General features: G+C 43.4%; 1 protein-coding gene across 2 annotated transcripts; it reads right to left on the reverse strand.

Annotated features, from left to right (window-relative positions):
* Window positions 1-57,557: 57,557 nt before the first annotated feature.
* On the reverse strand, window positions 57,558-102,478 carry KLHL4 (kelch like family member 4). 2 transcript variants are annotated; one of them, XM_053373747.1, is made up of 11 exons: window positions 101,585-102,477; window positions 77,600-77,776; window positions 76,381-76,517; window positions 75,940-76,136; window positions 71,726-71,938; window positions 69,931-70,117; window positions 66,632-66,856; window positions 63,095-63,257; window positions 62,261-62,473; window positions 60,024-60,195; window positions 57,558-58,912 (listed from the first exon to the last, which is right to left on the reverse strand). In XM_053373747.1, the coding sequence occupies exons 1-11, from the start codon at window positions 102,007-102,009 to the stop codon at window positions 58,853-58,855; spliced, it is 2,169 nt and encodes a 722-aa protein (XP_053229722.1). In that variant the 5' UTR covers window positions 102,010-102,477; the 3' UTR covers window positions 57,558-58,852. The 2 variants fall into 2 exon arrangements, with proteins under 2 accessions (XP_053229722.1, XP_053229723.1); XM_053373748.1 differs by lacking the exon at window positions 60,024-60,195 and having other exon boundaries at window positions 101,585-102,478.
* Window positions 102,479-144,179: the final 41,701 nt, after the last annotated feature.

Here is a 144,179-nt window from a genome sequence, read left to right on the forward strand (position 1 = left end):
TACTAAAATATATTCTAGCAGAATATATTAGCAATGTGAGTCAGGGGCAAGGAAGCTGTGGAGTTCTGGAAATTGCTAGACTGCAACTCCTACCATCCTTGACCATTGGCCATGCTGGTTGGGATTGATACAATTTGGAGTCCAACAACAATTGGGGCGCCACAGGTTCCCCATCCCTGATTTCCGTCATTGCAGCCGCTCCCTCCCAAAATAATGTCCCAATTCAGATTATCCAAACCATCACTTTGATTATTATGAAAGACTTTACATGCCTGTGGATCCTGTACTCCCCCTCCCCATCCTCTTTCTTTGTTTTGGTTTCACTTTTGAGCAAACCACAGTTCCCTATTATGAATTCAGGGAACTGTGTTTGTTCTAACCATGGCTTATTAACTAACTGAAGTTAGAACAAAGCAGTTCTGTAAGTTTGTTCTAAACTGAAAGTGTGAAGGTACAGGAGAGTGGAGCATGTAAGCCTGAAGCTTTTGCGGGATCATTTGTGATCACTGCAACCATGGTTTAGATCAGCATTTCAGGTGTTGTTGAGCTATAACTCCTATAATCACTGATTATCTAGGGGGCACAAAAAGACTGGCTTAGGTGATCAACTGAACAGGGTCATTATCTATGGCAGTTGATTCCAGTGCGTGTTAGAAACTAGGAAATCCCTAACTTTAAATTCCTCCCTCTCTCCTTCCATGCTGTCTTACCATTTCACAGGTGTAAAAGAGACACCCACTGTTAATGCCGCCATTGCCATCATTGCCCAAAAAAACCCCACTCCTCTTCTTATCCATGGAGAAAAGTTAATCTCTGCTTGCTGCCTTCATTTACAATAGACCGTCTTGCTCTGCTTTAAAAGAAAACAGTAAATTTTAAAAAATGTTAAGAGGCTTTAAAAAAAGAAAGAAAGAACAAGTAAGACATGTCAAAAGCTCCACCTTTTCTCAACCAGTGAGGTCTAACCATGACCCTCAAAATGGTGATTCTCAATCCACTACCTGCAAGTGAGATGAAAGCTTGTGTGCAGTTACTTTTGACCCATTCTTAGCTACAATTAGTGTGGGGTGAGTAGTTCTGTCTCCTCCAGGGGACCTGGTTATGGAGGCTAGCATGGATACCCAGTGGCCATGTACTCCTGGCACCACTGACTCAACTACACCTGATGGATTGTCACTGCCCCCTGCAAGGAGAGGCAGGTATGAAGTAGTTTGTTCATATTGCTGCTTAGAGGTTTTATATATAATTTTTTATATATTGCTAGTAGCAATATCATACCTTCACAGATGCTGGGCAGATCCCAGCTTTTGAGCCTCCCCATCCCTGAGTTTTCTACATTGCTTTGCCTTAGCTGAGATGGTCTTCACAGACACTTCTTCCACTTTTTCGGTATTTCTCACGTTCACAAATGACCTTGCTGCCAAATCGATGACAGAAAAAAGAAAATAAGCAATGCATCTGGTGGAACCATACTTGCATACCACTGGAAGGAGCACATTCATACATCTGTCTCTCACACTGATTGGAGATGCAGTCACTTGTCCTCAGTTGGTGTGGTCCTGCCTCTATATTTAGAAACAACACAGTTGTGCATATGATGTCATCTGTCCCAGCAAACATGTTTTGGCATTTGAGGGCATGTGAGCAAGCAGGAAACACGTTGTGAGTTTTTTAGTATGTTGAGGATCATTAACTTGATTGTGTCAATTTGCTAAAGTGCCAAGTAATGATTTTACAGGTAATTAGACTTTAACAGGCAGAAACAAATTTATGTCCTCCTTGTTTTTATGACACATGTAATGATAGATGTACCATCATGCAAGCTGTTGTTTCTAGGTACACAACATCTCTTAATGTCTTCAAACCAATGAAATATTACATGTCAGGAACTGATCAGTGACTGTATAAAACACATTAGTGGCTTTTTCTTCTTTTAGCTGCTGTTAATCGAAGCTCATTCGTCATGTCATAGGAAGATGGAATGTTTCAGGTTATTTTTTTGCTGTATGGAGAAATGGCTATGAACCTTTAAGGTCAAAAGGATAAGACAATAGTTTCAGGTTATTACAATTGCTTTCCCCCTCCCCACAATAGTTCAGGCCCATGTTGCCTTAATGGGTTTTATGTTCATTTTTTCCCTTCTGTGTGTAAGTACTCATACTGACAGCAAGGGTAAAAGCCCCTGCTGAGTTTTTAGAGGATTGGTATGGTACGATGTTCAGTTGCAGGGAAACGTGTTATAATACTTGCTCAAACAGGAAACTCTTTGAGTGACTTTGTCACTACCCTGGTAAACAACTTTTATCCAGCTACCCCAAACTGGTGACCTCCAATTGTTGCCAGATTCCAGTTTCCATATGCTCCAGCTCCATGAGCAGGACTGATGGGGATTTGCAGTTCTGCAATATCTTATCCAAAGGTTAACACTAAATGTGGTCTGTTGCCTTATCCCTGGTTAAGATTCCAAAATATACAATGAACTATACCAGGGGTTCCCAATCTGTGGTTCATGAACCACCACTGGTTTGTGGGCTGGTTCAGGTGGCCCATGGCATGCCCAATTTAAATATTCATTGTATTTTTATTGCTTCTTTTAGTTCTTATATTGTATTTTACTGTTTTAAATTTTGAATTGTATGGAATGCAGATTGTACTTAGTTTTCCACATGGTTTTCTCTCAATATAATATTCTTAGGCACATTTTCCTATAATGTATGCATTTTTTGGTACTCATTCTTTTGTTGGAGAATGAACCACATAAGAAAATTCAGAGAGGTGAGAATTTTGAAGGATAGCTGTATTAGGTAGTTTCTCATTAAAATGCAAAAAAAAAAAAATTGAATTTCTTAGCAATCTCTAGTTCTAGGTTACCTGGAGAGGCAGAGGTATTCCATCACTTCCTTTTGCTCTTGTTTGGGCTCTAGCCATCAGATGAATATGACCCACTCTCCTGCCTCCGCTAGTGACAATTCAGACACAGGGGTTAATTAAAGATAGCATGATGGGCCTGCCTCACTTAATTGCCCTTGTTACCCACTTTATCCTGGAGGGCAGAGAAAGAGGAAGGAGAAAGGAAAATCCATACATCTATGTGCTTAAAAGCCATTTGTCTCTGTGTTTGTTCCCTCTTTCTCTGCCGTAGAGTGGCTTGTTGTCAGTCAGTCCTGTTGTCAGCCTATTGCCTTGCGCTGAAATGTCAGCACTGCAACATACTTTTGTGAAGGCTGATGCTTGCACAAATGAAGTGTTTACTTCAATAGATTCTTACCTGTAATTATAATGTCACAACTCACAAAAGTGGAGTTAAACCTCTGTCACTATTTTTTTATTATTATTGAAAGTGTTGTTTTTCCTGCCGCAACCTCAAGGGTTTATAACTTTGGGGAAATGTTATTAAAGGATAAAAAAAAGTTTAGCATGCAAACTCCTCTTCTATAAGCCACCAGAGCAAGTCAGGAAATGTGTTGGCATGCAATTTCAAAGGCAGAAGAACTGCCCATGAAAACCCAGCAAAGCTGCTTGGGGTGGAAGTATATGGTATATGGGGTGCCAAGGGAGCAGGGCGTGATTGGAAAAGTGTGCACACACCTGTAGGAAGAGAAGCTGATTGTTTAAACCACTCAGAAGTGTAGCACTGTGAAGAGAATAAGGGTATCCTAACAAGTCTCAGCGGACGCGGGTGGCGCTGTGGGTAAAAGCCTCAGCGCCTAGGGCTTGCCGATTGAAAGGTCGGCGGTTCGAATCCCCGTGGCGGGGTGCGCTCCCGCTGCTCGGTCCAGCGCCTACCAACCTAGCAGTTCGAAAGCACCCCCGGGTGCAAGTAGATAAATAGGGACCGCTTACTGGCGGGAAGGTAAACGGCGTTTCCGTGTGCTGCGCTGGCTCGCCAGATGCAGCTTTGTCACGCTGGCCACGTGACCCGGAAGTGTCTGCGGACAGCGCTGGCCCCCGGCCTCTTGAGTGAGATGGGCGCACAACCCCAGAGTCTGTCAAGACTGGCCCGTACGGGCAGGGGTACCTTTACCTTTACCTTTAACAAGTCTCAGCATCCTTAGGGAACTTATAGTTCCCAGGATTCTTGGGGAAACCATGAATGTTTCACATTGTTGCTGGCTACCCCAATCTCCAAGTGGCGCAAGATCCCAGGGGTTCCTTCGGAATGAGTGACAGTGGAAACTGTGGTGTCTTTATGATATTTGGTTTATTTAACTAATATACAACCTGAGCCTACGATGGAGGGGTTCACAGCATTGACACCTCAAGAGAGCCTTGCTTCTCCAGTGGCCATAGTATTGTATTCAAACACAAATCAAGCATTACTCTGAATTTCTCACTCCATAGCTTGTTGCTTCCAGCTTCTAGCTCACATCATTCAACTCTCAACTCTGGCTTTTGTATTTCTAACAAGCAGGCAGTTGAGGGAGTGGTCCCACCCATTTGTCCTCTAGAACAGAGATACTTTCTTTGTTGCCTTAATAACCTGTTATCTAGGATCAGCTTACCAAGAAGCTATTCTGGTTTTTTCAGGAATTAAAGGGCACCCAGGCAAACAACCTACCCCACACAAAATTCATAATAATATGGTAAGAAACTGCTTTAGATGTATAGTGCAATGGAGCTTGGGTCTCACCATCATTTCTACTCAAAGAGTTTGAATAGTTCTTTGAAGTACTTTCTTTTTAAAAGCCCACAAGAAAACCTTTTTATTCAGTTTTTGACAGTCTTTGGTTATTGATTGTACAGATATTGATTGTGTCATTTTTGTGGGAAACGATTATTTTGGATTATATAGGTAACTAGTTTTGTTTTTCTGCTTGTATATATATTTGTGCATGATATGTAATGATATATATAGATATAGATATAGATAATGATTGTGTCCTGCATGAGGGTTATGTTCCAGGGATGGCACATCTATGCAAAAACATGCAAACTCAAACCACCCCCTTGGAACCACTCCCTTTCTGGAGCCATGCCCCAAGTGGGCCTTGCCCCCCCAAAAAAACAAAAGGAAGGCAGAGAGCTATTTAGACTTCTGGAAGGTTCTTGTGAGACCTTGCAAGAGCCTTCCAGAGCCAACACATGAGAGCCTCAGAGCCCAGTTAGCAAGTCTCGGAGCTTAAATTTTGTTTTGCCTCGAAAAACCCTCTGCAAAAGAGCTCTGAAGCTCTCTGCATTTGGTTCCTTTGATTTATGTGATTTGAACTGACTGGCCTTCAAGAATGTAAAGTTGAAATTGCACATGTTAAACATGTGTAAGTTGTGATGATACTGTGTGTATATAGATATAGATATGGGAAAAGGTGCCTGAGAAATAATAATAGTAGGTTGTATCCAACACTAGTCCTCCTCAGAGCAGAACCATTGAAATGAATGGGCATTACTAACTTCCATTTATTTCAATGGATCTACTCTATAGACTTAATTGGATAAAACATGATGATGATGATGATTTATTTAGGGTGGGGGCTTGGCATTCAAATGGAAAAACCCATTTCCACCACTCCTTTAATTTACAGTTAATTGGTAGTATCATAGTTGCTAGCTAGTTTACAAACTGTTTAGCAGAGAAGCTGAGTAATTACTTCCCATTAATATCAGAGTTCGGAATTTGTATAGCTGTCATTAAGACAACACTATGAGGGGCTTTTTCCTCTCTCTCTTTGGGCAAAGCCTAAGGGTAAATGAATGCTAATTAGCCACACAAATGTCAGTTCCTTTTTGCAAGTGTCAGCCCTCAGCATGTCTACCTGGGGATGTAACCAGACTGGAAAAAATGTTATGCCATTGCTTTCTATGATCGCGGTGTGAAGATGATAACTGCTGTACACCCTTGGGAGCATTGCACCGTTCTAATGACTAGTGAAATCCCTGAACTGTAATATAAATAATCAGTGAACAACTTCTAGTCTGTGTAGTACTCCCACCCCCACCCACAGGCTTCCATTTAATTGTCAGGAATTCTTGCCAATAGATCTCCAACTCTAACCATTATGTATAGTGCAGAAACAAGCAAACAAAGTGAGGCAAAAGTGCAACTGACATTGCATTTTCCCTTCTGCCAATATCATCTTTGTTGCGTGAAAGGCAATATCTATCAAGCCAAATGAACTTGGCTTTCTCAGAATGAGTTAGCCCGTGGTGTTAACACTGAGGTTTTATGCGGAAAAGATCCTGACCTACATTAAGCAACAGAATGATTTCCAGAACTTGAATTTCACACTGAGGCTTTTATTTTTAATTGAAAGGTGATATTGTATTTATTTAGTACATTTATGACTGCATTCACACGGCACTTTATTCTGTTTCCCTAACTGTAAATTTCCACATTATATTTGAGCTTTCACAGAACATAAAAGCCAGTTCTGGAAATCTAGCAGAATCTAGTGGAAGCTTAGTCCTCATTTCCATGTTTATTGCTTCCGGGGGTGGGGGTGGGGGATAACCCTTAACCCAGAAAATTGAGAGAGCTAAGTGATGAAATTTGGTTGTAGTGAATAGTGAAGACTGGAAGCTGCAAGTCCCTCACCCCTTTCGGTGCTGCAGCATTGCAGGACCCCAGAGGCTTCACCGGGGCCCTGACGAGGGAACTGGAACAGTGGTGCCCTTCCTGAGAGGCGGTGGGGGCCTAAGCCCCCTCTGCCTATCAGGAACTGGATCCTAGCCTGCACCAGGCTAATGGGGATGCACACTGGGGCTGGGGCTGCATTAGGGGGTGGAGCCGACGGAGCAGGTAGGCTTCCCTCGGAACCACCCCTCGCGGGAAGTATTTTGATTGCCCCATGCCCAAGCCAAACCTCTTTCATCTGTATTCAATAAAGTTGTGGCCTGTTTTGACCCAAATACCAGCCTCATTGGTCTCTTATTTGCATGGGTTGGGGTATGGGAACCCGATGCCTGGCCCTGCAAGCAGTGCAGGGTGTATTCCCAGCCAGTGGCGCAGCGTGGGGGGTGCAGGGGGGGCCGGCCGCACCGAGCACAACATCTGGGGGTTAGGGTTAGGGGGCGCAAATCCACGGGTTAGGGGGTGCAAATCCACGGGTTAGGGGGTGCAAATTACTTGCCTTGCCCCGGGTGCTGACAACCCACTCTATGCCACTGTTCACAGCCGTGCAGGCTAAACACAACATATTCCTGCTTTGCTGGGAGTTGTACTCAGTGATTTTTTTGTGGTGGTACTCACCAGTACTGAATACTGACACCCAGGGCCTGCCCATTCAAAAGGCTAGGTGAGGAGACCACCTCAGTCTGCAGGATCCATAGGGGCAGCAGATCCCAGTATACCTCTTTATTCTCCCTTTGCTCCTGATGTAGATCTCCACTCACCCAGTACCTGATGGATTGCCTCAGGTGCCAAAATGTCTTGGGCCAGCCCTGCTGACACCCAAGGGAGTGCTATTTTGTGCTGGCAGCTGCAGTACTTTTATCGAGTTATGATTACAGGCACCCCATTTAAAACAAACAAGCAAAAAAAGCACTGGTATTAAACCTTTAGCATGGCAGGCCCAGCCCTGTAGAATTCCTTGCCACTAGTACTTTGGCAGGGGTCATCCTCTCTTTCTGCTTTGAAAACTGCACTGTTCAGACTGGTGAGTGTGATTTATTTATTTTTTTACCAAGCAGCTTATCGATGCCTTTTAAAAAAACACTGATCTCACAAATTGCAACATACACAACCAATAAAAACCCAAAGAAAGCAATTACAGGGCCTGGGTTAGTTCATGCAGGAAGAGGCGGTCCTTGAGGTACATATGCTGAGTCAACCATTTACCCACCCAGCCCAATATTGTCTACCATGACAAGAGCTAGCTAAAGCTTTGTGAGAAGTCCTCTTTCTGCCTATCACCCGTCACCTGTTCCTTTTAGCTGGAGCTACGCAAGCGCTAAACCTTCTAGGGGCTCTCAGGGAATGCCAAGAAGGTGCTCTTCCACTGAACTATGGGGCCCATCCCTAATCCCCTAGATTTGGCAGGTGTGATGGGCTTGATAGCAAACCCTGCTTGTGAGACACAATTTCTCTTATCACTGTTGTCATCCCTTATTTTTCAGAAAACACAGACTTCTATAGCAAACTCTATTGAATAATGTAGCTGGCTAGACCAAGGCAGCCCTGAAGGAATAGAGATTGATCCAATAGACTGGAAGATGGAAGTGCAGTCACTCATGAATACAAAGTGTGATTGGGAGAGCTAGGTTGTAAGATGGTGGTTCCTTTTTTATTTTGTTGCATATTTTTGCTTCAGAGAAGCTCCCTATGAAAAACTTGATTTTATCTTCTCAGAATGTTCTGCCACAAGGGGGCATCTTTTTGTGGTGTTATTGTTGTTGTTTTTAAAAGGCTATCCCCAGTAAGAGCTGCCATTTTCTTTCCAAAAAAACCCCTTGGATTAGCATTATATTATGATGTAGCATCGTTCCAAGGGCATGGGGGGGGGGGATAAAATAGCAGCCACCAGTGGCTCCGCCATTTCTACTGTTGGTAGAGATGGGGAAAATTTGATTCAGTTCACATTTAATGGCAACCTACATAATTCACATTTTAAAAGCCCACCAACTGATGCACACCCATCCTTCAAAATTTGCACCTCTCCTAATTTTGCAATGGAGTTCCCTCTTACAATACACCCCAGCTGCATCTGCAGCCTCTATGCTCTCACTTGCTGATTGGGATTCCTTACTGCACTACTGTGAAATTCTGTGTGTCCGTAAGAACCCTACTCAATGGTTGCATTTCCAAGCAGACAGTGAGGCCTGAAGATGCAGACTTCCTTCAGCATAGCTGAACCTTGGGAGAAGGTGGGATGTACTGAACAAAAAATCAATCTGAGTACTGCTCATTGTGCTGTTAATCTCATATTAACCCACTGTTGATGTTTGAACAAATGGCATTATCCACACATATCTTAGGAATAGGTGTGTACTGTGGGAAGGCGCCTATTCAGACATCCCAATTGGAGTCCCAGAACTTGAGCCAGAACTTAATATAAGATGACCATCCCTTAGATACTAAACCTGACCTGGATGCTGACCCAAGGGCTAAATTATTACCATATTTTCCTAATGTTCTGACCTCCAAACTAATTGGAAACCAGATCCAGAACAAGGCAGGTGGTTTTAAGGTTGGCCCAGTGTAAGTCAGCCTCACTGAGTAGGGGCACCTAGCTTACATTTTAATGTTTGTGCAACCACCTAGAGGTCTGTTCTCCATTAAGCAGTACACAAATTCAATAGTAACAATAATCCCCAGATCACATATTGCTATGATGGAGAAGAACTGTGTATAACATTTTGAGTTCCTTAGAAGAACACTGAGACTGGTGTGGGAATGCCATTATGGCCTTCATAACCTGTAGTTCAGCTCTAGTTTTCTGAATCTTCATAGGACCGATGGGATGTAAATTACTCAGCTGCATATTAATAATAATACTATCTATTCAATGTACAATACACCTGCTACCTTGCGCACATTTTGAAGGGGGTTAAACTGTTTCCTTTGGAAGAGGGGGAAATGTGTACTCAAATTAGCAGCTTTTGACGGCTTGAAGTTAATTCATCTAGGAAAATTGGATTGCACTTTTCTTATCAACTGCTGCTACCTTGATGTGATTGTGAAAAATCCATTCCAGTTTGATAATTTCAAGTGACACTTTGAAAGTTTGCTAGTCATTGGTTCTTAATCATGGAGAGCTTTGATAACCATCAGCTGTGCGACAGGAATGTCACGGCCCATTTCTTTCAGCAATAAAAAACAAAAAGGTAGCAAGCTCTTGCTGAATTTTGCTGTTCCTGTTTTTAAGGAAAAATAGAGCAGATCTTTACTGACTTTTGCTATTGCTATAAAAATCTCTTTGGGGTGACTCTCTACATAGGAGAGAGTAGCACAGTAAGTTGGGATCAGTGCATGCTAAGAACTGGTGCAGATGCAGTAAAGCAACTGTATCTAAATGATGGTTTACAAATTACAGGATCACACTCCCCAGGGATATCCCACTATGCTCATATTCACACCATATATTTAAAGCACTATGATATGATTTCAAACAGTCATGCTTCCTCAAAAAGAATTCTGGAAGCTGTAGTTTGTTCAGTGTGCTGAGTTGTTAGGAGACCCCTGTTCCTCTCAGAGAGTTACAATTCACAGATGGTTTAACAGTCAATCTCTTTTCACTGGAAACTCTGGGAATTGTAGCTTTGTGAGGGAATAGGAGTCTCCTAACAACTCTCAGCACGTTAACAAACTACAGCTCCCAGGATTATTATTTTTTGGGAGGGGGGAGCCATGGCTGTTTAAAGTTGCATCATAGTAGTGCTTTAAGGCGTGTGGCCTTTCCGAAGTGGGTGACTTTCTGGTTGTGATGCTCCACTTGCAGAATTCTCTGCTGATGAAATTCAACTTTTAATGGAAATGTTTTCATTGCAATTCATTTGCACACTCTTTCCATTCAGCCCCAGCTGGCATGACCATTACGTTACCAGATCAGATTCAAGGTTCTTATATTAATTTTCAAGGTCCTTAACAAGTTAGTTCCACAATATCTTACAGACAGTATGAGATCTTTGGAGGAGTCTGTTGGTGGTTCCCCATGGCTGCAATGCAATGCACTCAGTGCTGAAAAACTAATCCTGTGGTTGTTTTTGTTGTTGTTGTTTAGTCGTGTCCGACTCTTCGTGACCCCATGGGCCAGAGCACGCCAGGCACTCCTGTCTTCCACTGCCTCCCGCAGTTTGGTCAAACTCATGTTGGTAGCTTTGAGAACACTGTCCAACCATCTCGTCCTCTGTCGTCCCCTTCTCCTTGTGCCCTCAATCTTTCCCAACGTCAGGGTCTTTTCCAGGGAGTCTTCTCTTCTCATGAGGTGGCCAAAGTATTGGAGCCTCAGCTTCAGGATCTGTCCTTCCGATGAGCACAATTTCCTTAAGAATGGATAGGTTTGATTTTCTTGCAGTCCATAGGACTCTCAAGAATCTCCTCCAGCACCATAATTCAAAAGCATCAATTCTTTGGCAATCAGTCTTCTTTATGGTCCAGCTCTCACTTCCATACATCACTACTGGGAATACCATAGCTTTAACAATACTCTCTCCTGATTGAGATTATGCAGGTACCCTGCTTGCTGAACTTCAGGTGTATGACAAAGACTTTCTTATTCCAAAAGGCATATTAAGGCAGTGTTCGGTTTTATGATACCTCTATGTGTGGTTTGATTTTACATAACCACTTGGAAATGTCTTAAATAAATAAACATTAACAAACATTTCATTTGTTAAAAATGTTTTGTCTCAGTGTGACTTAACAACATGTCCACCTTACTGAGAGTTCAATGTACACAAGGGAGCAGACAGGTGCAGCTACCCCTAAAAAAATTAAATGAAAAACTAAACAGGTTTGAAGGGAATCTCATCAGTTCCTCCAATGTTCTCCCAAAAGTTATCTGTCTAAGCTCAAGCGGCATGGAGGCAAATTATGTTTTTGGTGGGTTTTCTTCTTTCCTGATCATGGCCTTTTAATTGAATTGGCTGCTGTCCATCTCTCTGCTAATTTGGTGGCAGGCTTTGCTGAAAACTGCACAAAGTTCCTAATACCGGGCTATATTTGGAGGAATGAAGTTATCAAGTTTAAACCTCATTTTCTTGTTTGTCTTTATGAGCAGTAGCTAATGGCAGCACCACTGAGCCCTGAACATGACAAAATATTAATTATAAGTATCTACATAATGGAAAATCCTTTTCTAAATTTTAATCTCACAACAATTCCCCATAGGGCTTCCTAATCCCAGAAGCCTTTCTAAGTCAGCAGAGAAAAGATGATGGGGAACATATGCCTTAGTGGTTTTCATTTAATTAAACAAAATTCAAAACTAGGAGTTTTAAAATAGGAGAGATTAGTTCATTAGTGGGCCTTAAGCATGTCACAGCAGTGAAATATATTGCCCCTCTAGTGATGCTTTTTTGTAGGAATGTTATAGATGATGTCAGGATTTGTGCTGGCCCAGAAATTATTCTGATACATTGTACTAAGGGTGAGGGAGAATTTTGTACATTTTAATGCAAATCTGCTTATTTCACACTTTCAAACACCATGGCAAACTAAAACAAATATATCCTTTGAAATTCACCCTTCTCTGAATTGTTGTGGTCCAGTTCTCCAGCCTAAAAATGCATACAAAAACTGTGTTTATGAAGTGGAAGCATGCAGTAAGTTAACATAAAATGCGATGAGAAGTTGCTTGCAAAAATGCATTATATTAGGCAAAAATGTGCACAAAAATGTGTGTATTAGGGGAAAGGCACATGAAAATGCATACAAGTTTCTGAGGAGGAAATGGGGCAAACTGATCTTAAGATTTTGAAACTAAGAAGCTGAGATAGACCAAAATGGATGGATTCTTCCATGCCTACATGGTAAGCTGCTACCAGTCCTGACCAATGTGTTGATGTTTGCAAAGTGATGAGATCAAGAGCATCTCAGAGAGCAACAACTTCTTCCTTCCTAGGGTCAGTTTCAACTAGAGATGTCATAGATTAAATCTGGGTCTTTTGAATATAGTGCATGTGCAGCAGCTCACCTGTGTTGCAGCTTATTCATGTTAATTCCCATCTATGAGCTAAGGAGTGATGGGTGGATTGGTCAATTTTGGTTTCTCTCAGTTTTTCTTTTTTCTCCATATTTCCATCTAAGCTTCCACTTTTTAAAAAGTCCTCATGAGAAATCATCAGTATCTTGGTGTCAGTTTTCTCCTAATACATACATTTCTATGAACTTTTGCCTGATACGTTTTTTACAAAGCTAGTTACCAGAAATAATGCATTTTTATATTATGTTCACTGATGCATGCACTTTTATGTACATTTTATCTCTGTATGTGAATTCTTCAACATATTACTCGGCTGGAGCACTACATTGCAAAATTCAGAAATGTATGAATTTCAAAGGATGGCCGTGTTTCAGTCTTCATATTGTTTTGGGAAGTGTGAATTAGTTAGGCTTACCTTTAAATGCAAACTGAATCAAATTTCTCCCCGTTCTCGAGTGCTTGAGGCATGTAATTGTGCCACAAGAAATGAAATCACATAATTAAAGCCTTCTCTGGGTGCAACCTACCCCTCCACATCAGAGTCCATTTTTATGGAAGATTCATTGTTGTATCCTTCCCCTCTGTTCAGTTAGATTCCAGTTGGATGAGTAATGCTGATTCCTCTTTGTATTGGACAAATTATTATTGTTCTATTGCTCTTTCCTTGCAAAGATGCAGATTTGCAAGCCCATAGCTGAGGTCCCTGTTCTCCTTTCCACAAGTCAATTATTTAGGCTCGCCACACTCCAGTCAGGAGGCACATCAAAACTGTGACTTGTGCCCAGATCCTAGGAATATATTTATCTTACTCTTGCATGCTTTAAAATAAAGTGGGGGTACAGTGTAAGAGTATTTATTTATTTACTTTCTTACTTACTTACTTATTTTTAAAAAATTGTATACTGCTGTGTCATAAAAACAGAATACAATACAATAAAACCAAAAATAGACATCAGTTGACTATTATGGAAGGATGTATGTTTTATTGCTTGCATAGGCCCAGTGGAATAAAAAAGCTTTCAGCGGGCATTTTAAGTCGGCACAGAACTTTTCAAAGTTAGTTGATGCAACACCTACCTACCCTCCAACTATCAGAAGCCTTTGGAACTAGGATACTAAGATATTTGTTGAAGTGGGTCAAGAAATGTACAAAGTCAAAGGCTTATGGGAGTTTCTTTACTTATACTATCTACCACCAGTCAATCTTTTATCATTTGTACTTTTAAAAAATCATCTGCGGGTACACAGAATTTCATTTGACTGTTTGGGAAAGTTTGCCTGATTCATTCTTGCTTCTTCTTTTTTTGGCTACTCCCTTTGGTTGCTGGGTTGAGTGTAAGGTTATTACCCTATAGCCAGCTTGCAATTGAACTAAACCACTACCATCTTCTAAAAAGAGTCAAGTCATGAAAAAGCTCCTTCCTTCCACTGATGGAACAGAAGAGCAGACACCCTCTCTACAAAATCTCATAATATGAAATAATGGCTCCAGCAACAAATAGGCTTCTAAGACATGGGTTGGTTTCCATGTCACAGTTAGGGCTGGATGGATTAGCCTATTTTTTATCAATCACAAGTCTGTATGACCATCCCAATTTAAAAAAAATAAATGGCAGATGGTTTCTTCACTTGGTATATGCACAGACCTCTACAAAATACCATAGTGTTGTGCAACAATAAAGCAATAAAAGAAAACAAGAGAAAACAGATAAAACTGTTCTGTATTTAATTATTTTTAAATGCATGCGGCTCACAGCTTCTGGGAAAACTTGTAAATAGGGAGGGGAGTGTTTGAAAAGGTAAAGGACCCCTGGCAGTTAAGTCTAGTCGTGAATGACACTGGGGTTGCGGCGCTCATCTCACTTTACTGGCCAAGCGAGCCGGCATTTGTCCACAGACAGTTTTTCCAGGTCATGTGGCCAGCATGACTAAGCCGCTTCTGGCGAAACCAGAGCAGTGCACAGAAATGCCGTTTACCTTCCTGCTGCAGCGGTACCTATTTATCTACTTGCACTTTGACGTGCTTTCGAACTGCTAGGTTGCAGGAGCAAGGACCGAGCAACGGTAGCTCACCCCGTCGTGAGGATTCGAACCGCCAACCTTCCGATCAGCAAGCCCTAGGCTCAGTGGTTTACACCACAGTGCCACCCGCGTTTAGCATCCAACAAAATGTAGACGGTGTTAGAGCTTGACTAACTGCAATGGGCAGTGCCTTCCTCAAGGCAGTTGCTGCTGCGCTGAAGGATGTAGCCTGAGCTGCCAAGGTACATGAAGCACCGCAAGGAAGGCCACCTGCAGATAACTGCAGTAAATGGGCAGGTGTGGGGGGACATGTCCATTTGGTTTAAACTGGTCTACAGTACTTAGAGCAGGACTTGGACACAATGATTTGAGTAGAATTGGTAGCTGAGTAGAAACAGGGAGCAAAGCTTTCGGCAGGAGTCACAAGATCAAACCATGGTGGGGGTTTTTTTTTATGAATGAGATAATGAGATAGTAGGCAAAAAACATTCTGTAAAGCATTAAGGTCCATTTGTCATGCTAGGGCTTCTTTCCCCCTCCAGTGCCCAAAAAACAATCAGTCTTTCCTATCTGAGTAATACATTAAACTAAAGCACGTTAAAACTATTAAACTCCATAGTCACTGGAAAGCCCTCAAAATTAGTTTAAAAATTGAATAATTAGGCTCATGCTGTGATGACATTCAGTCTGCTGGTATTGCTTTCAGCTCCTGCATAGGATCATTGTGCTGCCTTCATTAGCTGCTCCTTGGAAATTGGTTGCTAAAGAATGCCCTGTGTTTTCCATTAGATTTTTAATGGGAGAAAATGAATTATGGCCCATCCAACAATCACAGACGTACAACCAAATTCACAACCCAGGTGAGACGAATTATGTTGGTTTAAACTGATGTTCTCTTATTTAACTCTTCTTCTGCCCGCCCAGGTTTCTCCTGGATGTTTATATGTTCTCAGTTTAGAAGTAATGGTTTACACTCCAGCAAATGACTATAGGATCAAACCCGCCTCATTTGCTTCATTTATGATGATGAGAAAAAGTATTATGATGAAGCTAGGGATAGAGAAATCAATCTATTTCCGACTGTGTAATTTTCATATTTATTCATTCATAAATACATATTGTCCTGGTTCCTGTTTTAGAAAAAACTGTATTAAATTTGCCTTTAAATATGCATTTAAATTCATCTTTTATCTCACTGTACTCATTTCTGGACATATGTTTTGTCATGCATTGTGGCAACTATTATTATTAGTAGTAGTAGTATTGTCAGGGCCTTTTTTCAGCTGGAACTCTCCAGAACTCAGTTCTGGCACCTCTCAGATAGGCACCATTGCCATTATAAGAGAACAAGAGAAGTGTTTGTGGTGAGTTCCAGCATCTTTTTCTCTAGAAAAATAGCACTTTTTGTTGTTGTTAGGTGGAGACCTGTATCACAAATTAAGGGGAAGTTTGAAGGGGAAAATCTGAAGTATAAATCCATTCTGATCTGCACATTAATTTGGGAGAGGCAGACCAAGTCAATTCCCAACAAAATTCACAGAAAACAATTCCTCATTCATCCCTAACTGGAAGCCCGCATTGCTTTACATTGCATGTCACCTCAAGCTTAAGCACTCCTACAAACAAGAAATCTAATGGGTGCCAAGGCCCTGTGACCCACAGTTCCCTAGTGATTACTAAACACATGAACACAAGTATTTTGGTTTATGGGTTCAAATAGGCTACAACTTTATTGGTTACAGATGTGAGCAGTTTGGCTTAGGCATTGGGTGAAGCCAGGCTATATCTCAACTCCCGCTTGTCTTCTGGGGGTCCATCTAAGGGTAAACCACCAATAGGGGGAGCCATATGACTTACATCAAATAGGAGCACCCTGAGGTGTCCCTACTGGGGTTATGGCATAGTCCTAGACCACGTCCGGGCATCGGACAGGATCCACACCCCCAGATCCCTTTAACATGATACTCTTAATGAGGAGGGGCAGGTGGAGGCTACAAGTCCGCTCCACTTCACTGTGGGGAGGAGTTGTGGTGGACCATGTGGCCACCCACTCTCCTCCAGGGGCGGGGAACAAAGTCCTGCATTGCCCGGGGGATCCCGGATACATCAGCGACTGGCCAGCCAATCCGCTGGCTGGTGGGGGCATGGCCGGGACCGGCAGGCGGAGGCTACAACCTCCTCTCCATCCAAACGAAGGCTTACCCAATGCCTAACCGCCACTTGAGCCCAAACGGCTAACCGCCAACACCCTCACACTTGCAACCAATCCCTGATGCTCTCTGTAATGTCATTCAACCAGATATCATTGCCCACATCAGGAAGGTGTACCCTGTCATTACAGGGAGGAAAGGCCTGCTGGTTGAAGGTGATGGCAGGGTGATGTATCACACAGCTTTTCAAGTGTTGTACCTTTTGCACAACTGTGTGGTTTGCTTTCTTTCTAGCTCTATTATTGGCAACCAGGTCAGGGCAATCACGCCAGCAAGGCTTCTCCAGCAGCTGGGACCAAATTATGGTTAAGCCGGGTACAGGGCAGCAAGCTTATCAAAGTCCTCTTTAATGTTCCAGGTTAGGTCAATGCCCTTCCTTAGAACTAAGTCATTTTCACCCAGCTGAATGACCAATTAAACATAAAGGCCGTTCAATGCATTTCCCATTGTCATGATGGACATGAATTTGTGCCATTTCATTAACGCGTCTTGTCAGCCAAGAGACCCTGATGTTCTGTGGGAGCCCCAGGCGGCGTCCTTTGCCAGTAGCGATGGCATGCATGCGGGCCCAATGGGCTATGCTGTGTCCGACAATCCAGATATTGTGGGTTATTGTGGATGTATCTTCTATATGCATAATAACTTCAACAGCCCATATCTTTAATCCTGTCTGTAGGAAGACCCATGGCGGTCCCAATTCTAAAGGAATGAGCTGTGAAGTCCACAGCCGGGTCTGTATGTCTTTGTGGGAATGATCTTAGGGGGCTCGAGCGAGGAGACCTGAGGTATAGATATCTTCTGGTGTCTTTTACCGGACAAGGGCCCTTGTATTCTGAAGCTGAGAACCTGATTAGCATGCCTTTACCTGACTGGTCTGTTTTAGAGTGACGAATGTGGATTACCAATGCAGAGCGGCTAAGGTTTATGTCCTTTTGTAATAGCCCTCTGGAGAAGGTGCCAGGCTCACCCTAACTGACACATTCTCTCACCCTGAGGGCCCCAAAGAATTCAATGGCATAGGTTGCAGAGAACAGATGGCAATCTGAATCTTCCCCCTCCACCTATTAACAATCCAGCGAGGCATCGCTATCATACTCCAAACTGGATGTACCTGATTCCTCGTCAGTGTCATCCTTATGACTGCAAGTAAAGCAGTTATGAGGGGGTTTCTTATTCAACAGAATGCAATAAAGAAGAGAGCTCAAAATGAGAAAAAAAGATAAAATTTTGGAAAAAAATAAAAGAGGGTGAGAAGAAACTGAGAGCGAAACCAAAGTCACAAGAGATTCTGAGAGATATAAAGTTATACCAAGTGCAATATATGAAGATGATGAATCAGGAAATTGAATGGAAAATCAAACAAATGAGACAAAGGACATTTGAATCGGCTAATAAATGTGGAAAATTGCTAGCCTGGCAAATGAAAAAAAGACAAAAGCTCAACACTATTACTAACTTGGAAGTGGAAGGAAAGAACATTCAGAATCCAGTGGAAATTAGAAAATGCTTCCAGAGGTATTTTAAACAGTTATACACACAAGGGCCACAGAAAGAGTTTGATATAGACCAATTTTTAAAAACAAATGGATTACAAAAAATCTCTCAAGAAAATAAGATAATGCTGAACCATAAAATTACAGAACAGGAGGTAGAAGGTGCCATTCAGAATATGCAGTTGGGCAAATCTCCAGGGCCGGATGGCCTAACCTCAAAATATTATAGATCTTTGAAAGATTGGATAATTCAACCACTAAAGGAGGTTTGTAATGAAATTTTGGAGGGGGGAAAGTGCCAGAGTCGTGGAAGGAGGCCTATATTACACTTATACCGAAAACTGAGTCTGAAAAGACACAACTTAAGAATTACAGCCCCATATCCCTGCTTAATGTGGATTATAAAATATTTGCTGACATTTTGGCTAATAGATTAAAAAAAGTATTAGTGGAAGTGATACATAAGGACCAAGCCGGCTTTCTCCCAGGTAGACACTTGTCTGACAACACGAGGAATATAATTAACATTTTGGAGAAGTTGCAAGTGAATATCAATACTAAAGCAGTTTTAATTTTCGTAGATGCGGAGAAAGCCTTTGACAATATTTCTTGGAATTTTATGAAGAAAAATCTCCAGGGGATGGGGGTTGGTCAAGGGTTTGAAAATGGTATAAGTGCAATTTACTCAGAACAAAAGGCTAAACTAATTGTTAACAATGTGGTGACAGAGGAACTCAGGATAGAGAAAGGGACACGACAAGGCTGCCCAATTTCCCCATTACTGTTTATTTCGGTCCTGGAGGTTTTGCTAAATATGATCAGAAGGGACCATCTGATTAAAGGTATACAGGTCGGAGCCAAACAATATAAACTGAAAGCGTTCACAGACGACTTACTTTTGACGTTACAGGAGCCAGAATCTAGTACTAAAAGAGTATTAGAACTGATTCAAGAATTTGGTCACGTGGCAGGATTCAAGCTGAACAAGTTAAAAACTAAAGTTCTTGAGAAAAATTTAACACTGATTGAGAAAGAGAGGTTTCAGAAGGAGACAGGTTTAACATTGGTTAAGAAAGTAAAATACCTGGGGGTTAATATGACGGCTAAGAACTTAAACTTATTTAAAGATAACTATGAGAAATGTTGGTCAGAAGTGAAAAAGGACTTAGAAATATGGTCAAATTTGAAGCTTTCCTTGTTGGGTCGAATTGCTGTTATAAAGATGAATGTATTGCCAAGAATGTTATTTTTGTTTCAATCACTGCAAATTTTGGACAAAATGGATTGTTTCAAGAAGTGGCAGAGAGATATTTCTAGATTTGTCTGGCATGGCAAGAAGCCCAGAATAAAATTTAAAATATTAACGGATGCAAAGGAAAGAGGTGGATTTGCCCTGCCAGACCTTAAACTTTACTATGAATCAGCATCATTCTGCTGGTTGAAAGCTTGGCTGCTTCTTGAGAACACAGACATTTTGGACTTAGAAGGTTTTAATAATGTTTTTGGGTGGCATGCATATTTGTGGTACGACAAGGTTAAAGCACATAAAGCATTTAAAAACCATATTGTCAGGAAAGCATTGTTCAATGTCTGGATAAGATATAAGGACCTACTAGAAAACAAAACCCCAAGGTGGTTGTCACCGATGGAAGCAAAGGCTCAGAAAAAGCTCAATATGGAGGCCAAATGGCCGAAATATTGGGAAACTTTGGAACAAGAAGGAGACAAATTGAAACTGCAGAGTTTTGAGAAATTAAAAAATAAAGTGCGAGATTGGCTTCATTATTATCAAATAAGAGAGGCCTATAATTTAGACAAAAAAATTGGCTTCCAGGTGGAAAAATCAAAATTGGAAATAGAACTGTTAGATCCCAAAACTAAGATACTTTCAAGAATGTATAACTTGCTGTTAAAATGGAACACGCAGGATGAAACGGTCAAATCTGCTATGATTAAATGGGCACAAGATGTTGGATATAACATTATGTTCGCTGACTGGGAACAGTTGTGGACCACTGGTATGAAATTTACGGCATGTAATGCCTTAAGAGAGAATATTATGAAAATGATATACAGGTGGTACATGACACCAGTCAAGCTTGCAAAAATATATCATCTGCCCGATAATAAATGTTGGAAATGTAAAGAAAATGAAGGTACATTCTTTCACCTTTGGTGGACGTGCCCAAAGATTAAGGCTTTCTGGGAGATGATCTATAATGAAATGAAAAAGGTATTTAAATATACCTTCCTGAAGAAATCAGAGGCCTTTTTCCTGGGCATAGTCGGCCAATTGGTGCCAAAGAAGGATAGAACTTTCTTTATGTATGCAACAACAGCAGCAAGAATACTTATTGCAAAGTATTGGAAGACACAAGATATACCCACCCTGGAAGAGTGGCAGATGAAGGTGATGGACTATATGGAATTGGTGGAAATGACTGGCAGAATCCGAGACCAGGGAGAAGAGTTGGTGGAAGAAGATTGGAAGAAATTTAAAGACTATTTAGACCCACTATTCTGAGGTAGCCCAATTCCTCCGAGCTGGAGGTTTCAGAGCCTTGCCCCTCTTTTCGGCTCCAGTACCCCCCACCCCAGTGCTACCCGCCACCTGCGTCAGAGTGGTGGCAGGGTGTGTGTCAGTCTGTGCACCCTGCAAGACAATGGAAAAAGTTGTTGTCGACTGATGAGGCAAAGGGCTGGGAGGGGGCAGGTTGTAATTATGCGAACTTTGGGGACTGGGGTGAGCAAGCTCAGGCGATATGTGCACTGCTGATGGGGCCTGAGCTGAAGATGGGTGCAAGTGAAGGTGAACAGGAAAAGCTGGTGCTGAACCAAGAGTCCCAAAAGGTATATGATTTGCAACTGGCGGAATTGAGAGTCGCTAAAGACAACAGCTGATGTACTAGGGAACTCAGGTGGCAAGTGAACTGAATTTATCCTCTTCAACCTCAGGAGAAGCAGCACACACAATTCAATCACTCAACGTGGCTGACAAAATGACACCACACCAGCCCACGCCAATGTTGCTGATCACTCTCACACCAGAACCTTGGCTGCCCACTCCTCCCTGTGGAGGCTGGAATCAATGCAGAAACATCCTCCACCAAGCAGCTGTTTTTAGTTCCCTTCCCAAGCATGCTGCCTCACAATCAAAAGGTTGGGAGGTAAAAGCAGTAGAGAGAGTGGCGAGGCTATGCAGGCAGGGAACTTCCCAGCCACCGGGATGCTTGATCCAAGGCAAAACCAAAAGGCTCAATCCAAAGGCTGCAAAAGAGGATCACCACGGAGTGCCCAATTATGAAAGGCAAGATCTGGTGAAAGGGCGTGAGTCAAGGCCACACAGCAGTTAAATTTCCCATGGCCATGCCGCCTACTGGCACTGATTGGCCAGTGAGGCCCCGCCCCGCACTGATGACATGACCGCGATGGCATGAGGGGGTCATCAACTCCCCACCACCATGCTGGATCACTGCAGGGGCCCAGATCCCTGGCCACCCACTGAAAAAGGTGGGCGGACCTGCCTCCCATCCAATCCCTAGAAAGGCACCTTCTGTCCTGAACACACCCAGAAAAATGAAGACAAGTGACTGGACTTTGAGTTCTTTATTGGCAAAGCACTCCGTTAAATGAGCTCCTACCGTGCAAGTGATGTACAACAACGCTCTCCACTAAACAGCTGGTCTAGGCAACATACAGCTGTAGACCCATGCTCCATTTCGGACAACTGGAACAATAGTGTAGCCCTGTTCCTGCCATGTTGCTTTCTTAAACCCTCTTGTCTGACAGATTGCTCAAGCACCTGACAGCTGCTCCTTAAGCAGCTCTAATTGTTCCCATCACTTCAAGCCCCTCCTTGAGTACAGAGACAATGGAGGGGGGAGGGGATTCCAAAGACACGACTCTCTCTGGGAGGGCTACAGGCCCCCCCCCCAAGTTCTGATGGGTCTGATAACAACAAGTTGTCTTAAAGTGGGGCCTCCAAATCCAGCCCTCCAATCATCAGCATCTGGGCATTGGGATTCTCCCTGTACCATTCGCCCCTCTCCCCTCCCCTTCTTTGCACCATCCTTGAAAGATTTTGCCTGGCTGGAACATGTTGTTCAACTCTGACAATACCACTTGCATGTCTGGATAGAGGATTAGAGAGGGATTTACATTGTTGCTCTCCCCACTTTTACTTTTGGACCCACCTCCACTGGCACGTGACCCCTGGGAAGTTGCCCAGGAGGGAATTTGGCCCCTAGGCTCAAAAAAGATTCCCTTTAATTAGCTACCAGTAAATAATATGTCAGATACGGAGATGCTGAGAAAGAATAAATGAAAAATGTGAATTTACCTGGCTTGCTAATTTTCTGGATACATGCATCCAAATGAGGAAGTTGAAGTTCAATTCTTCAGCCCTAGTTGGATGTTCATTATGAACTTGGATGCCATCCCCACTAATAAATGAATATAATGGAGCACTTTTTAATCTTGGCAACAATGTGAGCTAGAGTCAGTTATCCGAAGCAAGAACAATTATAGAGATGCATTCTAGAGAGTTCATTTGTTCTGGAGACTTGAAACATTTATGTGAAGCTTCATATTGAATATTTAACCAGTGGAAATGTGGGATATTGAAAAAGAAAAGAAAACCTTTGGCAGGGACCCTGAAGATGCTTCACTAAACTTCGTGTCTTGTTGCTGGAATTGCCAAGTATTTGCATGCACTTTGTGCCAAAATTGTATCCAAATTTGTTATTGTGCTTCCATCACTTGGGTCTGTGAAATATCATGACAAATAGATGTTTGTTTTTATTTTATACATGTTAGGTCTCCACCCATTTGTGCTTAAGTTGATCTATTCTGTGTTCTTGAAGAGTCCAGCCTATGCAATCATCACTCGTACTAAGCACGAATCACTTGAAAAAACATCCTATGAAAATGATCTAACCTTAAGAAATTGGAGCAGTGAAGCAAACCCTTTTTTAATTATCATTATTATTTATGATGTTGCTTTAAATTTTGCTAAGCACTGTGAAAAGAATAGAATAAACAGGTCCCTGCAAGTGAAAAGGGGGGGAAAGAAGTTTGAACTGAATGCAGCACAAAAAGAAAGAAGGTTCAGGGAATTTCTCTGCTTCCCAGGTAACGTGGTACCTTGTTTGGCGAACGGCTTGGCTCCCAAACAAATCGGTTCCCAAACACCTCAAACCCAGAAGTAAGTGTTCTGGTTTGTGAAAGTTTTTGGGAAGCCAAACTTCCGACGCAGTTTCTGCAGTTTCCGATTGAGTACAGGAAGCTCCTACAACCAATCGGAAGCTGCACCTTTGTTTTCGAATGGTTCCCGGAGTCAAACGGACTCCCAGAACGGATTAAGTTCAACAACCAAGGTACCACTGTACATTCATTTTCAGTATGAGAACCAGGTGAAATTGCCGCTGTAGTAGTAGGTGAAATGGCTATCTGGTAGTGGATATTAGGGGGGGGGTGCCTCCTGTGGCCTTGGAGAAATGTTGCCAGTGCCAGGAAACTAGCCAGCAATAAATCACACTGGGTAAGTGGAGCTGACTGTTTATTAGAAGAAACAAGATCTTCTCAGAGGAGCCAGGCCTAATGAGTACAGGAACTCTTCTCAGTAAATCTTGCCCCTATGAAGTATTTGTGGAGGCTGAAGGTGCCTACCTTCCCACAGCTGCCTAAACCTCTTCTTCCCCCCACCCTAGGTAATCTGTGACTACACCATGCCTTCCTCTGCTCCTCCTTCTTCATACCTTTTCTGACCTTTCTATGCCACCCTTCATCCAAGGCTCACAAGGTGGTTTACAATATAAAAACACAAAAATACATACCATAGTAACAAACAAAAGCAATAATCCACACAAATTTAAGGAGCTGCCTGTGATTCCTTGGTCACTTCTGGGCTGAGGAAAAAAAATTGGCCCACCCACTGATTGGCCTAGTGGATTGGATATTATTATTATTACCTACTCCACTGAGAAGCTCAAAGATGGTGTTAGCAGTCTGTCATATGTAAATAGATTTATTTGGTCACTTTGGGCACTTTGGGAAAGCGGAACAGGAGGTTTCAGTTAGGTGCACCCCATAGGCGAGATAAGAGAAATGCCCGAAGCTGGCTTTTGGGACAATGGGCCCTGGGGCTAGATAGAGACTGCCTCTGATGCCAACCTGCCTCAGCCACCTAGAGCTCTGGGGCCCCAACCAGGGGTGATATGGGGAAATCCTACCTACTCACCTTCAGGGTGAGGCCTGAGGAAGGGGTTAGGCAGTACTTCAATACCCCCACTTTCCACAGGTTGGGGTTGGTTGCTGTATTGGCTGCAGGCTTTGCCTGATATTTTGAGCTAATTCTGCTGGTTGGTTGGTTCAGAGTCAATAAAGTGACCCTAGTTCATCCCAATCTGATGTGCCTGATACTTTATTTAGTCATCAGGTTGTAAGTGGGAGGAGTAAGAATGAAATCAAGCAACCATGGTTTGCCCAAAGCTCAAGATTTCACTTGGGTTGCCAGCTATGGGTAGTATAAGCCATGGTTTGGCCTGTGCTGAGTTCATTACTATTATGCACCACCCCAATCTCCAAGTGGTAAGACACTCAAAGGGTTATTGTGTTTGGTTTCCTTGGAATGAAGGTCCGTGGAGACTGTGGTGTCTTTAGGATGTATGGTTTTATTTACACATATATACAACCTGGGGACAGGATGGAGGGGCTCACAGCTTTAACACCTCAACACATCTTACTTCCCCATTAGGTTCCCATGGGAGCCCCAAATTCCAGCACAGAGTGAACATCCCTCTGACACCACAGCTATAACAGGCTATCTGTTGCAGGCATTCACACATGCCCCCCCCCCCCCCCGCAACACATGGTAGCTTAACACTTCATTGTGACATCTGAGGAGGGCTGATGTATTTAATCAGTGTGTTTTTTAAAGAAAAAAATTGGTTCTCAGTGTTATCATACACTGAATTACAGAAATGCATTGATGTATTATTATTTCTTTATTGAATTTACACCCTGCTATTCTTCCCAAAGGAGCCCAGGGCAGCAAACAGGTCCACAAATTATAAAACAACCAGAAAATGAAGACAAACTCTATATTAAAACAAGTCCTGTAAATTTGGAGTAGGAGATTTCGAAGATGTGCATGGTAACAATTTTTACAATGTATTGGTTTATTGTAAGTAAAAATGTTCTTATTTCTAGTCAGAATGTCATGTGAAATATTTTTATGTTGTTTGGGGTTTCCCCCCTTCTTTTTGAGTGACTTGGAAGTCACCCAAATTGTGTGTTGTTTTTAAATGAAGGAAGAAAAATGGAAACAAGAGTTGAAATTCAGTTTATTAGTATGTTTACTTGTAAACAATGTATTTTCCAGTCTGGTTTAGACAGTTCTGACATAATACTGCGGTTACATATAGAAATGTACACTGAGTGGCATTATGTTTCTGTAATAACCAGTTTGCACCAGAAGTAAGGTGGGGCTAGCTTTGAATTTCTCTTTGTATTAGCTTATGCTGCCATCTAATGGATAAATGAACAAGCTATAATATTTGTTCATCTGACTTTGAATATTGTGGGTTGTGGTTATTTCCCATGTCTGTGAGAAGATTAAATCTAGGACTGCCATATGTCCAGAATTTCCTGGACATATCCGGAATACCGCAGTCAGAAGCAGTGTCTGGGCGGAAATTGGATTTGAGAGCACAGCCATAGCTCAGTCATCATCATCATCATCATAATTTTTATTTATACCCTACCCTCCCTGGCCAAAACCGGGCTCAGAGTGGCTAACATCAAATGTATAACACATTAACATAAGATCAGGCAATCAGTTAAAATACATCCTAAAATCAGATCAGGATCAGAATAAAATCCAATCAGATGGCAACCCTCAGATTAGGGTTGGGGACCTTAAATGTTCACCAGGTCCAACTGTTTGTGCTGAACTTATATGAGCCTGTGAGAAAAATTAGGAGGCCACTTTCATGCAAATTCTTATGAAAGGGAAGGTGGAGTCAGGCTGAACCCTGACCAAAGGCCTGGCGGAACAGCTCCATCTTGCAGGCCCTGCGGAAAGATGTCAAAACCCGCAGGGCCCTGGTCTCTTGTGACAGAGCGTTCCACCAGGCCGGGGCCACGGCCAAAAAGGCCTTGGCCCTGGTCGAGGCCAGTCTAATCTCCTTGAGGCTCGGGACCTCCAAGATGTTGTTATTTGCAGACCATAAGGTCCTCCGTGGGGCATACCATAGAACACATGCTCTTGGTTAAAGAACACAGAGCAGAAAGTTGAAATAGATTGAAAGTTCCCACAATGGAAGGATGTAAGAAGTTGGATCTCCCAAGGATCTGCAGTCGGACCAGTACTTTTTGACTTGTTCATAAATGATCCTGAGTTAGGAGTGAATAATGACATGTGTAAATTTGCTAATGATACATGGGTGGCTACAGCAAAAAGGTATTATGAGGAGTTGTAGAAAGATTTGAGCTCCAAATTGGGTGAGCGAGTGTTGAAATGGCAGTTGCAGTTCAGTGTAAGCAAATTTAAAGTGGTGCATCTTGGAAGCATACAATATTATGCATGGTGTGCAGGAAATGGATTGGAAAACCCTGAGTTATCCATTAATTTGAAAAAATAAAAATAGTTTTAGTGTGGCAGCATCCACACTTTGTAGCTCCCTGTGTATTGGCACCAGGCAAGTCTCTTCATTTAGTCTTTTCGGTGCCTACTAAAAACGTTTTTTCTTTGGGCAAGCCTATTCATGCATGTAGAATGTTGAATATATGTTCTAATCTGGTTTTATAGCTTGTATGTTTTTCAACAGCTGTTTTTAACTCATGACTTCATAGTTGTTGCTGTTTTATAAACAGCAGCTTTAGGGTTGTTGTTTTCCACAGTCAAGCAGTATATAAATTTTATGAAATAAAATCTGGGAAGATTCAGGACAGGCAAGTGCTTCTTTAACACAGTGCATAGCTAAACTGTAATATTTTGCTACCATGAGATGTCACGATGAGATGCTGGCTACCTCCAGCAGAGATATGCTTCTGAGTACCAGTTGCTGGAAATATGAGTGAGGAGAGGACTGCTGTGTTCATGTCCTGCTTGTGGTTTTCCCATAGGCATCTGGTCAACAACTATGAGAACAGAATGCTGGACTAGATTACCTGCAGTCTGATTTATTAGGTTTTTCTTAGGTTCTCCACGGTTCAATTCCAAACATCCTCAATTTAAAATATTTCAAGGAATATCCTGAAGAGCTATTGTCCATCAAAGTGAACAGGACCAAGGATGATGAATTAATGCAGAGATAGGTAACCTGTGTGGTCCCCCCACTGCCCACCCAAGGTTGCTGGACTTCCATCTTCCTTGACCATTGTCTTTGTTGTGTGATGGGAACTAAAGTCCAAAAACATATGGAAGACCACAGGTTCCCCATCTCTGGAGCAATGGATTAAATAAAGAGTGTTATAGAAGGTCCAACCTGTATCATTTTTCTTGTCATTCAAAAAAATTATCACAATGGTTTGATTCCAATATCTACAAACATTTGAAGACAACCAGAACATTTCCCCTGTTATTTCTTTCTGCCAAGTTGTCTATTGGGTTTAGGTCATTTTCAATTTGGGGGCCTATCCTCTAAATTCCTTGCAATTCCTTCAAGCTTTGTAGCCTCTGATGCTTTCCTTTAGGTCACCAGCACTTGGCAATGTTTACAAATCATTCTATTCTATTCTATTTTAAAATACAGGAGATGAGCCATCCAAAAGTCTTTTCATAGAGCCTCTGCTTCTATTTCAGCTGTATCACTTAAGGTCCCCAAAGTCCATTGAAAGAAATTCAGCAGCTCATTAGAAGAAACAGAGCCCTTTTTATTATATTCTCTAATCTCTTTATTGCCAGAATCACAAATGAGAATATAAGGCATGCACCAATAGCCTATTAGCCCCTCTGGATTCTCTGTTCTACTCTCTGCCTTAGTGGTTTCCATAATAATAGCTCTGCCCAGGCCTCTCATCACTGCTGCAGCCTCCCATAACAGTTGCTACAGCGATAGCTTCAGGGGACTCCTAGGCAAGCACAGTGGTAATGGACACAGCCAATTAATTTTCTCTCTACCCTTTCCCCATGCATAGTTTTGCTCAATACTGGCACTGAATGTCAAGTTTAAAATTTCATTGTTTCCTCATCCCCAAACCATCCCTTCAAACCTCCCTAATAAATGTAATCAATGCATTTAGAGCTATGGATGCTTAATCATGTTGAACACAGTAGTTTTCCATAGACACCACCTTGCAGCAGCAGCGCTACAGTACACAGAGAAATCAGCAGGGTCAGAGTTCCTGGCAAGGAGCTGTGAGGGCCTGACCACCTAAAGAATTTACCTGGTTCTTCTGAGGCCTCATTGGGTTGTCAGGTAGAAAAAATAACATGGCCCAAACAGGTCCAAAGGCTAAGGACAGAGCAAGGAGATGAGAGCAGAAGAAACCACGGGGAGGCCTGTTAAAATGTGCAGTTCAAGGCAAAGCAAGGTACCCAAAGTCTGTGTCCAGTTTGGTGGGAACTGGAAACTTGCAGGGAAAGCAGGAAGCATCTGTGTCAATCAGCCACCACACTGGACCTTGGACAGAACTATTATCTACAGAGAGCTAGAACTCGCTGGTGCCTTATGTGGGCTGATGAGCCCTGGAGTGTGGTAGGCTCCAGCTCCTTGTAACAAACATTGTCTTATTTTGTAGTCTTTGGTTTCTGCAAAGCTGGAGAGGTGGAGGCACTGCAAGGGAGTCATCCTCTGAGCCACAGGATGACAGCAGGGCTGTGTGAATGAGAAACTCTCTGTTCTCCCTCGAAAGAAGCAGTCTTATCCTCATCAAACAACTCTGCCATGCAAGACAAGATCCCTGACTCATGACATTCTGCAGCGGCTACTCATAAGAAAGAGTTTTCTCAGACAGATGGGCAAGCCCAGGACTTTGTAGGCCTAGGTGAGTTGTGGGGTTGGCTGACATTGATGGAAAAGTCCCGAGTGGGGCCAATCCCAGTGGAGTACCCTGCCAGTTCCTGCTTGCTCCTTTGGAGCCATATCCTTACCTGGACTCAAATCATTGTGCTGCTGACCAACCAGATTGTGGCCAACCATTGTGCTGGCCTACAGGAAAGACACAAGCAGGATTTGAGCTCAGCAGCATTCTCCCCTCCAGTGGTCACCACAACTGGAATTCAGAAGTATACATTGTTTTGACATCAGGTGAAGAAGATGCACCTTTTTCACAGGATGGGGGGAGGTGAAGGTGAGATTGGAACACCCCTCCCATTTGTAGTACTGTTGCTTTTTCTGACTTCTGTCAGCTTAATTTATGGTCTCATAATCTAATAAATGGTTGACTTGTTACATTGAGCAGTATTTAGTTCACCCTGGGACTAGATGATGAAGTGTGGTCTATGAATGCCTATGAAAAAAATATGCCATGCATAGCTTCTGGAGTATTAACATTTGTCCTTGTTTCTGTCAACTGCAAACCAGTTCACCCTTTGGAATGTCACTGTGCCCTTGAAGAAGTCTGCTACAAGCAGAGGACCACCCAGCTGTGTAAGCATCTTAAGCCAGTACAGTCAGAAGTTGCATCTACACCAAACATTGAAATCACATTTATACCAGTCATGACTTCCCCCAAAGAATGCTGGGAATGGTATTTGTCAAGGGTGCTGAGAATTGTGGTTCTGCAGTGGGTCTCTTAACAGCTCCCAGCACCCTTAACAGACAACAGTTCCCAGGTTTCTTTGGGGAAAGCCATGACTGCTAAAGTATCGCAAGAGCTCTTTAAACACATGGTGTGATGTGACTAGAGACCCAAAGAGAGGATTTTGCCATTGCTTTTCATTAAATGTGTGAATGGTGTTGTTTCTGATCACATACACACTTCAGGCAATAGGATTTCCATAATTAAGGGGCAACAGAATTGCAGCAGATTGCTCTCAGAGGGAAGGAAGCTTTAGCTTTCATTATGGAGTGAAGGTCATATTCTGAGTGGAGAAAGCTGAATGAGTGAAACTTGGATGATCAAAAACATTTTTAAAATCCTCCTTAAACATGTAGTATGATGCATGTCAGAACTGGGCATAAATTCTGTTGACATGAAATTATAGTGTTTAATGAAAACAAGCCACAGATGGATGGAGGGCTTCACCTGAATGCTTTGTCAACCCATTGCCATTCCGAGGATACTTGGTGACAATAAATATGGAGGAAAAAGTAAAGCTCTTTCGACTCAATTTTACACGCCATTTACTTGCCCACATTGATTCCTCTGTTAGACGAACATTTTCCAATGTCACATGCAGCACTGAGGAAGAAAAGTGATTTTATATATTATCACAATTGCTTAGTGGGAAGTGTGTTGGTCAGGATTAGGAATGGATGAATATGTTCGTTTCTGTTTCTCTTGTTTTCTTACTTTTCCAGTCTCAGGTGTTTTCCACATCATTTTGCAATGTAAAAAAAAAAATGCTCATGAAAATTCACCAGCATTTTACTGCAAATTTTCCCTAATGTACACATTTCTCTATGCAATTTTGCCTAATATACACATTTTTGCAAAGCAGTTTTCCCTAATATAATGAAGTTTTTCATGTTATTTTCTATATGAACACTAGTGCCCTAGTACAGTGGTACCTTGGTTGTCGAATGGAATCCATTCTGGGAGTCTGTTTGACTTCCAAAACGTTCGCAAACCAAGGCACAGCTTCTGATTGGCTGATTGGCCCCCGGAAACAATGCCGACAGCTGAAAAGGACATTTGGCTTCCAAAAAAAAAACCGTTCACAAACCAGAACACTTACTTCTCTGTATGCAGTGTTCAGGAGCCAAAACGACTGAGTACCGAGGCGTTCGACAACCAAGGTATGACTATATATGCATTTTTGTACACATTACTTGGCTAGAGAACTAGCTTGAAAAAATCATAAATTGGCTATGTCACTGGCTGGCGATCATGGAATTAGCATTCCCAAACATCTGAAGGGTACCAGTTTGCTGTGTCGGTTTTAGGGTAGCATGAGTGATGCAGCCATACTGGACATCAAGCTGCAAGGACACCACAATGATGTTGTAGGACAGAGCACGAGAGGTGGGGGTAACTGAGATTTGAGAGCCCAAAGTCTACCAATGCAGTTTGGAGGAGGCTAGTCTATACTGGCTGTAGGCAGGTACGCAGGATTTCAGGCTGTGATCTTTTTCAACTTTATCTGGATATATTGGGGATTGAACCCAAACTTCTACATGCAAAGCATGTCTCTTCCACTGAACTTTCCCCCTTCCCCTGCCCTATATTCTAACATTCAAACTTGTTTGATCATCAAGTCATGGAATTGTAGAGATGGAAGGGACCACTGGGGTCATCTAGTCCAAACTCCCTGAAATGCAGAAATCTTTTTGCCCAATGTAGGGATTGAACCCATGACCCAGAGATTAGGAGTCTCATGACCAGCTGAGCTACACTGGTACCTCGGGTTAAGTACTTAATTCATTCTGGAGGTCCGTACTTAACCTGAAACTGTTCTTAACCTAAAGCACCACTTTAGCTAATGGGGCCTCCTGCTGCTGCCACGCCGCCAGAGCACGATTTCTGTTCTCATCCTGAAGCAAAGTTCTTAACCTGAAGCACTATTTCTGGATTAGAGGAGTCTGTTACCTGAAGCGTATGTAACCTGAAGCGTATGTAACCCGAGGTACCACTGTATTTCTTAGTAGATCCTGGGGTACAGCTCCACAGATGGGCTGAGAAACAAATTCAAAAGCCTGATGGTTTCTATGACTTTACCAAACCCAGCTACGTTGGCTAAGAAAGCTTTAGCTGAGCTTATTCAGTTTGGGTTACACTGTAATTTATGCCAATAGAAAGTCTGCATTAGCTTCGGTGAGCTATCACTAAGTGCTAAGGTCAGCTGTGCATTTCATACTTCAGCTGTACGGGAAGCATTTTATGGCTTTTCAGAGTCATGCTGCAGCAAAAAGGGTTCTTTATGATGCCACAGACAATTAATTGAGGCACATTACCTAAAAACTAAAAAGGTCACACATGGAACATAATCGACACCTTGTATCCCTTGTTGCTGAGTGCTGAAATGCAAATGAGTGCATTTTGACTTCCTTGGAGTAGCATAACTCTTTGGCGGTCTTGAATTATGCTTCCATTTGCTTACACTTTAAAATACTAAGTTTACCTCCCTTTTTAAAATAATAACATTGGTCAGAGTTGGAAACAATTACAGACCATTTTTAATTTTTATTTATTTTGAGGAGAGAACGCGCATTAAACTGCAATTATAGCTGTGTCTGGCACAAATGGGAAAAGGAGTGTGGGAATCTGCATAAAAGACACTTTCAAATGCCTCAGCAAATCCTCTTAAGGCTGCAATAATAATATTGTGTCTGTGCTGTAAGAAAGATAAAAAAGGACAGCTCAGAAGGGTAAATTGGAATGGAAAGACATCAGAGCGTAAGGTCAAGAAGAGAGGAGTTGGGGGACATGTCCTATATTCAAAAATACAGCACACTCAGGACTGGAAATGGTAGAATATTCCGGGCCTCTGAACATTATGGACATAAACATGGATATTATTCACATCCGTGAATAGTAAAATTCATTTTGCCACAAGGATCTGACCATGAATGAAAATCTATGTTTTGAGCATGGAAAAGCCAAACTATGTGCAATGTTGTGTGTCCTTTTGGTTCTTCCATCAGGATACTGATAGGCTGTGTTGCTCACAGCAAAAGGAGATCAACCTGGCCCTATCCAGCCAGAGAAGGAGCAGTTGAAGGGAGTTTGCCTCTCCCCTCTCAGACAGAAGAGCATTTGGCTCCAACTACCAATTGCCTTGGGATCCAGAACTGAAGGGGAGCACACTCTGCATGAGCCAGGGACTAAAAGTTACTGGGTAGGGATGGGTGAACCTCTCAATTTGGGTTTCTCTCTGTTTCTCATTTTTACAGCCTTAAGTTTAGTTCTCTATATTTCTACATCCGTTTATGGATTTTAAAAACAAGAAAGACTTCATGAAAGCATTCTGGTGTGAACTTCTCCCAATATGCAAGTGTTGTTTTTTTTAAAAAAAATCAATTTCCTCAATGCACCCCTTTGCAAAGCAATTTTACTTAATATGATGCAATTTTTCTTGCCCCTGCCACCATCATTAATAAACTTTAAAAGGGGATAGCATTTGGTTCCCATGCATGAAGTCCTGGGTTCAATCCCCAACATCTCCTTGAAGGCCTTGGAGAACCACTACCTGACAGAGTAGTCAATAAATACTGGGCTTGATAGGCTCATAAACTAGCACTTTAAGGAAGCTTTGAGTTCTCGCCTCTGTATCATTGACTTCCTCCACAGTCATTCATATAGAAAGACTAACAGCCTGCTAGCTTTACCATGCTTCTCTTATTCAGCAGGAGCAGAAAGTTTTCAATAAAACAATAGGAAAAAATCTGATATCTTATCAATGGGAGGCAGCTTTATATCTTCATACACTCCTGCCCATGGACTCCTGCCATGCGGTTGGGCTATTCTGGCTTTGTGTTTGTGGTAGAAGAGGGAGAAGTGCAACAAAAATTCCCACACTGCAAAGATAATGCCAGAACAAGGCCCTCAATGGAGAATATTGTTTAAGATCAGGTTGGAGACAGCCAGGGCTTTTTTTAGTGGGAACTTGCCAGAACTCAGTTTCAGCACCTCTCAGTTGGGTGCCATTGCCATTATAAGAGAACAAGAGAAGCGTTCATGGTGAGTTCCAACACCTCTTTTTCTAAAAAAAAAATAGCAATGGGGACAGCCAACATGGCACCCCGCTGTAGTTATTGGGTCCAGCTATGCTGGAAGGAGCTGGTGGGAGTTGAAGTTGTAAAGGCACCATGCTGGCTGTTCCTGAGGAGGTGGACGGACCCATTGGGTGATTAGTTCTGTCTCCTCTAGAGCATAGGACAGTGCCTTACACTGAGGCCATTCATTGGCTCAGTATTGTCTACACCAGGGCTAGTCAATGTGCTGCACTCCAGATGTTGTGAGCTATAACTCCCATCAGCCCCAGCTAGGATGGCCAAAGGCCATGGATGGTGGAAGTTGTAATCTACAATGTCTGGAGGATATTGTGTTGACCTGCCATCATTTATACTGTTGGACAGGGTTTTCCCCACCCAACCTGGAGATGTTTCGATATGAAGCGGATATCTTTTCCATGCAAAACATGTGCTTGACCTATAGACCACTTCCTGTTCTGATTCTGATCTGATGCTAGTCAAAGCATGCCATGCCCATCTTGACAGCAGAATGAAATTCCCAAACTAGTTTAATGTTTAGTTTTAAAGGAAGAGGGAGGAGGAGACCTCCCAGGCTCATATAGAGACACTATTTAGTTATCATACAACAAACAGAAAGCCACTGTCTTTTAAAAGGCCAGAATATAGTCCTGATCTCTAATAAGAAGGAGAAGGAGGAAGAGGAGGGGAAGAAAACCCAACCAGGTTCATATGCAGACACAGGTTAGTTAGGATGCAGCACACCACTGCCTTGGTACATTTTCTTTTCTCCCAGAAAAATGCTTTTATAGCTCAGTGGAGGAGGAAAGATTTAAATAAAGTTATGAGAGAGAATTTGATTTGATCATCAGTTTAAAGAATGCTGGAGTGGTAATTGGAAAATTGAATCCTTACTAGGATTCACTGTAAGGAGAGTAAAATTTGGCATGCATGAAATGAGATGTTACCGGCCAGGTGATTTATCACCCAAAGTGAGTTTGCCACAGCTCATTTGCTTTTACTACGCAAGTCCCTCCCCTTTCTCCTTTCGCTCACCCTGATCTTAGGGTTGAGCACATGGATATTTGTTTTCCCTTTTTCTGTTTTCCTGTCAAGCCTGCTGCTTATTCCCAGGGGTTTATGTGCATTTTTTTTTTGCTGGTGTTGGCCACAATAGTGTTGAATGGGTGTGGGGGTCCACTTGTTTGCATTTTAATAAAAGGCTACTTAATTTGGACTTCTTCAGCCAATGACATGATATTTCTCCAAAAGGTGGAGAAATCAGTTTAAGTTTAGCAAAATGAGAAACTGAACCAAAATCGGCAGATCCCTTCCTCCCAGTTGTAAGTGCAGCTGCACTTCCTGAAACTGGGTCTCATAACTTTATGATCAATTGGGTGTTTGCTCATTTCTCTCTCTCTCTCTCTCTCTCTCTCTCTCACACACACACACACACACACACACACACACACACGTCACCAGCGCTGATATCAACAGGCAGCTACCCCATGCACCTGCCAAGGCCCATTAACTGAAGCAGAGCCCTTTGGTGCTGATACTTGGCCCTCACACCTGCCTGTTATCATAAGAAAATAAGGAGAGCTGAATCAGGACAATGGCTTATCATGTACACCATTCAGTTCTTACAGTAGCTAATCAGATGTCTATGGGGAGCCTGCAAGCAGTGCCTGAGTGCAACACCAACTCAGTAGTGATTCCTAACTACTGGCATTCAGAAGCATTGCCACCTACGAAAGAGCAGGCACATCGCTCCTCCAATCACAAACTTATCTGGCAGTAGCTGCTGAGCCTGAGAAGCTGCCCATCATTGAAAATGTTCCACAGTAACTGTCTCCACATTGGGATGTGGTTATTTGAATCCCCCATTTGAAGGCTTCCATCAACCATGATTAATTATGCTGGTGCAAACCTTTGAATGGGGATCATTGAAACACAAACATTTACTTGAGTCCAGCCCCATTTGAGCTCAAAGTAGGTTTAGTCTTCTTCTGTTGGGCTGAGGAAAACTACAGTGGTGGACACCATTCCTAAGCATGCTCTTTGCAGGTGAATCCACTTAAAAGCAATTGTTTTCCAAATAATGTTTAGCATCATGGTGGATCATTGTGAAATGTTACATTTCTAAATACAAAAGTAGTACCAAGCCAGTTGTTCCATCAGCACAAGGATTTACAGATGTATAACAAATCTTTCCCCTCTCCACCCCCCGATACCCACTTAAATCTGTTTTAGGGGCTCTCCCAACCCTAGGGTTGCCATATTTGAGGGTTTGGGGTTGTTGTTTTTTGCAAAATCTCCAAAATATCCAGTTGTCAGCCAGAGTGGGGGATCATCAAAAAACAGCTCAGCAGCTCAGTGAACTTACAAAAGAAACTCAGCAACTGCTTTTGCAATTTCCCAAATTTCTTAATTTTGGGTTCCCAAAAATAGGGGTTGTCTTATACATGGGGTTGTGTTATGCATGAAAAATTATGGTAAGTTTTTTCATGCATCTTTTAGGGAATTCACATACACACACACAAACCTTCCAGTATGGGCAGCCCTAGGCTCGGATTTTCCTGGAATTTTTTACTGATTTCTGAAAATTCCGCCCGGACGCTATTTTCAGTGGACGAATCTCGTATATGTCCAGGAATTTCCATACATAAGGCAGCCCTATCCAACCCTCTAGAGCAGATTAGGGAATAATATAAGTGAGGAGAGGGGCAAAGTTCTATTCTGCAAGCATAAATCCTTGCACTAACAGAATGAGGGCATTGAAGACATACAACCCTCGGTTTTACTTTAGAATTGAACATTTTGAAACTGACCAACTACTTCTTTAAAAATGTCCCCAAAAGGAAATTCTATTATAATCTAAGCTTTTCTGCTTTCCCTTAGCAGACTTGCAAATCTTAGCAGAAAAAAAACCTTTTCCATCCTGGGGAATATGATATATTTTGCACCACCACAATTCTTCAAAGGATGCATAATTAATGATTCACATTCTTCTGTTTTCATCTGGGCCCTGATCAAAAATTGATGATTATCTTCATAGGTCATCCAATTATAATTCAAAGTAAGTATATCTAATAAAAGATTAACACAAATTTCCAAAAGACAAAAGCTATGTTAAGATTAAGTTAAGGGTTAGAGGTCGCAATAGTAATTTAAAGCTCAGTGTATCACAGGCAAATTGTAGTCCTCTTCAAAGCTAAAAATTAAGGTGGGGGGAGGAATTCTGAGAAATTCTGAATTAATCTTAGCTGAAAAGAAATCGTGCCGCCTGATGCATGGATTGGCTTAACTTGTAGTTTTCCTGTGTAATGACTTGTGTTTCAATGGCTAAAGTAAGTTCCTGCACTTCAGAGGCGAAGCAGTGTCAGCAAAGTAGTTCTTGTGGTGACCATGACAACTCATGTCATGCTGTGATCTGAAAGCTACAGATTATCTTCACCAACAGGGATTGGCTTAAGCGCTTCTTTTCCTGGTAAAGCATGCCCATCTTGAAAACTAAGGCAGAGACAACAGATCTGTGATTGTCCCAATGTTGTTGGACTCCAACTCCCATCAGCCCCACAAGCATTCCCCATGGTCACAGATTTTTAGACCTGGAGTCCAATAACATCTGAAGGTCCACAGGTTCTCCATCCCTGATTTAAATGTATAAACAACATCAAGCTGTTCCCATACCCAGATAAGCCATTATGAGAACTAGAGTTTCCTGAGTGGAGTGTTGGGAGCAAAGAAACAATGCTTGCAATAAGTTACCTGAACCAGTAGAAAGTACAGTGGTACCTTGGCTGTCGAACTCCTGGAATGGTTCGAAAACCAAGGCGCGGCTCTCGATTGACTGCAGGAGCTTCCTGCACTCAACCAGAAGCCGCGGAAGCTTCGTCTGACATTTGGCTTCCAAAAGCCTTCGCAAACCGGAACACTCACTTCCAGGTTTGCGGCATTCAGGAGCAAAAACATCCCAGTACCAAGGCATTTGACAACCAAGATACAACTGTGATGGAAAGGCTAACTATCCTTCACTCACAGATTCCTTCTTGAACAACTTCCTGTAGATTGCTCTTCTTCAGCCTTTACTTCCTTCCTGCTTCTTCTCCAAATCAGTTAGTGTTAGTCTTAGCCTCTTGATTCTAGGTTGGCCACAAGTAATCCTGTACCCTGAATAGCTTTGTTTGCCATGAGTAAAAAACAACCTTAAGCTTCTATATTATTTCAACCAGCAGCCTTTCCAGACTATTAACTTCTACAGTCGATTGCAATATATATACCAGACTCCAAAAGGGAGTAGTGTTATCTGAAAGCCAAAGCACATTTCCTAGCTTATGACCTTCCTGTAGGTATTTGCTTCACCATTGTTGGGACAGGGATGATGCACTAGATGGTCTTGAGGTCGGATGTAGTCAGGCTCTTCTTCTGCCTTTACAATATAAGGCAAGGGGGCGGTCTGTGGGCCTCCAGATGTTGCTGGCCTCCAACTCTCATCAGCCCCAGCCAGCAAGGCCAATGGTTAGGAATGATGGGTGTTGTAGCCCAGCAACATCTGAGAACCACAGGTCCCACAACGCTGATTGAATAGGGTGGGCACTCCACATGGAAAAATGTCCACATGAATAATAGATCTTGGCATTCACAGAGAGGGGGACGCTCATGCTTATTAGAGTTACATGCCAGCGGTACTAACCATTAGGTACCCAATGGACACATTAACTTAGGTGTATTCAGGTTCAGGCAGAGACTCTTGAGGGAACAGTGACATACTATCACATGTTCTATATCTACTATGTTTCTTGGAAAGAGGGTTGTTTCTCTGTCCATTTGTTCTCTCTGGGTTTGGACACATGTTCAGTTATTGCCAAACTCAGCATAAGGGTACCTAAGGTTGGGGTTGGGGGTCTACATTGATAATGTGCTGCTGGATGCCATTTTGAATCAAGATAGTCAACTGAAACAATCACTATGACATAACTTCATCTATTTGGGGGCATGGGGTTAGCTGCCTCTTGAGATATCTTCACCAAACCTCTGCATGAAGGTTCCCAAGCTGGAGGCAGCAGTCTTTGTTGATGTTTGGATGATAGACACCACTTTAAATCAAAATGGCAAGCTGAAACATGGCTTTGGTGTGACTTCATCCAGGGGCGGAGCTTCATGCTCCGGCACCAGGGGATGGAGAGCAGACGGGGGCGGGACTGGCACGCATCCCGGGGGCATGGCATGCCACCTGGGGGCGTGGCACCCAGCACAGGCGGGGGGCAGTCTCAATGGCACCCTACCAGGATCGCGCTGCCAGGGGCGGTGCACTCCCCCCACACTCCTCTTCCTCCGGCACTGACTTCACCCAATTTGGTGTGGCAGCCCCAAACTGCACCAGTGTGCACCAACTCCTCTGCAGATTGTTGCCTGGTTTGGTGCAACTTTGCCCAGTTCAGTGTCATGGTCTAAACTGTGCGGATTTTGTGGACTCTGAAGGTACGGTCACCAAATTTGGCGTGGCAGGTCACAACTGTGCTGATTTGGATGCCTCTCAGGACATTGTTATTCAACTTGTCAAAAGCGTTCTTGAGGTAAAGGGGGCAGTCTTTGCTTATCTTTGGACACTGGACACCATTTTGAATCAATATGGTGGACTGAAAGTATGGTGGACTTTGGTGTGACTTTGCGCATATGGGTTTGACTGTTAAAAACAAGAGTTCCTAAGGTGGGTGAGACATTTCCACCTACATTTGGATGCCATAAGATGCAATGAACAATGCATCTCTCTCTCTCTCTCTCTCTCTCTCTCTCTCTCTCTCTCTCTCTCTCTCTCTGTGTGTGTGTGTGTGTGTGTTTGCAGTACCGAACCCCACAAATTATACTATCCATTTAAAAATCACTTTGGGACGGGGGTTTTTTTTTCAGATTCTTGGGAAGCACTGGGTACTCCCTACTAGCTACTGGGTTACTGGTTTTGATTCATCAGCTTCCATGTATTCTCCAGTTGTGCCTCCAAATGTTCTTGGTGGTGGTGGTTGTCCCCCCTGCCTCGGAAATGGAGTAGATCCCGTATCTGTCTACTAATCTTTCATAATTGGAGTAAACATTACTGTAAATAGAAGATGCTCAACTTATCTCTGACAGAATGTTAATAGGATTAGCAGGCAATATGGAATCTCATTGCCAGTGAGTGCTGTAATCCTCCTAATTAGAGTGGTATATCATGGCATAAACCCAGTGTTGTGATTTTAATGAGCAAAAACATACTTAGGGGGAAAATATGGGGGAAATCTAAATATTTTCATGTCGTCTTTGCTTCTTCAGCAAAAGAAGGGGGGGTCCTCTGTTTTAATCAAGGATGCAAATTCTTTTGGCGTTAACACCTGCCTTACTCTCTTTGAGTAAGCAACCCTGATGCATCTTGCTGTACTTGAGAAGCAGCTCCGTCACAGATGGATTTGGTTATCACCAACTTTATCAGCTTCTTCCCATAGAAAAGTGCTATTTGTTGGTTACAAAGGCAGGAAATAGATATACAAATGAGAATTCCCTGGATGCCAAGATCCAGGTTTGGGGAAAATACTCGTTGGTGAGAGAACCCCAGCAGAAGTTTTAAATCACAAAAAATGCAGCAAAGTAAAGTGTGCAAATATAGGCTGTTAGACCTTTAAAACATGCCCTTCTATGTTCCTTCAAAGGTTTCCCCCTTCTCCTAGCATAGAAAAAGGCTACATGTTTGGTAAGTTAAGAATGGTTTAAGTTAAAGTTTAAAAAGGTAACTTGCAACTTTTGTTCATTTAACTTGTGCACATTTTTCTTTAGGCACTTGGCTTTTTTTTTAAGGGGGTGGAAAGCAAAAAAAAAAAAAAAAGGCTTTGCCAATCCCACCTGCCATTGAGCCCAATGTCTTTTGACTATACACGATTTTGGATTTACACTATTGCACACATTATTTTTCTGATTGTGGCTTCCCAAGGGCACCTGGTTGGCCACTCTGGGAACAAAATGCAGGATTAGATAGGCCTTTGGTCTGATCCAGTAGAGCTCTTCTATATTCTTATATGCTGTGTCCCTGTATGAAACTGATTTGTTTTCAATAGATGCATTAGCAAGAACAAAGTCTGCATTTTCAACTTTCCCCATCATGAAGCTGCAGGGATGGGGCAACTGGCCCTGTTGAATTACTGCCTGTAAAGCAACTAGGAAGCTACCTTTACTGAATTGGACCATTGCTCCAACTAGCTCAGCCTTGTCTACAATGACCGGCACTGGCTCTCCCACATCTCAGGCAGCAATTTCTTCTCCCAGCTTAACCCAGAGTTGCTAGGGATTGATCTTGAGGCTTTCTACATGCAAAGCAAATATTCTGCCGCTAAGTTATGGCCTTTCTCTATTCTGTTAGAGGCATGGGACATGTTATTATGAAAGGGTTTGGCAACCTGGCCCCTTTACGTAGTGCAAATGTTGTGTATTTCCATCCTAATCTTGAAAACTGAGCAACAGGGTTTCATTTACACATAGAACATAACTCAGCATGTTGGACTCAGAGGCATTTCACTATAACAAACTCTGTGCGTTACCGAGCACAATTCAAAGTGTTGGTGCTGACCTTTAAAGCCATAAACAGCCTCGGTCCTGTATACCTGAAGAAGCACCTCCACCCCCAAAGTTTTGCCCGGACACTGAGGTCCAGCACCGAGGGCCTTCTGGCGGTTCCCTCATTGCGAGAAGCCAAGTTACAGGCAGCCAGGCAGAGGGCCTTCTTGGTAGTGGCGCCCGCCCTGTGGAACGCCCTCCCACCAGATGTCAAAGAAAAAAATAACTACCAAACTTTTAGAAGATATCTAAAGACAGCTCTGTTTAGGGAAGCTTTTAATGTTTAATAGATTATTGTATTTTAGTGTTTTGTTGGAAGCTGCCCAGAGTGGCTGGGGAAACCCAGCCAGATGGGCGGGGTTTAAATAATAAATTATTATTATTATTATTATTATTATTATTATTATTATTATTATTATTATTATTTGCACTCATGCACTGCTTGTGGCTTCCCATAAGCATCTGGTTGGCCACTATGGGAAGAGAATACTGGACTAGGTTGCTCTGGTGGAGCTCTTCTTAGTTTCTTATATGCCACTTTCCTGAATGAAACCTCACTGTTTTTGGAAGGTCAAGAGGAGCATCTGTGTTTTCTGCTTCCCTCACCATGGACCTGCAGTGGTGGAAAAACTGAACCTGTTGAACTACTGCATGTAAAGCCCACTCTTAGAGGCGTGGAAGTTACTGCCAGGAGAGGGCATGTCCCTTATGCCCTTTATGGTATGTCAGCCTCTTGCTTCCACATTCCCATCCTAATCTCTAATGTAGAGAAGTCCTAAATAAATTGAACTGAAGAAGGGAGTCGATTTACCATCCATGCAGCAAGTCCATACAGCAAGGGAACGCAGGAACAACCTCCTGGCGGCAGTTTCACAATTCAAGCTCAGATACATTTCAGCATAACAAGCTGTGTGCTGGATTGCAAATTCATTGAATAAACTTCATTTTGAGAATTGCTTTCCTCTCTTTGGGAGACATAGGGAGATAAGCAAGGACTTATCATCTCGGGATGATGAGTGGCCTGGACCCACAAACCACTTCTTTCATCCCTTGACCTTAGAGCTTTCCATTCCTCTTCCTTTTGAAATGGTCCAGAATCCGAGTTTTAGAGGGTGAAGGGAAGACTTCATTATCACTGTGTACCTCGGGCTTCATTGTGAATAAATCCAATTATATTCTAGTAATGAGACTACTGGATTTTAAAGTCATGTTTAATGAATGGTAAAGTGTACTCAAAAACAAGCTGAACAACTCTGCTTGCCCCAGAGGTCCTCAGAGATCAATGCGCTTAATTGGTTATGGCATAGCATAGAAGCAGATGTGCAAGGATGTATTGATCTAACTAGTTCCTCTGAATTAAAACTGGTGCTCATACGAGAGGGCCCAAGTGAACAGTAATTTCTTGCTATATGCCAGCTTTTTTTCTGGATGCAACCAGTGAATACTCAAGATACAATCTGTAAACATGTGCACACTTATGTATCAGTGGTAATTTTAAAGCATTTTACAATGCACTTTTCATCTATCATCATCATCATTATTTCATAATCAGATATCCATAAATGGGCACAAAAATGTTTAATTAAATATTCAGACAATACCATTGCAGAAGCACTTCATGGTTGGTATCCAACTAGCTTCTGCTAGTGCAAGAATTTTGGCTGCACAAGAGAACATCCCCCTCCTCTCCTCTCCTTTCTCCATAGACCCCATAAATCTGTTCTGGTGGTGGTCCTCTTCAGAGCAGATTTAGGTTGGGTGTGTGGAATGCATGGAAAGAAGAGAGAGGAGGGAAATTCCACTGCATAAGCAGAAATCCTTTCATTAGCAGAAGCGCTCCACTGGGTGCTAGCCTATGTCTTTATCTGAGTGCTTAAATCCCAAGCTCTATCATCAATATCTTCAGCAGGTGTGTCATTGGTTGTTCCTTGAGTTGGCAAGACTCAATTGACCTCAACATGAAATAGAACTGTCAGTGTCATTGGCCCAGTCCTGTGGAACACTCTGCCAGCGTAGATTCAGCAGGTGTCCTCCATTTCAACCTTTAAACACCTGCTGAAAACTCAACTATTCCATCAGGCTGATGCAAGATATTAAGAATAAAAACTAAGAAGGCACCCAGATGCCAACTGTAAGAAGCAGGAAACTGGAGCTGCATATACGCCTTTGGTTTGATCAAGTGGGGTTTTTCATTTGAATCCTCAGCACCTTGCCAAAAAAGTACCCACAATCTCGGAGGCAAGCCATGAGCGCTATAAAGTGATGCAAGATTTATTTATTGTGGTTATATCTCTTCCAAGGAGATTAATATTGTGTATATAGTTCTCCCACACACACATACCATTTTCTCTGAACAACAGCCCTGTGAGGTAGTTTAGGCTGAGATGGGGGGGGGGGAGAAAATCAATTCAGTTTTTTTGCAATGTTTCCCAGTCAAGTACTGTGCACCAAGCAAAGTGTGCATTCAAATGCATATATTCGTGAAAACAGCATACAAAACCACATTTTGGTAGGGGAAATTGCTTTGTAGAAATATATAAATTGGGCCAAATGGCATGCAAAATGTGAATATTAGGAGAAATTTGCACTAAGATGGGGATGGACTTTCAAGAGGACTTAAAAAGCACACACACCATCAGTAAATGTGGAGAAGTTAAAACAGGAAAAATGAAACACTAAGAGAAACCAAAATGGACAGATCTGCCCACTCCTAATTGAGAATGTGTATGGCCCAAGGTCAACTTCATGACTGAGTGGGGATTTGAACCTTCATCTCCCAGGTCCTAGTTTGGCACTCTAACCACTATGCTACACACTGTCTCTCAGATCAGATAAGACTTTGTAGTATAGTTAATGCCAAAGTCCAACTTGTTGCTTCCATTCAGTCCACTGTTCTTGCATTCACTTCCACCCTCCAGCACATGTTATCTGCAGTGTTTAGTCCCCTGGTGGCTCTAAATAAATGCTAAATAGTGCTTGCAGGGAAAGATGATTAAATGAAATCACCGTCAAGTCAGTTTAGATTCTAATCACACGGTTCAGTCTGTTTTATATTCTATTTACACTGTTGTCGCATTTCTTTAATCCAGCAAGCTAGCCTGGTGAATAGAAGGAATCAGACTCAAATGCCAGCTGGAGAATGCTGGATGCGTTATGCACACACCCATGCTCAGAATTGGCAATGGCTGCAAGCACACTTGAGAAGGAACTTGGAGCTGGCAGAAGCAACAGCCGAGTGTAAAGGAACTGTGTGCATTTGTGTGCCTAACAATATGAGCTGTTACATATGGACAGGCACATCACAGCAGCAAAATGCATGAACCCCAAATAAAGTTGCAAAAGAAGATAGACTTGCAGCTAATCAAACTATTACACTAACATGTTCTATTCAACAAGTGTATTTTCCCTTAAAGGCGATCATACAGTGCCATCTTCTGTTCAGAATTTTTATTGCAAGAAGTATACTTGAGGCTTGGTGCGGTGCAATATTCAGTATTCGCCTGCTTCATACATACAACATTAGAAGCAAAGGATTGTGGGACTTTCACCCAGGGTGCCCTCCTGATGTTACCAGGTCCATCTTCCCTGATCATTGGCCATGCAGCTTCTGAGACTCTTTTCCCAGATGTATTTATTCTCTTCAGGGCTACAACTTTTAGTTCGTTGATCAGTTATATCCATCCATAATCATTGTTAATGAACTAGAATGAGGCTTCTACTTAAGCAAAACAAAGATTAAAATAATCCATTTTAATCAGAGCAGGCATGGTGTCATAGACAACATTCTCTGTTTGCTAGCACAACAGTCCTTGCATGAGCAGATGGCAGAGATTAAAAGGGGCACAAATGAATCTAGTGCAACAGGTATGCTAGCAGAAGCTTGCTTTGATCCTTATTTATTCATTCATCAGCTCACTGAGTTTCTATCCTACCCTTCCTCCCTAGCAGCTGATTCTTGTTGTGCAATCCACCAATGTTTGTGTACAGTGGTACCTTGGTACTCAAATGGCTTGGCTCCCAAATGCTGCAACCTCAGAAGTGAGTGTTCTGGTTTGCAAACGTTCTTTGGAAGCTGAACATCCAACGTGGCTTCCACAGCTTCCAATAGAGTGCAGGAAGCTCCTTCAGCCAATCGGAAGCCACACCTTGATTTTTGAACCATTTCATGTTTACTTAATTGTGGTAATTTAGAAAGCCCTAAATAATTTGCACCGCATTAAGGAAGTTCTGGTTCCCTTATGCTCTGCCTCAATCACTGAGGAACCTCTGAGGGGGCACATCTCATGGTTCCCCCTGTCCCTGAGGTTCAGGTGGCTTTTATTAGGGACTAAGCCTGTAGTATGGGAGGTCCTGCCCTTTGGAATTCTCTGATGGTAGAGGTTTGGCATGAATCACTTCTGCCTTGCTTTAGATGTCTTCTGAAGACTGTTACTCAGACGTGCCTTTGCAATGTGAATCTATTTTCACCAACCACTATTTATTGATGCTTTTCCTGATACTTTTTCCCCCTATCGTTTTTATTGCGCTTTTATTTCTCTTATTGCAACTTTGTATTCTGAATACCACATTGTTGTGTTTTTTCATGGAACTGCAGCCCATAGATACTCCAATAAATAAATAAAATAATTAAAATATGGGATAGAAAAGCCTCCGCGAATGAAGAAATGCCGCTACTAGAATTCACCAGGTGCAAAATTGAACCGTACAATTTCAAACATTTTCAAAAACCTTCTAGAAATTCTGGTGGCCAAACCTAAACCCTCCCTGTGAAATCCATTCTGCATTTCTTACATCTACATTCAGGGATGGCTAGCCCAGTGCCCTCCAGATGTTGTTGAACTACAGCTAACATCATCCCTGACCATTGACTTATGCTGGCAGGATGGGAGCCATGGCTCAACAACCTCTGGAGAGCATCAGTATAGCTATCTTAGTTCTACCTGCTCATTTTTGGAGACACCAGGACACCTTCATGGTTTTCTCACACACCAGTAGTAGGATCATCACTTCTGCATTCTTTCCTAATGTTACCAAACCATCTCCTACAATCAATGATTTGAAAGGGAGTGGGGTGAGAAAAGAATAGGGTTTTTTTTTTCCAGCCCAGAAGACTAACTCTGCTATTTACTTGAAGAGAACAAACACCACTACAAATGTTTGCTCTCTGTATTATCAATGTTGTTCAATAATTCAATGCACTAATCATATTCATGGACACACTGTGCAATCTAGATGCCTCTTCAATTAATTGTTCTGTATCCAAGATCTGAAAGAATGTTAAACACTTTCTAACGAAAAGGAATTTAACCAGCTCTTCCCAAGCGATTTAGAACAGAGTTAGGCAGGCAGTAGGTTTACATGGTGAGACCTTAGCTGGAGTTTACCATTTTGTTCTGTGGGTGGAGTGTGGAAACATCTTTGAATATCCACCAATACATGAACACATGGATATAAAAACCATGCATGGGTGGCAGGCAGATATATCAGGCAGAGAGGCCAGAATTCTTTTCCCCAGTGCACTTTTTAGTTCAATTTTTAGTTCATTGATCAGTTATTTCCATCAATAATTATTGTTTACAAACTTAAATGATGTTCCTTCTTAATCAAAACAAAGATTAAAAGATTTCATTTTAATCAAAGCAGGCATAGTGTCATATCCAACTTTCTGTTCACTAGCACAAGAGTCCTTGCACTAGCGGAGATTAAAGGTGGCACAAATGAATCCAGTGTGACAGATACACTTGCAGAAGCTTGTTTTTATTCTCTTTTTATTTACTAATTCACTCAATTTCTATCCTATCCTTCCTCCCAGTCAGCTGATTCTTTCTGTGCAATCCACCAGTCTTTGGTGATGTGATTTCTCTTGCACAACTATGTCCAGCCAGCACAAGTATGTTGCTTGTCCAGGCTCTCAGCTGATAAAGAACTCAGGTTAAAATTTCTGCAAAAATCTATAATGCTCAGATAAACATGATTCATGGGTGGAGGTGAGGGTTAAAGGCACTTCAGGTGAACTGCATGGCTATGCAAGTTAAGAGGTGATCCAGTGAGCAACACGCCCCCTGATCTTTGTTTTAAAAGATAAGGGTACGCACAGCGTTAGCACAGTGAGAGGAATATTCAGACTGGGCAAGCAAACAGATGCTCCTCAGAGTGAGTTGGTGCTGAGAGGTCTCTTCACGCTGGTGCTGGCATCTCCAACTGTAGAGGCAGAGCATAGCCGTTGCGTGGCGAGTTCCCTCCTCCCACCAGTAGGAATAACGACACATGACACAAATCTTTAAGGTTAATGGGCTGAAATTGGCCACAACTTTATTGGTTACAGGTAAAGAGTGGGATTGGCTTAGGTATTGGTCCTATCTGTCTATCCAGTTTCAGGCTGTTTGCTTGAAGATCAGGAAGGGGTAACACCTGCTGATGCACATCAACTAGGGACTCCCCCAGGGGTCACCGCTCGGGGGGTGCTTTAGACCCTGACCTCCATAGGCTTCAGACAAGGCCATGCCCCCCGGAATCCTTTACTGGACTACCCTTCAATATTTGGGGAGGTGATGGCGCTGCTCCCCCCAAACACATCTACATAACAATACCCCTACCAATGCCTAACCGCCAAAACCAAAGAAGTTGTGGCGATTTGATGGCACAGTTTCTAGCCCGGCGGACAATACTGTGGCCTATAATCCAAATGCGCACAGCCACATCTCCTGCAAGAAAAGAATGTGACATCCCCTAGTCAGGTATGAAGTGATTGCTGGCCAGGGGACAACGTGGCCCGAGGATTCCCCTGATCGCGCAGGGGCTGGAAGCCAGTCTCCGCACGCGTGTTGGGGGTGTGAAGCCCACAACACCACTTCCTCCTGAGGTTGGAAGTGGCTTTGTGGCAAGTAGCCATCGACAGTCCTGTCCTCCATGGATTTGTCAAATCCTCTTTTAAAGCCAGCTAGGTTGGTGGCCATCACTGGCTCCTGCTTCTCTGTGTACTTTTATTTTGTCTTTCCTGAATAGTTCAACATTCGGCTTCATGGGATGTCCACGAGTTCTAGCGTCATGAGAGAAGGAGAAAAACTTTTCTCTATCCACTTTCTCCATTGAAGGGTTTCAATCAGTGCTGGGGAGAAATGATACAGTGGGAGCGAGTTCCAAAGGGTTGGTGATGAAATAGTCTTTGTAGGAGGCCCTCTCTTGCAGGACACAGTGATTAGTTGGGCTTCATTTCAACAAGGGGGTAGGTGGAGGCTGAATACCAAAGGAGGTGGAGCCCAACCTAAAACTGGGTGGGCCAAAAGACACATCTGCACACATACAGCCCATTTAGGCTGCATTTCTATGGTATTCCTGCAACTTACCTGTTAATTTGTGTGGTTGTTTTTTTGTAATCTTTGGCATGACACAAATTACACCTCTGGAAATCCAGTGAAATCTTGCAGGTGTTGCATGCTCATTTCTCTGTTAATCATTTCCACGGGTTGCGGGGAACCAATTTGCAACCCTTCTAACTTGGAAAATCATGGGAGCTTTGTGTTGTAGTTTCCCCTGCGATTTTCTGATCATGCCACCATCACTGTCATATGACTACATTTGGGGCGGTACCCCTGTATACACTTCTTCCCCACCATTAAAATAATCAGAATGTGGTGGATCAAAAAGCCGCAGTTCCACAATGCAACAGGAACTGCGGCATAAAAAGGAATGTTAGAAAACAGGCCAGGGGATGCTTGCATTATAACCAGGCATCCCCAAACTCGGCCCTCCAGCTGTTTTGGGACTACAATTCCCATCATCCCTGACTATTGGTCCTGCTAGCTAGGGATGATGGGAGTTGTAGTCCCAAAACAGCTGGAGGGCCGAGTTTGGGGGATGCCTGGTTATAACCCATAAAGACCACATTTGAATTCAGCCTCATGCATGCCCATCACAACAAATGTGTTCACACACACATATTCCTACGCTTTCCCCACCACTCATCTGTTTCATGAGCAGCTGGGCAGCATACAGAGAAAGAGATCATAGGGAAGAGAAATTGAATCCTTCCCTGCTACTGTTCAGATGGCAGGGGGAAACCGGTGGAGGAGCAACTGCTCTTTCAAGAACCACCACTAAACTTCAGCCTAACTGAGACACAGCCTAGCCTGCCTTCCAGGGTTGTGAGTGTGACATGTATTTGTGTTGGTGACACGCATGATGTTGTGTTTGATTGAAAAATTTTCCCCCCTTGGTGCCCTTTTCTTCATTAAAGGCCCTCCTTCCTCACCCCATCCATCTAAAACTTTTAACTACTCCATCAGAGAAAAAGTGCCCTTAATGAAGAAATTACTTAAAGCAGGGGTCGGAGCCCCTCCTGCAGTTCTACAGCTTTGGTTCACATCAGAACTACACAGCTGCCATACAGATGCTCTTTACAAAAATAGAAACAAGAGGCACAATCAGGGGCATGCTGTGGCTCACTTAGTTTGGTCCTCGGTAGTTCTTACACAACTATCTCTTAAAGTAGGCCAGAACCAATGTCTTCCACAGAACAGGCTGAGATACTGTGGTTGGCCAAAGGCAAAGAAATGACTGGACAGTACTGGACAGTAATATACGCTCTGTGGCTAACAGCTCATTTTCCAAACCAGTGTGCTGCACTGGCTCTCCAGCACAGGAGCCAAATCCAAGGGGCTTTGCCTCTCCCAATAAAATATTTGAGGGGACAGCCTCCCCCCAAGTTGATGGGCATTGCCTCTCAGATGGCCCCCCAATATTTTATTCAAGTTAGTACCCCATTGTGACTAGACTTGTGACTGATATATTTTGGTTGTTCACCTAAAGCTACTGGAAAAGCATCCCTTCTCTCGTTTGATTGTTTGCAGCAACAGATACCATGAAAAAGAAAAACACATCATAGCCAAACATACACCAAGAATTCTTTGTCAGAGAAAGTAGACTTTATTTCAACTGCATGCTGTACTTGCTGCACTATAAATATAAGGTATTTTTAATGTTTGAAAGGATCAGTATTTTTTTAAAACAACAACAACAACAAACACATACCCTTCCCTCCCCATCACCCCCACTAAACACTTCCATGTTCTGCACGTGTTTTTTTCCTTATCTAAGTCCAGCAAATAGTATAATAGTATAATATTATTTTAAAAATCATTTATTTAAAAAATTGCACATCGATAGGGTTCAGAAATCATTGTCTGTTTTTTTGTAAAACTTTTCTTTTTTTCCCAAGTCACAATAACTTTTTAAAAGGGAGGAAGTCAACTTGCAAAATTATGTGGGTAAACACATATGATTCCAAGTATTTTTTTAAAAAACAAACAAGCAAAAAACCAGACCAAGCTTCTTATTTACAGTGTAATATCCCCTTGCTTATATGATGGCAACAGGTGAAATAATCAGAAATACACACACACACTGTATAGATTGGCACATGAAAGGAAATATATCTGCATGTGCTTTGTTCTTTCTCTGGGGGAGCTGGATTATTTCTAAAATTCTTTTTTTAAAAAAGAAGACTTCATTGTTTTCCTTAATAACGGGGTGAATACAGTAATACCTCAGGTTACAGACACTTCAGGTTGTGTGTTTTCGGGTTGCGCACTGCGCCAAACCTGGAAGTACCAGAATGGGTTACTTCGGGGTTTTGGCGCTCACGCATGCGCAGAAACACTAAATCGCGCTTTGCGCGTGCGCAGAAGCACTGAATCACAACCCACACGTGTGCAGATGTGGTGCTGCGGGTTGCGAATGTGCTTCCTGCACGGATCATGTTCGCAACCCGAGTGTCCACTGTACATACATCATGTGCTTACATTGGTGATAAACTATTACGTAGTACCTCAGGTTATGAACTTAATTTATTCCAGAGGTCCGTTCTTAACCCCAAACTGTTCTTAACCTGAGGCGCGCTTTTGCTAATGGGGCCTCCTGCTGCTGCCACGCTACTGGTGTGTGATTTCCAATCTCATCCTGGGGATAAGTTCTCAACCCGAGGTACTACTTTGTGTGTAACTTCAAGTGTTTGTAATTGTAACCCGAGGTACTACTGTATCTTCATTTCAAAGCAATAACGGCTGGCAGTGTTGAGCACTAATGCAGGGATCAGCAATTAGATGACCTTGAAGCAAATCCCATCCACTAGAGGAATTTCACTTGGCCCCTTAAGTTGTTGACCTTACGGCAGGGCTGTAGCTCACTAGTAGATGATGATGATGATGATGATGATGATGATGATAATAATAATAATAATAATAATAATAATAATAATAATTTATTATTTCTACCCTGCCCATCTGGCTGGGTTTCCCCAGCCACTCTGGGTGGCTTTCAACAGAACATTAAAAACAAAATAAAACTTCATCCCTAAACAGGGCTGCCTTAAGATGTCTTCTAAAAGTCGGACTGTTGTTTATTTCCTTGACATCTGATGCAAGGGCATTCCACAGGGTGGAGCACCTGCTTTACATGCAGAAGGTCCTGGGTTCAATCCTCAGCATCTCCAAGTAGGTATCAGAGGCACAAACCCAGCCTGAAATCTTGAACGGTTGCTGCCAGTCACTGGCTGCAAGAAAGATGGCAGGCAATGGGGAACCTATGTGAAGGCAGATTGGGGTGGCGGGTGCCTACCACTGTGCCTACCCTGCACGTGTCAGGGTAGCTGGTATGGGGGTGGGGAACCATTAGTTGCCTGGGACACTGGAGAGCAGCTGCCAGTCAAAGTAGACAACCCTGAACTATATGGACAAACAGTTCAACCTGCTCTAAGGCAGTTTTCTGTGTTCCTATGTTAGAGCATCTCCAGCATTCTGATGCACAGAGGGAACTCCTGAATACATAGGTTCCCTGCATTCGCTTTAGTAGATCCGCCATTTTTCTTGGATTCTTTTCTCATGGAGAAAAGTCATAGGCCAGTGATAGAATGCTTGGCATACAAATGACCCCTTCCAGTTAAATAGACCTCAGGCTAGCATTGTTCACAATGATTCTTGCCTCGGAGAGCTGCTGCCAACTGGAGTAGGAAATACTGACCTTTACACATTCATATCCTCAGAAGTACACATCTGCTGCCCATTCAGTATGAGTTAAGAGGAGGGCAGAAGAGCACACAAGTATCTTTCCATGTGCCCGGTGATGGCTGGTGCAAAATAGGACAAAAGGCAGGTTAGCCAAGAGTAGATGGAGACACAGCTGATGGCAGGCAGAAACAACTAATTCTAGGTTTTGTCGTCATCCTCCTCCATACTGAGTTTTTCAGGGTCAAGACTGAGAGTGAGGAGGAGGAGGAGGAGGAGGCGGAGGAGGAGGAGGAGGAGGAGGAGGAGGAGGAGGAGGAGGAGGAAACAGGCAATTGTGTCAACCACCTGGACTGGGTGCAAGTAAGAAAGCAGGCAAGTAGGGGCTGGGTGAGGGCAGACTGAGGTTGATGGGGCAGGACCCCATTTGCCCTGATGGAGCAGCCTCCACTGGGAAGAACATATCAACATCTCATTAGGGCTGTGAAAGACACCCTGCATAAAACCCTGGACAGCTGCTCCCAGTCAGTGTGGACAGTACTGGGATAGAATGGACTAGTGATCTGAATCAGTGGAGAGCAGCTTTCTATGTTCCTATGTACTTTGCCCTTTCCTTTCCACAGCAAGTGCTCAACAAATCACCTTCTTTAGTATTCAGCATCTTTTGGAATTAAAGTGTAAACACACTTATTTTAATGATCTGTAGTTCCCTGCAGCACACCAGTTCTGAACTTAACAGAATATTTATCGGAATGCATCACAAGGTTTGCACCCCACAGCTGAGGTCGCAGACTTGTCATATCAATATGATATACATAGTTCCCCTGTGTATGTTTCATTCCGCAAATGCGGTTACATTAACGCCACACTGCCAACAGGGTCTCGACCCACAGCCATTATTCCAGAGGAAGCAAAATTGGTTCAAAATGGTTCTCACAGATGGATTTGCAAAGGAAAGACAATTCCGAGAATCATCGGGCATGTGGTGACTAATATAATAGCAGCTGTGTGGTTTTTAGCTTATGTTTTATGTGCCATCTTCATTAGAAATCCTTCAGAGAGAGAGAGAGAGAGAGAGAGAGAGAGAGAGAGAGGTTTCGCTTTGGGTGGTATATAGACTTTGGATTCTGGAGGACTGCACCCACTACACAACCTCAGAAAGTAAATCTTAAGAACACTCCACATATTACAATGAACATACAAAGAAAGGGGAGCAGAACTGCAGCCATTGGCCCTCCCCTTGACGCTTATTCAGCATGTGCAAACTTCATGTGCAAAGTACATCCAGACTCTTTAGGAGCTAGGAGGGACCACTGGAATGGTGCATATGTAGGTTGCACATAGGAGAAGACTACAGACATGAACCCACTCTCCTTTCTCTGGCCATGGCCATTCTAACATGCAAAGCAGCGGTGTGAATGCCTTATTTAGCCAGAGGGACCTATTCATTTTGTTATGCAACCTTCCAAGGGCCACATGCCAGTGGCAGGCAGGGAAAGAAGCAAAACAGACCAGAACAGCAAATGTGAATTTCACCTTCATACAGCAGGCTAGGTTCTGTACAAACTCACACACCTCTCTCAGTTCCCTACCCACCAGAGCAGGAGGCATGATCAGAGTTCAAGGACATATTCCAGCCAGTCAAAAACAAAGCAAGGAGGTGAAGGAGTGTGGGTTTGGAGGAGGTGTGGCCTAGGTGATCCTGGGGGTGAAACAGAGAATCCTGGGGGGCCACATGTGGCTTCTGGGCCTGAGGTTCCCTATTCCTGATGTAGCTTGTCCTAGGCAGCCCAATGTTTATTCAGAAGTTAAGCCCCACTGAGTTGAGTAGGACTAAGGACACAAACACACCATACAATTAAATCTGTATTAAACTACTTTAAACAAGTCATGGCTCCCCCTAGAGAATCTTATGAACTGTTAAGAGTGCTGAAAGTTGTCAGGAGACACCGGTATGAAATTTACGGCATGTAATGCCTCGAGAGAGAATATTATGAAAATGATATATAGGTGGTACATGACACCAGTCAAGCTTGCAAAAATATATCATCTGCCCGATAACAAATGTTGGAAATGTAAAGAGAATGAAGGTACATTCTTTCACCTTTGGTGGACGTGCCCAAAGATTAAGGCTTTCTGGGAGATGATCTATAATGAAATGAAAAAGGTATTTAAATATACCTTTCTGAAGAAGCCAGAGGCCTTTCTCCTGGGCATAGTCGGCCAATTGGTGCCAAAGAAGGATAGAACTTTCTTCATGTATGCAACAACAGCAGCAAGAATACTTATTGTATTGGAAGAAATTTAAAGACTATCTGCAGAAACACTGTAAAATTAATGAATGTTAAAATGATGTTGGATTGGAAATAAGTGGTATTAGCAACAAAGTTAATAAGAATATGCAAAAATGAATTGATAATGGATGAAAATATAGAGTTATAAAATGTTAAGATATAGAGTTAAGATAAACGAAAGAGGGTAAGGATTTGCTGATTTGATTATTTAAAAGGGAATACAAGAAGGGGAGGTGTGAGGAGGTCAAAGAAACAAGCAAATGAGTTTTAAGTTATGAAAAATGGAATTGTTTTTAATTTTTCTTATTTTTTCTTTGCTTTTGTATGTTGTATCTTTATTTTTATTTTTTATTTTATTATGTGTTTTTGTATTTATGTTTTTGTAAAACTTCAATAAATATTTCTTTTAAAAAAAAAGTTGTCAGGAGACCCCTATCCCTATTCACATAACAATTTCCATGGTTCCCTGCGAACAGAGATTACTTGTTAAAACACTCCAGAACTGTAGTTCCGTGGGGGGAATAGAGATCTCCCAACAACTCTCAACACCCCTAGCAGATTACGGTCTACAGGATTCTTTCTGACAGAGGTTGGGTGGCCACCTGTCACAGATGCCTTAGTTGACATTAGTTGACTAGGTTACCTCGGGGTCCCTTCCAACTTTACAATTCTATATGATTCTAGATCCCAGGCTAGATCTAGACACACCAAAGAAGTGTTTCAGTTAAACACGTTGCAAACTTTGTATGAGAAATCAGGTTAGCAAAAGCAGAACTCCACAGCGCCATCTGGTGTCACAGCGTTATAATGCATATACAAACACATATAAAGCGCTTTTTCTTTGCCAATGTAGCTGTGTCCTCAGACAATGTTGGGACCTTGCCACCTTCCTGAGGTACCATGGTGAAAGACTTGAAGTTGATGGTCTGTGATGTTTTGTTAGGGAAGGGGTTGGGTGTTGGTTGCGTTTACTTAAACCAGGGGTGAGGAACATTTCTGAGCCAAAGAACTTCTGGGGCAACCTTCTATGAGCCACAGACCTGGGCTATGCAGAACCAGGGGCAAAAGTGAGCAGGTCAATGAATGGGAAAGCTAGCTTTGTACAATAAGTTAGTTTCTATACACGCACATACGCACCTGTGCATCCTCCATCCAGGCAAGCAAGCAAGAGGCACTATCAGAGTTCAATGGCACATTTCAGCAAGGGAGATGTGATGCAATGCCAGTGAGCAGGGTCTCATTGGGTTCTTTTGGGCCTGAGGCTCCCCACCCCTTCTTTAAGCACTCTGATGCTTGCAAGACATGCAACACTTTGCAGGGGCCTAGGCTGATCTGCCGCAGGTGGGAGAACTGTAGGGGCAGCATGGATGGCCCAACTGACAAGGTTTGCCACATTGCACCACCTTCTCCTGAGGACTTCTATTTGGTGCTAAGGTCTCTGCCCAACAAAGCAGAGAGATTCTGGGTGCATTTGCAATCATGCGTTTGCAATACACTGGTCCTCAACTGAAGAACTGGAAGCACGTGACCTCACGTGGGTGGAAGCAGCACTGCAGTAACTTTTTTTTCTGTCAGAGGAAGGAAGGAAAGCAAACAAAAGAGGGCAGATCTATATGCAGCAAGGGTAATCATATAATACATTTACAAAACAAAAACTGGGCCCATGCTAGCAGAGTCCTGTGTTCAGAAAGACTAAAGACCACTTCCATAATAATTATGTCTTCTAATCATTTTTCCATTAGCAATTCCAGGAACATCAGTGTGACACTGTATTTGAGTGTTCTTATTATTGAGAGGAAATTCGTGGAACAGGTCTCGGTGTTTCAATTTCTGGGAATGGAGTTGCGAGATGACCTAACCTGGGTAGAAAACAGCAAAGGCCTAATGAAGAGAGCACAGCAGAGGTTATATTTTCTGAGAATCCTCCAGAAAAACAACCTCTCAAGGGACATGTTGATGGCATTTTACCATTGTACTGTGGAGAGTGCATTAACTTATGGTCTGTGCGTGTTGTTTGAGAGCTGCACGGTTAAGGGAAAAACAATGCTGTCCAGCGTTGTAAAGACTGCGGAGAGAATAATTGAGTGCACTCTTCCTGCCTTGGATCAAATCTATGCTTCCAGGTGCCATAAGAAAGCAGCAGAGATAGCGCAGGATAGTGCGCACCCCGAAAATGATATCTTTCAGCTTCTGCCTTCTGGAAGAAGGTACAGGGTTACAAAGACTAGGACTAGCCGCCTGAGAAACAGTTTCTACCCAAATGCGATTTTGGTTTTAAACGCAGTGTAAAGTAGTCTCTATGGGAGTATATTGTATTTAAAAATAGGGTATCAGAGTTTTTAGTGGGCTAACTAGGTTGGGATAGCTGGGATAGAAGGCCTGTTAGGTTTTGAATGTTTTATGTAGATTTTTCAATTTCGTTGTTCTGTATGGGACAATGACAATAAAGATTATCGTATCGTATTGAGTTGCTGCTTACAACCTACCAAGTATTTTATTTCTGCAATCACAATCTGCTCCCCCCCTCCCTTTAACTCAGCACATGCTTCAGGAAGGGTAGAGATGGGAGCCACCTTGTGATACGTAAGCAATGCCTATATTAGGAGCCACTGACCCCTTTTTTATGACTATTGGCCACAGTTTGAGCAAGGGCTGCATTCCCACCCTCTCCCAGATCAGCACTTCCCCACCCAAAGACAAAAAAGATGAAACACATGTGCACACACACACACACACACACACACAGAGAGAGAGAGAGAGAGAGAGAGAGAGAGAGAGAGAGAGAGAGATATTCTACTAGGGTTCTGGGTCAAAGTTAGAACCAATATAATTAATCTGAATCACACACACACAATCTTAGAGTTGAAAGAGGATGTGAGAAAGAGTGGCACTTTTCCAACTTCCTCCTTCAACCGTATGTACTTTTGGAAGGAGAAGAAAGTAACCCCCTTGCTACCATGGGGACAGTGACAGGGGATGCTCAGAGATTCCATAGCTGCATAGCCACCACAGTGCCAACATGTGCTAAGTTGCCAACTCCTGGTCTAGATTTATCACAGAATCCAAAGAATCAGGGTCAGCTCAAGCATTAAGTGGCCCTGAACATTGTGTCCTCTCAGCACTGCCTTCCATCAGTGGACATCTTGCTGCAGTAGCAGTGCTCCGCACAGCACTGGCCAGCTTTGCCTAGCTACCCTTGTATTTTTCCATATGCAATATGACCCCAGATCAAGAGCACTGTGAGAAACTTTAAGGGCAACTAAATCGAGCTAACTGATGGTGATCAAAACCAGGGGCAAAGCCTGAAAAAGCACAAAAGAGGAAAGCATTAGCAATGAGCCCTGCCAAAGTCCTGGGGACCTGGCAACTGTTCATGGATGCTAAGTGGTGCAGAAAAGACCCAGCAGAGGTATCTTTGTGCGTGAGGAGGAGACTACACAAGGCGCCTTTCTGGTGAGGGAATAGGGATTCAAGGCTCCACATGGCTCCCTGCCCTCCTTCTCCATATCAAGCTGTCCAGGGGTTCTTATAATGCAAGTGTAAGCAATTATAGGGGGGGGGGGATACAGGTTTCTTTTTCAGCTGCACACTCAGCTGTTCTTGACACAGAATTCCTTTAGAATGAGGCTCTCTCTATTGATGCACAGTGTGTACCCAGATGCTCCCTACAGATAGAGATTAACATCACCCATGATGATCAAACACCTGCCAAGTATGTCTTTGGAATGCAGAAAATGTGATTTTCGTGCTCAGGCTCCACACAGGCTCATCCTTGTCTTTCCTCCTCCTGTAGTGGAAGCGCTTTGTGTTGTTTTCAAGGATGCATCTCCTCTTCTGCCATGCTTCTTATTAATATTTCACACCTGGAAATGCTCTGTTATGGCAGCTTCACAACTACAACACAGGCGCCGGCTCTTCCTATATTGACTGGAACTTCCTAAAAAAACAAAAACAGAATGTGCTCTGTTAACTCCATCTAACATGCCATTCTGAATCGGTGGGAGGGGGACTGCTGCCCTTTGGATGTCAAACGCGAACTCCATCTGGGTTCCAGGCCAAGGATGGTGGGAGCCCAGCATCACCTTGAGGGTGAAGGTTTCCCCAGCCATGATCTAAATTAATTAAGAACAGCATATAATTTCCCTCTAAATACTACAGTCATACCTCGTGTTGCATTAGGTTCATGTTGGGTCTTTTTGGCTTGCGAACACAGCAAACCCCGCACACATACGCAGAAGCATTCTGCACGCTTTGCACATGCGCAGAACTGCTCTATCGTGCTCCGTGCTTGCACAGAAGCGCCACTCGAGTTGCGGACTTTTTGGGGTGCAAACGGCACCCCGGAACAGATTGTGTCCACAACTAGAGGTACCACTGTATATTGCTATTGCTAGGGCTATTGTTGGGGTGTATGGGGTGTTAAAGGAGGGGTACTTTTTGGGGAATCCCTGAAAGATGGCCATCCAACCTCTGCTTAAAAACTGCTGCTTATCTATTAATTGCCTTACAGAGTAACATAGACAAAAAGGTAGATCCCTGCCCCAAGACCCTTACAATGTAAACTTTGACAAGAGGGGGGAGGAAGACTTGGGCAAAGTAACTAATATGGGAGAAATACAGTTACACACACTAAAGTTCAGTTTCTGTGCAGAGTAAGGACTTGTACCAGAGGCTTTACAGAATAATTGCACTTGAGATGTCTTGGGAGTCAGGCTTAAGCAGAAGGGGCAGCCAGGGATAATGGGTGTAAACATTTGAGGGAAAGGGAGACCCTGGAGCAGCTGGGGTTGGTACATCTGGAAGAGCAATAGAGACAGGTGGGCATTTCTTGGTTAGTGGCAATAGGCAAGATGGTGTTGTGTAGTGTAGCTGTTAGCAGGCTAGACTCACTCAGCCATGAAGCTCCTCAGGTGACCTTAGGCCAGCCACCACCATTTATCCCACAGGGTTGGTGTGAGAACAAAAAGGGGAGGTTAGGAGAACCATGTAAAGCAGCTTGAGCTACTTGGAGGGAAAGCAGGATATAAATGCAATAACAAGCAAATTACCTCTATCCATTCATTGTTTTGTGCATCATAAGATTCCACCGTATCCAGGTAGGTTTGTCCATCGTAACCACCCACTGCGTACAACCTGTCTCCAAGAGGACAGATCCCAACAGCATCACGGGGTACGCTCAAAGGTGCTACAGTGGTCCAAGTGTCTGTTTTCGGATCATACCTAGAGTATTTATGTAGATCTTTGCAGTTATTAGTAGAATAGATAAGTAAATAAAATAACTAAGCTTAAATGCCTCCTTCAGCTGCAGCGCCCCATTGGATGGGGCCATTTTGGTGATTTGGGCATGGGAAATTGAAGAGGGTGAATTATATACCCAGTAGCATTCATCCTCATCTCTTATACTACATGCTACTTTCTCTTCCCCCCTCCCCACCCCTGCAAAGTTCCTTTTGTTTCTTCCTCTCTAGACAGGACATGTCACATCCCACTTGTGCCCTCACTCTGATTTGGCTTCAGGGTAGAATAATCAGAGTGAGGGCAGGGAAAGCAAGCCATCTGGGGAGGAAGGAATCGATGGCATTGGGGCCATTGGGGCCAGCAGCAAAGAGTAATCAAAGAGAAAACAAAGGCATCCAGATTAACAGGCAGGAGTGACACTGCTTTGGGAAAACTTCCCCCACACCCGGTCCCCCAAATCTGAGCTGGTAAAGGTTCTCAAGACTCCATATTGAGCCATGAGGAAGTAAGAAATATAATCATGCTTCCTTCAGCCACAAGATGGCACTCTTGACTTATCATCTAGTCCTTTCTTCTTAGTCACAATATAAAATCACTGAGTTGAAGCATGCAGCAGCAACAGTGACAGCCAATCACCCATTCTTTATTCCCTTTCCATTTAGAGGACATCTAGCAAATGTCTCAAGAAAAAGCCAAGCATTTATTGTTATTATTATTATTACTATTTTCTGGATGGCTATAATAATTCATAGAAATGTTTTAGTCCGTGCACGCTTTAAGGAATTTTAGATTATCAGCAAGCTGCCTTTTGAAGAAATTGATGGATTCTTAGTATAGAAGCCTTTTGCAGTTTAATAAATCAAAGCTACCATTCATTGTTAGTTGGAAAGTGTGCATACAGAATACATTTGGAATTAAGAGAAGCAGCATTTGCTTCAGATAAATCAGGGGTGGGGAACCTCAGGCCCAAATTCAGACCTCCAAGCCTCTCTGCCTGGGCCTCAGGACTTCTCCCCTATCTGCCACTGACTCTGTTTTGCATCCTCCTTGAGTGTTTTTGCCTGCCTTGAATATGTCCTCGAATACGGATCATGTTTCTCGCTACCATGGAAGGAAAATAAAGAAGAGTGTGTGCATGTGTGTAGGACCTAGCCTACTGTATAAATGTCGATTTTATATGCATTGTTGCTTATGGTCCTCAGAGCCGTCTTTCCTATTGGGTTTATTGGCGCATTGCACCAGGGCGCTGGCCTCTCAGGGGCACCCCAGTGAGTGGGGGAGCTGCACTGGGGGAGCTGCACGGCTTTGCCAGCAGCCTCCCCTTTCCCTGCACAGCTGCCAGCTGTGCCCCATCAACCATATGGCTGGCGGGCATGCAGCCTGCCTCCCAAGCCTCCGCAGGAGGAGAGCGATCCCTGCAGAGGTGTAGGATGGAAGCTGCACCCCACCAACTATATGGCTGGTGGGCATGCAGCTTCCTTCCCAAGCATCCACAGGTGGAGAGCGATGCCCGCAGAGGCTTGGAAAAAGGTTGGCAACTCTGGGAAAGGGGGGGGGCGCCAGATATGCTTAAGACGGCCCTGATCGTGCTGCCCACATATGTGGCTTCCAGAAAGTTCCGCACCTCTATCAATTTACGAAGCGGCACACAGGTACAGTATGACCACTTCCCTAATTTTAACTTTCATTCTTTGGGAGGCCCTCCAACTGCATCCCTGATTTTGTTAATTCTCTAAATTACTTTCTCTGGCGAATACCTGATAAATCCAGCATGTTGTTTATACCTAAAACATCTGTTTCACACACAAAGGAATATTTCCATCATTTAATTCCTTTATGTGGTGTGGCATAATGGTTACAGCCTGAGACGGTGACCAGACCCCCACCTGGGCATGAACCTCACTGGGGTGACATTGGGCCAGTCAACTTCTCTCATCCTGAACTACCTCATAAGGTTGGAGTTGGGGAATATTGTATGTCACCTTGACCTCCTTGAAGAAAAGGAGGTTTATATACATGCAGTAACAATTTTAAAAAACGCCCCTACCTTTCTACGCAGTCAGAAAGCCGAGAACAGTGATTTGAAGCAGGAGCATCATGGCCGCCCACGGCATAGAGAAACCCATTGTAGGTTGCAACACCAACCCCTCCACGCCGCTTTGACATGGATGCGCACATGCTCCACTTGTTTGTGTGGGGGTCAAAGCACTCCATGGACTTCAGGCAGGAGCTACCGTCTCGCCCACCAACAGCATACAACCTATAACAGCAGGACAAGCAAGACATGAAGGCATCTTATCTAACTGCCCACATTTTGAATGAAGGACATAGGAAGCATGCCATCGGTTCATCTTGCTCTGCAACAAGGATGTAGAATATGTGGCCCTCCAGATGTTGTTGAACCCCTATCAGGTGTTGCCAGCATGGCCAATACTTAAGGGTGATTGGGGAGGGGGGATGCAGTACAACAACATCCAAAAGGCCAAAGGTTCTCCATCTCTGGTCTACACTGACTGGCAGTGTCTCTTCAGGGTTGATCATAGAATCATAGTAGAGTTGGAAGCATAGCTGTAAACTTTCACATTTGAAAATAAGGGATCAGCAGCCTCAAAAATAAGGGATCAGCAGCCTCACCTGTCCCGGCGACAGTCTACGGGATATCTAACAATCCGAGATAGCAGCGGGAAGCAGCGGGAAACGTCGCTGGAATAAGGGAATTTCCCGCAAAAAAAGGGAATGTTGACAGCTATGGCTGAAAGAGACACTGAGGATCATCTTGTTCGACCCCCTACAATGCAGCTATCCCATACAGGGATCAAACTTTGGCATTATCAGCCCCATGGTCTAATCAACTGAGGTTATCTGTGAGTGTTGTACATACTTGCTGTTCAGTGCTGCAACCCCCACAGTGCTCCTTGGTGTTGCCATGCTTGCGACGTAATTCCACTGCCGGGCCTGAGGGTCCCATCTTTCCACCGTGTTGAGGTAACTCCATCCATCGTGGCCTCCCACCGCATACATTGGCCCTTCAAGCATTGCTACACCTTTGGATGAAAATCAGAGTTGGGAGGAAAGTAGTAGATATTAATGTAATAATAAGAAGAAGAATTTTTATTTATACCCCGCCCTCCCCAGCCAAGGCTGGGCTCAGAGCGGCTTACAAGCAATAATAAAAACAAGATGAATGATTACAACTTAAAAACAAAATTAAAAATACAACATTAAAATATTGAAACATTAAAATATTAAAATGTAGCCTCATCGCAGGAGGAGAAGGAAAAGAAAAAAGAAAGAGAGGGAGGGAGGGAATCAAATTGGCTCCAAGCCAAAGGCCAGGCAGAACAACTCTGTCTTACAGGCCCTGCGGAAAGAAATCAGATCCTGCAGGGCCCTGGTCTCATGAGGCAGAGCGTTCCACCAGACCGGAGCCAGAGTTGAAAGGGCCCTGGCTCTGGTTGAAGCCAATCTAACTTCCTTAGGGCCCGGGACCACTAGGGTGTTGCTATTTATTGACCTTGAGGCTCTCCGTGGGGCATACCGGGAGAGGCGGCCCCGTAGGTACGAGGGTCCTAGGCCGTGAAGGGCTTTAAAGGTCAAAAGCAGCACCTTAAATCTGATCCTGTACTCCACAGGGAGCCAGTGCAGCTTGAAAAGCACTGGGTGAATATGCTCCCATGGCAGAGACCCCGTGAGAAGCCTCGCTGCAGCATTCTGCACCCGCTGGAGTTTCTGGGACAGCTTCAAGGGCAGCCCCGCGTAGAGCGAATTACAGTAGTCAAGCCTGGAGATGACCGTTGCATGGATCACTGTGGCCAGGTCGGGGCGGGAAAGGTAAGGGACCAACTGCTTGATGCGGCGAAGGTGGAAAAATGTCGCGTTGGCTGTTGCTGTAACTTGCGCCTCCATGGAAAGGAAGGCGTCAAGGATTGCACCCAAACTCTTAACGGAAGGCAATGGCACTAGTTGGGCCCCCGCAAGAGAAGGGAGTTGGTCCCTCATCCCCATGCCATCCCGACCTAGCCATAGGACCTCTGTCTTTGAAGGATTTAGTTTCAATCGGCTCCCACGAAACCATCCAGCCACAGCTTCCAAGCATCTGGTCAGTGTGTTCGGCGCCGAGTTGGTGTGGCCATCCATCAGCAGATAGAGCTGAGTGTCATCAGCATATTGGTGACAACCCAGCCCAAAGCTCCGGATAATCTGGGCAAGGGGGCGCATAAAGATGTTAAAAAGCATTGGGGAGAGGATTGCGCCCTGCGGCACTCTACACACCAAGGAGTGGCGCGACGACATCTCCCTCCCTAGTGCCACCCTCTGTCCCCAATCAGAGATAGAAGAACACAACCAGTTACGGGCTATGCCCTGTATCCCCACGTCTGCGAGGCGGTGGTCCAGAAGATCATGATCGACCATGTCAAAGGCTGCTGACAAATCTAAAAGGATCACCAGTCCTGACCCGCCTCAATCCAGTTGTCTACGGAGATCGTCTGCTAGGGCAACCAGAGCCGTCTCGGTCCCAAAACCAGGACGGAAACCGGACTGAAATAGATCTAAAGCCGATGTTTCCTCCAGAAACCTACCAAGCTGTTCAGCAACTGCTCTCTCAATTACCTTACCCAGATATGGAAGATTTGAAACTGAGCGATAATTGGATAGGTCTAAGGGATCTAATGAAGTTTTCTTTAAGAGTGGACATACCACTGCTTCCTTCAGTTCCCCTGGGAATGTCCCCGTGTCAAAGGACAAATTGATAATTTCAACCAGGGGGGTCCGCGCAACATCTGGAAACTCCCTAATCAGCCAAGACGGGCACGGATCAAGGAGGCAGGTGGTGGGCCTACCAACTTGGCGGAATCTATCCACATCAGCAGGGAGTATTCGATCGAAATGGTCCAACACTGGACCTGAAGTCAGTCGAGGGGCCTCCAGTTCAGTCACTGTATCTAAATTGGCAGGGAGGTCACGGCGGAGCAACAGGACTTTCTCTGCAAAAAAGCTCGCGAATGCCTCACAGCTGTGGGTCGAATTCGTGCTTAAATTTGGTTGTCCTCCTAAGGACGTTATTGATCTAATTATTCTAAAAAGTTGTGCCGGGCAAGAGCTAGCGGATGCAATGGAAGCTGCAAAGTAAGATTTCTTAGCAGCTTTCATAGCCATCTCATAGGCTTTCATAAGCGTCCTATAAGATGTTCTTGAGGCTCCGTCACGAGTCCGTCGCCATACTCGCTCTAGCCGTCTGAGATCCCGCTCCATTTTCCGGAGCTCCTCAGTAAACCAAGGGGCCCGGTTTCGACGGGGTCGCAGAGGGCGCTTAGGCGCGATCTCATCAATGGCTGCCAAGAGCCGGTTATTCCAGTCCTCAACAAGGTCATCTAATGAGTCGCCAGGAGGAGCAGGGTCCCGCAAGGCTTGTCGGAATCTATCAGGATCCATCAGTTTTCGCGGACGAGCCCAAATAGGTTCGCCACCCAAGCAGGGGAGGAGCGGGAAGTCAATCTTGGCTTTCAGAGCGTAGTGATCAGACCATGGCACTTCCACAGCGGGGAGCATGATCACATCTATGCCAGCCCCAAAGATCAGATCCACCGTGTGGCCTGCTTGATGAGTGGGGCCCCAAACAAACTGGGAGAGCCCTAGTGTTGCCATGGAAGTCACTAGGTCCAGAGCCTGTGAGGAGGGAGCGGCATCGGCATGGACGTTGAAGTCTCCCAAAACCAGTTGGCTTGGGGACTCCAAGGCCCAGCCTGCCACCACCTCCAGCAGGTCTGACAGGGTGGCTGCCGGTGTGCTGGGTGGTAGAGACACATGTAGAGACACATCTGTTTAATTATGTATTTGTGTTCCTCACCTACACCCCGCCATCCACCCAGTAGAGCCATATGGTGGATAACTGGAATAACAATCACACAACAAAGCACAACACCGAAATTCATGCAACAATATAGGACAAGGAATCTCTGGGGCTGCGAACAGCCTGTGAAGCTTCATGGCTATGGAGTAGGGATGGGTGGAATGGTCTTCAATTGGCCCATGTCTGTTTCATACAGTGCATTCCATCACATTTTTAACTCTGTGTGTGTACTCAAAACATTCTCTTTTTAATAACTGCAGTGAAGAGGAGGGCTGGGAAAGCCCAGTAACACACCTAGTTCTGACTTCCACCAACGTTGGATCCAAATTGTTGTGTTTGTACTATGATAGGAAAGCTCTTACTGTGATCAGTGAATCACATTGGTCCATTCACACATGCATCTAATGTCAAGGGATGGCTAGGAATATGTAGACCTGTTCTCAAGGTATGTGTAGACTTGTTCTCAGTTAGAGGTCCAGAGAATCATTGCACGGCAAGTGCATGTTTAATGTGTGACAAACTGTCATTGTCAGTTTAAGTAGAAGATAATTTTGCAAGTGCTCTTACCTAAACCATGCCTGTGGGTTGACATTGGGGGCATCACAGTCCAGGCTTTGGTTACTGGATTGAAACATTCGACTGTATTGGATGTTTTCAGGCCATCTCTTCCTCCTACAATGTACAGCTTGTTGTCAATCACAGCAACCCCGAACTGTAGCCGCCTTCCATTCATGGTTCCAATTTGGATCCAGCTGTTTGTCCTCAAGTCATATTTCTCAATGGTGGTAGTGCCTGTTGAAATATATGAATAGTGAATTTGAAGGAGAATCTTACAGAATAGTGGTGGCAATGGAATATTCATGAACATTCAGTGATATCGCTGACACTGTTTGGAGATAATGAGCAGCCAATTTTAACCACTTATATAACTGAGATATCTTGAGAATTTGTACATAAAATACATGGAAAGTATTTGTGCTTGAAATACATGGAAGTGCAAGGCACCATTAAATATTTGGTTAAGAAGTTTTTTTAGAGGTAGCTTCAAGGATAGGAACTGGTCAAAATTCTAAAATTATGGTGTGGTCATGTATATCAGTGACAAGTAACAGAGTGTGGAAAATGAACTACATGCATGCAGAAATAGGCTGGAAAAGTAGAGTGGTAAACACCCAAGACTCGTACCTTGTAGCTAGGGATATATTGACAGACTTAGTGGTGCATGGTGTTTTTTAATCTTTTTGTAAAGGGATAAAAAAAGAGAGAGAGAGCAGGATCATACCAACCAGATGTCTATGTGTAGCCCACAAGCAGGGCCTGAGAACAGCAGCCATCACAACTAGTAGGCACTAATAGTCTTATCCTCCTGAATTTCTCTTTTAAATCCACCCAAGTTGGTGGCAATTCTATTGTTTAACAGTATAAAGAAGTATTTTCTTTTGTCTTCCAACATTCAGCTTCATTGAGTGTCCCTGAATTCTGGGGTCACGAGAAAGGGACAAAAAACTTTACTCTGTCCACTTTCCCTGACATCCATAATTTTACCGACTTCTATAATTTCATCTCTTACCTGCCTTTTCTCTAAACTAAAATGCCCCAGAAGTTGTAACCTTTCCTCAGAGGGAAGTTGCACCAATCCCTTGATGGTTTCGGTTGCCCTTTTCTGAACCTTTTCCAGCTCTACAATATCCTTTCTGAAGCGAGGCAACCAGTGTTGCTATTTTCAACTGTGAAATTCCAATTAATTCTAATTCATTCCACTCCTGTCCATTCAATTCTAAAGGTCAGCCACTAAAGCAAAGATCTTAAGGCTCGGACTTCAGCTTCAATCTCCTATGTGTCCATTATGATTGCACAGGAAACACAATGCAATCCAAACCATTTTCTCCCCTTCATCCTGAGGATCTAAAGTGCTGTGCTGCTTTTTTCCCTTTTTTACCTTGGGAGTGGTGTGAGCAACTGTATCTGAATAATGTTAATATTCATTCCATATAACGAAATGTAATATGGTGGCAAGAGAGCGTGTTTGAAATTAGTTCAAACATCCAATCTTGCTAGCAATTTCTGCAGTAGCAAGTAACACTACAATCTCTTTGAATAATTGCTTTTCTGTGGGTTGTATGCTGTGGGGGTAAGGTTAAAGTTTCTGCAGGTAGCAGCGGAATATAAACCTATTCGTTCCCTTTTTTTAAAAAAAAAGTGTGGCACTTTTAAAGTGGCAGATGGAATCGGATAGGCTTTGGTTTATAGGTGAATTGCCTTATCTTCCAGAGCTTACACCTGCATTCCCTGTTGAGGATTCAAAATACTGTATGCAGAATAAGCAATACCTGGTGGGGGGGCACAGGGTCATAGCTTGGCAATGCCAAGAGTTGCAAGGTGTAATTTGGGGCAGGGCTTTTAGTGTAGCTACCCAGTTCTGTGGAGCATCATTCTTGTCAAGATGCAACAGGTGCCAGCTATCTGCACTTTCCAGAAGCAATTTAAGACCATCTTGCTCTGATGGACTTTCCCATTACGATGAATGGGCCTTTACCATGAGTGTCTACTTTGTATGTTTTTGTATTTTTATCTGTTTTAAAATATATTTGGTGTAAATTGCTTTGAGACAGTTGTTTATAAGGATATTAATAAATCAATAGTAATAATAATGTGAAGGTAGATTAGTAAACACAGGATGTTGCCTTCTAATTAAGGTGGGGTGGTTGGTGGTGATGGCGATTATATTAAATTATGGGCGTTCCACACACATTATGTCTCAAGGCAGTGTACAAAATGCAATAAAATACAAAATAAGCATACTTCCAGCTGGGAAACAAAAATGTCTTCAGCTGTTTCCCAAAGTGCAGATAGTGGTCAACTGTTATATCTCAATAGGAGTGATGTTCTACAGAGTATCTTTGAAACCTGAAGGAGAAGCTCCCCCACAGACCACAGTGGCCTGCTGAGTATATAATGGATAAGCTGGTCTCTCAAGTCACCTGGTCCTCAGTTGTAGAGGGTCTTTTATGATAGTAACAACACCTTGAACCTGACCCAGTAGCAGTTTGCCAGCGGTAGTTTGCCCTCACAAGCAACCTAGTCACCAGGTTTTGCACCAGCTGTAGCCTGCGGAGCCACTTCAAGGGTAGTCCCATATAGAGCACATTGCAGTAATCCAACTTTGTGTGGACAACTGTGGTCAAGCTATCCTGATCCAGGAATGGGCATAGCTGTCTTCCTAGCTGAAGCTGGTGAAAGAAGATGCAAGAGGGCAGGGCTTCTCTCGTAGTTGTGTAGAAGAGGTCACTACCCTTCCTAAAATTCCCTTTCCTACACAACTATTTAAATACAGGGGCCCTGTCCTCTTTTGCATCTGCCCATCCTAGTCTGAATTGAGCTCCCTATTCCAAGCCCAGTACTCTTTTCACCATCCCATGTTGCCTGTGATGTGAAAATGTACTTGGAATTGTATAGGCAGTGCCTGGTAGCCTCTCAAAAGGCAAAGGAATTGTGGACTGAGCGATCTAGTAGTCAGAGCACAGCTTGCTAATATCAATCTTCTGTAGTTCATCTAAACTGTTGCCACAGTTGTGCTCATCCTCATCAATAATCTCCAATGATGGTTGGAGTCCAACATCTGGAGAGACCCAGATTCCCTATCCTGGCTTTGTATCAGGAGTAGCCAGTGGGTACCTGCCAGATGTTTTGGGCTATAACTGTCATCATCTCCAGTCAGCATAATAAATGATTAGGGATAGTGGGAGTTGTAGTCCAAAACATCAGGAGAATATCATGTTGGCTACCCCATCCTTACATCCTTACATGCTAACTACATTTATTGTGAACTAAGTTTTCATAGGCCAGAGGTCACTTTGTCAGTTTACCTTTGGTGGCATCCATACCCCCCACAGCATAGAGAGAGCCCACGGTGGACTTCCTAGGCTTAGTACGAGGACTCTGCATCATAGACCTCCTTTCTGGTAGCAGGTGATACTTCATTGCTTCCATGAGAAGTTTCTGGCACTCAAGGTCATCAGTGAACATGGGGCTGTTTTCCAGATCTGCTAATAGCTGAGACATACAAAGTCTTGGTGTTCATATTGATGTAATCAAAAGGTCATTTCTAGATATATCAGCCAAGTCTTTCTCCAGATGTTATGGGCCACAAGGCATCATAATAATTAGTGGGGACCCTGAGACAGCCATTGGAAATCCTCCTCACGGCTGGTGTTGCTGCTACTGATCCTCCTCCTCTTCCACACCTGGAGTTGGCTAAGGGAGGAGAGGGTTGGCAAGTGGGCCAACAGGACCCAGGATTCAGGTTGCATGGGCTTCTATGCATATTAGTTTGCACACACAAGACTAAACAAAATATTGAAATTCAACTGCAATTTTGGGGAATGAAGTTGGCAGGTCAGCCGTGAACTTCCCTGCTGGTGCATGAACTCCAGTAGATGCCTAACCATGCTGACTCCTGGCTTGGGGAACTGCTGTCAAGCTTCCTACAACCAAATCCCACTCCCTATCATCCTCAACCTTCTTGTCATAGCTTGGAAGATTGTCTCCCATCTCTTATCCCCAGAATTTGACCTCATCATTGCATTACCAAAGCACTTCCCCATGGTCTGATGATCCTATGATACTACTGGGATGTCTGGATGGGGGAATTATAGGAAACAATTGCACTCACAGTTTCTCACACAAGCACAGCCTGGTCTCCAATGGGAGGTGCCATATGATTTACCACCAGACCTGGCCAGCTTCTGCTCTCTGGTGCCTCCAGCTTTGGCTCCAACCTAAGTGCCAAGATTGCTGACATATCCCTATTGTCTTCTAATGAAAGGAATACAGTCCCATAGTCATCCTTGGGGAGGGGGCCTTCAAACATTAAACTGAACTAATTGCTAGTGGAAGGTTTTTACTCGGTGCAAGCCATACCAAAGGTAAAAACATGGCTATTCACCCAACTCTTTTGTTAGAATGGTGCCCTCATTTGGCTGATATAACAAATATGTCAGCTTCAGTTTTTATCCACATTTCTACATCAGATTGTGAAGGATTCATCAACATTTTATTGAAAATGTATTCCAGTATACACATTTTTATACTTTTCTACATCCTGCCCCCATCGTTACATTTTGCAAAGCAATTTCCCCTAATACAGTGCATTTTTTAATAAAAATAATCTCTATATATATGCATTTGAAATATACGTGAGTATATGAATTTTTGCACATTACTTGGCTGGAGACCTTCATTGCAAAATTCATGCAAGTCTGAATTTCAAATATGGTTGTGTTTCAGTTCACACGTTATTTCAGAAAATGCAGATTAGGTAGGCTTCACATTTCAGTGTCATCTGAATCACTTAGTCCTAGTTGCTAGTGTAGGGTTTGATTTTCACATTAGGTGCATTTCAATGAAATATTATTTGAAATGTGATTGCTCGCTCCAGGATTGTGTGACCAATAAAGAGTAGGTTCAAAATAAGTTAAACAAAATAAAAATTAATAACAGTCATAACAACAGGAGGTTTGGAGCTGAAAACTGTATCACAAAATCTAGGGAAGCACAAAATCAGCAGGATAATGATTTCAAGCCGCACATTTACTCTGGAGGTGTGGATCAGGTCAGTGTGCATAAGGACTCAAAGAAATCAAATTCTATCCAGAGGCCTACCTGTGGGGACAGCAAAGGCAATCGGATGTAGGAGAGAAGCATTCCGAGCTCCCGCTGCCTGGGTTGCAAGTCATGCCGAACCCACAACATCAATGCCTTGAATATGGATTCTTCATCTGGGACATTGATGTCATCACTTGACAGGAGCTTAGCAATTTCACCAGCAGGCAGCAAGAGAAATTCCTGGTTCTTTATTACCTCAGTGAAGTGTTCCTAATGAAGGGAGTAAAACATAACTTAGCATGGCATCTGCATTTTACATATTTGTTCATTCATAGAATCTTAGAATTGTAGACACTGAACATCATCTAGCCCAACTCCCAAGAATTTCATTCACACTGCCATTTATCCCATATGAGCCTAGAGGCTCAGAGAGGATAGTATTGCAATTTCAAGTAGCCTACTTTTCTTTCTTCTAACTCTAGTGTCAGGGCCTGGCTGGACGCTGGGGAGTGGTGGCTGGATACTGAAGCATGGGCGTTGGGAGAAGGAGGGTTGGAGACTGACTTGGAAGAAGGGGTCAGTGCTCTGAGGGAGTCTGTAACAGCCAAGAGACTGAGAGTCAGAGGCAGGAGAAGATACAGGATTGGAGGGTGAAGAACAGGTGCAGATGCAGGAGGAGGGAGAGAGAGGTCCAGCTGACATAGAGTCAAGGGCTTCCTCACCACCACCACCTGCCCTCACCTCTCCTACTCCACTCTCTCCCAGGACCAGAAGAGGACTGAAGTGGGAGGAGCAGAAGCAGATTATATGCAGGTGGAGTCTTCACCTACTTGCCTGCAACTCTAGTGGGGAAGATACTTAAGATGAGATTGGGACAAGGCCTCTCTGTTGTGGCAAATGCCTCATCGGGTGCACACCTAGGAGGAGTTGAGAGACACAGGGCTGTCTTTGCCTAACTTATAAGGGTACTTTTGACAATAAAGAGATAACTCCTCACTCCATACCATCCTTGCCTGACCCCAACCAAGTCTCTAGAGAAATATGCTTCAGCTGGAGTTCTGAGCTCTGGATGCAATATTTTTGCTAACATTTCTAGGATAAAGTAGGAGTGCAGCATTTCATTAATCAGTTATATGAACTGATTAAAAACTATGCAGAATTAATCCCTACTCAGATGCTTTGAGCTTAAGAAATACCACAAGCTGTTTATAGTACAGTGGAACCTCAGGTTGCAGACATAATCCATGACAGAGGCATGTCCGCAGCCCGCAGCATTCGCATCCTGAAGCACCGCATCTGCGCAGGCGCCACCGCGATTTGGCGCTTCTGTACATGCGCAAGCAGCGAAACCCGGAAGTAATCCGTTCTGGTACTTCCAGGTTTCCCGCAGTCCGCAACCCGAAAACACGCAACCTGAAGCATCCGTAACATGAGGTATGACTGTAAACAGTTTCTTGCTTGTCGAAGCAAGTTTCCCAGATAGGAGACTGTTAATAGTTCACATCAGTAACAACAAAGCTAAAATAATGATGATTTTTTCTCACATGACTTTTTAGAGGCTGCTTCATATATCCATTGAGTGTTTATTGCTGGGAGTCACTCTCCTCATTCTCATGCCTGTTGACAATGATGAGCTAGATGGAATCATAGCAGTGTTTGCCCATTGGGCCTGGTAGGGTGGAAGATAGTAGGTAGAACCATCGCCAACAACAGAGACAACTAATTCTTTCTCTGCCCCCATTTTCCTCCTCCCTGCTAGGGAGGCACTGAAACTAAGGAGGGGAGATCCAGCAGTCTGTGCCACTCCCTGGGAAATAGGGAAGTAGGGAAATAAGTGGGGAGTGGCTGAGGGCAGACCGAGGTTGGTGGGGCATTTCTCCATTTGCCCTAAAGGCCCAGCATTCACTTAATTCCTGGTGTATCTAGAGCAGGCTTCCTCAACCTCAGCCCTCCAGATGTTTTTGGCCTACAACTCCCATGATCCCTAGCCAGCAGGACCAGTGGTCAGGGATGGTGGGAATTATAGTCTCAAAACATCTGGAGGGCCAAGGTTGAGGAAGCCTGATCTAGGGTAAGCATCCAGAAGTCTATACAGCCAGTGCCTTGCACACCTTAATACCACCACCATTGGTCATAAAAATTCAGCAGCAGTGTGTATGCTCCAGTTTAACTCATCTTGGTGGCTTCAAAAACCATGGAAATTCTCTTATTTTGCTTCACAGGGATTTAAGCTGCTTTTGAATCAAACAGCAACTTGGGTTGAGCTTGTGCCCAGCCTCACATCACTTTCATTTCACATTCAGACACAGGAATTGTTGCTCTTTGTGCATTTGAAGAGGTTCTCTTAACTTTTCCCCTCTGTAATATTTATACCTAGATTTTATTTCACAGCAGGCTTCCTCTTTCTCACCTCATGTCTCAATTGTTCCTTCCTCTGCTTTGAATCACTGGGGTATGGGCAACAGTGTATAGGCTCTTCTCTGCTCCTCAGATTATAGATATTTTTCACATATCCGCTTGTTCCAGCTCCCGATCACACCCAGTCATTTGCTCCCTTTCTGAAAAGCACCACTGTGTTTTCCTTGCCACCAAAGGCATCAAACCCCACCCACAGCTAATGTGCTCTTTGGGGAACCGCTGTCTTTATTGACAGTTGAAAGAGGATTCTAGCCTTCGTTTGCCCTATCATCTTGAAACAGGAGAGAGGGGGAAAGGCATCCTTTTGCTCTTTGAAAAAAGATGAAATGTAGAAGTGAAGAGGCTTGAATGGTTTTAATCGGTGCATCTAATCGATTAGCTCAGTCGCAAATTAAAAAAACCTCTTCAGATTAAATTGAGTCAGGCAGATGGGCTCTTGTTCCCAGTTTTCCATCATGACCTGAGGACATGCCAGTTCTGATGAGACCTAGGGAGCTACAAATGCATAACAGCAAACTTTTTCAGATCAAAAACTGGGGTGTGCATCTTCCTGGATGTGCTCCCGGGCGAGTCACGTGAACCGCGTCGGAATCTCACCTTGAAAAAACCACTTTTTCAGGGTGCGATCTCACACACACATTTTGGGATGCCGCACAGGATTGCAGCCCCAACCAAAATGCTTTTTTCCCAGTGTGAGCGTTGTGCAAAAGCTCGCAAGATCATGGCACCCAAAACGGCAACTGTGGTCTTGCACGAAAAAACAGGATTTCCCATTTTTTTCCAGGACACTTGGCGGGTATGCAAATGCAGTGAGCGTGATGGAAGAGTGGACTGTACCTCTTAGGAAGCATACGGGGGAGGGAGAAGAAGCTATTTTGTAAAGATTCCTTCAACCCTCCCTTCAAATAGGCATCAGACACATCAGGGACATGTATTCCCCTAGCGCTTGCTGATTGAAATGGCAGGGTCCATTTTGGCACCTCTGGACTATTCCACTTTTTCACCACCTCATTCCACTGCATTATGTTGATCTTTGGGGCAGTTGGGTTGGGATTGAGCACAAGGCCTACATAATGATTACCTGTTGTGAGGTTGGATGATTTAGGAATATTGGAAGCTGCCTTATACAAAGTCAGATACAAACAGTCCATCTGGTGGCTGCTTAGCATCAGCTCTCTAAGATTTCAGCCCCACGTGGAAAAGTTGGGAAATGAACCGGGAACTCTTGCAGGCAAAGTAGATGAGCTTTGGCCCTTCCTCTCATTTCAAATTGGAGCCAGGGGGAATTGAGTGTTTGCTTCTTCGTTTTCTCACATGGGAGGGTAGCTCTTTTTAGATTGCAAATGTACAGTCATACCTCATGTTACGGACGCTTCAGGTTGCACATTTTCAGGTTGTGTCCCACAGCGACCCGGAAGTACCAGAAAGGGTTACTTCCGGGTTTCACCGCTCAAGCATGCGCAGAAGTGCTAAATCGTGCTTTGCGTATGCACACAAGCGCCAAATCGTGCCACGCACCTGCGCAGATACAGCGCTCCAGGTTGCGCTCTTTTCAGGCTGCGAATGAGCCTCCGGAACGGATCCCGTTCACAACCAGAGGTACTACTGTATACTATTTTACATACTTTAAAAAGTGGTGAGCCAGCCTTGCTCAGCTTACAGGCCATGTCACTCATTCTGCTGAGCTGGGCCCTGGATATGTGCTGCAAAGTTCTACCTTGATGGTGCCCCGTACAGATTTCTTGGGCATTTAATCTTGTTGTAGTCATTTGCCACCACAACAACTTGCCAGTTCCTCTCTAGCTTTAACCTCCCAGCAGTTAGTTCCAGGAAACTTGTTCCTTTGACCTCACCATGGTGTAGACGTGCGCCACCCGCAGGAGTTCTGTGCACCCCTGAGCATCTCCGAAGGACCGAATCCCTAAACAGTTTGATGGATGGAGCTGCTTCACGAGAAAGTTGCAGCAGACTTCAATGACTTGTGAAAGCTGGAGAAGGCAAGCAGCGGCCAGCAAGCTTTCAATTGTTTCTTCTTTGAGTTCCAAGACACCTGTGTGGTTTAAAATTTTCAGAGGGGGGGGGGGAGGTGCATGAAAATGGATTGTTCTTTTTTTGTGGGGGAAACTCAAAGAAAGTGTTATTGTGACTGCGCAAGATATTAGACTTGTTCGCACAACACGATGAGCACAGGCACAAGCTGCCTCCAAATACGCACAACTGTTTGTGTGAAAGAGCATAATACAGTTTGTTGATTTGGAAACTGCTGTGCATAAGAGAGTTGGCAGGGAGATTACCTGTGTATGCATAGTGCACAAGGTCTTTCAGTGCATCGGGGTCCACTCCTTCCATTTTGATTTCTTCCTGTTTTGCTTCACGGACATCGTTGGTAAACATTGCAGCAAAATAGTCAGACACAGCACTCAGAACCAACCTGGGAAGGGAAGGGAAGGATCTGTGTCAGCTCTTTATCTTGATGGAAGCATCAACCTTCCTCGCTGCGTTGGTTTTGTTTTGCTTTTTGCCTGGGTTGCTCTAAATGATGCATTGTGTGCACATGGAATAACATATTTTATTTTATTTTCGCCTATGACTAGAATGTCACACATCTGTGCAGTGAAGAGAATAAGGTGATTAAGTAATTTAATATTCTCTTGGAGAGCTGTTTCTCATCCCTGGGCAAATTAAATCCCCCTTCACCGGCTTGATACACTGACAGTGCAAGTCTCTGCACGTCTACTTAGAAGGAAGTATCATTGTTTTCAGGGGAACTTACACCCAGGTGTGAATAGGGGAGAAATTCAATTCAGTTTGCATTTAAGGGTGAACTTACCTAATTTGAACTTTCTGAAACAATGTGCAGACTGAAACACAGCTATCCTTTGAAATTTGCACCTCTCTGAATCTTGTAAAGTAGTTCTCAAGCCACAAAATGTGTACAAAAAATCCATATACTGGGTTAAATAGTGTGCATATAACTGCATATGTAGTGGAAAACAGCATTCAAAAAAGCATTATATTAGGGGAAATTGTTCTGCAAAAGTGTGCATATTAGACAAAATTGCACAGAAAAAATATTATTATTATTATTATTAATTTATTATTTATACCTCGCCCATCTGGCTGGGTTTCCCCAGCCACTCTGGGCGGCTTCCAACAGAATATTAAAATACAATAGTCTATTAAACATGAAAAGCTTCCCTAAACAGGGCTGCCTTCAGATGTCTTCTAAAAGTCTGGTAGTTGTTTTTCTCTTTGACATCTGGTGGGAGGGCGTTCCACAGGGCAGGTGCCACTACCGAGAAGGCCCTCTACCTGGTTTCCTTGTAACATGGCTTCTCACTGTGAGGAAACTGCCAGAAGGCCCTTGGAGCTGGACCTCAATGTCCAGGCTGAACAATGGGGGTGGAGACACTCCTTCAGGTATACTGGGCTGAGGCCGTTTAAAAATGTGTATATTAGAAGAAGCAGGGCAGTCAGGGAGGCTGGGCACCTATAGCAGGTCAAAATCTTTACCTGTGGGCAGGAATCCTATGCTCTCCAGCAATGAGAAGAACATCACATAGTTGCTTCTGCTGGAGATAATTCTCCATCTTGCGGAATGTCTGCTCTGCATGGTTTGCAGAATGAAAGCATTCATCTGATCTGTTGTTGTTCCCTCCCATAGGAGAGGAGCAGCTGCTTATTGATAGCCTTTTGGAGAAAAAATGAGGTCACTGTTATGCAGTAATAGCTGTTAGCAAAGTCACTTAAACAACACAGAGTTCAAAGAGAAAAGAAATCCTAATTATGCTTTACTGAGGAAACTGAACAAAAACGGTATATATAATTTGGGGAGAGGGAAACAGAAACGTTTTGTCTTTCTTACTTCAGGCCTTGTATATTTTGAGGACACATTCAGCTAAACATACAGGGGGGAACTACCTCAGAGGTACGGAGCCAATCAGGGTACATGCTCCTTCAGCATACCTCAAGCCAACCTGTGTGATTGCTAATCAACACCTCCACCCTGACCCTTCTTGGCACACTTTAGCTGTTGAGAGGTCAGGGAAGTGGAAGCTATATGACGAAAACGCCAGATGTCCTTCTGTGGAGAGGGAATTCTATCCTTCATGGGCTACCACAGTGTCTAACAGTGTATGCTGCCACCATCAAATAGCTTTTATGGCATCCTATTTATTTTATTTATTTAAGAGCCCTGTTGGATCAAACCAAAGGCCCAGCATTTATTCCCAGAGAGGCCAGCTAGATGCCAATGGGAAGTCTACATTCAAGAACATGTTCTTACTTAGAGGGATTTTTATCTTTTAGTGTGAAATTGACTAGACCAGAAGCAGTTTGAGGCTGTTCTAGTCAATTTCAATGTGCCATTAACTTGCACCAGGCTAGGAGTGGCTCCAGTAAGAGGGGACTGGACTGAACAGGCTTGCCCCACCTGCATTCCCACTACGTTGTGCACCTGTAAAGTTACTGAGTGCTGCAGTAGCAATGTGGCTGGGCAGAGGGGCGGGGGGAGTGCAGGTGCAGCACAGAAATCATAGTCTGTACATAGCCTTAAGGATTTGCTCTAGTTGACTGAGAATGCGCGACTCCCTCTTCCACTCTCTTTTCCTATTTTCCATCAAAATGAGTTATCCCCAGTGCCAGCCACTAACAGAGCTTTTGACGGAAACTCATTATATCCAACGGAATGCCCATACATTTCAAATGGAGGCGCCGAGCCGGCTGCTGCATTAGAAGATAAATATGGGAGACTGAGCTCAAAAATTGGAACTATTAGGTAAATAGCGCAACGAATTGCTGGCATTGCATTTCGGGCAGAAGACAGCGATGCGCTAGCACCAGAATTACCGTGGAGGACAGAAATGTCCTGAAGGTGGCCTCTTTAATCCTGTTGGTGCAATTGTTTCAAAAATAGGGGTGGGGGAGTAAAAAATGAAGATCCCACTCCAGCTGATGAGTTTCTTTTGAAGCTTCTGATCAGCAGCCTCGCTACACTCTGCCTGGCAGCATAACCTTTACAGCATGGTTTGGGGCTTGGTTTAAACAGCCAGCTTATTCTCTTGTTTGGAGAGGGCTGTAGCTCAATGGCAGTGTGGCTGCTTTGCATGAAGAAGGTTCTAGGTTCAATCCCAAGCATCCCTAGGTAGGGCTGGGAACATCCACCCTCTGAAACCCTGGAGACCCCCTGCCTGTCACTGTCTGCAATACTGAGATAAGTAGACCAGTAGCAGCTTTCTGTGCTCCTATTTATTTTAGCCTTTTATTCGGAATCATGAGGACTGGGACCTTGCTTTATTTTTAGGGGAGGAGCCATAGTTTAGTAGAACAGCATCTGTTTGGCATTCAGAAGTTCCCAAGGACAATTCCCAGCATCTCCTGGAAGAGCTGAGGAACGTTCCCTGTCTGAAACCCTGAAGAGCCCACAGCTAGTCGATGCAAACAATACTCAGGCCCAATCACCTGATATGATATAAGGTAGATTCCTATGTCCTTACTGTTCCCACTATGTGGCTTGCCACTGTTTTCAGATATTTATCATCTATCTATCTATCTATCTATTTATCATCATCTCACAGTTTTGTAACTGAGATCATAGACATTGGGAAGGTATGACTCACCTATCCAAATGTTTTCAATAGGACCCAAATTCAGCAAGCCTTGACCCTCATGTAGATGGGAAATGTGGAAAATGAGGCTTATGACTGTGCATTTAATACCCCCCCCCAAGTCATCCTGTTGCTTCTGGCCCCACTTTTGCCATTATGATGCTCATGATAATGTCAGCAGTAGAAAGTCTTCTCTGTGTGCTGAGCACCCCATGCATGTCACAACCCTAAATAGCAAGGCCCCTAAACTGCAAGAAAAGAACTTCCACAACTGCTGCAGACATTATCCTGAACCCAACGAAATTGTGTTAGGAGCAATGGAACGAAAAGAATTTAGCATGATAAACGGGCATGGAAGTCCAATTGAAGAAAGGTGGCCGCCGCCACCTTACAAACTATCATAACAGTTCCTAGGATACCAGAATTTAAATCTCCACTCAACCATCAAGCTGGCTGTCTCTGTTTCTCATCTTCCCAATCCTAAATTTAGTTCTTCATATTTCCACAACTGTTTGCCATTTAAAAACTAAAAACCAAGTCTCTGTGAAAATTCATCAGCATAATAACAGGAATGTCTCCTAATATACATATATCTGAATGAAAATTTTGCCTGCTATATACCTTTTTGTAAAGCAATGCTCTCTAATAATGCGTTTTTGTATGCTATTTTCATGAATATATGCATTTTTATGCACCCTCCACCCTAGTATATGGAAAACTGCACTGCAAACTTTGGAAGCACGCAAACTTTAAATGCAGACGGAATCTAATTCTTCCCCCATCCCCCCTCTTACACACACATTAGAAGTCACCAGGGCATAGGAAAAAGCAGTTTTTCCACCTCAGTTTCTCCCTCTCCCTGCCTCATTGGAGTGCTCTGCCCACATTCCTGATTGCACATACAGCAAAGAGATGGGATGCAGACATGTTTGTTTTAACTGTCTCAGTGAATTGTATCATCAGATAGGAATGGGTTGCATCTTCCTTTTTGAAGGGGCGGGGGAACCCAAAGAAACACATTTCTGATGCTTGTGAAAATGTCTTCTGCGGGTGATATTGATGTGTCTCCAATATAATGGGAAACTCATGTAACATTAATGGAAACTTATATGATGTTAGGTCTGGAGAATCATTTTCATTTATCACCACTGGGTTGTTTTTATGAGTTTGGGATTAAAATGAGCCATTTTCCTGCTCCCAGCTCTCTTGTTGAGTATTTATGTGGTTCAGAAAACAGGGAACTTGTTTGTATTTATGAGGCAGTAAGACTATCAGGAGACTTACAGAACAAGCAGCATTACAGTGTGTAGCTTTTTAGCTACCATGAAGGCCCAGTGATTAAACATCCACCTCTTTGCCATCACACACTCAAAATGGAAGACACATTAAGACCTATATCTGTTAAAGCTAGAGGTGGAGGGCAAATTCCATCCAGAGCACATTTAAAGGCAGACATATCTAACATGCAGTTTCTGAAACAACATACGAACTGAAACAGAGCTATACTTTGAAATTTGTGCTCCTCTGAATTTTGCAGTGCAGTTCTCCAGTCAAGAAATGTGTACAGAAATGCATGCACTAGGGTAAAACATGCATTATAAAATGCACATGTTCATGAAAATAGTATACAAAGTGCACTATATTCAGGGGAATCACTTTCCAAAATGTCTCTATCAGGCTAGCCAATGGTCTGACTTGGCTTAAGGCAGCTTCTGATCCACTTGAACTCTCTCAAAATCTCACTGCTGAAGAGTGTGCTGTTTTTGTTGGTTTATGTTTCTATTATTATTTATTTATTTATTTATTTATCTAGCTATTTATTTTTCATTTGAGAATTTGCACCTCCACCGTTCATCCCTAGACAGCGTGCAACATATTAAAATAAATGCAGCAAGTGACAGTAACATATCAAGTAGCATAAAATATTGGTAGTAGCAGCAGCAGGCAGACTTTATGAAAGTACCTTAAAAGACCCAGCACTTAAAAGATAACATGGTAAATTTCACATTAGGTTCCCTAAAAAAAAAAGAGTTCCACAGGTGCAGGGCTACGGCCAAAAACAGCCTCCTGCCTGGTCGCCACTTGTCTCAACTCTGACAATGCAAACACCTGAAGAAGAATAGCAACAGATGACCACAGTATACAGGTGAGCTGATACAGGAGCAGGAGTGTCTTTAAGCATGTGAGTGCTTCCCACTATGAGTGGCTTGGCAGGCAAACACCTGCAGTGTGATCTGGGCTTGGCAGTTGCTGGCAATCAATGGTAAAACTTCAAAATTGGCAAGATATATTCCCAATGGGAAGTCCAAGTCAGATTTCTAGCAGCTGCATTCTAGTTTCTGCAGCATCTTCAAGGGCAGCTCTGTGTAAAATACATTGCAGCAGCCCAACTGGAGTTTATCAGCATGGGGAGAGTCATTCATGTACAAATACACAGACTGAGCAGAGGAGAAAGAACATTCACATAAGCAGCATTTGTCCAAAGCAATGACAGACCCCCTAAAAACCATCATCGCTCTCTTGAAGATCTATACCTATGCTGCTTCTTTCCAGCTAGTGACTTATGATTACCTTTCCCAACTCAATAAAACATGTCACTACTTTCTCCCAATTTTCAATTCCATGCCAGGGCATTAGATCTCTCATTCAAGGAGTCAGAGTGGTGTCATAGCTGTGTCCTATAGCTCAAGCCCACAGATTATTGAGTGTGTGATTTACTGATTCTTTTCTGCTCCCATTTTCCCCAAGTGCTTCCTTCTAAAGAAAGATTACTGGAGATTGGTGTTGCCTTTTTCTAATACATGATCATGAGGAAATTACATACAAACATACATACATCATCGTTTTATCCACAAATAAACCTATGCTCAAGGCAGCTTACAACATGAAAAAACTACAGAATAATAAGTGTAACGTAAGTAAAAAGGTAAAGGGATCCTTGACCATTAGGTCCAGTCATGACCAACTCTGGGGTTGCGGCGCTCATCTCGCTTTATTGGCCAAGGGAGCTGGCGTACAGCTTCCAGGTCATGTGGCCAGCATGACTAAGCCGCTTCTGGAGAACCAGAGCAGCACACGGAAACACCGTTTACCTTCCTGCCGGAGCAGTACCTATTTATCTACTTGCACTTTGACGTGCTTTCGAACTGCTAGGTTGGGAGGAGCAGAGACCGAGCAACAGGAGCTCACCCCGTCGCGGGGATTCGAACTGCCGACCTTCTGATCGGCAAGTCCTAGGCTTTGTGGTTTAACCCACAGCTCTACCCGTGTCCTATAACATACGTAGTCATAAACAATAAATTGAACACATTATACAATCAATTTTGACATAAATCATAATACAATTTATAACTAAAGCTACAAAAAAAAATCAGTAACAGCAACAATAACCCCCAACAAAAACCTCCAAACAATATCACAGCCCAAAAGTCTGTTCATCCCCTGTAGTCAGAGTCAGTCAGAGCCCTGCCCTCCCAGGCCAGGCCAGGTGGAAAAGGCCTGTAAGGCAGGGAGTAAGTCTTCCAGGACTTGGAGCCAAGGTGGTCTCTGGCCTCATCAGTAGCCTCAGCTTCTGAAGCTGGAGTCAGTCCACTGTTGTGGTGATATCAAACACAAGGCATGTGAATTTTTCCACCCTTCCTCCTCACCTTTCCCATACTCAGGATTCTTCGAGTACTTGGGCCACATAAAATGATTTCTAATGTGGTTATTGTGGTAAAGTGATTTTAGGGGGGAGGGGAGCCATATGGCCCCTTGTCAAGAGTTCAAGGGACCCTAGGTATGCATCTGCAGCCATGATGGTATCTGGTCTCTCTGAGCTCCCTCAACTTTTGTAGCTGGAGTCAGTCAGGGCCCTGCCCTCCCAGGCCAGGTGGGGGAAAAGCCTGCAAGGCAAGGGAGCATGTCTTCCAAGACTCACAGGTAAGATGACGATAGTATAGGTTGAGCAGGCAGGAAGCATGCACACTCTTGTAACACCCTCCCAGGCTATAAGACACTGAATAACAAGGGCCTGGAAACAATGACAGAGAGAGGCATTATCCTTGCCTTCATGCCCTGTTCCAACAGGCTTGGATAACCAGGCAGACAAAGGCCCTGAGAAGAAGCTGAAAGGGCAATGAGCTTAGCATGTGTGAGGTAAATTTCCAGAGGCTTTAAGTTACAGCTTTGTTTCACACCAAGAGCGTCTCTGTCTAATAAAACACAGTGCTCCCTGGTTTAAACTTTATGTATTTTCCCAATAACCTTATTAATATAGTTCCATATTCATACTCCTATGAAGCATTAGAAACCATTTGGCAACTGTGACCTAATAAATAATACTCTCATTATGCACCCAAACATCCCAGAAGATGCGCCTTCACGTACGTGGTAATAAAGCATGAGCCTCGCTCTGCAATACTAATAATCATTTCAGCTTGTCAGGTAAATAGCCAATTATGGCTTGATTAGTTGTCCAAGTCCAAAGGCTACAAAATGCAGAAGAATTATGGTAACTGGGGAGCCACTACACAAATCCTTTAGAGAGGAGCTGGCACCGATGGACCTAATTTATTTGTAGTGGTTGTGTACAGCGAGTCTAATTATGCTAGATTCGGTAATTGTTCACTCTGCCGCTCTATAATAATTGCTTTTCCAATTAATCTTATTTATTTTGAAATTGCTTATACATTTTCATATTTGACTTAGGTATCAGTGACTGCAGTAAAATGACTTCCCAAATAGATGATATGATGAGGACTAGAAAAGTGGCAGTTTGCATTAGGAAATGATTTTTTCCCCAAATTGGTTTCTTGCATTTTTCATTTCCCACTCAGAATGCTCAGAAAAATCCTTTCCCACAAGAAGGGCTTGAATGCAATTGCCTTCTGCCAAAGTATACCAGTAACTGGTATATAGGGTCATACTGACTCTAAACTGGAAGATTCCAATAAAGGAATTGTCCTTTATGAATCTGCCCAATTCCCTTCTAAAGTTATCTAAGCTTGTGATCATCACCATATCTTACGGCAAGACATTCCACACGTTCTAGTATTTGGGGAGAGGGAAAACTTTATACAGATTTTCTCATGGAAAACTTCTCTACACATACTTTCTCATAGATAAAAACTACCAAGATTTGTTAGAAGGAAAGGTCGTTGTGTAGCATGTTATTTTTCATTACCTAATAATTTATCGTAACAAAAATAGCCTAAAAGTAGCCTAAGGGGGGAAATAAGCAAGACTGCTTTTAGCTCACAGTCATACTGGTGAGAATGTGCCTCCACGAAAGCGAAAACTTTAGTTGATTAATCTATTGAGCACACTTTTACCTTAATAGACACTTTTTGTGTGCCCAATTTTTGGCTGTGAAAATGCATACAAAATTCAGAGACATGTGAATTCCAAAAGGGAGCTTCCATTAAAACGTGAACTGGATGAACATCTCTACCTTCTTCCCCCTTCCAAGTAACTGAGCACCTAAGAGCCAGAGAATGTTAAATTAATAGGTGCTGGGAGCATGTGTGCCATGAAGCTCCCCTCTAAAGTAATGTAGAGTTTTGCATAAGCTGTCAGAAAGACCCACCATAATTAGAAACATGCGTTTCCGTAGAAACAGCATCTTTGGGAAACTGAGCTGCTGTCCTGATGATACCTTTCACACTGTTGTTCCGATGACGCAGAAGATTATACTTGGTGTCAAAAGACAGAAAAGCAAGAGGGGGTTAGAGGAGAGGATTGTCAACTGGAACGGGGGAGAGGGGGAGTGGAAAGAGAGAAATCTACCAAAAGCTGTTCAGGAAAGATGACAGGGGAAATATCTTTATCATAGCATGGAGCAAATCCCCAGCTAGACAAGGGCAAAAACAAAGGAAAAATACTGCCCCTTCGTGACTTTTACTATACATGTGCCATACATGAGATCTGAAAAGGGTTTCTGGGGTTAAGCGGCGAAGGAACTCCAGCTCCAGGTTAAGTTCCTCTTTCAACAAACTTCCTAAATTGGCATCTTGATCCCAGTCAATATCTCTGTTGTGCTGTTTTGAACTGATTGAATGCATGCATGTGTTGTTGTTCTGAACTGTTTTAAACTATAAACTGTGTTTTCAATTGCGTGTTTTTTTATAAATGCAATTGTTCTAAGTGTTTCGATGTAAACTATTTTATACATATATTTTATTATTTGGTGAATCACTTCAGGATGCATCATGGGAACCAATTTATAAATGATATGGGGGAGGGGAGGGAGGAGGAGGAGAAGAATAAGAATTAAAAATGTAGAATTCTGTGGTTCTGGGGAATAACAAAGTAGGGCTGCTCTGAAAACTTATTGCAAAGGTGCTGCTTCTAGCCATATGGAAAACCTCAGAATTGTTATTTTCCCACAGTTGGGATTTCATGCATTTTAGCGCTTTGCACATCAGCTTGCAGTAAGCGTGTAGGGCCCAGTTCTGAAAGATGTGGTGAGGCTTCTGCTCTGATTAGAATTAATAGGTGTTGACAGCTCTTAGAGCTGAAGGGTGCAGAGGAACAGGGGGAGGAGCACCCAAATGCTAATCTAAGATGTCAGGAATCCATACTGAGCATGATTTAATTCTGGAGCTAAAGGAACAGGAGGCGGATGCACACTTGAGACTAAAGGGGGGGCACTGACTATTCTGTGCCAATGTGGAGTTCAGGATCAGCCACAAAGCTCACCAGTCAGCCTTGCACAAATTCCTTTCCTTTCCCTCAGACATGCTGTTCTGGTAAGTTGGATGACAACTGGAGGGGTTTATGCTCTTATCTGCTGTGTTTTTTTCTTGTAGGTCATCCTGACTCAAAACTCACAGCTGTGTTGCATGGATCTAAGCCAGGCATTCCCAAACTCGGCCCTCCAGCTGTTTTGGGACTACAACTCCCATCATCCCTAGCTAACAGGACTAGTGGTCAGGGATGATGGGAGTTGTAATCCCAAAACAGATGGAGGGCCAAGTTTGGGGGTGCCTGATCTAAGCTGAGCCAAGCATAATGTGGTGTGACCAGCATTTTGCTTTGAAACTTCCAGAGGAGTAGATCAATATTCATGGAGAATGAGGGCAAACATAATCGTGGTTGGAATATATGCACCTAATGATAAAAAGTCAGCTTTTTTCCTTGAATTAGGTAATAAGTTAATGGAATGGATGGACCACAAAATGATATTAATGGGTGATTTCAATGGTGTGGTTTCACCGAATTTGGACAAGTCAACAAAAAAGGAAGAGACTAAGGAAGGGAAACTACCCCGATCCTTTTTCGAGCTAGTTAACAATATAGGATTAATTGACGCCTGGAGATTCAAAAACCCTACTACAAAACAGTATACGTTCTTCTCAAACTCCAAGCAGAGCTGGGGGAGAATAGATAGTATTTGGATATCGAAGGAATTGATGCAGAATTTAAGCAAATGCGAAATTCTAGCACAAACTATTTCTGATCACAATCCGGTATCTTTGGAGATAAAAGGCAAAGATACTAGAATAGGTAGATGGAGAATGAATGAATTTTTATTCAACGACCAAAGAATAGTAACTAAAGCTAAGGAAACAATTGAAGAGTACTTCAAATGGAATTTAAATGGGGAAACAGCTCTAGAGGTAGTGTGGGATGCAGGAAAGGCAGTCATGAGAGGCTTCCTGATCCAGAAAAACAGTCAATTAAGAAAAGAAAAAGAGAAAAAGAAAGAGCAAATTCTAACTGAGATTATGGAAAATGAAAGAAAATTAACTATAAATCCCGGTGATGAGAACGTAAAACAAAACATAAAGATATTACAAGCCAAATTTTCAGTAATAATTAACCAGGAAATTGAATGGAAAATAAAAATGATGAAACAGAAAAATTTCGAATCAGCCAATAGGATAGGGAAATACTTGGCATGGCAAATAAGAGAAAGAAGGAAACAAAACATGATTAGCAAGATAAAGGATGGAGAAAGGATTGTAGAAGAACCAAAAGAAATAAAAAGGACTTTCCAGAAGTACTACAAAGAACTATACAAAAGAGGCAAAGAAACAGATCATGAAATAGACTGCTTTATGCAAGAACATCAGATGCCACAGATCTCAAAAGAAGAAAAAGAGTTACTAGACCAGACTATTACACAAGAAGAGATAAAAAGGGCTATAAAAAGGATGAAAATTGGAAAAGCGCCGGGGCCGGATGGCTTATCGGCTAAGTATTATAAGACATTAAGCGATCAAATATCCCCAATTCTATGCGAAGTGATGAATGGTATCTTAAAAGAGGGGAGGATCCCGAACACCTGGAAGGAAGCATATATTACTTTAATTCCTAAAAAAGAGGTCGATATGTTGGAGCTGAAGAATTATAGACCAATTTCGTTACTAAACAACGATTATAAGTTGTTCGCAGACGTAATGGCAGAAAGATTAAAAAAGGTATTAAATAATAGAATTCATAAAGATCAAACGGGCTTCCTTCCAGGGAGACAATTGAGGGACAATGTAAGAAATGTGATAAATATTATTGAATATCTGGATATGAGAATAGATAAGCAGGCCGCCCTGGTATTTATAGATGCCGAAAAGGCATTTGATAATGTTTCATGGGGGTTCATGAGGAAAAGCTTGGAAATGATGGGGATGGGAGAAAAATTTAGAAAAGGTATCGAAGCAATCTATCATGAACAAAAGGCAAAACTCATAATAAATAATACTATGTCAGAATCTTTTGATATATTTAAAGGGACTAGGCAAGGTTGTCCTCTGTCTCCTTTATTATTTATAATAGTATTGGAAATATTCAATAAGAGATTAAGGGAAACAACAGAGATTAAAGGAGTCAGAGTAGGAAAGAAGGAACACAAAATAAAAGCTTTTGCCGATGATATTGTATTAACACTGGAAGACCCAAAACACAGTGTAAAAGAAGCTCTAAAAAAATTTGAAGAGTTTGGTGCAGTGTCAGGACTTAAGATCAATAAGAACAAAACTAAAATGTTGGTTAAAAATTTGACAAAGGAAGAAATGTTAGATTTAGAGCAAAGGACGGGACTTATGATAGCTAAGAAAGTGAAATACCTTGGAGTGTGGATTACGGTAAAGAACATTAATCTCTATAAAGATAATTATGAGGTCACTTGGAGGAATATTAAGAAAGATCTTGAAATCTGGGGGAGAATGAGGCTATCCTTCTTGGGGAGGATAGCAGTGGTGAAAATGAATGTTCTTCCCAGAATGCTGTTTTTATTCCAAACTATACCCGTACTCAAAGGTTTAAGACAATGTAAAGAATGGCAGAGAGCCCTGGGGAAGTATGTTTGGCAGGGAAAAAGACCACGAATAAAAATGAAAATATTGGTTGATAGAAAGGAAAGAGGGGGCTTTGCTCTACCGGATTTGAGCATATATTATGAAGCGGCATGTCTACTATGGCTAAGAGATTGGATTAGACTGGAAAATAGAGATATATTGGATCTGGAGGGCTTCGATAATAGGTACGGGTGGCACTCGTACCTATGGTACGAAAAGGTGAAGGTGCACAAGGGCTTTCTAAATCACATTTTCAGGGGACCAATATTTCAGGTATGGGAGAGAAATAAAAACTTATTGGAAAGGAAGACCCCCTGGTGGATCTCACCAATAGAGGTGCTAACTATCAAGAAATCTAATATGGAAGAGAAAAATGCCACCTATGAAGATCTCATAAGTAAAACAGAACAAGGTATTAAACTTAGACCGTATGAAGAAATAAAAGACTCACTTACTGGTTGGTTGCAATACCACCAGGTGAATGATTTGCTAAAAGAAGACAAAAAGAAGGCAGGTTTTGAGGATAAAAAATCTAAGTTTAATGTGGAGGTTGTTGAAGGCAAGAGTAAAATACTGTCTAAAATATATGATATACTACTCGAGTGGTATACAAAAGACGAGGAGGTGAAGGAGGCAATGACCAAATGGGCGATAGATTTCGGGTATAATATTGAATTTGAAAGATGGCTGGAATTATGGAATAAAAATATAAAGTTTACAGCGTGTACGGCACTGAGGGAAAACGTATGGAAAATGATATATAGGTGGTACCATACACCGGTGAAATTGGCCAAAATGTATAGATTAAAGAACAAAAGTTGTTGGAAATGTGGTGAGGCGGAGGGCGATCTCTATCATCTATGGTGGTCATGCAATAAAGTGAAAGGTTTTTGGGAACTAATATATAATGAGCTTAAAAAAATTCTTAAATATACATTTCCCAAAAGACCCGAAGCCTTTTTGTTAGGAATTCTGGGTAAAGAAATCAAAAAAGAAGATAAGATAATATTTCTCTATGCCACTACAGCCGCAAGAATTATGTTGGCTCAAAACTGGAAAACGGAAGTTATACCTAATATAAATGAATGGCAGCTTAAAATGGTAAATTATGCAGAGCTTGCCAGGATAACAGCAAGAATACGAGATCAAGATGAACAGGAATTTCATAAAAACTGGAACAAATATTGGAAATATATTGGAAATAATTTGTAGATGATATTAGCGGGGATGGAGTAACGCTAACAGCAGCTAATATATAAGTTTAAAAACAAAGTACATGATTATAGAATTTTTATTTGATACTTACCAAAAGGGTAGAGGGGAGTCCAAAGGTTTTTTGTTTGTTTGTTTAGGGAAGGGATATAATAAACTATGTAAATGAAAGATATGTACATATATTGTAAGATTTATTAGCATGTTTATTTGTGTACCTTACATTTATAAGAATCTGTTTATTTACAAAAATTTGAATAAAAATGTATTGAGGAGAATGAGGGCAAACAGATACTGTAGTCGAGGAGGGGAGGGGAGGGGCACTGTGGCCCTCCAGATGTTGTCCCATCATTCCTGGCTTTTGGCCATGGTGGTTTAAGATGGAGGGAGCTGGAATTCAATGGCATCTGGAAGACTCCCTGCTCCTGCCACAAATGAAGATAGATGCAGTTTAGGCAGCTGCTGTCCAGCCACTCCTTTGTAAAACAGTTGGATGGCTAGGAGGTCCAAGAGGTCCAGTTGATGGGAATTAATTCTTAGGAGATGGTCCCCTGAGAGCTGGGGATCTCTCTTGGTTTCTGGATGAGATATACTTCAGCACTTTGGCATGGTTGCACCCGTCAAACTTAGGGAAAAGTGGGAGAGAGTGGGAGAGAGAGAAACAGCTGGCAGTTTTGAAAGAGAGAACAAAGGGTTACTCATTTGAAGCTGAGATGGAGTTCTAGGAATGCTGCTTACATTCCCCTCTCTAATATGTGTGCATGAGAAAGAACAGGAGATAATGAAGTTGGAGCATCTATTTGCTCTGCCTGTGTATCAGAGGGAGGGTCTCTGGCAAAAGAATCACCCAAACCAGAACCCTGAGAGTCTCACACTGGCCAGGATGGAAGATTGGGGGTGGCAGATTGGAGGGGAAATAAGTATGCCAGCTCCTGGGCTGGTGCAGTCAGCCCCTGGTCTTGCATTTCCCCACCTCTGCTATAGAAGGAGTGCATTACACAAAGGATGTGCTGCCACAGAGAGGTCTGTGCACTGCATCACCAACCACAAGCCTCCACTCACTTCCTCCAGTGTGAGGAACAGACTTCTTGGCTGGCTGTCATGTGCTTTGGAACCCCACACAAGAGATTTTGGCAGGTGTCATGTGATAGACAGGTGGGTTGTCCTGGTGAAGTTTTTTTGGGGGGGATGTACCTACCATATACATTTTTGCAGAACAACTTGCCCTAATGTGTGTGCCTTTTGTGTGTTATTGTGTGTTATTTTAACAACAATATGAACTTTTATGCACACTTTTCCAGCATGTATGCATTTTTGCATTCATTCTATCATCTATCTAGCTATCATCTATCTATTTTGTATACAGCCCTACACCCACAGGTCTCAGTTGGCTGGACTATTGCATTGCAAAATTCTGAGGATTCTGAAGGCTTTATTTCTCATATAGCTGTGAAATGTGCAAATTATGTGGGTTCACCTTTAAATGGGAACTGAACCAAATTTCTTTCCCATCCCTGGTAAGGACCAAAGCTGATGGGTAAAGTGGTCAACACAGCATGGACAATTGTCTAAAGCATGAAGCGCACAGCGCTAATGGCCTGTGCCTAACTCCTCATAAATAGTTTGGAAGTCAATGATTCAGCCGTAAAATAACCTTTAATTGTCCATTAGGTCTAACTAAAGTGCTTTTAGACTGCATTTCTATAAAACGAGCAATCGTTTTTTATGTCCTCCTAAGAATGCGCACACTGTGATGCAATTTCCTGTTGATTTCATAGCTGTGTCACCCCAACTTCTCTGTGAAAACAATCGAAACACTGCTTTAATATGCTTGAAGTATCTAATTTCATTGCTATTTCATACACTGTCCACAGGCCCCCTTTTTTTTTTTGAGACGCCATTTTTCACAAGAATAATCAATGGCTGTGTTGAAAGATTTATGGACTATAATTAGAAAGAGTAAAATGTACCATTCCATTATCTTTATTTCCCATGATAAAGAGGGCAATACTGCTAAAGTAATGCAGCCTTTCCCAACCACGTGCCCCCCATGTGTTCTGTTCCCACCAACCCCATGGGACTACAATTTTGGACTTCATTTCCCACCATCGAGCCTGATGGGAGCTGTGGTCCAAAAACCACTGGAGCACATAGGTTGGGGAAGGGTGCTGTGAGCACCTTGCCAGGATCATGGGCAGCTGTTCAGAGTCCATGCCCATTGTTGTGCCATTCTTCCAAGCTATCTGGATCAAGCCACAAACATAAAAAGTTGTGTGATTTGCCCCAAGTGTGTGCCTGGCTTCAAGAAGAGGATAGAAATCCTGTTATGGAAGTGTAAATGACTTCACTTATTGCCTCTACGTTTTACAGAATTGTGTATAACCTTTACTTAAAGGGCACTTCCATGCTGCTAGTTGGTGCTTGCTGCTCCCTTAGGTAACAGCTACAGCCAATTTTTGCTGCCTATAATGAGAAACTATAATATATAATTTAAGCTATTTTCCAAACAATGCCCCTACTGAGTGTAATGCAATTAAATGGGAAACCTGACTTGCAGTGCAGGGGCTTTACACAAGAAAAGTCTAACATTAGGCACAGGAGAACTAAAAGAAAGAGGTAATAATGAGCTGGTGAAAACATTAAGTATATTCACAAAAGAATATTTTTCTTCCTTGGCCCAGTAGAATTGAAAAGGTCCCTCCATTGGGTGATATTGCCCAGCCATACAAGAGTGTTAGGTTTACCAAATGTCATGTTTATCATAAACAAAACATTATCTGTTGCCTGCGGTCTCTACCTACACAGCCATAGGCTGTTTCAGAGAAAATGAAACTGCAGAATGTTAGCAAACTGTGCAACTTCTGGGAGAGAAGTGAATGGTCTCTTTGCCTAGGGAAAAGAATCAAAGAATACATTGGGAAAATGAAGGAAGTGAGGTCATAAGAGCTTAAAAACTGGGGACTGTGGAGGCAAGAAAGAGGCAGAGATGATGGGAAAACAAATGGGCTATTCACATGTAGGGATGCAGGAGAAATTTGATTATGTTTGCATTTAAAGGTGAACCCACAAAATTTGCACTCTCTGAAACATTGCACAAAAAAACACAGCCATCCTTTGAAATTCTCACATCACCAAATTTTACAGTGCAGTTCTTCAGCCAAGTAATTTGCATAGGGATGCATATATTCTGGTAAAGTGTGCATAGAAACACATATGTTCATGAAAATACTGCGCAAATTTGCATTGTGTTAGGGGGAAATGCCTTGCAAAAATGTGTATATCAGTAAAAATTGGCACAAAAATGCTGATGACTTATCAAGAGTGATGCTCTGCTAACATTATTACCCTGGAAGAACAACTGCTGTTGCCTGGCTCTCTATCTGACACCTTCCCTATCTGACACACAAATCTTTATTCTTCATCTCTCTCCTTCTCACCTATTTCCCTCCTCTGTTTTGTTCCTTATATTCACATTTATCTAAAAAAATTAAAATCGGATTTGTTGGTAATTCAACAAGTCCAGGACAGTAGTAAGAAAGAGAAAATTCAACTATTAGAAGCCTCTTTTCTTTTCCCCTGTGAATTTGGTATCACCAAAAAAGAGACGAGAGATAGCTATTTTTTCAAGCTTCTCAGTCTGATGGTGAATCTTCAGATACAGTTGGACTTCAGCTCCCACTGAACTTGTCCAGTGGTCAGGGATGATGGGAGTTCCTCCCCGTTGCTTCAGTTCTCTATTCTGCCTTCAGTTATCATTATTCTCCTTTTTATTGATATAGCTCTGGATAAAAACATTAATAAACTACAGATTTGGTGATAGTGGTGGTGAAAAGAGCTAAGGCTGCCAAAGCTCCCAAACCACCTTTTCTGAAGGCAAGCTGTGTGCATCTCACCTTGTCAGTCTTGCACCCAAAGTCTGCCGACTCGGAGGCAGCTTAATGATTTTCTGTATAGCCGACCCTGACCTTATTTAGGCGACGCTGATTGGAAGTCATTGTGTGAGCCTGGAATAAGCTTACACTGCTAGTTAGTGGTCCGGTTCAATGTCATCTGCATAGAAAGTGCAGATGTGACTTGAAATTTAAATGGGCAATTCTGCAGGCAGCAAAATCCTGGAGGGCTCACAATGGCCTGAAAGGACCATCCTGAAACCGGAATTGGCCAATGTCGTTCATACTCACTGCTTGGAGCCACTTCTCACTGGCAATATTCTGCACTGCCATGCAAAGTTTGTAAATGTGCGCACTCTGTATGGGATGCCGCACATGCGCAGTCCATACGGACGTTGTGCATGTGTCACCGGGCGATTCGCCCTGCCCCTTGGCATCCCGCCCTGGGTGCCAGAGAGGGTTCCTACGTCAATGGGCTTATTGTGTGGTTCGTCTCTATCAGGGTCATGGCCCTCCAGCCTACCTAGCAGCCCCAGTTCTACGGAAACAGCTTCAACACCTGTAGCAAATAAATACTCGTAGAGACAAAAGCTGTACTCCCAAGTCTAGGTCATAAGTTTAAATGCCAGAATATTTCTCCCTGTGCTCAAGGTATATTTCCCGAATTAAAGTGTCAGTTCAGAATAACAGCAAAGGCAATAGAGAGGCAACTGTCTAAGTCTGGATTGTAAGCTCCTCGACGCAGCCATTTGTTTCCCTTACAGCAGAGCCGGGAGACCTGGGACCCTCCATGGCCATGGTCTGGGGTGGTGGGATCTGTAGTCCAATGATATCTAGATTAGCCAGCCCTGTATTAACGTGTCGTCTACATTCATAATGTACTCAAAAACAACAGGAGCAGCAATAACGAAATGTTGCCGTTCCTGATTCCAGTCGGTCGGTCGGTCGCATCCTCTTTCTAGATGTGTCATTCCATTCTATTCCCCCTCCCCAGAGTTCCATTTCCATTTCCCCAAGGATTAGCATTCCGTGCCCATTGAGCATGCTCAGTCCCCACTAAGCTGCTTTTCAAGATTTTCCACCCTTAGGCGTTTCTTCCCTCTGCAAAGTCTGAGCCTCTTGCAAGCCTACTGATTCCTTCTTGCGTGGGGTAAGAAAAGGTTCTACACTTGACCATTTCAGTCTTGGAATATATAATAAATACATTGAGCATGGTGACTATTTGGAGAGGCAATGAGAAGCATTTGTTAGATAGGCACACAAATGGAGCCTAAGTACTACGAGGTTTAGCAAAAGTTGCTAGCTATGGGAGCCGAACAGAGCCTTCATTTACAAAAGGAGAATACCACTGAATATGATTTCCTGGGAGCCACAGCATGGAAGGCTCTCACCTTGGGGGATTGTGACCTTTCTGGAAAGGATCTGATAGCCATTAAGGGGGCATCACGAGGCTGGAATTTATATACCCTTGTCTGATCCAGCACAGCTTTGCCTTCTAATGAGCAGAGTTCCTCTTATGCAACAGGGTTTCCTTAGGAACATAAGAAGATGCTTTATGGCAAGTGAGAGCATTTGTCCATCTACCTCAATACTGTCTACACTGACTGGCAGTGGCTCTCCAGACAACGGCCATTCCCAGTCCTACCTGGGGATGCTGCAGGTCAAACCTGTGGCCTTCTGCCTGCCAAGCATGCACACTGTTTGAGAAGCTTCTCCTGGTGGTGAGGGAGTTATCCAAAATTATTATAGGGGGTGGGGTGGCAGGTTGCAGCTGTAATAGGGAATTTTGGACATCATACCCTCCCCTCCAGCTCTTCTATGAATAGAATAGTCTTCCACTTGTATTGTGTCATCATTGGATCCAAACCACAGGGGAGGGAAATTTGGCCACTCAGTTAAAAAAAAAATGCCTAGAATGTCTGTCAAAACACTAGACATTTTAGAGGCAAGAACACCATATTCTATGATAATGAGAAGATAGTCATTGACAAGGACATGAAAAACGCAACACCCAGTCAATCCTGACAGTCACGAATCCTTGATAGAAAGAGGTTGTGATTCAAACAGTTCCCATTAGATGAGTCCACAATCTCTGTATTTGTCATTTGGTGAAGTTCATGAGAGATGCTAGACATGTGTCATCACGATTTGGGGAAGCTAGGCAGCAGATGAGAAGCGCCATACCCTGACCCTTAATTGCTGGGTGCGGGAATGTTAAATACTATTATGCCTTCCACTTTCTCACCCATCCCCTTCTTGGGTTGTAACGCAGGCAATCACTAACTTTAACACTGCAAAACAGAATAAAACACCCAGTCGAAAAATATGCAATGTACAAACAGCTTGCGTTTGCACCGCATGCTTTTAAACTTCAAGCAGATGGTCACAGACAGTACTTTTTGCATTTTGGGACATTTGATACCAGTGTTCACTCCTCTCCTTTTTTTCTGCCCCCTTCTGCACCCATACATATGCCAAGTGAGGATAACACTTCATGCATCTGATGAAACAGGGATCTGGTTGAAGAAGAATATGTCATAATAAATGAGTTAATGTTTAAGAAGCGACACGACTAGCATGTCTAACCCTCTGGCCATTTTTAATACTGGCCCTTTCACTGACTGTTTTCACAGAGGATAGATCTGCTGGTGGCTTAACAGTGGAGGCTGGTCCATTCGGACAAACTGCCCCACCAACCTCAGCCTGCTTACCTGCCTGTCTCCTGGCTTACAACCAGTCAAAGGGATGTCACTGCTTATCCTCTGGTGCTTCCTCATTCTCAGCATTTCCCTTGTGCAACTCGGGATGGAGGAGGCCAGGGACAAAACAATAAATTAGTTTTCTCTGCCTTCCTTAGCTCTGCCTTCACCTGCTGTTGGTCTCCCTGCCTACCAGTCCTATTGAGCTGCTAATGGGAACCAATTAGAACTTTCAGGTTCTAAAGCAGTTGCTGGGTCACGGCCATAGCTCAGAGATCAGGCTTTTCTAATACATTGTCACAGGAGTGTGCTGGTCTGTAATCACACAGTTCAAAGATAGTTAACTTTATTAGCAAAAAGAAGGATCTCCACAGACTTGACTGTCAGGCTTAATGAGCAGAGTAGCTCATTCCCAGTGGTCTTCTTCCATGAAAATCAGTTGCCAAGACTGAAAGTGCCCATCTCCTCAGGCGTTTTCCAAGCAATCAGAGACTGCGCCTGCATGAAGCCAACCACTCCTCTGCCCTTTTCATGCCTCCTCTGGTTCTAGGAGACCGGGGGGAAGGGGAGCTTGTTGTAGCAAGAGGAGGAGACACCCATGACTCTTCACCAGCCGGACTCACCTCTGCCTCTTGGCCTCCCTCTTCTCCTGCTTCAGCTTCTGCCTCTGATTCTGGGCTTCTCTCTGCCACAGACTCTCCCAGCTCACTCAGCCCTGTTACCTCTTCAGCATCTGACACCTCCTCTTCCCTGTATTCTCCCTCTTCTCCCTCTGACCACTTATCATCATTCCACCACCAATCCCTGGGCTCTGAGCCTTCCTTTTCTGGAAGTTCTCCAGCTAGTTCCTCCCACCATTCCTCTGCATCCAACCAGTCCATGACATACATATGAGTATCTACCTGGAGCCTCTTCTTCACCACTACCACCACCACTACCAATGACAACAACAACAACAACAACAACAACAACAACAACAACACACTGCTTTAGTGACAGGTTTTCTTTCCTGCCTAGTAATAGGAAACAACTTCTCATTATCCCATTGTTGAAGCCCCTAGCTGGAAAGGCTGTTGCTGTTTACTTCGCCAATCCAGAGGAAAGACGTTTTAGGGTTTCAAAACACAGATACTGCAAAACACAGTGATGCTGTCCTATCCAGGTAGGGACCATAGTTTAGTGATAGGGCAGCATCAATTCGCACACAGAAGATCCTGGGTTCACTCCCCAGGACCTCCAGCTAAAACGAGCAGGAAGCAGGAAATGTAAAGGACCTGCTCCACAGACTCTGAGGGGCTTCTAAGTTCAGCTACAGCTTAGAGGAAGAGAGCATACTTTGCATGCTGAAGGTTCAAGGCCTAATTCCCAGGGACTCCAGTTGAAAGGATCCAGAAACAGTCAATGAGGAGGACCTCATTCTGCGTAGTCAAAGTAGGCAATCCAACTTGGGTGGACAACTAGCTTAATGTGGTACAAAGCAGCTTCTTATGATTCCCCATGCCAGGTCCATTACAACTGGACCTTAGGGCCTGGAATTGATCTCACACAGTGACTTTTCTGTTTCCCTGTTCAATATTCCTGACAGCTGCTATAGGATATATGGAGAGACTCTCAAAGGAAGGCCAGACTCCACACAATTTTGAAGGCATCCCAGCAGTGATGACTATATTGATTTGTTGAGTTTTGCTGGGCAAAAGTGGCCTCCCAAAATTTTCCACCCTTATTGTGGGAGGCAAGACTGGGGAGGAGGATATTCAGATTAATCTCTGGGAGGGATGTGAAATTCTCTAACAGGTTTTGTGGTAGCAAAAAGAATTCCCAGAAAATTCTCTTTTGAGACATTTTGATTCAGGTTAATGCTGAATGAGACTGTTGCTCATTCATTCTGATAGAGAAAGGAAGCAATTGTCCAGCAGAAAAGTACCAGGAGGAGGAAGGTGCGCCCACTGCTTTATTTGATATTACTGAATTACTGAATATTAAACAATATGAAAATTGGGGGTGCTTAGCAGGAGCTGAAATTCTCCATCCAATTCTTGGATTAAGAAATTGAGGAGGCCATTTTGTTGAATATTCTCCAGGGGATAATCAACCTTTTCCAACAGTTCAGAAAAAGAAAAATTCAAAGAAATTCTGATAAAATTGTTTTTCTGAGAATTTCAGCCCAACTTTAGCCAGCTACCAGCAGAGAAAGGGATCTTTCCAGCCAATGGTGGTTGGTGTGTATCTGGGCTGCTAGGTGGAGTCAAGTAATTCTTGTTTGTCCCCATCCTCTTCTCTTCTGAGTTATAAGGAGTAGACAGCTAGTAAGCAGTGCTACCCTTCGAAAGGCCATAAATAAGAAGTCATGCAAGCTGAGGACACAACAAAGTTGGTTGGGCAGTGCTCTATTTGCCTTAGTATAGCAGTTTCCACTGTTTCCACCATATTTGTTGTTCTTCATGCTCAAAGTTCCTGCTCAAGCTATGCTCTCTCATACACTTACTTGGAAATAAGCCCCATTGGCCTCCATTAAACACTTATCAGTAAAGGTGTGTAGAATCAGACTTCACAAGGTAAATTCCATTACTGAGTATGTTGCTGCATTCTTGTTGGCATCAGTGCAAAAAGTATACTGGTGTCAGGCACTTAATGAATCCTCTATAGATTTCAATATGCCAACGTGCCTTTTGTTCAACTTGCCCAGACATAGATTTGGACGAATCAGGATTGCTACACATCACAAGCTGGAGAAATGAGAAGCAATTTTAAAAAATGCAGGTTGTCAAACAGGATTCCTTTTTCCCTGGCATGAAAAAATGCCGGAGACTAAAATTATATATATTTTTTGCAATACATGTACAGTTTGTATTGGAGCAAATACATTTGCATCCTGACTGAACTAAATAAATATTCTCACAGCAATTCTGTGAGGTAAGTTAGGCTAAGAGAAAGTGACTGGCCCAAGGTCACCCAGTGAGCTTCAGGACTGAGAAGGGATTTGACCCCTGACCTCTCAGGTTTCTTGTCCCAACACTCCAACCACTACAACATACTGTTTTTAAAAACAAATTACTTCTGGAACCACATTTCCACCACCGTCCCCGTTTTTTTGCTTTTCGCCCTTGTTGCTATCAGTTGCTATCAGTGTCTCACAAGAAGTGACTCCCATCCTAAATCTGAACTCTAACGCTTTCCTGCTCATTTTCAGTGACATTTTACTTAGAAAGGTCACAGCCTTGTCTACACTGGGTTAGTAGTTAGTTCAAATGAACACAAGGGAACTTATTCCTTGAGGATCAGCTTCCATGTGTGTTTAGGACTTACAGGTCAAGCCAACTTATCAATCCCTGACAAGCAAGTGTCCCGTCCCCCCCGCACCCACTGCCCCCGCCGTCAAGCATTTAGTTTAATAGTACTCCCAAGCAAGTGTGCATGACTGCCCTCGGTTCTCTCCCTTCAGCAAGCTGCGGGTGAGATTACTGCAATTTTAAAATAAACCTTTAAGAAGCTCCTTGCCACTTCCCAGTATGGTTCAAGGTTAATTATATTCATCAATGAGGCAATAAACAGCAGCAACGAAGAAGACTGGTGGCAGTGTCTGTGTGTGTCCCAACGTTTTCCATTCATCAAAGTTTGAACTTATTGATAAAGTCACGGGAAAGGGAAGGTTTTGAGCTGGTTCATTTATCTGAAGACAAATTAACACGCTCTACAGAAGCTACTGAAAATTCTCAGGGAAGTGTCAGGGGGGAAGGGGGTGGGAGTAAAAACAAGGTGAAACACAAAGGACCTTGTTCCTTGGTGGGGGCTGCATCTTATAAACAGGAAACGCCATTCACACACACACAAAATAGCAGTATTTAGCACAGTGGGATGTGTGCGAATTTTAGAGGAAGGGGTTTCATTCACTTAGGGTTAAAAAGCCCCAGCAATTTTTTAAAATGAAACAAAGCATGCTTCCTAAGAACTGGACGGTATTTTCATTTCCAAGACAACAGCAAGAGTAAGGTTTATTTAAGAAGAGAGAGAGTTGGGGGGAGAAAGAAAGAGTAAGCAGTTTAGGCCAAAGCTCACCTTTCTCATTAAACTTTAGGCTCACAAACCCTTAACTGGGGAAAAGGGAAGCTGTTATATGCCAGGTCAGACCACTGGCCCATATGGCTCAGTACAGTGGTACCTCAGGTTACATACGCTTCAGGTAACAGACTCCTCTAATCCAGAAATAGTGCTTCAGGTTAAGAACTTTGCTTCAGGATGAGAACAGAAATTGTGCTCCGGCGGTGCGGCAGCAGCAGGAGGCCCCATTAGCTAAAGTGGTGCTTCAGGTTAAGAACAGTTTCAGGTTAAGAACGGACCTCCGGAACGAATTAAGTACTTAACCTGAGGTACCACTGTATTGTCTACACTGGCTAGCAGCAGTTTTCCAAAATTTTAGGCAGGGGGTATTCCCAGCCCTGCCTGGAGATGCTGGGAACAGAACCTGGGACCTTCTGCATTTGGATGCCTTACCACTGAGTTTAGGCCCTTTCCCTACCCTGCTGTAACCAAGTAGAAGTACATGCAACCAAAATAAATGCACATGGATAACCTGTCTGCTTCAATTACTCTGCCATTCCTCTCTCACCCCCCACCCCCCGCCATGTCATATTTTACACTGTAAGTTCCTCCAGGCAGGGACTTGTTCTCTTGTGCATTGGAATGTGCTGTGCACATTGGTGGCGCTTTTTATATATAACAACAACAACAATGTTAGCAATAACTACAAACAATGACCATTAATAACAGCAATAACATGCAGCTGATTTTCCTCAGCGCTGCCCTCTAAATCACCCACCTCTCGACGGACTCATCCTTGCTCTCCTCTGTGATCATCTGCAGCTCCTGCGCCTTTCTGTCCAGCTCTTCTTTGTCACCTTCCTCCTCTCTGACAGCTTTCGGCACCTGCTCTGTGGCTTGCAGGTGCTCGATGAAGTTCTGCTGCTCAGGCCAAGTCTGGATCGGCCGGTGGGGCACTGGGGTCGGTCCAGGCACTGGCGCCAAGATGTTGTGTCGTATTGGGCTGTTGTTTTTCTTCAGCCCATTTCTGTCCCGCGAGTGGCTCTTCAGCCTGTTCTGAACTGGTGTCCCTCTATGCTCATATCCTTCCTGCTGCAGGCAACCTCCGGTGCCTGTGGAACTCTGAGAGGGGTGGCTGAACCATCTCCAGCGGAGCCTCAAGATCTGCTTCACGTCAAATTCCTTCTTCCCCGAGACTGACATCTTCACAAGTTGTGGAAGGGGAAAGAGAAAGAGAGAAGGAAAACACTGCTACAAAAAAATCCTGTTGTTCCAGAAAGGAAACAGACCCTGTGTTCGTCTCCTGTGTTTTTCAATGCCTCCACTTCATCCTCTCCAAAATAAGGAACGAAAGCAAGAAATGCTCGTGTTCCTAATACTTGTCCTTCCCTTTCTCTCACTGAGGCTTCCTCTGTATGTCGCGGACAGTTCTGCTAAGATCTTCCTAACTGTATAGGTGGGAATCCATCCTGACAGAATGATGAGGTCAGATCTTAAACAAGTAAATCAGCTTAGCGCAGGCAAGCATCTGCTATTACACTACCCGGTGGCTCAGCTCACACACACTCTTGCAAGCAGCACTGTAGAGCTACACTATCATCCTAAGGGATCTTAGCCTGCAACCTCAGCTGCATGTAAAAAAGAAAGCAGTTCATACTTTATTCCACACACACACACACACACACACACACACACCAAGGCAAGCCAAAATGCCTCTCCCTCACACCAGTGCTGCAATCCTATATACGCTTCCCTGGAAGTTAAGCCCCACACATAGGGTCAGGATGCCTTGTTGCACAACTTTAAGCCTTCTTACGTGTAAGCAAACGCCACTCAGTGAAATCAAATCTGGTTCATTTCCAAGTCAGTTGAGGAGGTTTAGGGATGTGATACAAGATTTTATAAGGGATATTAATGGGAGGATGTTTCTAAGTAGGTTTTTAATGCTCTGTTTTTCAATGCCGTGATTCTCCAGCAGTTCAGTTTCTTCTTAAGAATATCTTTCATGTATTCCTTGTTTTTGTTATTTGTTTTGTTTTTTAAAAGTGAAATAACTAGAGGGAGGTAGCCCTCAAGTATCGTACAATATTACTGTAAACAAAATGAACAGCATTCAGTTTTAAATTCAATAGCATAGTCTGGCATAAATGGACTTTCTTTCTCTCCCCCAGGGTCCCCCAGTTTGTAGGCATAGAATTATGTGGAATTTACCTTCCCTATAGGAAGGACTGCAGAGGAAACTTGAAACATTCAGATGAGATACCCTCCCTAAAGAAGCATATCTATGGAAAACACAACACTGTTTCCTGGCTAAGTGCCCATGTAAATATCCTCATGCCATCCGGCTCATCTATTTTCTCTCTCTGACACACACACACACACACACACACACACACACACACACACACACACTGCATAAAGAATCAGTGCAATTATGTTGTCTGTAACCAGCTAGGGTACGCTAGAACAGGGGTCAGCAAAGTTTTACAGCAGAGAGCCAGTCCACTGTCCCTCAGACCTTGTCGGGGGCCAGACTATATTTTGAAAAATATAAATAAATGAACAAATTCCTATGCCCCACAAATAACCCAGAGATGCATTTTAAAATAAAAGGACACATTCTTCTCATGTAAAAACACACTGATTCCCGGACTGTCTGGGGCCGGATTGAGAAGGCGATTGGGCCAAATCCAGCCCACGGGCCTTAGTTTGCCTACTCATGTGCTAGAGAACCAGCACATGGATTTAAAGTTCCTCTGTCATTTTATTAAAGATCCACATGCCTCCCATTTATGATGGTGGGGTGTTTGGAAGAAGAAGCTACCTATTGTGGGGTATTTGGAGGGGTGCAGTATGTGCACACAGACAGACACCTGACACACTGCATTTCTGGAGCACCTGGGGTCAAGGATGTCAGCCTTGTTGAAACAATGGCCAGAAGTGCCATTGCTTTTCCTCATTAGCATCAATGAGGAATCTCTATATTAGGAGCTGCCAACATGGTGCCCAGTCTGCCCACCCATATTACCTGCAGAATCCACAATGCAGAACAGACTGTTTGTTCTGCGGGCTCAGTTGCTGGTTGCAGTGGCTCAGCCTCTCTCCCCAATTCAACATGTCCCCTTAAGCATGCTCCTATTTCACTGAATGCCAGGACTGGACATCCACACTCCTTTGCATTCTGAACAGAGGTGCAAAGAACTTCTCTCTGTAATCAAATAGCTGCCTTTTATTTCTTCATTGATGGGTGCTAATGGGAGGTGATGTCTGTAGCACCTGGTGGTCCTCTCTCTTCTGGCGCTCTTTTAGATATGGCACGCACTTTGAACCCATGCCACAATTTCATAGCAGCCATTTTGTGCCACACCATTCCCTCACAGTAGCAATTTGGTGACAGGCAGCTATAACACTTTCTTAAAATTCCCAGAGTGCCGACTGGCCCAAAGGGGTTAGTGGCCCCTGCTCTGCATAATAACTGCAAGTACAATCTTCTGAGTGCCAGTCCTTACGTAGCTGAAATGACACTAAACTTGCATAAGTGGGAGGTATCAGAAGGTTATATACCTTATCGAACCTGGGGTTCCCTCCCCGGAATCTAGGACTGTTCCTACCTTAAGAAAACACTATGAGTCTGTGAGAGAGCCTCTACTTTGCATGCAGAAGTCCCTGAATCAATCCCTGGAATCTCCAGCTAAGGCTGGGAGAAACCCTGATCTAAAATCCTGAAGAGCTGCTACCAGTTCGCGTAGACAATGTTAAGCTAAATGGGCCAATGGTTTGACTTGGTAGAGGGCACTTCCTTATGTTCCTGGTCCAGGTGGAGCTAAGCTTTAGTTTAGCCTTCAATCAACATAAGGCGGACTGCTAAGGGCTTAATTGGCTGGACTGTGCTTTCTCAATCTTCTTAGGTTCCCAATTTTCCCTTTCTATTTCAGAGCTCCACAGAGGTCCTCCCATGTAGCTTTGGCTTTTTGCCATTATGTATTTATTCCCCCTCCATCTTCAGCAGGGGAAAGAAAATTGGATCCAGTTTGCATTTCAAGGCAAATTTACTGAATGTGTCTTTTCTGAAACAATACAAGAATGGAAACACAGCAACCCCTTAAAATTCGCATTTCTCCAGATTTTGCAATGCTGTTCTTCCCATCAGCCCCAGCAAGCATGGCCAATGGCCAGGGATTGTGAGAGTTGTAGTTCACCAACATTTGGAGGACCATAATAGATTCCCCACACCTGCATTAGGTTAAAGTGTGCATGGAAATGCATTACTACAATAACATCCAAAACACATTATACTGGGGAAATTTGCTTTGCAAAAACGATACCTATTAGAAAAAATTCTCACTAAACTGCTGATAATTTTTCTTCTGCACTTAAAGCAAAGTGATGTCAAAATGTGAACTTAAGACTGTGACAATGAGAAAACAGAGAAGCCAAAAACTGACATATTTGCCCATTTCTAATCTTCAGCATTTACATTTTATGCAAAATAAAACTGATAATCAAGGAAAGAGTATAAAAACTCCTAAGACTGTTTAATGCATTGGGGCCTAGTTGCTGTGATATCTACAATGCTTTTCATTTCATTATTCTTACTGCTGTGCATCTGAGTGTGTGCTTGTTCAAGCACTTGCTCAGCAGGATTTTTTTAAAAAATCAACAGCAACAACAACAGTGAACCAGAGAATCCACAGCTTAGCAGACTTAAATTGATCCTGGCGGGACACTAACAGCATATTACCTGAATCTGGCTTAAGTATGAGGTTGCATGGAGGTGTTCCTGTTTTTGTGGAGTGCTCAGCATGCTTTCTGTCAACTCAGCACCGTTTTACAGTGATGAAAAGTGTGCCATCTGGGCAGTGGCGTAGCGTGGGTTGTCAGCACCCGGGGCAAGGCAAGTAATTTGCGCCCCCTAACCCATGAGAGAGAGTGAGTGAGCCAGGTAGGGGCAGAGAGCTGCGAGTGCGGGGCCCCCCAGATGTTGCGCCCGGTGCGGCCGGCCCCACCTGCACCCCCCACGCTACGCCACTGCATCTGGGTATTAACAACGCTTTAAAAATGAACACAATCTCAAGGTGCTTGCCTGTTTGAACATTTGCTCCTGAAGTTTGCAGGGCACTCCTGGTGAGGTCAGTTCACTCAGTCCTATGAGCTGCTCAGATCAGTCTGTGGAATTTCCACTTTAAGAAAAAATGACAGCCCCAAACTCCCATGTTTCTGACACCAGCCTGACACATAGAATTCAAGCAGACAGGCTGATGCCTTTATTCCTGGCATTGAAACAGCTGATGAGAAATGTTCTGCTGCACAGGAGCAGGAGCAGTTAAGATACTGGCAACCCTCTTTGTGGGAAGATCAGGTAAATGATCTTCCAAATGATATACAGTGGTACCTTGGGTTACAGACACTTCAGGTTACAGACGCTTCAGGTTACAGACTCTGCTAACCCAGAAATAGTACCTCAGGTTAAGAACTTTGCTTCAGGATGAGAACAGAAATCATGCGGCGGTGACGCAGCGGCAGCAGGAGGCCCCATTAGCTAAAGTGGTACCTCAGGTTAAGAACGGACCTCCAGAACAAATTAAGTTCTTAACCCGAGGTACCACTGTACCACAGATATCATCAAAACCAAGGAGTGTGCAGTAGAGTTTGGTTAGCCTAAACAACACCTTACGGCAAGCTCAAGGAACTCTGAGGATGGCATTCCCTGCTCTGCATTTTTCTTGGGCCCATGTGCAAAGAGTGGGTGGGGCTAGAGGTAAAAATGGGTGGAGCAATTGATGTAAATATCATCTTTGTACAGTACGCTAGTTTACACACATTCACAGGCCCCGCCTCATGTTCTGTCCAGGGAAGCAAGAGGTATGATCAGAGTTCTAGGCCATATTCCAGCCAGGAAAAAAACACTCAAGGCAGGTGTGAAGCAGAGCCAGTGAGGGAGAAGTCCTTGGGGGCCAGAGAGTCCTGGAATGCCACACTGAACAGCCCACCCAGAGGTTCCAGGACCTTACCCAAGGTTCGGTTTCCTCAGAATGAGAAACAGAAGAGGCTGTGGTGTCTTTAGGATATATGGTTTATTTACACACATGTATATACAGTCATACCTCGGGATAAGTATGCTTCAGGATAAGTATTTTCGGGTTGAACTCTGCGGCGATGTGGAAGTAACGGAGCGCGGTACTTCTGGGTTTCGCCGCTCGCACATGCGCAGACCATCAAAATGACATCACGCACATGCACAGAACTGGCAAAACACGACCCGCACACGCGCAGATGCGCAGTCACGTCTTACGTTCTGTTCAGGATGCGAACGGGGCTCCGGAACGGATCCCGTTCTCATTCCAAGGTACCACTGTATAGCCTGAGTCTACAATGGAGGGATTTGCAGCACTGATACCCCCAAGATTCATGGAGGATAACACTATCAATGGCTACTAGTCATGATAGCTATGTTCTGCTTCTACAGTTGGAGGCAGAAATGCTTCAGAAAACCATTTGCTGGAAACTGCAGGAGGGGTGAGTGATCTCATGCTTGGATCCTGCTTGTGGATCTCCCATGGGCATCTGGATGTCCACTGTGAGAACAGGATCTTGGACTAGATGGTTATGTTCTTAAGTAGCCTTCCTATAGGCATCTGATTGGCCACTATGAAAAGAGAGTGCAGGACTAGATGGGCATTTTTCAGATCCAGCAGGGCTCTTCTTGTGTTTTTATATTCAGAAAGAAATTAGATGAAAGGCATTAGTGGTTGTGCCTTTGGTACTCCCTCCTGCTACAGACTCTCTCCTAAGTCCAAGCCTAAGCACTTTGTAAAACCTGCGTGTTAAGGCACAGTGAGTGAAGACAGTGAAGGTTTGGACAACGGTCCAAGCTTTCAAGATGGGACAGGCCAAAACTCTCCCCTTATCTCAGTCTCAGCATAATGAATTTTCATCCCAGCAGCTTCAAATGAAGCTTAACTTCTGCAGGATTGACAAACAAGAATAATAACTTAAGTCCTCCCAATATTCTCATTCACTAAATAAAAAGAGTAATAACCAAAAACATTTATTTTGCAAACAAGAGACTCACCATATGCCAGTGGTTCTCGCTCTCATAAAGAGGCAGCAAAGAAAAAGGAGGAAGCAGCAAGGCTGCTCAGGGAGCAAGCACACTCCTAAAGCTCAGCTGCATTGGTGTGGGCTTCAGCTCTGAGCATGCTCAGAACCATTATATGATTCTGACCTAGGCTAAGGCTACCCCATAAGGCTGTTCTTGAATCAGTGTCCTCCTCACCCTTCCCTAATCTCCTACAGCAGGGTTTCCCAAACTTGGGTCTCCAGATGCTTTTGGACTACAAGTCCCATCATCCCTGACTACTGGTCCTGCAAGCTAGGGATAATGGGAGTTGCAGTCCCAAAAACAGCTGGAGACCCAAGATTGGGAAACCCTGCCTCCGCTAGATTGGCCTCATTAGAGCAGATGGAGAGTAGGCAATCCTGTCACTGGTGGTTTTGCTTAGAGGCACAAGGGAGGGCCTCCTTTGACATAGCTATACTTTTGGTTTAGTGGTACAGAGAGCGGACTGTCCAGAAAACAGATTGGCAGAAATGTCTGAAGAACTTCTCTGAGCTGAAAAGCAAGTATAAAATGTGTGTAAGAAAGGAAAGTGTGTGTGGCTTTGAAGTTTGTTTGTTTATTTGTTTGTGGGGTGGGGGGGAGTTGGCAGGTGGGGGGTTAAAAATTGCTTTATATTCTTATTGGGGAGGGCTGTGCCTCCACTGTTCCCAAAACTGGCACCCCCTTGTACATCCATACAGCACCATGGCCTGCACACTGTTACATAATATATGCAATTTTACAAACATTATTTTGTTGGAGAGCTGCATCGTAGAATCTGGACCAGAGTGGTTTTTTGAAGGAAGGTTTTGTTTCAGTTTTCATATTGTTTTGAAGTGTGTGAATTTCAGATTCACCTTTAAATGCAAACTTGGTTGAATTCCTTCCCCACCTCCAGCAGCAATCGGGATTCACAGACCTTGGTCTGCAGCAAAGTGTATCGTTCAGTCCTATATCTTGCAAACTGCTGCCTCAGCAGGGTGGCCCATAGCATGAAGCATACATTTGCTTTTCCACTATTAAGCATTATGCCCACAATATTTCAATACTTCAGAGAAAAAGCAGAGAAAGGGGCCTTTTGTTAGGAGGGATTGAGAAGTTCCAGTACTTTCTAATGGGAAAGAATATATAAATACACATAGCCTGGAGACTTTTATAAAAGAGAGAGAGGCAGAAAAAGAGAACATTCAATTTAGACACTTGTATCATATTGCAGCTGGAGCAAATGTCACATTTCTTTTTGCAGACTTGCCACTTAACTCGCTTGTTAAGGAAGAACCAGAGGGGGGAAAGAGCCTCATAAGCAGGTTGTCAGCTCTAGTTTGGTTTTTTTCTTTTTTCTTTCCCTCCCTCCCCTCTCTCACAATAAGTTATAGTTGTTGAAAGCCTGAAATGTTCAACATAGTTTTTCGTTCTGAGGTGGACCGATGTGGTGGGCCTGGTTGACATCCAGCTATTGAAAAAGAGTATAGTCGTACCCCGGCTCCCAAACGCCTTGGGAGTCGAACATTTTGGCTCCCAAATAATCAAAAACCAGAAGTGAGTCTTCCAGTTTTCAAACGTTCTTTTGGAAGCTGAATGTCTCACGAGGCTTCTGCGGCTTCTGATTGGCTGCAAGAGCTTCCTGCAGCCAAACAGAAGCCATGCTTTGGAAGTCAAACGTTTCAGAAGTCGAATGGACTTCTGGAACGAATTCTGTTTGACTTCCGAGGTACAACTGTATTAGGAATGCAACAGCAGGATCATTCAGTCTGTAATTAAAGAGTTAATTCTGCTATCAGCAGGGCTGGCCCAACCATGGGACAAGGTGAGGTGACCGCCTCAGGTGGCAGGATTCACAGGGGCACCAGATCCCAATGTAGATCTTTATTCCAGCCTTGTTCCTGATGTAGCTGCTCACTCACCCCCTTCTTCCCTTGTGAGGAGTGGGACACCATTTTGTGGTTTGCATCAGGTGCCAAAATATCTTGGGCCAGCCTTGGTTATCAGTAAGTCAACTAGCCAAGAGGAGGATGAGTTCAGATGTTACTTAGCAACCAGGCAGAGTGGCATGATTTTCACTGCTCTGATTGGCTGTATAGGTCTGAGGGAGTTTTCTTCTGTATATTTGGTTAAATGTCTCCCTACTATGTGCTAGGTCTGAACTAAGAAAGCCAATACCTCTCTGTTCCATTCTCCTCAAATTATATACTGTTTTGGTTCAGTTTGCTTAGTAAAGTTTTATCGGGACTTTTCTATCTGAACTCAGTTTGCATTACTTAAATCTTTGCTGTGAGTGCATATATTTATATACACAATTTGATCAGATTAATGTGTTACTGGTTTTTTAGGTGTACCCTGCTGGATCACATCAAGTATCCACACAATCCAGGGATCAAGAATCTAGTCACCCTTCAAAAGTTACTGGGCTACATTTCCCATAATCTTTTGACTGTTCACCATGCTTGCTTTGGTTGATGACAGCTGAATTCCACCAATATCTACATTCATGGGTTTCCCTCCCAGATCTAACCCCACCACTAAACCATTATATGTTTCCAAGAAGCCCACAAACATGGAAGGAATATACTTCCATCATCATTTTCTCCACCACCAAATTGTTACTCAGTGGTGGAGGCTGGTCCTTTAGGGTGAGTGAGGCACAAACCTAAGTCTTCTCTCAACTGACTACCTGGACAAGATCTTGCCTGCCAGCTCCCTCTTCCTTAGTCTCAGTGTTGCCTTTGCAGATTTCAGCAGGGAGGAGGATGGTGTCAAAACTAAAAGCCTCAGTGCCTAGGGCTTGCCGATCGAAAGGTCGGTGGTTCAAATCCCCGCGGCGGGGTGCACTCCCGTTGCTCGGTCCCAGCGCCTGCCAACCTAGCAGTTCGAAAGCACCCCCAGGTGCAAGTAGATAAATAGGGACCGCTTACTAGCGGGAAGGTAAACGGCGTTTCCGTGTGCTGCGCTGGCTCGCCAGATGCAGCTTTGTCACGCTGGCCATGTGACCTGGAAGTGTCTCCGGACAGCGCTGGCACCTGGCCTCTTAAGTGAGATGGGCGCACAACCCCAGAGTCTGTCAAGACTGGCCCGTACGGGCAGGGGTACCTTTACCTTTACCTAACATTGCCTTTAGCTCCACCTACTGTTGGTCTCTCTGCTTTCTGTCCAACTAGTTCCAATGGACACTTCCGGGTTTGCGGCGTTCAGAAGCCAAAATGTTTGACTCGCAAGGCGTTTGGGATCCAAGGTACGACTGTACTCTTATATAAGGTCTCAGACAACTAGTGTCTCTTAACTGTTTTACAGTGGACTTTTTGTCCCTATTATCTTTTTTTTAAAAGAGAGAAGTACAAATGTCTCATTTTCAGTTTTCCTAGTAATCAGGGTGCCCTGAATTACATGTGCACCAAATTTCAGCTTTTCTGGGTCATGCGGAAGTTCCCTAACAACTGTGATGCTCCAGGGATTGAACCATCTTTCTATGTATAGTGATATGAACTTGCTGGAGAAATGCAAAGCACTTAAAATGTGGGATTAAGGTATATTATTCCATCACCATCATCGTATTCACCAGAAATGCTTGGTTTATTGGTTTGTTTTTAAAGGTGGGGTTGACCTGTGGATGAATGACCTGTGGCCCTCCAGCTCTGTTGGACCCCACCAGCCCCTTGGCAGTGGTAAAGGGTGTTCATCGCTAGAGTCCAGCAACATCTGGAGGACCACAGGTTCCTCACTCCTGCCTCAAGAAAGCAGAAACTGTCAAGTGCCTAAATAATGGATGTGGCTGTGAATTTGCCTCCCAAGCATATTATATGCTCCTACGGCATATTTGACTCATTTTGAGTTTCCTGAGAATTGCCATGTCACCCATCACATATTCCCTGTCAGCTTCCCTCTCTGGCAAGCAATTACATTTTTCATAAATGAGTTCCCTATCCTCATGCACCATTCGCCTGTTACATGGGGATATTGTGTCCGCATAGCTTGATTTATGGTTGAATATTGGAGTTGATTGGTGCATACAATCCACTTCTCTATTTCCAGCCAATTCCCTAAATCCATGTTGTCTTTTGTTTGAGAGATGACTTCTTTTAGAGAGAGAGAGAGAGAGAGAGAGAGAGAGAGAGAGAGAGAGAGAACACGTTATTCCTCAGCAACAATATTTTTTAGAGAAGCCCGTGGGAGCTGTGAAAATCATCTTGGCTGTTTGCTAATGTTGCCGGTCTTTGAATTAGCCCCCCCCCCCAATTCCTTGAATAACTTGTTAGGTAGAGAATGGCATATTACTCTCTCTTTTGTTTGATATCCTGAATCAGAGCTCATGAAACATGTTGCTTTCAAGAATGTAACAATGGCAGCCATATAGGACGTCTCCAACAAGGTGGCTTAGAATCGACTTTGCAGGTGTCAGTTGGTGGAATGACAAAATAGAAAGACAATGTGCCTCGCACAGTGGGGTGAGATGGGGGGGAAATCCCCTTGCAAATATGATACATTTTGGTTTTGCAGCCTCGGCTCCTTTTTAATTCCTATGAAATATCCTCCAGTATTTCATACATGAAAATAGGGAGAAGTGTTTAACACAAACACAGATTTCTCATGCCAAGGAGAAATCACATTATCATTTCTGAAAGGTTTGCTCTGACTGATTTGTGCTGTGCATGGAAGTTTATGGAAACATCAAATTTGGAAGGGACCGTGGAGATCAATTAGATCAACTTGATACAGGGTCTCCAAGGCAATATGAAACTATAGCGTCCCTGACAGATGGCTGTCCAGCTTCTCAGATGCCTACAGTGAAGGAGAGCTCACCACCAACCAAAACTCCAGATTAAGGTGCCATCTGCACTATACAATTAAAGCAGTATCGTACCACTTTGAGCAGTCATAACTTTCCCCAAGGAATCCTGGGAGCTGTAGTTTGTTAAGGCTGTTGTTTGTTAAGTTTTTAGGAGAACCCTATTCCCCTCAAATTATGGTGCTGGAATTATGGTGCTGGAGGAGACTCTTGAGAGTCCCATGTACTGCAAGAAGATCAAACCTAGCCATTGTTAAGGAAATCAGCCCTGAGTACTCACTGGAAGGACAGCTCCTGAAGCTGAGGCTCCAATACTTTGGCCACCTCATGAGAAGAGAAGACTCCCTGGAAAAGACCCTGATGTTGGGAAAGATGGAGGGCACAAGGAGAAGGGGACGACAGAGGATGAGATGGTTGGATAGTGTTGTGGAAGCTACCAGCATGAGTTTGACCAAACTGCGGGAAGCAGTGGAAGACAGGAGTGCCTGGCATGCTCTGGTCCATGGGGTCACGAAGAGTCGGACACGACTAAACGACTAAACAACACAACAACAATTCCCCTCAAAGAGCCAAATCTTCTGGAGTTCCCTGAGAAGCGAAATAAACTAATCTGAGAATTGTAACTCTGAAGTTTCTGAAAACTTGTGGCAGGAATGCATGAACAGGGCTCTAAAACTGGGTCTGGGTCTATATAATCTGCAGTATTATATTCTTCCACAGTGGGGTGACATTAGTGAAATGCCTATCAATTAAAAGGCACCTCCATTTTCCATCCTGGCCTCAGTGCCACGACCTTCCTCAAAACTTGTCAAAACTAGTAACAATATTGAGTAAATTTTAAGCTATGTAGAAAGGCTCTGACATTCTCCTAAACAGAGTTACCAATAGTGCTTGGCATTCATCACAGTGGATCTTCATCAAATAGCATCTTTGAGCCCTGACAGAATAAGTGCACGTGCCTAAGGTCAGTCTCAGCTATGTCTTTCTTTTTCTTTATCTCAGAGGTGCTCAGTCCACTGTCAGAGCAAATAAGTCCCTCACCCAAAGGATGAAGCAATTACCAACCTCTAGCAAATGTCAGCTCCGGATGTTGCTTATGAAAGATGGTTTTTTTCCTCCTCTCTCTCTCCAAATCTTGGTGTAACCTGAGTAGGAATGAGGCCCAGTAAGTAAACCACTGCCGTGCCAGCATTTGAACTCAGATGTGTTGATTGCAATGCAAAGGACCTTAGCTCAGTGATGGAACACCAGCTTTGCATTCAAAAAGTCCCAGGTTCAATATCTGGTGTCTCAGGTAAGGTTGGGGAAGGACTTCTGCCTGAAGCCTTCGAGAGCTGCTGCCAGTCAGTGTAAGCAACACTAGGTAGAACATTGGTCTGAGCCAATATATGGTAGTTTTCTATGGCCACTCAGAGTCATGAAGACTGGAATCACTTTAATTTTAGGCGAAGGCTCATAGTTACTTGCAGAGTGCCTCATTTGCATGCCAAAGGTCTCAGGTTCAATCCCTGGCATCTCCAGGTAGGACTGGGCTGAGAAAGATTCTCTGCCTGAAACCCTGGGCAGCTGGCACTAGGCAGTGTCAGCAATACTGAGGTAGATGACCCAATGATCTGACTTGGTATAAGGCAGCTTCCTATGTTCCTACAGATGTCTCTATGACCCCATCTGCACTTTACCATTTAAAGTAGTATCACACCACACTGGACAGCCATGGCTCTTTCCCCCAACCCTGAGGATCCCAGAAAGCATAGTTTGTTAAGGGTGCTGAGAGTTGCTAGGCAGCTCCTGTGCCCTTCACAGAGCTACAGTTCCCAGAGTTCATTGAGGAAAGAGTTTGATTGGGAAATGTAGCTCTGTGTGGAGAATAGGGGTCTCCTAAGAACTCTTAGCACTTTCAACAAACTACAGTTCCCAGGATTGTTTGGGGGAAGCCAGTTTAAAGTGGTGTGATTCTGCTTTAAATGTATAGTGCAGATGGGGCCGTAGAGTGTACAGAAGGACCCAAGATTTTCCAAACTGTTTGGAAGAACCCAAAGTTTCAGTGCCTATAAGCAACAAATATTTTCTTCTTCTTCTGCAGGATTATCTTTTATTTGCTGGATGAGAGTTCATGTGGTGTTTCTGTCTGATTCATCCTCATCCGGTTTAAGCTTTCAGACCTATCAGGCACATAATGAAAAATAATATTTTGGCAAAATGTGTCATTTACACTGAAAGAGAGGGCAAGCTTACCTTTTCTTTTTTAATCTCAGTATACAGGATTTAGAATTTCTCCAGCACAAATAAATTGTTCTCTTCAAAACAAATATTTTCGTCATTTAAATTCATCACAGGTTGAGTATGTTCCCAATTGCTCTTGACTGTGCAACTTGGCAACCAGAGGGCATATAAAGAGATTGTCATTCACGTCAGCAGGACTTGTGTGGGTGGCTGTTGCCATAGCCCTGGAGCAGTTTGAATTTACCCAGGTCAGGGTCACCTCAATCTAGCAAATATTTGTTGGGAATAAAACAGCAGAGATCATTCAGTGTATGACTTAAAAGTTAATCCTTTTATCAGTAAGTCGGTTAGCCAAGAGGGGGACAGTGGAGGTGTTTCTTAGAACCCAGGCAGTGTGGCATGTTCTTCAGTGAGGTAGCTCATGCTCTATTGGCTACAAAGTTTTGAGGGAGTTTTTCTGCTTTATCTGTTAGTTAAATGTCTTTCTGCTATGTACAAGAAGAGCAAAACCTCTCAGTGAGGGGAACAGGGATCTCCTAACAACACTCAGCACTTTTAACTACAGCCCCCAACGTTCTTAGGGCAAGCCAAGACTATTTTAAGTGGTATGATCATGCTTTAAATGCACAGCGCAGATGGAACCTGTGTTACATTCTGGGTGTTTTAGCAGCAGCAAGGTCCAACTAATAACATCTATGTTCTTCCCAGCATCCTCAATATCAACCCCAAGGGTTCTCCCAAATGAAAAAGGGAATATATTTTGATGGGACTCTGAGATCAGGCAGCGTTGCTCATTGCCACTTTGTTCAACAGCCTCTATGAGATGACTCCACCTGAGTCATCTTCAGTCAGCAACATTTATTTCACTGGTCCTACACCCTTCATTTCTTGGGATCATTGTACCTGTTCTGCAATTTATTTATAAACATTAGTTTTATCATCAGTTTCTGGAGTTAACTGTGAAAACATTAATGTCATTGATTCTTCGTTAATCAGGAATTTATATAGCCCTTGTGTATTATCCCCAGTTTATTCTTCTCCGCTGTCATAAATCTGTTGCATTTCAGGCTTCAGTAGATGCTCCCCAATCCATAAATCATTCCAGACATCTATTATTTCTTAATTACTTTATGAGGAATGCCTTTTTGCAGAGGTTATGCAGTAATTCAAGGTGACAGTGACTTAAAGCTTCAGGTGCATCTTCTTCTTCTCCACCACCAATCTGGCCCAACATAATCAGGATAACATAACAGCAAGTCAGTAATTCTGGGTCACATATTGAGACATTTATTATTGCCAATTAAAATTCCAGAATACTTAAAAGCATTACTAGTATTGCAATGATGGGTGTGTGCTAGTGTATATTCTGGGTCATATCCATTCCCAGTCCTACTCAGAGTAAATTCATGGTTCTTTCTGCATAGAACATGGTTGGATACAGCCCTCTGTCAATAATTGGTTGTGTAAGTCCGCCTAGAATAATCTGTTTTATTAATTTTTAATCACTTGGAGTTTTGTTTAACCTGTGTATTTTATTTGGCCTGTGAAGTCAGTGGTCAGGGTGCTATTTGACTTGGCTTGACTTAAGCTGACTCTTTAAATATGTCTGTTTGTAAGTAATGGCCAGTGCTGGATTTACGTATAAGCTAAACAAGCTATAACTTAGGGCCCCACTCTATTGGGGGCCCCAAAAAAATTAAAGGGGGAAAAACTGGATGTACATTTCTAAAATATAAGATAAAAAACAAATAAAATAAAAACTACATACAGCAACAGTGTTTTGTGTTGTGTAGGCAACACAAATGGCTTTAGATACCTATTAGGTCCATAAATTACCAAAAACATATATTCAACACAAAAAACAGCGACAATTTGTTGTTGACAAAGGACAGCTGGACATATAAAGGGCCCCATTACCTTCAGTAGCTTAGGGCCTCATCAAACCTAAATCCGGCCCTGGTAATGGCATATATTTTCCATTTCATATTAACATCCAACATAGTGTCTTTGCTATAATAACACAAATACAAAGCAAGGGAACTATTAATTAAAAAACAAAAACAAAAAGTAGTAGCATAGTGATTTGTTATTGAATGTTTTACTGCCATTTTACAATTTACTAATATGCAAAGTAGTTCTATACAGGACCGGTCCACCCATGAAACAAGAGGAGACAACTGCTTCAGGTGGCAGGATCTACAGGGGCAGCAGATCCAACCTCCTAGGAATGCATTCCTTGCTGCTTCTGCTGACAGCTACAGCACACTCCTTGGAAGAAAGATCTATTGGCCCCTCAGCCTCCCACCTCTGTAATGGCCTCTTGGCAAATAGGAGGCACTGCTAGTCTTATCTCATCCCTAGGGATAGGCAGAGACCAGCAACAGTAGCAGCAGCACCTATTTGCTGAGAGCCCACTGGGCAATGCTGCCTCCACAGTGGCCTCTCGGTGAATAGGAGGCGCTGTTGGTCTCTTCCCCATCCCCTCTGGAGTCTCCTGGACTCTGCACCTACCCAGTGGAGGTGGTCCATTTCCCCCCTGTAACAGCCTTTGATTCCTACTTCAACCGTCAGGTAAGGCTGATTTGATTCCCACCCTTGTTCCCAACGTAGATCTTTATTCCCGCCCCCTGCCACCGCCCCACTCGTTCCTGATTTAAATCTTCAATCACTCCTTCTTCCCAGGCAAGAAGGCACCATTTTAAGATTCACCTTAGGAGCAAAAATGTCTTCAGCTGGCCCTGGTTCTATATGACTGGGAATATCACCTCCCCACTTGTTTTGCTCTCCCAATTTTGAGAAAAATATGCATTCCAGGGAGTCACCCATAATTTATTGTAATACAACAGTTTAAACACTGCAATGCCACATTGCTTGTTCCCATATATGTAAAGGTGGTAACTGATGACTTTCCCAGCGCTTAACAGAGGCAGCCTGATTTGACCTGACCATCAATTTAGATCAGTGTCAGGGAGTGGGGGTGGGCAGGGACACCTTTTTTTTAACTCTCAGAGGAAACCATAGGCAAAAGGTGAGTGTATCAATGGATGTGACTTTTCTTTTCTTTTTTAACCTCTGGACAGTGAGCTACCTTCTACGCAAAGTCAGACTTGTCTGCAGCTGCACCCGCATCTCTCTACAAATCCTGACACAATTGCTCCAAAAAGTTGTCCTTTTGGGGGGGACAATCCATAGTTTTTGAGCTTTATTAGGGCGACTGGCAGTGGTGGATGACAGGGTGGCAAGTGGACTCCTGAAATTGCCATCTAGGAGGCTACAAGGAAGCAATCGCTGCATAGCGCTTCTGCTTCTTCCAAGGAGCAGACAAAATCCTGGACATTTACTATTAAATTGAAAGTTCTCACTGGGTGCCGATTTAGCCCCCACCCCCGGACATTACTGGAATTTTCCAGTATATATGGCGACCCTAAATTATCAGAGTTCAAGGATGCACTCCAGCCAGGTAAACTGGACAAGCAAAAGCAGTCAAGAGAGCATGGTGCAGGGCCATTGAGAGGTGTGGCCTGGGAGGGGGTGTGGCCAAGTGAGAGGGGGCTGCATTCAGGATGTTTATCTGCCGTGTCTTTATTCTCACAGAATATATTCTTCCCTCTTTTTTTCTCAATGAAGACAGGCAGTGTGAGTAGAATAATGGGAGGAAATGCATGAATGGCATTCTCTGCTGATGATCTCAGCATATGCTGATCTACTCTAGAAGCAAACTGAACCAGGGCCTCTTAAAAAACATGTAGCCCTCAATCCTCATTCATTGTATACAATAGCCTTGCCTTCCTTTTTTTTTTTATAATATTTTTTATTAAACAATTTTTATATTAACACAAACAAAACATACAAAAACAAACAACAAACATTAACAGAACAAAAAACAAGTACCATTTCATGTCCTAATTTCTTAAACCTTACTTCCTCGACTTCCTCTTGCTTCCCGTTTCTGTATTCCAAGTTCTTACAATTATTCAGCGAATCTTCCCTTATTTTACTATAAATTTATGTTAATCATCCTTATTCTCTCTGTCTTAACCATTACTAATAGTAACCATTTATTTTAAGCCCAACATCATTCTAACTGTCATTAATTTTATAGTATTTCTTTAAGTAATCCTTAAACTTCTTCCATTCCTCTTCCGCCGCTTCTCTTCCCTGGTCTCGGATTCTGCTCGTCATTTCTGCCAAACCCATGTAGTCCATCACCTTCATCTGCCATTCTTCCAGTGTGGGTAGATCCTGTGTCTTCCAGTACTTTGCAATAAGTATTCTAGCTGCTGTTGTAGCATACATAAAAAAAATTGTATCTGTCTTTAACACCCCCTGGCCGACAATACCCAAGAGAAAGGCCTCTGGTTTCTTGGGGAAAGTATATTTAAATACCTTTTTCAGTTCATTATAAATCATTTCCCAGAATGCCTTAATCTTCGGGCACGTCCACCAGAGGTGAAAGAATGTACCTTCCTTTTCTTTACATTTCCAACATTTATTATCAGGCAAATGGTAGATCTTTGCAAGCTTGACTGGGGTTATGTACCACCTATAAATCATTTTCATTATATTTTCTCTTAAGGCGTTACACGCCGTAAACTTCAACCCGGTGGTCCACAACTTTTCCCAATCAGCAAACATGATGTTATGACCAATGTCCTGAGCCCATTTAATCATACTTGATTTTACCATTTCATCTTGTGTATTCCATTTCAGCAGCAGATCATACATTTTTGACAAATTCTTAGTACTGGATTCTAACAGTTCAGTCTCTAATTTTGATTTTTCCACCTGGAAGCCTATTTTACTGTCTAATTTAAACACTTCATTTATTTGATGGTAATGTAACCAATCTCTCACCTTCCCTTTTAGTTTTTCAAAACTCTGCAATCTCAATTTGTCCCCTTCCTTTTCCAAGATTTCCCAATATCTTGGCCATTTCGACTCCATATTTAGCTTTTTAACTGCCTTAGCTTCCATTGGTGATAGCCATCTTGGAGTCTTATTTTCCAGCAAGTCCTTATATCTGACCCAGACATTTAATAGTGCTTTTCTGACAATATGATTTTTGAAACTTTTATGCGCTTTAACCTTGTCATACCACAAATATGCATGCCACCCAAAAATATTGTTAAATCCTTCCAAATCCAAAATATCTGTGTTTTCAAGAAGCAGCCATTCTTTTAGCCAGCAGAAAGCTGCCGCTTCATAGTACAATTTAAAGTCTGGCAGGGCAAACCCCCCTCTTTCCTTTGAATCCGTTAATATCTTGAATTTTATTCTGGGCTTCTTGCCCTGCCAGACAAATTTAGATATATCTTTCTGCCACTTCTTGAAACAATCCATTTTGTCCATAATTTGTAATGCTTGAAACAGAAACAACATTCTTGGCAATACATTCATTTTTATAACTGCAATTCGACCTAACAAGGAAAGCTTCAGATTTGACCAAATCTCCAGATCTTTTTTCACTTCTGTCCAAGTTTTTTCATAATTATCTTTGAATAAGTTCACATTCTTAGCTGTCATGTTCACACCCAGATATTTCACTTTTTTAACCACAGTCAACCCCGTCTCATTCTGAAACCTTTCTTTTTCAATCTGTGTTAAATTTTTCTCCAATACCTTAGTCTTTAACTTATTCAATTTAAATCCTGCCAATTGACCAAACTCTTGAATTATTTCCAAAACTCTTTTCGTGCTAGCTTCTGGCTCTTGCAATGTAAGTACTAGGTCATCTGCAAATGCTCTCAGTTTGTATTGTTTAGCTCCGACCTGAATCCCTTTAACCAACTGGTCCCTCCTGATCATATTAAGCAAAACCTCCAGGACCGATATAAAAAGTAATGGGGAGATAGGGCACCCCTGTCGTGTCCCTTTTTCAATCTTAAACTCTTCTGTTACCACATTATTTACAATTAATTTTGCTTTCTGTTCAGAATATATTGCACCTATACCATTTTCAAACCCTTGGCCTACCCCCATCCCCCGGAGGTTCTTCAACATGAAGCTCCAAGAAATATTGTCAAAGGCTTTCTCGGCGTCCACAAATATCAAAACAGCCTTAGTGTTTATGTTCACTTCCAACTTCTCCAAAATGTCAATTATATTCCTTACATTGTCCGACAAATGCCTTTTCGGGAGAAAGCCCGCCTGGTCTCCATGAATCTCCTCCATCAAAACTCTTTTCAGTCTCTTTGCTAAAACATCAGCAAAGATTTTGTAATCCACATTTAGTAAGGAGATGGGTCGGTAGTTCGCCTTGCCTTCCTTTTACAACATCCCACAGATTGTATATGAAGGGATATTTGGGGGGAAATGGGGGGGGGTTGATTCCGAAAGTGCTTATGCTTCTATAAGTTATCTAACACGTGTGTTTGCATAAATTGTCTAATTAATGTGAAACACTACAATACACACACGTAATTAAAATAATAGAGGACAGCACCCATGAAGGCCTGCTGTAAGTGCAACTGGGGTGGTTAAATAAATAACAAATTGTTGATCTCAATTCAGCAATCTCAAGCACAGGATGTGGTTTAGCCTAGAACAACCGAAACAAAAATCTGGATGTCTGCAAAAGTTCAAGAAAACCAGCCTATAACAAGTCAAGCTGCTCGCAATAAATAAACAATAAGATACCCCTATTCTGACCCTAAAAAATATTCCCAAGAAAGCTTATTTAGGGGACTTACTCTCCTCTTATCCTGCAATAACCCTGTGAGATAGACTTGGTTGCGAAAGAGTGAGATGATCCAGCAAGCTTTGTGGCTCAGTGAGATATTTGAACGTTTGACTCCCTGGTCCTAACCTACCACTCTCACCTTTGTGCTACAGTGGCAGGAAAGTTCTTGTTCCTTTTCTCTTTGATGTCACCATGTATACAACCCCCGCTCCTCTCCCCGCTCCCTTTCTTCTGAGTCATGCTGCTAAAATAGAGGACAAAAGTGTCTAGGAGGCAAAAAGTGACAGTTTGCAACACTGCATTTTAAGGAACCTAGCCATGATGTCCTGTGTCCTAAGAGGCATCAGCACTGTGTCAAAAATAGATCAGTCAATACTGGTTTGTATCAATGAATGTGAGACAGAGATGGGATAGGTCCTCGAGATATATATATATATATATCTTCCTGACATTGTTGCTCTGTTTGCCAGTTGGATAATGCCCTGAAAATCACTTCTGAAATGGCATTGACTAGGACTGATGTGCAGTTTCCTGGTGGCTTCTAGGAAGAGTTTTTCAGGATGTAGCAAGACTACCCCTTTCCTCCACTTAATGGGACAGAAAACATGGGGAAAGTGATGTAGCTCAATGCATACAAAATACCCCGGATTAACACAGAAAGCCAGTGTGGTATAGCAGTTAAGAGTCTTGGACCAGGCAGATCAGGGCTGTTTCTGGGGGACAGTAGAGACAGAAGTCTCTCAGCAGAAGTTATTGAATAGGTCTGCTTACCTTCTCTCCCTAGTTCTGCAGTGTTGGTCTAATAATGAGAATGCTTTAGGAGTATCAGACCATTATTTGAAAACATCTGACTTATATCTGACCATCCAAATGACAGCTTTGTTGTTTGTGTGTTTGTGTGTTTGTGTGTTTGTGTATTTGTTTGTTTGTTTGTTTGTTTGTTTGTTTGTTTGTTTGTACCAGTCATCTGCCCAACCCTACTCTGTGGCTTTCCCACAACTACACACCCAAGAGGAGGAGGATGGTTCAAGAGGAGGCCAACTAAAGCCAATCTAGTGGCCATCATTGTCTCTTGTGGGAACATATCCCATGGTTTGGCAAGGTACTGTGTGAAAAAGTGCTTGCTTTCTTTTCTGTCCTGAATCTTACAACGTTCAGCTTCATTGGAAGCCCGTGAGTTCTAATGTTATGAGGGGGACAAAATAATAATAATTCTCTCTTCACTTCCTGCTTGCTGTGCATAATTCTGCACTCTTCTCTCTTATCTCCTCTTACTCACCTAAAAAGACATCCCTTCCTGCAACCTTTCCTTTCCTTTCCTTTCCTTCCCCTCCATCAAGCAGCACAATGTAGCAACAAGGGCACCCCCATGTTCTCTTCTTAAATCTTCAATTTAACAACAGAAAAATACAGGATACCTCTTTTCCAGATAACACTGTTTGTCTCAAATGCCCACCTCTAGACTAAACACCATCATGCAGACATTCAGGCAGCAACACATACTGATCACAGCACTCTTGGAGGAGCTGCCCAGTGTGGAACATCAATGAACCAGGGAGCTTGACAGAACTCCATGGCAACCTCTTTGCGTACTTAAACCTGGAAAACCTGTGCTCCAAATTTAATTCCCCCAGGAGAATATTTTTCACTGCTAATTTCCACTAAGGAAGGAAAGGAGTTTCAAGGCACAGTAAAGCACAGAACAAGAACTAAGAGCTGAAGCATCTTGAAGGTATGTAGCATAGGTTGAGGGTTTACTAGGGGTGGCTAACCTTGGTCAAATCAAGTCCCACATAGTTTTGCTACAATCCTTCTGGGTAAAAAAGGTAAAGAACCCCTGGATGGTTAAGTCCAGTCAAAGGTGACTATGGGGTGCGGCGCTCATCTCTGCTTTCAGGCCAAGGGAGCCGATGTTTGTCCACAGACAGCTTTCCAGGTCATGTGGCCAACATGACTAAACTGCTTCTGGTGCAACGGGACACCTTGACAAGTGCCAGAGCGCATGGAAATGCTGTTTACCTTCCCGCCGCAGCAGTACCTATTTATCTACTTGCACCGGTGTGCTCTCAAACTGCTAGGCTGGCAGGAGCTGGAACAGAGCAATGGGAGCTCACCCCTTCGTATGTATTTGAACCACCAACCTTCCTATCAGCAAGCCCAAGAGGCTCAGTGGTTTAGACCACAGCGCCACCTGTGTCCCTTCTGGATGCCACATATCAGCAGTGGGTGTGGTCAAAAAAGGGCATGGTCACCCCACACTTTTACGCACATGTGTGGACACCACACAAACACTACACAACTAACTGCAGGCAAGCAGACATACCCATGCAAGCACAAGCAGAGAGAAACAAATACAAATCACCCCCTCCTGAACTTTACAAAGAAACCCACTGCTTATCCATTCTCTCTTCCCTTCTTCCCTTTCTCTTCCATTGCAGGGATTTCTAAAATGACTTCCTGTTTCTTGGTGATCCATAATTTGCCATTACCTTAGTGACACTTTGGTTGCACAAACCATAGGTTGCCCAGACACCAGAATCTGGAAGCACAGAGTGTGAACTGGTTCTGGTACGCCTCCAGTTTCCTTCAGAACAGTGGTACTTATCAATTTGGCTCTTAAGACAGGGGTAGTCAATGTGGTACCCTGCAGATGCTTTTGGATTTCAGTTTCCTTCAGCCTCAGCTAGCACAGCCAGTGGTCAGGGTACAATAACATCTGCAGGGTACCACATTGGCGACCCCATCATAAGGACTCTCTTTTAGCTTGCATTTCTGCCCGATCACTGAGGTCTTCAGGAGACTCGCTATTGCTCAGACCTATGGCTTGCATCAAGCTGGATGTTGTTTGCATCCATCTGTCGAGAGAGAGGGGGGGAGCATCTGGGTGGAAGCCCAGATGACAAGACCCTTCCTGGCCTCACTGTTGTGGTCAAAAGGAAAGCAGAGCAATACATTTGGCACCAGCTGGCTGCAGAAGTTGCTGGAAGGTTCCACCCAACTGTTTTAGGAAATCCAGATTTTTGTAGGGTTTACTCCTTAGCCTTTTCTCTCCTGAAAGGTATATCTTGCAAGGCATCTGCAACCATGCATTCGGCATTGTAGGACTGAGTGTTTGGATCTCCCTCCTGGCTGATATCAGATAAGCCCCATCTCTGTTGAATTTCTGGTGCTTGGATGAGACATCTTTTTGTTTCAGCTGCCATTTCAAATACGTTTTTTTCTGATTTCATGGTTAATTCTACCTGATTTTATTATGCATGCTGTACCCCTATTAGACACTGCTTAGAAATGAAGGTAATTATATACCACATTGCTCTGAATATAGGCCATACTTTTCTCCCTTTTATAAAACCAGAGTGTAGCCTATACTCAGATTCTTATGGATGGAGAAGCCGTCATTTAAGAGCTCTCATTTTAGGGGCACAGACTACATTTGGGTTCAGCTGGAATTCAGACCAATAGAGTAAATTATTAAAATAAATGCTTTAGAAAAACAATGTAGATGAATTTATAATAGTCACTCATGTTTTCACCTGTATGGAAGATAAGTCATCTCCAAGTGGCCACACAGTTAGGTTTTAAACAAGTAAAAGGGGGTGGGAATGCCTGGGGGTGGGGGCCGGGGGTTGTGGCCTATATTTAGAGCAATATCTACTGAGCCACACTTAGGGATGTACTGTTTTATTTTTCATTGTGCTTTGTATCCTGAGCATGTATATTTTTACACCACAAACATATTTATATACTGAGTGGCATAGAAGTTCTGAGCAAATAAACACTGTTTGCTGGAACTCAGTAGCACATTTTGGATGGGAAACTGCATTTCCTCAGAATATGATGTCATCCAGATAATATCAGCTGCCTTTTTCCTTTTAAATTTTACACTCTGGTTTAATTTCCCTGCTGCGTAGATTGCTGGTAATGGCAGGGTCGTCCATGTTTAATTAATGGTGTGTGTTGCCGTGTTTCTTTCTTTACGATCCTCTTCCTGTTTAAGAGACAAATTTTGGGACTGTGATTTCACAGCACTTGTGCCCCTTTTTTGTTTTTTTAGCAAGATGCTCATGTCTTATTTGCTTGGTGTATAGATGCATGCCACTTTTGTGTGATCCAAACAGGTTACTGTAAGGTCTGTTGACTGGATCAATAAAGTGGTCTGTTGCTTTAAATCAGGGATGAGGAACTGTACGCCCAGGAACCAAACGCATCCCTTCTGGCTCTTTAATCAACCCTCAGAACTCTCACCAGCCCACACCCCCTGGCCTTGCATGGCTGGACTGCATCCTTGAATGCTGATAATCCTTCTTGATGGAGGATGCAGAGGAAGGTGTGCGTATGTGCAGAAACTAGTCTGCTGTACAAAGATAAAATCAGTATTTGTTCTCCACCCAGTTTTGCCTTTGGACCCACCCACAACTACTCCCATTTGGCCCTTGGAAACCTGCCCAAAGGGAAGTGCAGCCCTTTGGCCAGAGAAGATTCCTCACTCCTGCCTTAAATTGAAAAACAGTAGACAAAGTTGACAGAAAGGCAAAACAGGCAGTTTCCTGAGTTACATGGATTGCTGGGAAGTAGATCCTACCAGTGAAGTAATACAGATGTCTGTCCAAAGGTTTAAGGACAGAGAGAGGGGGAGAGGGAGAGGGAGAAATTTGGAGATAAGGAATTAAAAAGAGAGGCCTCCCCCACTTCACACAAACATAATGTGAGCCCCAGTGTCTCTTGTTTTCAGGGTTCTATTCAGTACCGCTTATTGTTGTGCTGCGTAATTCTGGTAGACAATGATAAAAATAAAAACTTAACTGAAAGAACTTTATTTGTTAAAATAGTAGCATTTTTTATTAGTATGATAGTCAACAATTGCTTCCCACTCTCTTTTCAGTTCACTAACCAGCTTGGTAAAATAAGAATAATCATCCAAATGGAGAAATATCGTAACTTCTCTCAGAATTATTATTTTTTGTTCTCAAAGACAGATTTGTCCAAATCAGAATAAGCCTAGGTTAGGGGTAGCAGTTGGCATTGTCTTCTCCAGGTGGTTTTGGGTTACAATTGCCATTGGCCCCAGCCAACATGGTCAGTGTTTTGGGATGATGAGAGTTGTAGTCCAACAACATCTGGAAGGAACCACATGGGTTACCCCTGCTCTGGGCTCTATGACACTTTCATTCATTGGTACAGGATCTTAGTAGGTACTAGTAATGCAACTTGTACATCCTGGTTTAACATGTTCAAATACTACAAGATTATCTTGGTCAAATTGCTTGCTACCCATTGAGAGTAACTCTTACCTTACTGAGGTTTAATCCGGTGACAACATTTGTTTTGGATGTCTGATTAGTCAGTGCTCCATTTCAGGGTTTACTGATGAAGTGCCATCCAAATGTTGAACTCCAGCCCCCATGATTCCTAACTATTCGCTTTGCTGGCTGGGGCTGATGGGAATTAGAGTCCAGCAACCCTGGAGGGCACCACATTGGGTACCCCTGTTTCATATTTATGTTTTTTTGTGGAGCAGAAGAACTGGGGACCTTAGAGGTTATCTTTTCAAATGTCCCATTCATGTATCAGTCAAAAACAAAACACTCTCCCAGCCACAATTAAGCAAGGAATTTTGGTTGATCTTCAAAATCAACTGTTTTTTTAGCTAACAAATAGCAAGAAGTATGACTCTTACACTTTTGTATTATTGCATGTTTCTTTGATGAGGCAATTGATTGGTTGTCAGTTGCTGCCAAGATTGCTGTAATGATAACTACATTTGAGTTTTGTTTTGTTTTCCTTTGTCTTCATCATGGCTTCTGGTAAGGTTGCCATATTTCAAAAGGTAAAAATCCAGACACAGAAATTGTTGAGCCTTTTTTTGGCAAAGTTGTTGGTTTTTTGTTTTTTTGTTTTTGGCAAAATCTATGTTTAAAAGGGACGTTTTTCAGCTATGTTTAAGGAAATTCACCAAAATTGATTTTCCCAGACATTTCTACGATTTCCGCCCGGACACAGCTTTTGACTATATGCTTCCTTTCCACAGTTCACACAATGCACAAGGTGGCTTATAACATGAACAAAATGCATTACTTCAACATAACAAAAGCAGTCATAAACAATAAATAAAGCATTAAAAAATACAAAATCAAACAGAACAATTTCCACATAAAGCACAACAAAATATAAAATCGATGGAAAATACCATCAGCAACAGCAGCAACAGCCTCCCATCTGCCAACAAAAAGAAAACACCAAACAACACGATGAGCAATGGTTATTTTACTCACCATAGTAAATGAGGCTGAAAGGTTATAAATGACATTGTAGTTATTTTAGCATCCTTGGCATTTCATTGTACTGATGTAGAACCATGAATCAGGCTGAGTCACAACACTGAACCAAGACAAAGGGCCGTTGCACTATTTTGCTTTGATAAGTCAACCCCAGAATCAAGAAACTGGTGTGTCATAATATGGACTGCCCATCCTCCCCAAATACAAAGTATTTCTGCACTTACCATTAATAGTGAGAGTTATCACAGGATGCGGGCAGACAGTCGGGTGGGGTCAAGAGGAGGAGTTTGAGAGATTTTTAGTGCCAGCGGAGTTCGCAGAGAGCGGGGGGGGTTGCACTGCGTGGGCCTGCTATGGTGGAGTCTCAGGTTTTGCACGGGTGGGTGGGTGGGTTGGAGAGTGAGAGGGGGGTTGCATGGCCCTGGTGAAGAACGGAGGGAGGAGGAGAGTTTTTGCATAGGCAGAGGTTGGGGGCGGTTGGAGATGGCAACTCAAAGTCATTGTAATGGATTGCTTTAAAGGTAATTTTTAGCCCCCCAATTCCCGCCGACCTGTTCCATATTTTGCCCAATGAAATGTAGTGTCTAACTAGATACCTGGCAGGGAGGTTTAAATTCTGCTAGAACTTCCTAACATGCAAGTAGAGTTGGCAGGCAAAGGGAAGGGATTGGTCTTTTGGCTGCTGATGTCACAGCAGCCTTTAAACTGGCACCGAGAGAACCTTTTTCTTATGGCCTCACAAACTGCAAGCAGTTTGTGGAGAGGAAGTCTCTTCCTCTTGAAAGGGTACAGCAGATTTCCCCCCAACATAGATGGTTACCTTCCTGTCCTCTTCAGTTTCTGGATGTCAGTTCAGGAGGAGGAGCTGAGCACATCCTTCAACTTGCAGACATCAAGAGATGGGCTCCCATTTGCAGAAAGGTCCATTGATCTACTCTTACCACTAACCTCTTGCTTTAAAAAAAAGCTCTGTTGAAGAGGCACACTTAGAAATGCCATAGCTGCCTGTTCAGTTTAATTAAAGTGTCTTTGTTTGGTTTTAATTGCTGTGTTATATTTAACTGGGGGGGGGGCGAGGGGTGGAGATGTTCTGGGGTTAATATACTGAAATGCTTATTCTTACTGAAATTAATTCTCCTCCAACTGTACTATCTCAGCAGGCTATTTTTGAAAGCCAGGTAAACAAGCCTGGGACAGAACTGCATATATTATCAGCCTGTGTGACTTGGCTCTTCAAGTGTAACATTTCAAATTAGCTGCCCCCTAAAACCTGTTCCTTCTCTTCCCCCCCTCCCCAATTTCCCTTCGGAATACAGTATCACTTATTTGAGTTCTCCCACAGGTGCATGTTAGCAGCAGGTGGTGCAGTAGGAAAGGCACACAACATAGAGAGAGAAACCTTAGTGAGAGAAATCAGGCCACAACATTACTGATAGAGAGGAGGCAAGCAGGGTTGGCACAGCAATCATGCAACGATTCCAACCAATTCCATTTTGGGCCCTTGCCCAAAGGAATGGAATGGTATTACACTTGATGGGAGACACCCAGCTCTCTGAGGGAATTGACCAGTGTTGAATTCTGGTGTGGCACAGTCCAAAGATTCAGGGTTTCTGCTGGGCAATCAGTCAAGCAGAGGGCCTTCTTGGTGGCTGCTCCCCAAACTCCCTCCCTTAGAGAAGCTAGACTGGCTCCCTCCTTGTTGTCCTTCCACCAGCAAGTCAAGACTATTTTATTCTGCCCAGCTTTGTGGAATTGACTGTTCTGTTAAGGAAATTACTTTTAAGGGGTGCTGTGCTCTTTTTAATATCTGTGTTTTAGCATTCAGGTAGGTAGCCGTGTTGGTCTGATGCAGTCGAAATAAATTGTCCAGTAGCACCTTAGAGAGCAACTAAGTTTGTTCTGGGTATAAGCTTTTGTGTGCATGCACACTGTGTATCTGAAGAAGTGTGCATGCACACAAAAGCTTACATCTAGAACAAACTTTGTTGTTGTTTAGTCGTTTAGTCGTGTCCGACTCTTCGTGGCCCCATGGACCAGAGCACGCCTAGCACAAACTTAGTTGGTCTCTAAGGTGCTACTGGACAATTTTTTTTATTTATTTCAACTGTGTTTTAGCAGATCTCTTTTTACATTGTATTAATTCTATTATAGTTTATAATAGAGATGGGGCAGGGGTGGACATTGGGGTCTCAAATCAGTGGTGCCCTGTGCAACACCAAAATTTGGTCTCCCGCCTCTCTCACTCCATTCTGTATAATAGTTGTGGCATCTGCTGCAGCACCCCTGTCTCACCACCCACTGGTCACACTCCCCTAAATCCACATTTGGATGGGGGGGGGATTCTATTCAGTCCACATTTAAAGATGAGGCTATCTATTTACACATGAACCCAAACACATCGTTGAATTTTGTGATTCATTTTTCCCAGAGAAATAATGTGTACAAATCAGGCATATATTGGGGTAAAGTATGCATAAACATTTTAGCTTACAAAACTGGATGCCGAATTTGAGAATGTTGTGTTGGCAAAGTTGCATTTGAAAATGTGTATATTAGGAGAAATCTGAACAAAAATGATGAATTCTCATGAGGAGAAGTGAGATGTGATATGGAAACTGAACATAAGATTGGAAGAATGAGAAACTGAAATTGATAGATTCACACATCCCTACTCCAAGATGTAAGAATGTAGCCTAAAGGGATTTTTGGACCACTTATCTAAGTGATTGATTGATTGATTGAAATTTTCAGTTCTGCTTATAACACAGACTGTTTCTGCCTTACTTGCTTGAACTTCACTTGCAACATAAATCATTTCTCTTTCCTGCTCTCGCAGCCAGGCTTCTTGATTGCCCAGAAGAGTTTTGCAGATACATCAGTGCTGTTCAAATGTATTGGGAGCTTAGCGGAGCAGCAACTTGGGGCGAGGGCAAGGTTGCCACAACAATCTTTTTAAAGGCAAAGTAGAGAACGCTGTGCTGTTTTAAAGACTGGCCATGCAATCTCTTCTAATCCACATATCAATGCTCTGCTGTGGATCAAGTGGCAGGGGGCTTGCTAATGCTGGTGTTATGCCAGGAGTTACCTTGGCAACAAGTCCCATTCTCCTTTCTACCAGTCTTCTGATATGAGGTGCAAAAGCCGGTCTCCAACCAAGGCATTTAGCTTGACTGCCTCAAAAGTTCCGCAAGCTGTAGCTTCGCCTTCTTGGTAATCCTGACTTACAAGTGACCTTTCACATCTTTGCCTTTGAAAGCTGGCATTCTCATAGCAGGTCAGATGTTCCTGCTTCCTTTCTTCATTGCCTATTATAGAGATTTGTGGAGCAGACTTCCTTGAGAAGTGGTGTGAGCTCTCTTTCACTGGCATCCTTTAAGCAGAGTACAGACGTCAATCTGACAGAGGTGTGGTAGTTGTGCCCTGAACTGAAGGTCCTACTCAAGGCACGTGGTTTGGACTGGATGGCCTCCAAGGTCCCTTCCAACTCCATGGGTTGGCACTAACTCAAAGTCATTTATCACTATACTTGTTCTGCTGATGAAATGTGTTGTGCCAACAAAACACTGTTGAGCAAGACAATGTCCTGACTTCCATCCAAGACATGCAGACAGGTGCTCTTACTTGGAAGTAAGACACAGATCTTTATTCAGGGAAGCAATGGGACAGGCTTGGCAGCAAACACAGTGCTTAGGAGTCATGAACCAGAAGCTCAAGAACAGGGCAAGAAGTTCAGAACTGGACAGAAGCAATGAAGAGGTCCCAATAGGTTTCCCTGTCCTTCTCACCATGATTTTCATGATGGGGTGTGTCATGATCACTCAAACTTGTTCAGCCTCCTTCATTGACTGATCAGAACATTACCCAGCCTCCCCTGAGGCATCCTGCTCTGCAGAGAGGTTGGAGAAAAGAACCACCATCCCTACTCTCTCTTCCAAAGCGACTGAATTTGGGGTGGAGAGTTCCCTCCCCCTCCAACCTGCTGAAAAGTGGTACATAAATGCTTACAATAAATAAATAAAAGTATGTGGTATTTAACAATTGAATCAATCAAACAAACAAACAAATAAAAATAAGGAGGCAGTCGCTTTCTGGTTGCTTTTAATGCAACAACTCTGTGTGTGTGTGTGTGTGTGTGTGTGTGTGTGTGTGTGTGTTTATATTGAATGGGTTGCTGTCTCTGAGCAAACACCCCCGAGTCTTGCTATACTGTTTTTTTTAACGTCCATAAAAGATACACACTCTGAATTAATCCTAATGAAGTCAGCTGAGGCTATTAGTGCATCCCTTAATCAACTTCTCTCTGTATGGATGCTAAAGTTGACTTCAGGAAGTCGATCAATGGTAATATGGTTGAATTCTCTCCTGGGTTGTATTTCTGCCCCCCCCCCCGTCCTTTTCCACACTCCCCTCCCCCATACGGTTGACACCTTTTTGTCTATCTCTTGGTCACTTATTGAATCCTGTTTGCTTTCCTAAGGCTGGGGGGGTGACTACACCACCACCATTCAGAAATAAAAGTCCTTGTCCATACAGCTGTGAGCAATTGCTGTCATTTGACATTAGATATGTGTTGCTTGTGTTTTCTGTTTTTTTCCTAGAGGGACAAATTTGTTCTGTTTCAGTTCTTAAGATTTTTTACTTTTTTAAATGTAATTGGCTCCATCAATTTTTAAGAATATGGAGAAGTGGGGAGACAGAAAGCCCTCAAGATGATTGCTCTGAAGCTTCCCAGGCTAATTCGCATGCTAAGTCTTCTAAAACTGGGTAATATTCCTTCCCCCCCTTCTCTCTATTTCATTTTTATGATATATATTTTTGCCTTCCCCTCCAGCTTCCATGGCATTTGCTTAGATGTCCTTGTCTCTTTCTAGCAGAGGCTGAAAACCTCTGGAAAAGAACATCATGTACAGAAATGCTGCAATATCTGAAGTTTCGAAATTAGTCACTGAGGAGCTGACAACAAGGTTTTGAAAATCTGAACAATAGGTGCAAGGCTGCCAGAGATGTCACACTCTACCGCAATGGATAAAAATATCCTCCTCTCAAAAAGAAAATGAAAAGGTTTGGGTTGGATCAAAGATATGGGGTCCCCCCCCCCATCTCTTACTTTTTAAGATCAGGTCTGCAACACAGTTTGCTTCCGGCATCTCAGATCTCAAGATCACAAACTTGCTGTGTGCTTTGGACGCCCCCAAAAGAAGTCCTGAAGTTAGGTCCAAACTTAGATGTGATGGTGCCAGATTCATCTAAGCCTGCGCTGGACCAAAAAAGGCTGCCCCAGTTTTGGATAAGCCATGCATGGGCCATGAAAATGGCAAAGACATAGGAAGCTGCCTTATAGCTAGCCAGACAATTGCATCCCCTCCAACATCCTACTAATCAAAATCATAATACTTGGGGGGGGGGTTGGTCTCAAGCTCTCGCAGGAGTCAGCTGACTTGTGCCTGAGTACCAGACCAAAAAACAGGACATTCTGGGATCCAATCAGAAGCCAGGATGGTTTCTGGAATTCCAGGATATTCCTCTCAAGATGAGAGATATTGGCCCTTCCCAGGACATCCCTCTCAACAGAAAGGGCTATTGGCACTTCCTACTTATCACTGGCGGGACGTGGGTGGCGCTGTGGGTTAAACCACAGAACCTAGGATTTGCCAATCAGAAGGTCAGCGGTTCGAATCCCCGCCACAGGGTGAGCTCCTGTTGCTCGTTCCCTGCTCCTGCCAACCTAGCAGTTCGAAAGCGCGTCAAAGTGCAAGTAGATAAGTAGGTACCACTCTGGTGGGAAGGTAAAACCGTGTGCTGCTCTGGTTCGCCAGAAGCGGCTTAGTCATGCTGGCCACATGACCCAGAAGCTGTACACCGGCTCCCTCAGCCAATAAAGATGAGCGCCGCAACCCCAGAGTCGGCCACGACTGGACCTAATGGTCAGGGGTCCCTTTACCTTTACTTATCACTGGCAGCAGTTGCAGTTCCAGGGTTTTAGACACAAAGCCTCTCCCAGCTCCACCTGGAGAGGCCAATGACCAAAACTGGGATCTTCAGCAGCACAGTGGTGGAGGAACCCTCTCCGGCACCCGGGGCAGGATGCTGAGGGGTGGGGCAAACCTCCCAGTGGCGCACGCATGACATTCGTACGGACTGTGCAGGTGTGGCATCCCATGCACAAGAGTGGCAGACTGTACAGTCGCCATGTGAGAGGCAGCCCGTATGGACGCCCATATGGACGGCGCGCAAGAGCGGCAGCCCGTACTGACTGCATGCGCCCTCGGCCGCTCTACAGCTGGGGGGATGCAGGGGTCAGCTTGTCACACACACACCCCAGAATGGCACCCAGGGCGGCCCACCACCCTCTACCCCCCACTTCGTACACCCCTGCAGCAGCATGCACTTGAGTGCTAAGCTACAGTCCTTTCCTGCAATAAAAAGCTGCCTCACACCAAGTCAGACCACGGGTTCATCTATCTCAGTATTGTCCACAATGACTGGCAATAGCTCTCCAGGGTTTCAGACGGCAGACACACCCAGTTCTGTCCAGAGGTGCCAGAAACTATAACCTAGGACTGTAACCTGCATGTAAGACAGATGCTGTACCACTGAGCTTTGACCTTTACCCCATTTTGACTGATTTGTGGAGTAGGGCAGAATTTCTGAGGGCATTGTGATGTGGGGTATTCTGAAGGAACAAAAAGTGGTTCAAGCAGCTGGCTGGAGCCAAAGGAGGTGCCAGTGAGTTATATCCCCCACTCTTAAGATTCTCTCACCTGGTATGTGAAAGCAGAGAGGCAGTTTTAACCCTTCTGATGCTCAAGTCTTTTTCTCCCCCCCCCCAATAATTCAGTTGAAAGTTTTCATCTGAGAAGCCTATATCTGCTCCAGTCACATATTTTCCATCATTGCTCATGTACTGTAGAATTCCCTTCCCTCTGCCACAGATAAAAGAGCATGAAATGTCTTGTGGAGTCAGATCGTTTGGCCCAGGCTTCCCGTGACCAGTGGATTGGATGCTGTTATTATTGAATTTCTCCTTTTATCTGCTTCTAAAATCTGAATTACCTGCCCAAGAGCAAACTGACCTCTCGACTCTCCCCACTCTTTTCCCTTTGGTTAGAATAAACCCTGCTGCAAGCCTGTATTAAGCACCCTACCTGTAAGTTGCATATACCCATTCAATATACCTGTTAGTTACTGAAACCTGAATGGAGCCTGAATTAGACTACAGAAAATCATGGGAACAACCTCTTCTTGGAAAAACTGGAGAGATTCAGGCAGCCTAAACAGGGCTAGAGATAGACTGCTGCTCTTGCTATAGAAGGCAAATCCTACTGTTCATTATATCCATTCCTGTCTCTTGCACCGAAGAGTGGGTGCTTTGTGTCATTTATAAAGGGACACGGCCCATTGCTGCCAAGAAAATGGGAGGGGTGTGTGTGTGTGTGTGTGTGTGTTGAGGTAGCAACAAAGAGCAGTCTCCTGGGAAGTGTGGGTGCCTTCTTTAGTATATATAAAAGCACTGGACTTTAGAGATGAACATAAGCCTATGGCATGTTTGCTTTGAAGGGTAGTGTGCAGATGCACTCTAGTATCATCAATAGTGTGCAGCATGCTCCTTCTCTTCCCCCCTCAGAGCAGCACCCATCAATGCATATGCAAACACATGCCCTCCTTTTCTCAGGTGCTCCTGGATGGCACGGCCCCTTCTCTCCCTCTTCTCCACAACTTGACTGGGAAAGGGTCCTTTTTTGTCTTTTTTGTGTGCCAGGTTAAGTTCCCAGTGAAAGAATATACACCCTAAGAAGGCGAGCAGAGTGGCTTTGCACACTCTGGCTGTTTAATCACGAGATCTCATTACTGAAGATAAACAGTGGTTATTAATAGCTAGCCCACTGATTTCGTAGCCGATCTATTATTCTAGCAGCAGAGTGTTTTCGCTTCCAGATTCTAGGAAAAGTAATTCAAATTCAGAAGGTACCGGTAATTAGAGTTCAACAAACCCTTCTTCTTGTTGTTGTTGTTATTCAGCAGCATATGATGAGATTGGAATATCCAGAAGTTCAGTGGGAAATATAAACTTCAAAGCAAGGTCCAAGAAACTCCCTGAACTCCCTTCCAGGGGCCACATTCTAGGGTAGAGGGGCAAAAGACAAAAGTAGGTAAAGTAACGAATGCACATTTTAACCTTTTTACAGGAGGTTTCTTACTGCACACACACCTCTCTAACCTCCATCCAGGCACCACCAGAGTTCAAAGACCCATTCCAACCCGCCAAAAACACTCAGGGGTCATGTCAACAACATACAGTCATGCCTCATGTTACGTTTGCTTCAGGTTGAGCGTTTTCAGGTTGCGTCCCACGGTGATCCAGAAGTACCGGAATGGGTTACTTTCAGGTTTCGTCACTCGTGCATGCACAGATGCGCAAAATGACATCACACACATGCGCAGAAGTGGCGAATCGCGACCCGCACATGTGCACACATGCAGATGTGGGTTGCATTCTTTTCAGGTTGCGAATGGGCCTCTGGAACAGATCCCGTTCGCAACCAGAGGTACCACTGTACATTTAAAGCACTTTCACAGCTTTGGCACCCCCCAAAGCTACCATTCCCAGCACCCTAAACACACTACAATCCCAGGATTATTTGGGGGAACCCATGTGCTTAAAATGTGTTTAAGGTATGGATGTGACCAAAGTGCATATGGAGGGCTGGTCAGTTGGTCTGGAGAGAAGGTGTGTGGCCTGGGGAGAGTCATACATAGAGGCCAGGAAGGGGGGGACACATTTGATAGGCTTGAGGTGCCCCACTCCTGTTTTACACTGGTTTTGAATTGATGGCAGTGGTGACAAGAAGAGGACTTACTGAGGGTCACCTGCTTGCCTCCACCATTTTAAAAATCCAGGATCCATATATACAGCATCACATAGTGTCACTCGCAGATGGATTCCAGTTTGTGTTTTTAAATGTGGTCACCTTGCCGACTCCTGTTTCTATAACCTCCCTTTACCACCTGAAGAATTGATGCTTTTGCAATATGGTGCTGGAGGAGACTCTTGAGAGCCCCATGGATTGCAAGAAGATCAAACCTCTCCATTCTGAAGGAAATCAGCCCTGAGTGCTCACTGGAAGGACAGATCGTGAAGCTGAGGCTCCAATACTTTGATCACCTCATGAGAAGAGAAGACTCCCTGGAAAAGACCCTGATGTTGGGAAAGATGGAGGGCACAAGGAGAAGGGGTCGACAGAGGACGAGATGGTTGGACAGCGTTCTCGAAGCTACCAGCATGAGTCTGACCAAACTGCAGGAGGCAATGGAAGACAGGAGTGCCTGGCGTGCTCTGGTCCATGGGGTCACGAAGAGTCGGACACGACTAAACAACAACACCACCTGAAAATCTCTCACACTGCCCAATGATTTTGCTGCCCGTGAATGATGAAGTGAAATGGAGAAGACTCTAGACAACATTCTCACCATCATAGAATATTTGGAATTGAAAATATCTTTAGAGGCCATCTGATGCAACCCCCTGTGTTCATTGTAGGGCTTGCAATGCAGGGAACAACTTTAGCTTTCCAAAAAGGATAAGAGGAGGCCTGCTAGATCAAGACTATGGCTCATCTAGTCCAGCATCTCCTGTGGTCAACCAGATGCCTTCCAAACTGAGCTATAGTAGCTCTTGCCATCTCTGGAAGGGTCATAACACTGTGGTGTAGCATCTGCTTTGCATGCAGAAGGTCCCAGTTTCAATCCTTGACATCTTCAGTTTGGCCTAGGAAGGATCCTGGTCTGAAACCCTAGAGAGCTGCTGCCAGTCCATGTAGACAATACTGAGAAAGCACTTTGCCCCACTTTGGTCTGTGTGTATCCTGCCTACCAAACTAATGGCTGTGGTCCTTCTCCTTGGCTATGCTTGAATGTGAATGTCTCTATTGTTGGATAACCGTTTCTCATGTGTGATTTAGTTGAGATTCCTGCATTGCAGAGGGTTGGGCCAGATGGCCCCCAGGGTCCCATCCAGTTCTATGATTCTATAAATAGTCTCATAAAGTAGTTTCCTGTTTTCCGGTGTTCACTAACCTATTAATGCTCTGTTAGGCAAATCTGTATTCTCCTCCATAAGAAGATTAAGGAATGCCAGTTGCGGGGGGTTTGAGCTATTGAGTAGCTCAAACAGTAAAGGACATTTATCCTAATGTTTCCCTGAAAAGAAGCTTCCCCTGTAACTGACATCCATTAGTTCTAATCCTGCCCTTGGAGCAACAGAGGAGAAGTCCGTCCCATCTTCCACATAACTCTCATGCTCCCATCCAAAAAAGAAATATCAGTGACTTTTACTTGAGAGTAAGGAATATATCTTTATTTAGGTTAATAATGGTGCGGGTCTGGAAGCAGGCACTGCATCCAGAAGTCAATGATTTGAAGGTACCTATGCAAGGCAAAGAGATTCAGAATTGAACAGAAGCAATGAAGATGTCCCAACAGTTGTCACACCCCTCCCACCCAACTTTTGCAGACGAGGCAGAGCAAGCTCACTTGTAAGACATTCTTGCCTTCCAAGATCTCACCCCATCTATTGAGAAAATGGTTTTTGTTAGTTAGTCAAACATGCACTCAATATACAAAAGCACATCTCACACAAAAGGAAGTATTTGCGGTTCTAAGTCACCACAATATTGATACAGTGGACGCTCGGGTTGTGAACGTGATCCGTGCGGGATACACGTCCACACCCCGCAGTGTCCGCAATCCGCAGAAGTGTGCTTGTGCACGCATAGGTTGCGATTCGGCACTTCTGCGCATGCGCAAAGCACGATTTAGCACTTCTGCGCATGCATGACCGACGAAACCTGGAAATAACCCGTTCCATGACTTCCAGGTTTCGGCAGTCCGCAACCTGAAAAAAACGCAACCTGAAGCGTCTGTAACCCGAAGTATGACTGTACAGGATTGGAGGTGGTGTCACTCTATATGTCAAAGAGGGCACAGAGTCCAACAAACTAGAAATCCCTAAAAGGCTAGACCCCTTAACAGAGTCAATGTGCAACAACAATGGGTCCCAAGAGTAATTTAGTACTGGGGAAGTATTATTGCTCCCACCCATGTATTAAAAATTCATTTTTTAAGTGGCTGCCCAATCAATCAGGGGCATAATTTTAATCAGTCAAAAGGTTTAATTGGATTTGAAAAAAATTAATCACCTAAACTTTTCAGCCCTAATTGTAGCTCAAGTTTCAGATGAAATAATGTACATGGATGGTGCTATATGAGTCATACAATAATAGAAATAGCTATGCTCAATTCATGGTCCAGCCATTGACTAGCCCTGGCACCATCAGTTCTCATTTTTCATTTTCTCTGCAGGATATAGCATTTCAAATTGCCAAAACTAACACCACTTCTCATGAATTGCAAATTTGCTCCATCAGAATGTTACTTACCTGAATAACTATCTGTAGATTGTGCTGTAAGCGTTCCCACCATTCAAGGTAAAATTGTCCAGACATTCTGTATACTAATTATTCATTGTCTGCATGTGTGGGGAGTGCAGCTTACCTTTCAGAATACTAAATAGCAGAGGGGAAGGAAATGGCCATTATCACCATTATTCTTTGGAAATTTGTATCCTCTTTCTTGTCCCCTTTATTACTACATTGTTAGAAATGTAGGCATCTCCATTTCCTTCCTTTAGTTTCACCTGTAATTCAATGACCCTCTGAAACCTTAGCAAAGCATTGGAACCATGAGAAGAGTCGGCATATTCAGTTTTTCCAATCTTAAATTAAGTTTCCCATTTTCCCATTCCTCAATTCAGTTCTCCACATTAGTCTGTGGTTGTTTTTGTTTTTTTAAGTCCTCATGAAAATTCATCAGTATTTTAGTGTGAATTTCACGTAATATACACATTTTAATGCGATCGTTGCCAAATATGCACATTCTTGCAAGCTGTGGTACGTAATACAGTGCATTTTTGTGTTATTTTTGCTAATACGTGTATTTTGAGGCACACTTGACCTGCATAGATGCATTTTTGTACAAATTACCTGACTGAAGAACTGCATCGCAAAATTCAGGAAACATCTTCAGGCCCCAAGGATGATGGGAGAGCCACGTCTTCCGTTCAGGGTAGTATAGACGTGGGTGCTGAGGCCTTGCTCTTGAGCTGCTGGATGATGCATCAACCAAATCAGAATCCTCCTCAAGGTCAACACAAGGACCTTGAGACAGGGGGCATAGCAGCAGCAGCTAGCTTTTGTGCAACACTTCAGAGTAAAAATAAGTAAATATATAAATAAATGACCTACCCACATGATGCTGACACAAAACTCCTGCACAAACACTATGAAATAGAATGAAATATCATTATTCCCCCCATCTCTCTCCTGCTCTCTCTTTTCCACTCTCTTTCCCCCCCAACCATATGATGTCTATGACAACCGTGTCTCATACCAAATGTAAATGAACTATTCAAGAGACTCCATGAATCATTTCCTTGTTTATTTGTTTGTTCAATAAAATCTTTAATTAAAAACTATCTATATATCTATAGATGATAGATAGATGATAGATAGATAGATAGATAGATAGATGATAGATAGATAGATGATAGATAGATAGATAGATAGATAGATAGATAGATACGCTGCCAAATTTGTTTCTCCCTAATGGCATTTCTTCTTATATTTAAACACTCTACGTGAGGCCACCTTTGAAGGTGACCCGGAAACTGCAATTAATCCAGAATGCGGCAACTAGACTGGTGACTGGGAGTGGCTGCCAAGACCACATAACACCGGTCCTGAGAGATCTGCATTGGCTCCCAGTACATTTCCGAGCACAATTCAAAGTGTTGGTGCTGACCTTTAAAGCCCTAAACGGCCTCGGTCCTGTATACCTGAAGGAGCGTCTCCACCCCCATCGTTCAGCCTGGACACTGAGATCCAGCGCCAAGGGCCTTCTGGCGGTTCCCTCATTGCGAGAAGTGAGGTTACAGGGAACCAGGCAGAGGGCCTTCTTGGTAGTGGTGCCCGCCCTGTGGAACGCCCTCCCTTCAGATGTGAAGGAAATAAGCAGCTATCTTATCTTTAAAAGACATCTGAAGGCAGCCCTGTTTAGGGAAGTTTTTAATATTTAATGCTGATTGTTTTTAACACTTGATTGGGAGCCGCCCAGAGTGGCTGGGGAAACTCAGCCAGATGGGCGGGGTAGAAATAATAAATTATTATTATATTATTATTATATATCCCCTCTTTCATTCCAGGAGTTCAAGATGGTTTGCATGGCTTTCCCTCACCTGCCCCCCCCACACACACACATTTTATCCTGAGAGGCAGGTTAGACTGAGAGACAGTGTCTGGCCCAAGGTCATCTAGCAAGCTTCCTGGCTGAGTTAGGATTTGAACTCTGATCTCCACTCCAACCATTACACCACACTGGCTCTCTTCAGCTAGCCCTTTATGTCTGTAGTTGGCAGAAAATACTGACTTTTCTTTCTTTCTTTCTTTCTTTCTTTCTTTCTTTCTTTGTTTTAACCAAGGTGGAAATTCACCATCTTAACCATCACCCCTTAGGTGCCTCTGTGCCACTGTCTGCTCCCTCCCTCTGATAGGAAATAACCTCTGAAATCTGGACTGCATCACCAGCTGCTAGAGACCAAGAGAGGGTGCTCACACATGCACACATACATATACAGCAATGCATTATTCTTATGATTTACAATGACCGCTCCCCGCATTAAATGGGGGGCGCCCTTTGTGTGGACGCATGCAGCCCCTGGACCCGGTGTGGCTCCATCAGCACAGGCTTGGCTTCACCTTCCCCCAGGTGGATACCTGGAGGTCTCCGCCTACATCAGTCAGTTGTCCAATCCCGCCTGGGGGAAGCATTGCCAAGGAGACCAGGCCAGGTAGGGGAGGGACTACCTGCCCATACAATAGAGGGGGGATCTATCTTCCTGAATGGGGGGGCGTGCAGCGGTGACCCACACCTCCTTCCTCTTTGCAGTGGCGATACCAGGGTTTCCCGTTAAAGGGGTTTCTGAGGGGAGGCTTTGACCGTACGCCGAGAAGTCGTCATTGCTCTCTCCTGCGAAGGCGGCGTAATGGGGGCAGCTATCTCTGCTTGAACATATGTTCTCCAGAGATGGCCCATCCCCCATACACACACTGGATAACCCTGGTGTTCCCTAGATCCCCGGCTGGGGACTGGGGAGTGATAATGCCCAGTGCCGGAGCCAAGGTCTACCCACATCTGAAATATAATAAAGTTGTGGCCAATTTAATCCCATAGCACGTTGTCTTGAGTCGTTATTCCACATAACCCCAGGGTTGGGGGACTCTGCCTGTCCATGCAATTTATAAGCAGTTTGAAATGTACTAACTGCTGAGCATAGTTGTGGGGGGACATGAAAATCCTGGCCGAAAGCCTTATGAGCCAAAAGGACATGACACAAGGGGAAAAGGAAGTGGAGGGAAGAGGAAATCATGCAAGCTCGGGCACCGGTTCTTAGTTGCATTTATTATCTATTACATTTATGCCCCACCTTTCTTCCAATGAGGTCAAGGTGGTCATGTGGTTCCCTCCTAAGGTCACACAGTAAACATTATCACAGTACGAAAACACACATTCCAGCCTGGCATAAAGCAAGGAGTGGTGTTAGGGGAGAGGTGCTGAGGGCCAGGCACGGTGGGTTGGAGGGCCTCATTTGTCCCTAGGCTTGAGGTTCCACACCCCTTATGTTCACGGACCGAGGCCTCCTCCCGATGATCTGGTTTGGTCCTCCGTCGTGCCATCTGTGCATCTGTTGAGATGAACACAAGATGCTTCAATGTACCTCTGGACTACTTTTTTCCCTTCCCCTCCTTGTTGATCCAGCTTGCAGACCCTAGAAAGTGACGGAGACTGCTTCCTGCCAGCTTGTTTTCGGCATTTTCCCTACTTCCTCTCCTTTCTTTCTCAGGACCTTGTTAGAACTATTTTGTTTAGGTGATCATGGAAACACAATGAGATTTCACCCTGCCGAGCACATTTTACAGAGCAATACATTGTTACTTCTGCTATATAAATAAGCAGGTCTGTTATCAAAAGGTAACTTTGCTGACATTTCTTTTAATGTGCCAGGTTTGGGGGAGGTATTTTTAAAGCAAACCAGAAGACATTTATTGTTCCCAGATGAGTAAAAGTTAATTGAAATCACATATTTAAAACCATGAATGGGCTGGGGTCCAGGAAACTGCAGGTGTGCAGCTTAGTGCCACCCTCTTTAAGAACATGTCTAGCAGCTTGTGCACAGTCTTTCTTAAGCATTTCAGTGGAGGTTGCTCCATTGGGATGAATGGGGCACTACCCTACCAAGCTCAGCCAGTCCATACTGACTTACTTGCATACTGTTCAGTGAGTGGCACTGGCTGTCAGCTTCCTCCTCATTAAGAACATAATAAGAGCCCTGAAGGATCAGGCCAATGGCCAATCTACTTCAGCTTCCTATTGCTACAGTGGCCAACCAGGTGCCCATAAGAAGTTTGCAAGCTGGATGTAAAAGCAGCAGCCCTCTGCCCGCCTGCAATTCCCAACAGTACTACTGACAGAACATAGCCATTGTGGCTGGCAGGCACTCATAGCCTGGCCATCTGCAGATTTGGCAAATCCTCTTTTAAAGCCATCCAAGCTGGTGACCCTCACTACATCCTGTGGCAATGAGTTCCATGGTTTATCCATGTGGTGCATGGCTTCAGTACACATATGGCAGCTGCTATAGATTAACCATGAAAAATTAGCTTTAGAGATGGGATGGAGGAGAAATTTGGTTGGTTGGTTGGTTGGTTGGTTTGTATACCACCATATCATAAAAGCAGAGGGCAGTATACAGTGGAGAGGCACAAAACACTAAAGCAATACAAGAAATCGTTATTGTGCCCAGCTCATTTTTATTTTATTTTAAGAAAGCTGCAAAGACCTGTCAGCATGAAATGGTCTTCAAGAGATGTCTGAAAGTATGAAACACCCCTTGTAAATATTTATCTACATTTATTATGCTATTTTTGTGATATACAAATGATTTGAGAAAACCTGGTATACTTATCTGTATAATATTATTCTTGTTTATTAAACCCAGTTTTTAAAAAAATAAAAAAATGAGGATGCCTGCCAGAACCGGCTTTGACTCACCTGACAATAGGGCATAGGGATCACCTAAAGTGGGCAAGAATACTGTCCTTTTCCCTCCCCTCTCATAATACTAAAGGAACCCAGCATCTTCTAATGAACTGAAATTGTGGAAGATGTGGGACAGTCCAAAGGAAGCACTTGTTCACATAGTGA

The sequence above is a fragment of the Podarcis raffonei genome, chromosome Z, assembly GCF_027172205.1.
Source record: "Podarcis raffonei isolate rPodRaf1 chromosome Z, rPodRaf1.pri, whole genome shotgun sequence".
Taxonomy (NCBI): Eukaryota; Metazoa; Chordata; class Lepidosauria; order Squamata; family Lacertidae; genus Podarcis; species Podarcis raffonei.

What these genes read in the sequence shown, in the direction of transcription:
- KLHL4 (XM_053373747.1), bottom strand. Translation starts at nt 102,009, where the DNA reads ATGTCAGTCTCGGGGAAGAAGGAATTTGACGTGAAGCAGATCTTGAGG. An exon ending in AAGGATGAGTCCGTCGAGAG is followed by an intron (nt 77,777 to 101,584) that starts GTGGGTGATTTA and finishes TTTCTCCAAAAG; the next exon opens with GCTATCAATAAGCAGCTGCT. An exon ending in CTTTCTGACTGCGTAGAAAG is followed by an intron (nt 60,196 to 62,260) that starts GTAGGGGCGTTT and finishes TAAATACTCTAG; the next exon opens with GTATGATCCGAAAACAGACA.